The 114,433-nt window shown below is 41.5% G+C and overlaps 5 protein-coding genes across 18 annotated transcripts; 2 read left to right on the top strand and 3 right to left on the bottom strand.

Annotated features, from left to right (window-relative positions):
- Positions 1-9,844: 9,844 nt before the first annotated feature.
- On the bottom strand, positions 9,845-20,114 carry LOC115568819 (progesterone receptor-like). Of its 2 annotated transcripts, XM_030396447.1 has the most exons (9): positions 19,261-20,114; positions 17,903-18,039; positions 17,511-17,627; positions 17,153-17,260; positions 16,868-17,074; positions 16,168-16,312; positions 14,735-14,865; positions 14,431-14,582; positions 10,867-11,031 (listed from the first exon to the last, which is right to left on the bottom strand). In XM_030396447.1, exons 1-9 carry the CDS (start codon positions 20,112-20,114, stop codon positions 10,867-10,869), a joined length of 2,016 nt encoding a protein of 671 aa, XP_030252307.1. The 2 variants fall into 2 exon arrangements, with proteins under 2 accessions (XP_030252306.1, XP_030252307.1); XM_030396446.1 differs by having other exon boundaries at positions 9,845-11,031; positions 16,868-17,260.
- A 1,389-nt stretch (positions 20,115-21,503) lies between these two features.
- Positions 21,504-32,547, bottom strand: LOC115568820 (moesin-like). Of its 6 annotated transcripts, XM_030396451.1 has the most exons (15): positions 32,299-32,547; positions 31,771-31,818; positions 31,478-31,561; positions 31,302-31,397; positions 30,992-31,114; positions 30,026-30,177; positions 29,840-29,923; positions 29,607-29,753; positions 28,893-28,989; positions 28,048-28,211; positions 27,768-27,898; positions 27,399-27,559; positions 26,782-26,874; positions 25,449-25,712; positions 21,504-23,048 (listed from the first exon to the last, which is right to left on the bottom strand). In XM_030396451.1, exons 1-15 carry the CDS (start codon positions 32,305-32,307, stop codon positions 22,884-22,886), a joined length of 1,818 nt encoding a protein of 605 aa, XP_030252311.1. In that variant the 5' UTR covers positions 32,308-32,547; the 3' UTR covers positions 21,504-22,883. The 6 variants fall into 6 exon arrangements, with proteins under 6 accessions (XP_030252311.1, XP_030252312.1, XP_030252314.1 ...); XM_030396452.1 differs by lacking the exon at positions 31,771-31,818; XM_030396454.1 differs by lacking the exon at positions 31,771-31,818 and having other exon boundaries at positions 25,449-25,682; positions 32,306-32,502.
- A 1,801-nt stretch (positions 32,548-34,348) lies between these two features.
- Positions 34,349-42,337, top strand: zc4h2 (zinc finger, C4H2 domain containing). 2 transcript variants are annotated; one of them, XM_030396456.1, is made up of 5 exons: positions 34,349-34,529; positions 35,278-35,449; positions 36,225-36,397; positions 41,076-41,238; positions 41,615-42,337. In XM_030396456.1, exons 1-5 carry the CDS (start codon positions 34,477-34,479, stop codon positions 41,726-41,728), a joined length of 675 nt encoding a protein of 224 aa, XP_030252316.1. In that variant the 5' UTR covers positions 34,349-34,476; the 3' UTR covers positions 41,729-42,337. The 2 variants fall into 2 exon arrangements, with proteins under 2 accessions (XP_030252316.1, XP_030252317.1); XM_030396457.1 differs by lacking the exon at positions 41,076-41,238.
- A 4,112-nt stretch (positions 42,338-46,449) lies between these two features.
- asb12a (ankyrin repeat and SOCS box-containing 12a) lies at positions 46,450-52,816 on the top strand. Its single transcript, XM_030396455.1, has 4 exons — positions 46,450-46,903; positions 47,310-47,633; positions 49,283-49,811; positions 49,900-52,816. The coding sequence occupies exons 2-4, from the start codon at positions 47,349-47,351 to the stop codon at positions 50,043-50,045; spliced, it is 960 nt and encodes a 319-aa protein (XP_030252315.1). The 5' UTR covers positions 46,450-46,903; positions 47,310-47,348; the 3' UTR covers positions 50,046-52,816.
- arhgef9a (Cdc42 guanine nucleotide exchange factor (GEF) 9a) lies at positions 51,038-98,728 on the bottom strand. 7 transcript variants are annotated; one of them, XM_030396440.1, is made up of 14 exons: positions 98,423-98,728; positions 95,476-97,161; positions 92,663-92,789; positions 92,446-92,552; positions 69,836-70,015; positions 69,110-69,199; positions 67,830-68,030; positions 65,138-65,317; positions 64,525-64,757; positions 63,371-63,500; positions 61,736-61,867; positions 59,683-59,926; positions 58,341-58,409; positions 51,038-55,875 (listed from the first exon to the last, which is right to left on the bottom strand). In XM_030396440.1, the coding sequence occupies exons 2-14, from the start codon at positions 97,081-97,083 to the stop codon at positions 55,700-55,702; spliced, it is 3,477 nt and encodes a 1,158-aa protein (XP_030252300.1). In that variant the 5' UTR covers positions 97,084-97,161; positions 98,423-98,728; the 3' UTR covers positions 51,038-55,699. The 7 variants fall into 7 exon arrangements, with proteins under 7 accessions (XP_030252300.1, XP_030252302.1, XP_030252299.1 ...); XM_030396442.1 differs by lacking the exons at positions 92,446-92,552; positions 92,663-92,789; positions 95,476-97,161; positions 98,423-98,728 and adding exons at positions 73,152-73,372; positions 75,399-75,683; XM_030396439.1 differs by lacking the exons at positions 69,110-69,199; positions 95,476-97,161; positions 98,423-98,728 and having other exon boundaries at positions 92,663-92,768.
- Positions 98,729-114,433: the final 15,705 nt, after the last annotated feature.

The raw sequence follows: 114,433 nt of genomic DNA, 5'->3' as shown, positions 1-114,433 counted from the left end.
TGAGAGAGAGAGAGAGAGAGAGACAGAGACAGAGAGAGAGAGAGAGCTATGGACAGTGCATGCATGTTTGCCACTGGAATTTGCACCGGAGTGTGTGTGCGTGAGAGAGAGAGACAGTCTATGTGTGAGTTATACCGCCCCGGGGAGCTGCTATGGTCATATTTTAATAACTCACAGTATGTTGGATTATGTACTGTGGGCTTGTAATATCACACCGTCAGGGCAAAGCCCTAACAGATTCTCTGTTAGCTGGTCCTTAGCAGGAGGAAGAAAAAAAAGGAACACACATATCAGGGGACTCGCCAAAACATTGTTTTCAGTTCTGCAGCACTTGTGAAAATGTGAGCTCCCACATGATTCCAGTTCAAAGGTATGCCTTCGCCGTTTTGTCTGCCTCAGCACGCAGCGCTCTCTCTCCCGGCTACAATGAACAGAGCTCCAGGTTTAATAGGCCTTAAGTAGCGCACCCCCTTTGCTGCCTTTGAAGAGCAAACACACTCTCTCTCTCTCTCTCACACACACACACACACACACACACACACACACACACACACACACACACACACACACACATATATATATATATATACTCACACATTGCTGTGCGAGCAATAAAAAACTGTGGAACAGTGGCTAGTTCTCTCTCTGACACATCAAAAGGAGAGCTAAGGGGAGTAATGTGTGGAATGATGTGTGTGTAGACCAAGGCCGGGATGCCATTCATGGTTGTAGTGTTGTGGTTTTAACTGCCGGAGGAGGCTTTAAGGCTGCGGCTGGCGAGTTCCATACAGTAGTTTTAACACATGGCCTGCTGCAATCTTAAGTCCTGTTTGTGTATTGAAGAAAGATTTACTTTGGTTTCTCCTTTTTTTCTTTTTACCTGAACAAAGTACAGACACTATAAATATATGACTGAAACATACACAATAAATATCTGAATGAAACTCTATCTACACTCATAAACCCTTATTTGAGTTCATAAAGTCTTTAACAGGTGATTAAAAATGTAATAAATAAGGTGTTAGAAATGTAAATAATAAATGTGTCTAAAAGGTCTCTATATAATGCAGAACAGACTGTATTCACAAGGCAGCCATTTTTCTCTGACGTCAAATTCAAGCTGCTGGGATCATGTTACCCTGCTGGGTTCCACGTTGTAAGTCATATAAATGTAGGGAATTTAAAAAACATTTTATTATTTCAACAGATAATGAATAGTGAGAATTTAGAGGGACATGAGCCATATTTCAGAGTAAAACAGCATACTTAAGAACCCGTTAGCTAAATTTAGCATGCAACCACTTCCTAACTAACTTCAGGGGTTAAATCCCATAGAGCTGGTCCTGTATATTAGCTCGCTTGCAGAATTGATGATGAACTCTTTCACATGACTGCAGTTGTCAATGTTTTTTAAAAAATAAATGTTGTACTATTTTTTGTGCCGAGGCAGCGGCCATGTTGGTGATGGTGACGTATGTTGAGCAAAAGGATGTAGTTCAAAGAGAGCTGTCAAACAGAACTAGATGATATTTTACTACCATAACGACAAAGTGACTTAATTGACTTGAAATGTATTTATTTCTTAATTCATAAACATACGTGTGATCCATGGCACATTTCAAACATGATCAAAAATAGATTTGTCTCTCTCCATTCAATACTCTGCATATTTTTTCAGAAATAAGGTCCCTTGAGGTTCACTAGAAGGGGGCTTGACTTCGGCTCTCTATGATTTATTTAAAAAGGACACATTTTTGTTGAGGGCATTGTGTGAAATGTTCTGATGCCATGTACCCAGTAGCACTATGGGTCAGGACCAACATGGCTGCAGATTCTACTCGCGCACACCAAAAGGCACATACGGTAATTATCTGTCATTTGTTCCATATATATGTAAAATGTCGTGATACATTTTCAGTCATTTTTATCTTTTTATTTCAGCCCGTTTCTATTGTGCTAACAGGTTTTGGGCTGCTTATTAATGGACACTATCTTGAGAGTCTGACTGAAAGAATTATGTTTTTTTGACCTCCTATGTCTTTTGTTTTGTTGTAGTTTTCATAGCGTCGGCTGAAGTAGCAGACAGAGGGCAAAAAATCAACCTTCAAAAGGCACTTGTCTCATTCGAGGTCAATATTTCACAGGACCTGTGTAGATACAATGACAGTCATGTGCTTGATAGAATATCTGCAGTATCGCTTCCTCGTGATACGATATCCTCGTGAACGTCACATAGCAGACTCTATAAAGCAATAAAGACCGTAAACCACACTGAGAAAACATCCTGTTTTTTGAGAGACAGAAAGCGAAACCGAACTGGGTTGCAAACACACAGCCTGGCTGCGTCTGTGCGAGCGTGTGCGCTTTGCATGTGAGCACAAACGCATGTTCACGTGTCCGACTGCGAGCTATCGTATAACTCTGAAGGAGACGGGGAGAGTTACAATTAGCCTCCTGCCGAAAGCGTAGCCTCATCCTACGAGCCATGTTTACGCTTTAGTCATGCAGTAATTACATATGTCGTCTTATGTTTTCTATTTCCCATAAAGTAGGGAACGTAATGAGGGAAAAAGCAAGTTAGAAAAAAGAAAAAAAAAGAAAAGAGAAAACGACTGCACTACACTTTTTGTCTTCAAGCTCATTTAGGCCTCGGAGAACGTCTATGGGGTTTGAGATGGGAGGCAGAGGAGGGGAAGACGGGGCTGTAAACAGGGACTTTGCCTCTCCAGATGGGAAACTTCTGTTAAGCTGTAATGAGAATGCATAATGACGCAAACAAGCTTGATGGAGTTAGACACGGCAGCGCCTTCATTCAGGAGAATAATATGAGAACAAAAAAAAACCTATTACAACATACTCTTTTTTTTTGTTCGTTTTCTTGCTTTATTCTCTATGATATCCTTTTCGTGCTTTAAGTGGGAGAGAAATGGCTTCATTAAATGTTTAAAGGAACATGTATCATTTCTTTTTCACGGTTCTTTTTTCTCCTCCCCGCCGTGCCCAATAGGGAGAGCCGTTAAAAAAAGGCAAGTACAAATGATAAAAAAACAAAGAACAGGACTGACTGCTCCTAATGGGACTGTTTTCAGCAGCTGCATTAACAAGCCTGTTTGATTTCCTTCTCCTAAGTGAAGTTGTCAGCCCATGTGTCCAGAGTGCTATGTTTAGGATGTCTAAAAGAGTTGTGTTTTCTGGCACCGGCCGATAATAAATGCTAAAGGGGTGACCTTATGTCTCTTTCCCCTGTGTTGCTCTACAGTCATTCTCAAAACAGAGCGAGAAATCCTCCTGAGCCGAGGTCAAGAATCCATCACCGATGTTTTTACAATAACACTCATTTCCATACCGACTCCGTGAGAAACGGGCCTGAAGGGAGTGAGTGCTGCCTCCGGTTGTGACGGAGCTCCTCTCGAACGAAAAAACACCACAAAGCAACACATTACTTCCAGTTGAATCCCTCATGCGTCGAATAAGGTTAAAATACTTGTACCTCTCTCCGTATGCTCCTTTACATATGCAAATGTGAGACTTCTGAATCGTCTGCTCCCATTTCCATAATGCGAATCATGAATTCGCCTTAGGTTTGCTTGGTTGATTTCCAGTTATGCTCCAAAACAAAATCCATATTTGGCACTGTTAAAGAGAGGCAAAGATTAGTGTATTGTGAGCAACGCCAGATTACACGCACACACAATCCGTAGCAGGCACACGCATATGTATGAAAACACACACGCTTTTCATAGACCAGTGTGTTGTGAAAGAGTCCTATGATTGTGAATTACTTCACCATGACTGTTTTGATGAGAATGTATCGCCTTGTCCTTGGAAATGTGCCGCAGCAGTCGATATGGTTCTACAGACTCAGTAATGCTCTCCACTGTGAAGGCAACAGACTAAAGACGCTCTTCGACTGGTGAAACAATAGAGTTGGTGTTGGGATTGGGGGGGGGGGGGGGGGCATTCTTTTGCAGAGTCGGCATTATTGGATTTGGATTGTAACATGGTGGTATCAAGTTAGGCCTGTGAATATCGCATCGGAATCACAATAGACAAGGGCCGATTGTTATTGCACCACACTTTCCATTAATAATTCAATCATTTGACCTGTGACATGATTTCCCGTAAAACAATCTGATCCTCTGAGGCCTGATGGAGATATTTGAAATCCGCCAGTGTGTGCGCCGTGCGTTTTTTGGTGTGCGCGTGTCTGTTTTTGACCTTCCCAGTACGACACAGAACCGGTGCCTGAGGCTACAAGTATAATATTTAGAGGAGGGGAGAGACAAGATATCAAAAAGTGTGTGTAGCAGCCAGGGTGTGCTGCGGCATTTTCCCCAACTAAAGATGCAGCTCGCCCCAAGGGTGCTCCAATAAGCGCGCCACAGGAATGGAAGGCCTTACACACACACACACACACACACACACACATACACACATACGCACACACACTAGCTATGCACTCCAAAAACTGAGCAGCACTCTGGAAGCGCGAGCAGAAAATCAGTGCAATGTATCCAGAGTGCATTAAGTATAAAAACAGTGTGTGAGAGAGGGTGGAAACTCAGCTCAGTAATGTTATAATACATTGTTTTAAGGATCACTACTGACAGGCAACGCCGCTATTCCGACTTAGGCCTCACACACACGCGGACTTAGATGAATGCAGAGATGCGGGCAAACACACACAACCATGCATGCACTGGGAAAAAAAAAAAAAAGCCCGGGTACCATCTATCAGGCTACAGACGGGAGCCTTGGAAGGGGGAAATCTGTCCTGTGATGGCTCTAAATGAGGGCTGTGGCGGCGCTGTCACATTGCGTTTGGCTAGAACACGGGAGCGACGAGGGGCCGCGAGGGGCGGAGGGCACGGACACTGTGTACTGATATAATGAACTTGGGAGATGGCTTGGGAGCATGGGCAGACACTGTGATTCTGTCACAGCTAGTGGTGTTCTACTCCTGTTGCTGCAAGGGAAAAAGAAAAGAGACACAGAGAGAGAGAGAGAGGTGGGGAAAGGAGAGGAAGTAAATTGAGTGCAGGGAAGACAAGAGTGAGGAAGAGGCACAGGCAATGATCAAGAAGACCGAAAAACAGAAGGAGAACGAGAGATGGAGAGGGGCCGGGAATGCATAAGCAGCCCCGCGGATAAACACAGCACTAATCGCTGCCGGATTGGCGAGGCAATACCAGTGTTATACCAGAAGAATATTTACTCTAATTAGAGGCAGCTAATGTGTCTCCAGGTATAAAGGCTGTCAGCACTTTCCTGAGAATAATTAGAAGCACAGAGCATGCATTGTCCAGGAGTGCGGCGCAGAGCTCCCTTTGTACATCATTAACAGTTCACTGACAACAAAAGCAGAGTTAATAGAATGTAATGTGGTCTCCTCACCCATCCGTTTGTTCAAATGGTCATTAGGGTAATGCAGAATAATTCCTTCCTTCCGCAACCCCGAAAAACTCCACAACTCCTCCCACCTCCCATGTGCCCGTTTTTTGTGATTTCATTCTCTGAAGTCCTGCCTCCATTCCTTCTCTCTCTTTCCCCCTAGACGGAGAGAATTTTCTCCAGCCCCTGTCCTCCACATCGAGATGATAAACATGATTTCATGGCGCGTTACAATCATCAGTCTTCGTAAAACACACGAAATCCTCTATAAAGGAATTAATTCTTGCTGCGGAGAGACAGCGCCAAATGTATAGATTTACTATTCCACAGTCGAGTTCCCCACCGTGTTTTAATGCATCATAAACACTTGGTGTTTTTTGGTCTCCGTTCCAATAAAAACAGAGAGCGCGGGGGTGTAATATCTGGAGCTGGGGGAAATTAAAGCTGAAGTTCCTCTCCTCCTCGGTTCACTCCCAGCTCACACACACTCATGCACACACACACACACACACGCACACACACACACACATGCACACACATGCACACACACGGTTAATCAGCAGCCCAGAGAGAAATCTAAGACCACATCTACACCCAGTGGAGGGAACCTGATACAACCACATCTACCCCCCCACCGCTCCACCCTCAACCCCCAACACACACACACACACACACACGCATGCACACACACATTCCCCGCTTTCTCTCAATCATCAACACACACACATGCTCCTCCTGCTGATAAATTACACGCAAGGTTCAGTATGATTAACTAAAGTTAATAAAGACTGAAAGTGATCTCAAACAAGGTAACCATAGAAGGGAAGTCTTTGAGAAAACACGTAGAGTGCATAAGAAAAGAAAACCAGTGCACTTTCTTTTTCTTTTTTCTTTTTTTTTTTCCATTTCTGCTTCTGCTGCTATTTCCAAAAGTCCTTTCAGTGTGCGGTGACAAACATAACCCTTCTGACTGGTGGAAAAATAAATCATACTTTCAAGTGAAGACAAATGCCTTATCCGTTGGGAGTAGCCTCAGGCTATAGTCATAATGGCCTCCCTCTATTTCTTTTCTGCCTCCCTCTCTCTCTCTCTTTCCTTCCTTCTTGTTGTCTCAAGGCGGGGAGTTTCCCCTGCACTACTGTAGTTTTAAATGTCCACCCAAACCAGGCTTACACAGCACAAAACTAGCTCAAGGCAGATCAGTAGCAAGGTGAATATTCCTGTTTTAAGACTTGTTTTATGACCCACCCCGAGAGGGTGAGAAGCACTTCCAGTCCCCGGGGCTAAACTGCTGCTCGGCTGCAATTTTGAGCAAACAAGTGAAAACTCATCAGTCACATCTTTCGACTATCATAACACAATTACACCCCACGCATGGCACAGGGTCGTTACTCATGTCTGATCTTGTGTCACGGCCATAAAAACTGTGGTTTTCCTAACACTGCAATCAGCAATGTGTGCGTTTGGCCCGGCCCAGGCTTGGCCCGGTGCAGGCCGGGCCAGCTGCAGAAGTCTGTCTCCTCTCCTCTCTCGCCTCCTCCTGCTCTCAGTGCTATCAGGTTGCCACTCCTCCTCCTCCAGCCCATTACACAGGCCTCTTTATGCTGCGCTAAAAGCTGCTCATGTTCAAACACTCCTGGGAAAAGCTCCTTAAAACACGTCAGGATGAGAGGCCCTGTCTGGTAAAATATTAATAGGAACTTAATTGGTTGTTAATGGACTGGTGCTTGGGTAGGAATCACCCTCCATTAGATAGGCCACCGAAGCAACCCATTCAGGGGTGTCATCTTACCACCTCCACGATCTAATTGTTTTCCGGTCACTGTAGCCGTGAGTTGCCGTAACCTGGTGTTAAAGACATTACTGCTGGAGTTTTATGTAAGGTCCTGCGAGCGGTGCTGGACCTCGTGCCGACCACATTTCCTCGCCAGCTTGAGGAGTGTGGGTGTTCAGTTACTTTGGCATCAAGTTTGAACCAACTCCACTTCTCCACTCTTTTGTTTTCTTCTGTGCCATCCTCACACATTGAAGAAGCGAATCGTCACATTGAAAGTCCTGTTAATCTCTCCTCCAACTCCACATAAGGAAACAGTTTGAACTTTTGTTGTTTGTGGCCAGTGTGTTTGTGCTTTTTGCGGTTGCCGTTACCCAACAGGAAAAATCCCTCTTCTGCTAGAGTAGGCATGTAATATTGATGCAGAGCAGACTCGCAGAGACACAGAAATCAAATGGAATCTGAACTGAAAGTTCAAATGTCGACATCAACACATACATTTTTGATCGCAGCAAACCTACGAGACGCCATTCCTTTTAAGGGAAGCCACAGGGGCCTGTGCAGCGGTGGAATATATTTAGAAATAAGTGATATTTCAGCGTGTCTTTCGATTCCCAACTTCGTTCAGCTCCAATTCATTTATGAGAGGGACAAATACTTGTTGAAAGAGGTTGTTCAGGAAATGGGACTTAAAATGGCGGAGGAGGTTCACCCAGACGGACTTTTCTTTTACAGTTGGGGCTTTTAAATGCACCGTGTAAAAATAAACCAGCTCTCACAGATTGTTATTTTCTCATTGGCTCCGCAGACATTTGTTCGTATCAGTACATTTACAAAAGTGCTCTACTTTTATAACCACAATTTTCAAAGTAATTGTATTTAACTTTAGTATTTTCATTTCACGCTTCTTTGTTTCTACTTCACTACAATGTGGAGGCAAATATTTTACTTTTCACTCCTCCACATTTACATGAGAGCTTTAGTTACTAGTTACTTTGAGGACTCAGATTAAAAAATGTATTTAAATCAACCCCTATATTCTAATGTATCAAAATATGTTGTATATAATGTATTGTAAAAGTAGTGCCACCTTTACCAGCTGCAACATTAAAGTAATGAACATATTAATTCACCAAATATTTTTTTTCCAGTGATATCAAATATAATTTTCAGAAATGGGCCATTCTGCATTATGAGTACTTTTACTTTTGGTACTTTAAGTATATATTGACACTAATACTTTTAGTCAAATGTGCAATACGTAAGGGTTAGGGTTAGGGTTATTTTTCAAATTTCTCTTTTTTTAAATTTACTTACAAAAATAACAGTTTTGACATTATGACATCTTTGTATACGTGTCACAGAGATATATACTTAAGTTAGCATGCTAACCAGCTAGCACAGTCCTGCTCTAAACCTCCTGTATATCTGGTGTAAACATCAACACTCAGTCCCGGCTAGTTCTTACAAATTCCACCTTTGAGTATGATTTCCTATGCAGGACATTCAAGTGTTACGGAGCAATTTAAAACCTACAGTACTGATATATTTACTTAAAGCAACAACAAGGAACCTCCATTTTGTTCTATCATGACCTGGCCTTTGGGGGCCTTGAAATAAAATTAAACTTAGTTTTATAGTCACACCATACCAACAGACGACAGAGCAGCTTCCTTCTCTAGCCTGTGATGCTTTTGTTTGCTTATGCAGGCCATACAGAAGCATCAGTATTAAATTGAGAGTGTTTTATAACCAGGTATAAACTCTTTGTAGTACACTTAAGGAACAAGTCTATCCTCCATTAAGGGTCAATAATGTTTAAAAAAAAAACAGTACATCATTTGTTCAATTTATACTTTTTTTTATGAATAAAACTTCTAATAAAGGGTTTTTTTCCTTCCAATTCATTGATTAAAGGATAAGTTCACCCAAAAAATGAAAATTCTGTCCCTATCTTCTCACCCACATGTCGATGGGAATTCAGATGAAGTTTTGTAATAGATAGTAACTGAATTTTCATTTTTGGGTTAACGTATTCTTTAAGTTTTCACAGTTAAACCCTGAACTCCCCCTCTTGATTGAAATGCCCTCTTTATCTACTTGTCTCCTTTACGGCTCTAAACTCCCATCTCGTGACTCTGACGATTTAACGGTAACCGTGTTCAAACACTGAGTGAATCCGTGTCCAATTACATTACGAAGCAAATGTCAATGGATCCAACAGATGTTGTCTCACCACACGAATGCTGAGTTTCAGTTTGCTGGTGCACATTCAAGACCCACCACTAGATGGTATCAAAACACAGACGGCCAATTTCTGATGCCAGATCAGCAGACATGGCTGTTTCTCACAGGATAATGAGATGAAGTATGTCAGCCAGGCCTCCTGTTTGACTCCTGTGATATGTTCTGGTTCCCTGCTGTGATCTATTACCTGGCTGAGTGGAGGCTGAGATAATCCTGAGGGTTTGGTAATGCAGTGGTAGAGAAGACTCGACTGTCTGTTCGCTAAAGCCTGCCCGCCCGCTTGACTGCATTGCAGAGTGAAATGAATCTATCAGACAGGAGGAAAAAACAGGAAGATTACCGTATCAACATTAGCATGCACTCAAAGGGGACCCCACTTTAACGAGATTTGTGCACGTCTTTCACCCTGCCCTCATTATCAGCAAACAGATACACACTCATGCTTCAGTTTTATTACGTGTTAAGCCGTCAGGGTTGCAACAAATGAGCAGATTCTTGGCTGGACCTTTAGCAAAATGTCAGAGGCTACAAATGAACACATGATGGTACACAACAAAGCGCTTGCAAAGACCACTTTTAGAAATAGTAGAAAAGTTACAACGGTATGAAATGTCCGATACGGAAAAAAATTGTACTTGTATAACACTCGACACTCATAAACAAGCACAAAAAAAGACAAAGTCCCCCATAGTGTTAGTCGACTAATGAGTCATTCCAGTCGAGTGTGTTTTGTGCAATTATTTTCATCATTGTTTCTGGTTTGCCCTTTTGACATCCCAACATTCATAAATATACATGAAACTTGCAGTCGCTCGCAGTTTATTTTGTCGCCGCCTAAATCTATTAGTCGACCATTAATTCTGTGGATGAGAACAGCTTTGAAAAAAACATTTTCTCTATGCCCCGTGGCTAGACAGCTTTCTCCTTAGCATGCATGCCACAGCCATTTATTAACTGTCAATCAACGACTTTGTTCATCTCAGGTGCACACAATAACATTCATTGTGGAAGAAAGTGAGTCCAAATGTCATACCACTGTGCACAGACAAGCTATGGTGATGTGAACTCTGTTTTTTCTCATTACCGTCTCGCCGCTCAAAATGACATGCTGTCACGTTATCGATGTGAAGAAAGGCTGCGTGCCAGGTGGTTTGGCCATTCAGGAGCTCATGTGGAGGAATGCATGCTAAAAGGTGTTTTAATCGGCTCCAGAAACACTGGATGTGCGTGGTACAGATAACAGGCAGTAGGAAGAAAAGGAGTTGATGCAATTACAGGAATAAAAAGAACGTGCTCTATGCCCTTCTTTTCACTCTCACCCTGCAGGTAAAAAGGGGGTCCGTATGCTTTAAACCTTATAAAATCATATATCCTCTAGAGCTTTACCAGAAATGGTCAAAAGGACTGGCTACTGGGCATCAAGTGACCTAAAGGGCAATCACAGCGACTCCTCTCTAGGCGGTATTGTGGAAAAGAATGGGCTTGACCATGCCTGAGAGGATCTTGGGCACGTGAACGCTCACAATCTCTGAGATCATCTCTGGAAAGTTGACCCGCGTCTGCAGGGACTGGGCTTGGATGAATAGATCATAGGTGAACTGGTGCAACTTCCTCACAATCTATGAATGAGAGAGAGAGAGAGACAGAGATCAGGCATCGGGTTATTAATAACAAAGATGATACGCTTTAATGTTCACAACATTGAAAAAGAAGAAAGCCGGTGGATAAACGAGGAAATGACAAATGGCACTGAAGCCTGCCTTTGAGCTCTACGAGGTGATTTAAAGAAATGACACTGGTTGTGGCCATCTAAGCCCCACAGGCAGGGGAAAAGCCGGAAGAGGTCTGAAGTGCAAAGTCTTGATCAACTGCATGGTTCTCTGCCCTAAAGGGCCCTGCCAGACAATCCCTGTCTGCCCTCTAGCTCATAAGGCATTAGACGATTTGAGATGTGAGTGGGACACAGACAAAGCTGAGCCTTTAAGGGTAAATCCACAGTGAAAGACACGAGGCTGAAACTGCTGCGGTGGGACATTTTCCAGCTCGCCTGGTCATGCCCCGAAACACTGATGTCAGGAGTTTACTTCGAAATCTGTTTGTTTCTTACAATCCGTATTACAGGTTCAAGTAGTATTGAGGAGGAAAACAGCTGATCTGCACCCTCTAGTGGAGGCAGCCAAGAATCTTTAGTCATATCTCCATTCAGCGAACACTGTTTCAGACCCATGCAAGCATAGTTTTTAAGCCCGCACAGTGACATTTCATCGTAACCAAAATGACTGTGAACAGTTTTATGCGTACAAATATAATCAGCTATCAGGCCTTGATAAATTATTTTAGAAAGTTCTCTAAGCATGCTTTCTTTTACATTTTAGAGACTTTGATTATCTTGGCTACCTCTGTACATGAAGCAGGGGGATGGACCAAAATAAAGTCAAGAATGATACATTAATGATGGCAGAAAACATTCAATTTGAGCCTTTTGGTTGGTTAAACCTCTCATTAGAGTCGGGTTGGTACCTTAAAGTAAACTGGGAGCTTCAAATCTGAAATCCCTGTACAATTGGTATTTGAGTTTCATGAAGAACATTTTTACTTTATTTCATTTTGTTTAAGGAAAAACAATACAAAAACACGTGAACACTCACTGGCCACCTTGTCAGGTCAACCTGTGCGCTGTCATGTATAAGCCAATACAACAGCTGTGGCATAAATATTCCCTTACAGAGATGATAATGTCCTGCTTTGTGTCTATCTAACAAACATTTAATGAATGAGGTTGTTTGAAATGGTGCCATTTATGTACATGAGAGGGGCAGAACATGAGAAACACCTATGACCTAAACAATAAACATAAAGTTGAATTATTACTGCTCTGAGAACCTCAACAAAAAAACGGAGAAATTTTAAGCTTTAAAAAAGTTAATTTTACATCAGAACTTGTTTTAGTTGCATTGCCTTGTACAGGTGTACCTAATGAAGTGGCAAGTGAGTGCATATCTGTTTACACATATCTGAAGAACTGAAGGCAGTTCACATCTCTGTCGCTGCTGTTTTCTTTCTGTAAAAGCTTCTGTGGTTTAACATCAACACTTAACCCCACATCAGCTCAAAACAAACAATTATATAACAAAATAAAACATAAAGTTGTCACACTGTCCGTCACTGGATGTTAAATTCAAATTCAGCACGCGGCTGTAAAACTCTAACAGCTTTTAAGACTGCAGCTTAAATTGTAAGTGTGTCTGTTCAAGTGTTAACTGTCTCCAAAGATAGTCAACTATCCATAGCGAATTAGTGTACCGTTAAATACACAGATGTGCAAATAATTCACATTCTTTAATGGGATTTGTTCAGTTTACATTTTCTTTTATTGCTTTAAAATTGTCCTCGACTTCATCTGGAGTCAGAAACTCCTCCATACCGCAGTAATTTCATTACATCTGCCTATATGAACATCGGCTGCCATGTGTCTTGGCAGTACAGTGTGTCAAATCTGACTAGCAATAGCAACTAGCAGCAGTGTCACAGGCTGGAATCGAACCCATGACACCCGCTGATGACTCTAAAGACCCTCTGTTAGCTCTATGAGGCGCACGCTCTACCAGGTGAGCCACCAAACTTTTTCTAATTCTCATTAAAAATAAAAAGGTTCAGAAAGGTATTTTCTTTTGACGGAAGAAGTGTTTTAACTGCTTCATGAGAAGTTGACGGAAAAGTAGGGCAATCTTGTATCAGGAGAGACTTCAGGAATGTGGTCTGAAGTGTTCTGGAGCACACAGATTCAGAAAACAAACTTTTTATTAAAGGACTAACGTTTCAACGCCAGGTTGACTCATCAGAGTCAAACGATACAGAGACTAACATCTTACCTCCCCTAATTAGGACGTTAATCCAGCAAATGCTGAAATAAACAGGGGGGGGAATAAACTGCATGTTTTGGTTTGTTTATGCCAATTAGTAAATGTTCAGTAGTTTCCTTTTGCAGTTTTGTACAGTGGGATAAATTATGCTGTTAGAAACAGAGAGAAGTTCCTTGCATGATGGCTGTGCAAATTGCTGTCACACAGGCCCAGTGCAAATCATGAATACATTCATTTAGTTAATAATAAATAAGACTGTTACATTTGAAACTAACGGCTTTCACAGGAAGGTGATTTATCAGCCTTTTCATGTTCATTCATTTTGTGTGTTAATATTTTCAATATTGTAAATGAACTGGGAAGGGCAGCTGTGGCTCAGGGGTAGCACCAGCGTCATGTTATTAAAAGGCTGCTTGTTCGATTCCCTTAGTCTGCATGTCAAAGTGTCTCTGGCAAGATATTGAACCCCAAACTGTTCCTGATGTGCTGGTTGGCACCTTGCATGGCAGCCCCTGCCATCAGTGTATGAATGTATGTTTGAATTACTGTAAGTTGCTTTGGACAAAAGCTAAATTCCTTAAATGTAAAATGGCCCCAGGCTTCCTGCTATTTTGCAAAAGTAGACCTCCGACAAACCAAGCTGGTTATCCCTGCAGTAAGAATCAAAGGTTGGACTGGAAGTGCAGTCTGTAGCTGCTGGATGTTACTGGCTATGACCAGACTGCATCATGGACAATGTGAGTCAATTCGTTTCAGAGTTTTTCTGATGTAGCAATGCTAACAGCAGAGGCTAACTCTGTCATTTTCCATCCAGTAGTTCAACCAGAACTGACACCTTGAGGGTGTTTGATTTAAGCTGATTCCTAAACAAACCGATGGCGTACCCCAGTGATCAGAATGAAATTACTGCTTAACTTAAACACTCTTGCTTACATTTTAAATGTAATAACTGTTTGAAGTAGCTTACACTGCTACTACTATTACACTGGTTAATATGTTTACACTATTTTGCTGCAAACCAACTTCCTTGTTTGTGGACTTGTGGGAGTCGCACTTTTATCTACTTGCTCACTAACTAAAATTACATTTATACAATAGTTAATGGAGTCACAGCACGGCTTGTTTTCATATGAGAGGCAGAGTTGTGTCTATTACCGACTGGAGGTAGTCCAGCAGCTGTGTGAGCTGGAACAGCCTCTGTGTACGGGTGGTCTCCCCGCAGTGACTGGCCAAGCGGTCCAACTCCTTGATGTAGGAGGTCCGCAGTTCATCAAAACATCGCTGGCTCTTCAGGCCCTCCACTGGCACTGTGACCACAAAGCCAGAACACAACAATAACTCTCACAGACTTTATCCATCCTGTCAATCCTCTGAAGAATGGCTGCGCTCTATTTGTCATATTTCACTTTCTGAGATGACATTAAACGTAATATTTCAGTGCTGGTCCCAGCAGACTCACTGATGCTGAAGAGGACCAGGGCCTTCATGCAGAGGAACTCCTCCTGGGTGACCTTCAGCATGCAGAACCTTTGGGACAGCAGCTTCATCCTCACACAGTGTTCATACATACTGGACACCTGCATCCGCTGGCTGTCAGGGGAACGAAAAAAAAAAACTGAAAAGAAATGTCGTAAGGAGGAGGAAGAAGGAGCACACGGTGCGACAAGAGCAGAAGTGAGAAGCCAAGAGAGGGTCGGGCAGGGAGGGACACAGAAAGGTGGAAGACAATTAACGATGGCAGGAGCGAGAGTGGAGGAAAGGAAGAGAGGAAAAAGCAGCAGAGGTGAGAAAAATGAGTGAGATGGATAATGGAAAAAAGAACGACAGGGAGGCAGAGAAAAATGAGGGTCAGCAGCAAGGGCAGGCATATCCATTACCATGCAGGTCAGAAGCAGCACGATAGAGTGAAAGAGGTCTAATGCAGACAGAATGAGTGTTTTGCTAATGTTGCACGGAACACCAGCCAAGTGAAAGCTGCTCTGAGGGCCTGCCTGTGGCTGGATTAAGCATTCTGAGCTACACCCTCCTTAAGACAATTCACTGATAAGCGGAGGTGGAATTGTTACTCGTACAATGTACAGTGATTTGCTACACAAACTCTGCATTAAGTTCTTCAAAGTACAAAGAAAAGACAAAAGACAAGGAGTCGGGGTGTCAGAAACGTTTCGATCAAGGCTGGAGGAAGTTGAAATCTTGTCAAAGTGAAAAAAGGAAACAAGTCAATGTTGTTAAGATGAAACGGAATAAATCATCAGAGGTGATCCCTCTGCGGCCACGTATACCAGACGTAAAGGAAACGGTAGGAACAGAACAGACTTGTTTACTGTTTTGCCGAGACGAGACGACATTCGTCGTCTGATTTTTAAAATCTTCCTCTGAAGCTCGTATTCCACTGTGCCTTTCTTTCCAACTGTGGTGACAGGTGAAGTCTCATGAAACTCCAACTAACCCAATGACATGATGATTCTTACGGCTGTTTAGGCCCGAACCTATCAAACTTTGTTTGATAAAGAGACTTCACCAGCTTCAAAAAACTTCGACTAACTTTGTTTACCTTAAACTTTCGTGAAATAACTTTTATCTTGTGTGTCCTCTCCTCTTTAGGTCCTCACCATGGTGGAGAGGAGGTCATGTGGCATCACTAGACATCTAACCCCAAACCTGTCTGTCCTGGGAGAGGTTTCCCCCCCTTTGAGACTCTTACTGAGGTTTCTCTCAGTCTTTCCCCTGCTACAACGGTTTTTCTGGGGAGTTTTTCTAAGGACAGAGGGTGTTGCTCACTGTACAGATTGTAAAGCCCTCTGAGGCAACATGATTGTGATTTTGGGCCATAGAAATAACATGACCTGAACTGACTTGACTTAACAGAACAGTCTATTTTTCATGACTTACTCGTTGAAGACAAGGTCCGGAGCGAAGTAGAGCATGGAGCTGTTGGTGAGTGTGTAGGACCTCCAGCCCAAAGCGAACACCATCACCCCCATCCACGACAGCTGAATCACTGACATCTGATCATCCACATGGAGGTCACGGAAACCTGTTGGAAACACTCATTTTTATCAAACATCTGCTAATGTGAGAATGACAAATGCGCACTTCACAGGCTGAATAAAATAAATGTGAAGACCTCTGACTGGTGACAACAGAGATATCACAGTATCATACACTGCTGGCCATTTTCAGCCTGACATTCTTGGCTTAACTAGGAACATATCCCCCTCTAGTGGTTAATATTTGAACAGGTTTGCATTACATAGGATTGTCTGACCTATCATTCAAGTTCAATAGGCTTAAAATTCTGGTGACAGTGAGAATGATGTTGAGGCCAAACAGATATTATATACTTTTTTTCTGATAGCTTTATACCTTATGGGGTTTATACTCATGGGACCTCTAAGTACTTTATTGTCCACTCTTGCTCAACACGTGTCTGGCCTTGCAGTGTTTTCCTTGGCATGAATAGTTTGTTTAGGATTACGCGAAAGCTGAAACAACTGCTGCAGCGTTTTATCCCACACAGCCTTGGCAGAAACACTTCCATATGGCCTAGACTCATCTGAGGAGTGTTACCTTGGCCCGGAGATGCATTTACCTGGTATCGCCTTGGCCCAGCGCACCACGGTTACCAGCTGTCTCTCCCCCAGCTCGTTGAGGCTGGTGAGCAAGGATGCCGGGCTGTCCGGCAGGGCATGGTCGTGTCCCGCATTGACCACAGGCGGCTCGATGGTCTGCAGGATGCTGAGGAGGGAGAAGCAGGAGCGCAGGGTCGGGGGGATGGCCATCGTGAGGGCCTGGGACGCTGGCAGAGATGAAGAGACAGAATGACACACAGAACGGAGGAATAGTAGAAAAAAGAAAATGTGACACCAGTCCTCACCCTGAGCCCTGGCGGCTGCACTTCTGGGCTCTAAACTCTGGCTGCCATGAACCTGAGGCTGCTCCTCCTCGCCGGTCCTCGCCTGGCCGGCTCCCTTCAGCCTGCGACCTAGAACCCATCAAGACAAGTCGAAGATGAGATGGGTGAAAAAGGAGAGACGCATTTCAAGCCGACTTTTACACGACAGCTCTGCAAATCAAGAGGTAATATTACACTACGAATGACTACTACTACTATTTTTCTGCTACTACTTCAGTGCATTTAAGGTATTTGACCACCTTGACCCCGTTTTTTTCCAAAATACACACCACATATACCTTCCCTCATAACTCCCCCACTCTGTTGTCATCTCCCTCACCTTTGAGGCTCATTCCTGACATGAAGCACCTCTTCAAGCGACACGACGCGCAGTTCTTCCGCCTCAGCTTGTCGATGGTGCAGTCGTTGCGGCTGGCGCAAAGGTGGTTCTGCTTACCTGGTGGCACACACACAAACACACACACACCACACACACACAGACACGCACACAAAAAACCCCCGGATGGGTGAGGACGAGAGAGTTCAACAATGCCTGGGCTTCCACTCGTAGCAACGATATGTGGGTGTTTGCTGAAAACAAATTGCTCGCTCACATAATGTCAGGTCAATGCGCCCTGCCCGCCTGCATAAACGAGTGGGCGTACGAAATTAAATCGGCAGACTGGTAATTGCGTAGATGCACTTGCCTGCGTGTGCGTGTGTCCCACCCACCTGCAGCGGCTCTCTTGAAGAAAACTTTGCAGCTGCCACAGGTGACTGCTCCATAGTGACAACCTGAGGCATCATCACCGCACACCTGACACACCCTCCGGTCCGACAGGAACACGGCGGGAAACAAATCTTCATGCCTGCACACACACACACACACACACACACAAACACACACACACACGCGCGAGTACACGTCAATATTGCTTACAGGGCACTACATTTCTCCACTATCTAAGAGGGACCTCTGTTTCTGGTCATTTGGAAAATACAAACATTAGAATAGAACAACTTTGCTTAATGTTTTTTTAGCACAATATTAATTGACATGTGTTCTTTTAATTTTCTTAAAGAAATTGCCAAGAGGGGACTTGCATCCTTCAGCGTCCTTCCACACACAAACACAAACGCACACACACACACACACACACACACACACACACACACACACACACACGGACACAATCCTGTAATTAGATCAGATTAAGGTCACTGTGTCTGCCCTCAGAGTGTCTAGGACGCCTGCTGTGGCATTCAGAGCACTAATTCTAAATATTCTAAATACAATCAAGCTAAAATAGGAGATTCTCCCTGTCATGACTGAATGTATGACAACAAGTGAAGTTATCTACGAGATAAGCAAAGCTGTGATTAAAGAGTTAACGCTTTTACTCAGGAGGACTCCGGAAACCTCTCCTTTCATTCGGAGCACAGAGCCGGCAACAGGTGCTCTATCTCCTGTTTATAGAGACACTGATATATTGGCGCTCATCTTGTGCGAACTTAGTCACAGCACAAATAAGGGCAGATGTGGAAAGCTGGGGTTGGTTATAGGGTGAACTTTGATTGTGCGTGCTGTAACACAACTTGGCCAAGGACAAGAGGAGCATGTGAGGCTGTCTGAGCAGGAATGATTCAAGTGCTGCCACACAGCTGCCTCCCGGGCATGGCTCTACTTCGACATGAGGAATTAAAAACTAAACAGAATAAGCACGTTTGTGTCGGCTTTGATTTATTTGTGCTTCCAAGTTTAAATGCTCCCTTGAAAAAAATATCGGGACGATCTAAGAGGACAGTGCAACTTTAGAGGGAGATAAAAAGGTTTAATAAGGCATCAAATTCGTGAACAAAAGCACAGGAAATCCAACAATGCAACACTCATTAAAACTTAAGTGTAAAGCCTGGCAGATTAAAGCATGCCCACTAGACACACGGCATGCGTCCTTTTGCATCCGATGAGAGAAGGATGGGGCTGATGAGAGGATGCGTAAGGCGACCTGTTGACGGGATTTCCCTGCATTAAAAAGAACAACAACACCAAAAAAAAAAAAAAAAAAAACGTGTTAAAATCTGATAATTACCTGAAAGTGCGGTCCGTGTAGTCCATCCAAACAGCAGGCTCGCTCTTGATAGTGGGGAAAGTGCCGTGCCCTTGAGGAACTGCACTTTGGTAACTTTCCACTTGACCGTACTCTTGTGCCATCGCTGTGTGCGTGCCACCTTTGCGACCCAGCTCCCCCTTGCTGTACCAGACACAGCGGCACTCCTGCCTGGATCCATTAGAGGCTTGCCCACAATTACAGTATTTACACAACAACGTATGTCCATTGGATCCGCCTGTCTCCGGAGCGGATCGTCCGCTGTACGCGCACCACGCACCCGGGGCATCCCTGTATTGGCTTGGATTGGCAGAGTAGGCAGGGTACGGCTTCACAGGTGTGTACCCGTCCACCTGGGGAGGTGCGGGCAGCTCTGCCACCGGGTCGATGTACAAGTTTGATTCCTTGCCCACGTACCTGGATATCACCGGGCCGCGCGTCCCGGCTTGCGCGCTCTCCATTTCACCCGATCTGAGCAGATCCATGCAGCTCACTTGCTCAGTGCCGTGGCACACCTCCCCAAAGTCGTCCCCTCTTTGGTACGCGCCCGAGTTCATGTTTCGAGGCGCTCCAAGATTCGGCTTACCCCGTGGACTGCTCTCCACTGTGTGCTCGAAGTCTGCAAAGGCGCTGCCCGAGGAGCACTGGTTCATGCTGCTGAACGGAGAAGAAGACACCGTATCCAAGCCCAAGGACACCGACACCGCCTTACTGAGCTCAGCTGTGGTCGGGCACGCACAGGTGTCCGCGGTATCCGAGCGATCCCCCGGCTCATTCATCATTATTAATGACTTTGACGTTTCTTCTATATCAGACGCGCTCGACCGAAAGGCCATCTTCAGTGAGAGTTTTGGAGAGAGGGGGGGAACAACTAAGGCAACACTTTTGTAGGCGAGAAGACGCCTACCTCGACGAGACTCCGCTCATGTCTCAGCGGAGGGAAAATGCAGAGCTGTCGTTGCCGTGAGTAGTTATAGGAAAGGGACGTCCCGCCGATCTGTTCCGCCAGAGAAGAAGGGCTGGCCAACTTTCTACAAAGTGACCTGTTTTCCTCACACAGAGGCTCTGTTCGCCTACAGTCCGCCTGCCTTCACTTCACAAGTCACCGTAAGAGAACACGTAGGAGGACTTTGTACTCTCTGGCATGGTGACCTGCTTACACGCTGAATAACTGCGCGAACTGTAACTTATTATCTCAATTGGAGCCGCAGCAGCACCGCGCGTCCTGTTACACGGCCGCAGACGCTAAACCCAAGGTCTCGCGAGATAGCCAGCGCAATCAGCGTGTAGACAGAATGTCACGGACCTCAGCAGCACCCTGGCTGACCGCTGGCCCAGGGCCCAGTCACAGGACGGAGCTCACAGCGGCACATGTGCGACTGGTGACAAACACTGTAAACAAACAAGGGGATGCTTCATAAACCATTGATCAAGCCTAACCCTAACAGTTACAACATGAAGGTAATCAAAATAAAGTTCAAGATGAACTGCAAAGTGTTTAGTAACCACAACTTTAGGATAAACAATTGCCCAAAGGTGCAATATGTAAGAATGTTTTGACTGAGAGTATGTCAGACTTCAACTACCAACAGAAAGTGAATCAAATTTGACACTGTTATGTCCATGATTTTTTTTTTCATAAAGCATGTTTAGCATGTTGTGTAATTAAACAACACTTTCCCCGCATACTCCGAGCTCCCAGTCCAAACTGCTAGCTGCACAGCTAACTGAGCTAATGGTTAGAGCAGGTATATGAGCAGGTTGCTTTGACATGCTGCTTTCTATTTGTTTGGAGTTTGGATTCAAATAGGTGGCAAAATCTTTCATCCTTTAATACAAGTTTTTTTTATTAAGCATTTCATCGTTTGTTAACAGTGAAATAACTATAAACTAGAAATGAATAAACTAATAATTCACTGTAGATATATACCTAATCATAAAGTTAGGCAAAGTTCTATATTTTAGCTAATCTATTTGCATTTCGTTATTCATACGCCACTCTTGCGTTATAGGAATGGTATAAACCTGTATTATTTAATTTATATGTGTTTTACATTTCATTTCAATGTGTCTGTACTTATTAAAGGGGCACTATGTAAACTCTGAAATATTTACTTTTTCCATACCTAAATAAACAAGCTGTTCTCTCCCAGATCACTGTTCGAAGTTAGAAAGGTGTCAGGGTCCGCCACATATAAACATAATAAAACAGTATGAAACGGTGCTGTCCTTTAAGGTCAGTTTATTTATTCAGTTCACTCAGTCATGAAAATGGAAAGAGTTGGTTTATTTAGTTCAATATAGTAGTTTATTCCACACACTAATGCTAGCTTGTATGTTTAATCAAAAATATCTGAAAAAATTAAAACATAAACACTGAAATAACATTTTTAATCATCGTTTGTGCCATGAATGCCTGTGTACACACAAGAGCAGGCTCTCCTGTCTGTTTAGAATATGATATGGTTATTTATTTTATTATTTGGGTTTAGTTTTATTTGAACTATTTAAAGTTAAACATTTGTAAGAGAGTAGATCCTTAAGTCTCACTGCCATCTCGTCAGATACTTACACTGACACCACTGACCTACAATCCCAAGGCACAAGTGTTTGACGAGCTGGAAACAATACTCTACAATCAACATTTTTTTAATAAGCTTGTTTGTAGGTGTATTCACAAAAAGGTAGAAGTGACACGAAATGGAAGACAGCACAAAATATTCACAACAGAATGGAAAATACATCTTTTACAGGGATGGTCAATGGACAGTCTAATACTCATGGTATTCACTTCAATATTTGTTTGTAGTTTTGGACAGCATGTGATAGATGAGGATGTCGACAAGAAGACAAAGGTGGATCCAACAACCATCACAATCAAAAGAATCCCATTTTATTAAAGGGCATTTTTTTTATGTTAGGCATATTTCTTTCTGCTATCAAATGATAAGTGAGTAAAAGAAGAGTGTTGTTTGTTTCTGGGTTGCTTTGTTTCTTGCAGTAGTGGAGGCAGTGACAGAGGTGCAGTGATTGGATTATAAAGCATGTAAGGGGCAATGTAATGTTTTCATTAAGTTTGCAATTTATTAATATTATATCGACTATTAGAAGACAACAGCAGTAACAGCTGGCCTAATTGGGTGATGCTTCTCCGTTCATATAAGAAGTGATGCACATACAAAACACTGACAGTGTTTCAGTATATATTTTATTTCTGTTGTACATAGTAGAGGATTTAACATTTAGAAGGAATAAAAACAAGTGTCTTAGATGTCATTTTGTTCATTTATCACTATTTATAAGGTTTTCATTAGTTGGCATATTGAGATTGACACTTTTCATAAATGAGCGTGTGTTTGATGGATGTTTTCAACACCAAAACCGACCATGAATATGTTTTTGTTCCTGGGAGATTAACAATGTATTTTCTACACTGACTTGTCTCCAGATTCAACTGCATTAAAATCACAGACATTAAAGGCATCTCTTGGCAGTAATATCATTTGCCATCATATTCATCCTATTATGTCAATAATCTACACCTACACTACTAAAAGCTACTCTTATCTTGTGCTCAGTCTTGGATGGGCCCACAGCAGCCTCTCTCACATGGACTCAAATTCATCAATGCGTTGTTTAGTGTTGCCCTGACGAATCTGACGTAAAGTCTTGTATTTGTCACGGCCCGCCTTCACATTCTCAGCGTGGATCAGGTCATTGGGGGTCTTTTTGCTCTCGTCTACAGCTCCGGCCAGCTCGGTACTCAGGAACTGAAAGAGAGCACAAACACACAGTGAATGAAATCTACTTCCCTGAGAGTCTTTAGGAGACTATTCAGGAGCCTCGTCCCTCTCGCCTCACCCCTGTCCTCCCCTCACTCCCCATCTGAAGACACTCTATTGTCCGTAGTTATTAAGTCCATTTTTGTGTTGAGTCCTCTATGCAACATCATATCTTGTTTTGGTTGTGAGATAGACAGCAATTTCATTTCAGTTGGAATACGCCTGGATTGTCTGGATTAGATTTGCAACCTAAATGAAGCCCCAAGAAATGATATTGTACCTGCATCAATGTTTGATTATGTGGAGTGCACTTAGTTCCTCATGAGGCACACATTTTGGTGCCATTAGTCTGCCACCTTTAAAGCAGAGTCATAGCCTCTTTATGACTGTGACTATGGACGAAACAACTAATGAACCAAAACACTTTAAAATGATTTCACCGCACAGCAGCAAGTAATAATAATTCCTCTTTTAGTCTGGTCAAAAAACCCCACAAACACCCATTAACATGTGGGTTTTGTCTTCCGTGGTGAAGGGAACATTCATTCTTGGGTCAACTGACTATGAAGTCGATGTGTGTTTTATTCAGCTCCAGCTAAAATAGAATCATGACATCTGGCACATTATATGATGCATGTTGAAGTTAAGGATGGCGGCACGAGAATACTTTGCCATCCGTCTCCATTCAAGCAACACCTGAACTTTGTTCAGAAAGCTTTGAGTTTGAAAGAGAGACTTGAGTAAAACATATAAAAAAAGCAACCGTAAGATTCTTACAGATGGCAAAATCAATGGCCTATTGTTAGTTGGTTTACCCACATTTAAAGAAAACTGCATACATGTGCTGACTTTGATTTGAAAATGAGGTTGATCAAGGAAGCGGCAGCAACAATGGCTGAGTGTGCTATACTTAGAAACATGTCACACTTAGGAGGCCTTGAGTATTCTAAATCAAACGGTTACTACAAATAGTTATGAAGAATTAAATCAAGGGATTGAAGCAAGATTTTGAGTCTACAGACAGCAGATCTGTGAGGCTGTCTAGGGACATTCAATATCTGTTACAAAGGTCACTGAAATTCATCCAATACCAAAGACCAAGACCAAGAATGTGAATGTCATGGTGCCTTCAGCCGAAAAGTCAAAGGAGTCAAAGTCAGTGCAATAAATTAATTGGGAAACTTGAATGTCTGAACAAAACTTGGCGCCTATCCAACAAGTAGATACCAAGCCATGCCAAGTGGAATCTTTGAACTGTTGGTGGCCTCAGAGGAAGAGTCGAGAGAACATCAAAATTTGGTGCCTATCCAACAAGTAGATGTCAAGCAATTTCACTGAATATGTGGTAACGTGTTGATGGCACTGGAGAAAACGTCAGGGGAAATGAAATTATTTGGATTCATCTTCTGGGGATGTGGGGGAAATTCCCTAATGTTCCTTCGTTGTTTTGATATATTGTTCTTGCATATGAAACCTAACAAATATAGATGCAACCTGAACATGTGTAGGGGGAAATCTTGGGTCTTTTGACTTTTCAACATAAGTTCTTTCTTGTGATAGTTATGTGGTTGCAGAGTGTGAATGGATGTATTCATGTGATGTTTATGGTATAATGTGTTGTGAAAATTGACAAAAAAATTTGTAAAGGAGTTTATCCTGAAGTGAAGCCTCTTCCTGTGGTGTTTTGACCTTATAGGTTGGCGTATGACACACAACAATGGCTGTAGTGTATATGAAGTTTAATGTGTATCATCAGGTGGGCGTGGAGGTGATTAGAATGTTTTTTGGAGTGAGATCATATGTAATCTTGTTTACTACGCTACAATTGTGATTATTGTTTTTTTGCTATTTTAAAGGTTACTCCCAGTCATCATCTCATCTGCTGATGACTGACCTTAAAGAACTTGTTGTGATGCTAGATGGAAAGTTAGGGGATCAACCAAGTCAGTAGCGGTCGTCCTCTGGGGACCATGAATGTCAGTACCGAATTCCTATATAGCAGTGACTTTTCAGTCTGATTAACAGGCCAAGAATGTGATAGAGCTATGCCATAGAGCGAATGCAAACGTTTCATCATTTGCATTGTGAGAGAGATACTTGGAGTTCATTTAAATGCACTCTAGTTTTGTTGGATTTGAGTAACTGCAGACTGAGGGAATTACGCTCTGGCCTCAGAATTTGGCTGGGATGGTTCCTTATTTACAAAGTGCGTAACCACTGAGTAAGAAAATCAAAGACCTTTTTTGATTCACTTGTCTGCACCCTCCAAAGCTCCAGGGCAGTCCCATGACTGCTAATGTCTTGCTATACATGTCCTCTGACCTGAGAGTGAACAAAAGAACAGCGAATCCACAAAATCTGAAATTTGATTATATTCATTAACCTTACCTTGAGGTTTTTCTGCAGTCTCTGGTTCTTCTGGGCCTCTGTTACTCTCTCCTCCTCGCTGCGATCTCGGACCATGCCCGGAATAGTCAGCTCAGCGCTTGCCTCTGCACTGCTCTCGTCTGTCTCGTCGTGATCATGCATATGAGGGTGGACTGACTCCTGGATATGGACACCCATGAGTTTAGTCTTCAGCTCCTCTTTGGTTCGCTCCAAATCGGCTTCCACCACGACTGCCTGTCGACACAGACGACTTGCAGTGAAGTGCTGTGGTTGGAAATTAAAGTAGCCTACTAGATTTCTTCCAAAATGTGATTTCACAACAACAAAACATTCCTATTCTGACTAAATGAAGCCACAACACTGAAAAAAATGAAGGTACTTTTTGAGAATAAAAGACAACTGGATATTAACTGCACTTTAACCTCTACTGTTTAGTAATATCTAAAAAGATATTTGACCTAAAATACACAGACATTGTTATTGTTTTTCACTCTCCCTGAAGATGTTGTCTAATGGAATCCCTGGTAAAAGGGTAACTCCACCAATTTTACAAATTACAGTGTGTTTACAGGTTTTGGGAAGTACTCCTACATGTGAGCAAAAAAAAAAAAAAAATAGTTTAAAGCCTATTTGTACTCCTTTTCTATTCCACACAGCTTTTTTTTCTTTGCAAAACTGGATGCCTACATTACTCATGATCCAACTTTCCACTGAGTGACATCACTGGAGGCAAATTATCAGATTACCTGCAGTTTCCTCTGGAGCCATAAAAGGCTTTAGTTTTTTCACATATGCATAAGTACTCCCCAAGACCCGTTAACACACTATAATTGGTGGGGTTGCCCTTTAAGATACATCACTCACCAATGAAGGCCAAATGTACTAAATACATTGTTTTCTATAACTGGAGGGATTTGTCTTTATGTGCAACAGTCTCCCATGGTGGATAGAAACCAGAAATAATCATAAGACAGCAACATTACCAAATAATGTGGACTCTACTCAAGTTAAGTATCAGAATTAATACTCCTTATTTTTATGCAACTATTTGCATCTGATTAAGGGTATTGCCAACTATTTCTGCACATACTTACATCAAAATGTCAGTTTGTTTCAGCCAACTACGGCTTTACAGAGTTGAGGTTTGCTATATGTGACAGTGCAGTGTAACATATAATCACAGCTTGAAAGCTGAGTGATATACTTGTCTGTGGCTGGCGCCTCACCTTCTATTTCACCAGAGTCGAATACTTAGTAGTGTCAGACATGGCTCTTTGCTCATGTTTGATTCACCTTTTATCGCTCTCATGCTCTCACTTTCATTAATTCTCACCCTTTTCTGCCATCTCTGTGCCTCCTCGTCCTTTTTCTTCTTGGCGTCTTCCAGCTGGGAGATCTTAGAGGTAAGATCCGCCAGCTCAGTGGCCTATACACACACGCACACAAATGGGAAGACAGTTAAGAGTGCTCCTGATCTGAGGTCATTGTGCTCTGTCTGCGGGTGCACAGGCATGTCAGAGATAGAATGTGTGTCTTTGTGTATCCTGTGTGTGTTCCTACGCAGCGTCGCGGCTCAGGTCAATTGACTTTCTATTCAATCAGCTAAAAATGTTAATTGTTTAAAATATACCATCAAGCTCAATTTGTGAATCACTTGTGCGTCAATATGTTACCATGGTTTTTTCTAGCTTAAAGGGTTCTTAATCAATATATGCAAATACACTGTAATGAGTCCTTGATCATAGTAATAAAGTGAAATTGCTGAATGATGACTTTACAGTTTTTCAGTTGGTAGGTTTGGAGAAAATGCATCTTATAATTAAATCTACTCAGCTAAATTTACTATTAATCAGACACAGCATGCAGGTGTTTGTGTGTGTGTGTGTGTGTGTGTGTGTGTATGTGTGTGTGTGTGTGTGTGTGTGTGTGCGTGTGTGTGTGTATAAGTACCAGGCTTTCCTGGTTCTTGATCTGGGTTTCAGAATGGTACAGCAGGGCTGCTTTAGCTTCCACTGCAACTCTGCGTTCCTTGTCCAGGCGCTCAGCCTCCTCCTGAGCAATTGTTCTCTCCTTCTCCAGCTCAAGAGCCCTGCGAGTCTGCTCCGCCAGCTCTGAAACACACACGTACATGTGTGCAAAAACATCAGACAGACAGACAGACACACACACACACACACACATATGCCCATATAGCATTAGCTTTGTAGAGATCCTAAAAGTTAAAATATGTCAGTATACTAAGCCATTCTTTTAATGTTCTGAAACAGGAAGTAACAAAACTCAAGTTGTGGAACATTTGTATTCAGCAAGTTGTCAGACCATCTTGAGCTCTCTTTGTCTGCTCTTCAATCTGTCTCAATCTCTCCATCAGCTCCATGGTCTCACGAGCAATCTTCTCTGTTTCCTTCTCAGCATTTTCTCGCTTCTTTTTCTCACTTTCGAGCAGAGCCCTGACAGGAGAATTGTGCATAAATACAAATTTTGAAAAAAAAAACTATATCTCCAGACAGTTATTTCTTAAAGCAGAGAGAACACACTGTAAACTGTAAAAAAAAAAGAAAAAAAGAAAAAAAAAAAGCCTTTTTTCCTCCTTCCTCACCTCTCCATCTGCCTCTTGTTCTTCTCCTCCCTGGCCTGGGCCTTCATCTGCTGCACCTCAATGGTGTCAGGTTTACGTCTGCGCATGTACAGGTCATGATTGCCCATACAAAGGGCCAGGATACGTTTGTTGATGCGAAGACGAGGCACGTAAAAAACAAAGTCCTTTAACACAAATATCAGCGGTCAGCGGTCACACACCATTAACATCTCTGCACTGTTTAACAGCTAAGGCTGGGTTTTAAATAATCTCATGGGATAGTTTTGTCTGGGAGAATTTCATTAGTTTTTCTGAGCTCTTGGATGCTTTCCTTAAATCCATGCATGCAGTCAAATGCCAAATTCAAGTATGAGGCTAAATTCATGTTTGTGAATGGTATCAAGTAGCAGCTGCTCTCATTGCACTGCTTGCTGTAACTTATGCACTGCAAAATTGGTTATTTCACCAGACACAAGGATGTGGGATTCTCTCACACCTCCTGTTTATAGCCCCAGTGAATAAAAATGAAAAAGATCCTGCAAAGAATATTTCAGGATCTTGTGTGTTGTTGTGAAAATGTTTTCATAAAAATTGCTAATGCTTAGGTGATGAGTACTACTTAACGCTGAGCTCTGCAGAGGGAGTAGCTATTTTATTAATCCCATCCACAAACATCCATGAGTGGAATGTTTGTGAGACTAATATAAGCTCACAGTTCAGAATACCACCAAGCTGCCTGACTTTAGGTTGGAAAAATAGCAAATATTCCATAAATTAAAAAAAGTGATGTACTGCATTTAATGTGATAATGTGATTTAATAATTGTAGAAGATGCTGCACACTCATTAATTATGGTTTATGCATACCGGAGCTTTCTTGTCAATTGGTTTGATGAGGAACTTCTTGTCATTGAAGGAAATATTTCTGATCTCGCTCCAGGGGAAGCCGATCTTTGGGGTCATCCTGTGAAATATTGGCATGGTTTACCATTATGGTCACTGGTGTACTTACAGTAAAAGAGTTTATCATATTATTTACAAAAAAATAAAAACATGGTTATGACACAATAAAAGTCGGACCAGAGTCTACAACTGAGCTGTGAGGTTGTGAGACCGCAGTGTTTTCCGCTAAATGCTAATGTCAGCATGCTAACATGGCCTACGTACATCATTTTTCTCCATCTTATTTCGGTGTGTTATTGTACCAAATCCAGCTAATTAGCACTATAAACACAAGTACAACTGTGTCAGAAAATGTACGTTTTACATACCAAAGTCCTGGCCTGTACTAAAAGCTTGAATTCATAGTAAAGTTCAAGTCGCCCTCTGCTAAAACCCATTTTGTTTATAGTTCCTTGATTTGGATGTGTGACCTTCAAAGTGCAGATGGCTGTTTTCACATTCTTGTCCTGAAGGGGGAAAGATTCTCAGAGCTCAAGTTGAATCTGACTTTAAAGCATGTCTGGAGGGAATGTTTAAGGGATCACCAAAGTCACTGCAGGACTGCCATACAGGAGCACACAACAGTATTCGTACATTAAGTCAAGTGTACACAAGTGTACATTTTCAAAAGTAACGTACCTGTCCTTTTTGTCATAGATGTTTAGCCCCAGGGCGTCCACTCCCAGCCACAGCTCTGATCCTTTTTTGTTCTTGATGTTGAAGTAGTTTACCCCGTACATCTCCAGATCCTGGGCTATCTTCAGGTACTCCACCATGGCATCTTCTCTGTGTTGTGGGACAATTTAATGAACTAGAGAACACCTGTTTGCAAGAAATGCATTCATGACTTTGTGGTATTTAGACTGCTGTACCTCAGCATTCCCTTGTGCTCTTGATGCCACACCTGTATTCTTTCCTCCCACTGATTCTTATTCAGCTTGTGCTGCTCCAAAACCCTGGTGTCACGATTAAAGATGACACAGTGGTTAGAATTCAGATGACTGAAACTTGAATCAAGTTAAACTTTGGTTGAAACTAATATCCACAGGAATCAGTACCTCTGCGGCAGCATCTTCTCTCTGGTGAGGTATCCCGGTACGTGATAATCTTTCTTGTAGTCCCCATGTTTGACCTGAACGGCATAGGAGGCCAAGAGCACGGCAGTCTCAGGTGGGCAGTATATGTCATCATTCAGGATGCATTCTTTTACCTAAAACAAAGAAAAAAGTTTTTAAGAAATGCTTTATATGTGTCATTTGTAGAATCAAAAACATAGGGGGGCAGCATATCACCAGAATACTGGAAAACTGCTGCTCTTTGCTAGCTATCCTTGGCTGTTGTGAACTACTAAGATAAGTGCTTATTAGCTCATGACTTAATTAGCCATGGAGCTAGTTTCTCTAGAGCCTCCAAGACCAACAAAGGTCAGTTTGGCAACAGAGGATACAGGACAGAGGTGATTTACAGTGGCTCTGATCAGGACTTTGACTTAAGAAACGAAAAGAAGCCAGTGTTTGGTGTCTTTTGGGGGACCTGCTCCATCTGTCGATATAAAAGGCTCATTCTAAGTTATGTTTCAGGTGAATATACACAAGTAAAAACATAATAATGAATATTATATTCCATTTATGCCACTGAGTCTCCCTAAATCCTATGCATCGGACCTTTAAGGGAGCTCACATCAAAGAGAAGGCCTAAGTTGATGCTTCTGTCACAGCACCTGGATCCATTTTTTTTGTCTACAAGTAATCCCTCATGAAAAACACAAGAGAGATCCAGGTGAGTCATCATGGAACCTCCACTGGTTTTTAAGAAAGGTTCAGCATTTTGTTTTGATGTGGATTCCTTATTTATCATTACACTTATAAGGTATCACACTTGCCTAAGCCAGCAATCTTTTACATTGTGATATCCGCAAATGGCATGCAATTATGCCTTAAGTATGGCACGTTTCTGGAGTGGAAATTTACAATAGAATTCCCTTAAAAAATGTCACAGTCCTTGTACATGTACTCATCTCCAACCTGTAGGAAGAAGAGGCGCTGGGTCGCCTCCTGGATCAGTTCATCGGCGACATCCTCAGGGTAAAACTTGGCCCTGAACTTGATCAACAAAGGGTTGTCCCTCTTCACATCTTGAGCTGTCACCTGGGATCGGCACGCCACAGCAAGGGGAAGCCAGAGCAAAGACATTGGTGCTAATGAGCCTTGATGGAGTGAATCATCAGCATTACCAAAACCATAACCATGATGACATCTTCACTTAAATCTAGCTGTCAGGGGAGTCGAGCTATGTCACCATGGGATGTAAAGTTGACACAAAAGTTCTCCTCACCCTCTTGTTCAGTTTGAGCCAGGTGGAGAAGCCTTTGCTGTCCTGATACTGGAGGCCAAAGAACCAGGTTTCCCTCAGCCCGATCGTCTTCACTATCTAAACAAACACAATACATCACATGATCACTGCATGCCTGTCTTTTCAAAACACATGTTCGATTGTAATGCTCAGTCTACCTGGTCAAAAAGCTGCTTGCCAGTCGTGCTGGGCAGGATGGCAAACTCCAGCTCAGCGTCCATGGTTGTAACTCGGACATTTATCTGCCGGGGGGGAAAACACTCATGGTGAGATACAGGAGGGAAAGAAAATCGCTGCTGTTCAGTCATCTGTGTCGCTGGAGAAGCTTCAAGGAACATGCAGAGCAACAACTGGGTGAAAAAAAAGTTTGTTCTGTGATCATTTTGTTTGTTCTTTTGAAACAATTTGTTGGTTCTCTGACAGCAAAATGACCAAAAAGAGTGTTCCTTACATTCTTCTGTTCAACCAGGAGCATCCAATCGCAAGAGGTTGGTGGGGACTACAATCAAGAAATGAAGCCCACAGTAGATTTTAGACTCAACTGAGAACATGGGGTTCACTCATTGATGCATAAGTATTAACGACTGGGTCAAAACAGTAACACCCATTAAGCGTTAATCTTGCACATTAGTTTCGAACCATAAACACATATCTCCAGTTATTGACTTGTACAACAGGAAAAAGGAAAGCAGCATAGAGGAGTAGAAGTAGTTGGCTCCATTCCTCACAGACTTCATTAATACCTGCTATAATAATCACAGCAATTATATTGTCGACCTGTGCAGTTGTAATCTTTGCTCAACAGACTTTGTCAATGAAAGTGAACGAGAGCAAGAGGAGAAAGTTTGACTTGAATTTGTAGCCTTTACAGAGCAGGTTCACAAACTCTAATCAAACCACTACAGTCTCAATCTAAACATGTGTACTAGATATGAAACACAAAAAATAAAGATATATAGAAAAATAAAATGCTACTTACAGTTGACATTTGTATTTTTTTTTATTTTTATCTGTAGCCGAAACACTTCTTCTGAGAGGTACTTGTCGTAGCCTTTTCTCTGCGGAGTCATATGAGACTTCTTGCAATACCTACAAGGATTATGCTGAGTGAGAATGGACCATTGTTTTGTTCCCAAGTACTTCTCTCTCTTGGTTAATCCAATGGCAGCCCGGGGCCCACAACAGTTCAGAGAGGCAGCCTTCATCTTCTGTGAAGTTTTTTTTTTTTTTTTTTTTCCAATTGATTTGGTTTTGACTGTGTGTCACTCATTCTGGACCCAGCCAGGATCTTTTTCTCTCAAATCTATTTATAAAGGGACACAACTGGGCAGTACCTCAGCAGCACCTGACGTACAAGTAGCAGTGGAGGCACCAGCTCTACAACCACTTTCTGCTAATCTAATAAGCCTACCAGTTCATTTTCTTAAGCGTATGTTGTTATGGCATATGGTGTGGTGTTAAGTTTGAGGGCTTGTTGCTAACAACACATACAGTGTTTGTGTTGGCCATAGGGTCATAGCCAGACACATAAATCCTTGTGAGAGGAATCATTGGTAAGTTTTTTTTTTAAACTTCTATTTAACTGTATGTCATAAACATTGCAATATTTACTGCACCACGTGTATTTTATATTGTAGTCATACATTACTTTAAAGATTGGATTGTAGCAAATTAATCACTTCCTTGGCCATATCTGAGCGGATTCTAACATGGTGTGAAAAATTAGACCTTCCCCATCTCTCTCTGTTGCCCGTGTGGACCATTTGTTTAAGCTGTTTAACGCTGCTGGAATGCTGATTGGATGTGACGTTAAGCACATCCTCTAGGGCCTCATCTCAAGGCCTCTTTTCACTCCTCTAACAGAGAGCAACAGCAGCTCAAGTTAGTTTAGAAATAGAGTCTGCTTAATTTAAACAAATGACTGGTTCCCACTACACCACAGAAGTTACACAAAGCCCCTCTGATATTTCCCATATAGAATATAAAATTAGCATACTTTGGGCAGTTGATTTTTAGCATCACCAACCTAAAAGTGTTTTTTTTTGAGTGTTACATGTCGGATGGTTAGCATCGTTTCATTATTGGCGCTTGTCGTTTGACTGTATGAGGTTTATAATTTAAGTTTAACGCCATGTAAGAAAAGAGGAGGCTAAAACCGAAAAATTTAAAATAATTTTAATCAGCTCCACCTTAAGCTGCAACATCGAAATGCACTATACACTAATAATAGTGAATAGTGAATGAATAAATGTTATAACACATAATAATATAACATTTACAAGGGCCATTCTGCATCGTAATTATATATAAAAAAATCTAGTTTAAGACTTTACTTAGAGAATCTTTGTGGTATTTCTACTTTGAAGTTATCTGATATGAAGGCTTCTTTCCCCACAGTTACAGCCCTGACAGGTCAGTCATAGGTCTAGAGATAACTATCCCTTGATATGACAATAACATTTTGTCGTTCTTGACCTGCTCCTTCCACCATGAAGAAGTAAAAAGTGAGTCTGTAGTTATTTAATGTTAATGTGGAGATACGTTGTGTAAATGCCGATTTAAAGGTGCACCATGTAGCTTTGGGGAATACATTTTAATCAGAAAAGAGAATTGATTTTTTTTACACCTAAACAAACTAAATAAACATACTCTCTTCGTTTTCATGAGTGCATAAACCAAATAAACAAACCGACCGAACAAAACAATTTCATACCGTTTCACTTTGTTCATATTTGGCGGGCCCTGCCACCTTTCTAGCGTCAAACTGTGTTCTTCGGACCTTATTTTCCTCTGAGAACAGCTTGTTTGATCAGGTATTGGAAACATAAATGTTTCTAATGTGTCTGTTTTATAACCTCATTCATATTGTAAATATTGTAAATATTAAAAATATGAGTTTCCTTTATTTATAATGTAAACGTATAAAGAAGATGTATAAAAAGCTGGTTAAAGGAAATGTTTACACTTTCTATTTGAGTTTAATAACATGCTGTGTGTGCGCGCGCGCGGCCGCGATGTGAAACCGTTGCTACGTGTAGCAGCTCGAGCACTCCGCGCGCGCGCTCACCCCGGCTATTGTGTTTTTATCAACAAGGAGACCACCGTGGCCCTGCGAGTGACTGCGCTGCTCAACTCAACGACAAGGGACTGCTAAACCATGGCGGACGAACAAGAAATAATGTGCAAGTTGGAAAATATCCTGGAAATACGGTAGGACCTGGAAATTAATGGCTGTCAGCTGTTCGACGCGTACCGAGAAACGTTATCTTAGCTAACGATAGCCGGCCAAGAACAACCACCCCCCCCCTCTTGGCTCCGCTTTTGTCACAGAGCTAGCTAATACTAGCCGGTCCGCTGCGGACCCTGCCGTTAATAGTGCTGTGCTACTTTTAGCTAGTTTCCGACAGACTCGGTCAGCAGCCACCACGGGTTAAACAATACAAATACAAACGAGCTGTACTCAAAGTGCAGGTTCGGATCAGACATGCATCAACATTCCAGATGTGTGCCAGCAAAATGCCAGATGTGCGCTGCTAATTATTCCCGTGGGTAAGCTAGCTATTTAGCTAGCAAGCTTGTCGGTCTGGCAACAGCTCACTGAACGCAGCGGCGCTCATAGGAGGGTGTTTGTGTTTGCTCTGATGTGTCTTTAGCAGTCACACGTTGTAAGTGTGTAACAGATGTACAGAATACATTAACTCGTGTACTTAACACATGAACCCACAGCTGTAGGAATGGTCATCCTCCATAAAACCAATGCAAGAGAGCGTTTCTTAAGTTGTTGAACGTTTTGAAAAAATGAAAACAAAGCATGGAGACTGGAAAAGAATATTTGAGTTTGTTGTTTAGATGACGTGTTTTTATTAGAGGAATACCTGTCTTTTTTTGTATCTGTGAGGGATTAAACCTGACAGCTGCTGGTGTCTTTTGTCTGTGTGGTCTGTGCCACTGGCTACAGGAACAAGACCGTCCAAATGCAAAAGATCAAGTCTCGTCTTAAGGTTGAGTTTGAGGCTCTGGAGTCTGAGGAGAAGCATCTGAAAGAGTACAAACAAGAGATGGACCTGCTTCTGCAAGAGAAAATGGCACATGTGGAGGAGCTGCGGCTTATCCATGCTGACATCAATGTGGTGAGTTACTAGCTCCGTTTTAAGAGGAAGTGTGACTGAAATCTCAGTTTGGCTTTCAGGTCAGTACAACCTAGAAACAGCGTTGAGGGAAGCAACAGCACATAGTAACGATATAGCGATTGCAATGCTGTGCTGTTATTATTTTTTAGTGTAAAAGATAAAAATGACTTGTTACAACCACTAGGGTTGCAGTGATATACTGGTTTTTTCAAGATGTATTGTTGTATGAAAGTTGTCAATTCTCACAGCATGTACATTTGTTTATCTGTGGTATTGAATTGTGCAGTATTAGTGTTATAACAATATGAAAGTAGTTCAGGTTTATATCAAGTTTCATATCTGTCAGAACTTTTATTTTTGAAATTAAAATAAAGCATTTGTTAGACGCCCCCACCAAAAAACCCCCCCACAAAAACCCTCCTGTTTTTATTCCATTAAATGTGCTATTTGTACGAAAGGTTCATTTTTGTGTCTCATTCCTGACTCATCAAAATCTGATGCTTTGGGACTGTCATACGCCATCCCAAGATGCCACTTTTTGACAAGTCACTAGTGTCATTATTTGACGAGTTGGGACTCAAAAATCTACTTTTCTTACAATTAGCACCCTTTAAGGGTCATTGAAACTGATAATAAAAAAAAAAAAATCCAAGATTATTATTCTACCGTGAGAATCTGTCACACTTTTGCAACCCTAACAACCACAAAGCTGATACCTAGCGTGTTGCATATTTATTGTTATGTTCTGAAAAAAACCCGCCCCTGTCCCCCTCAGATGGAGAGCACCATCAAGCAGTCGGAGAATGACCTGAATAAACTGCTAGAAACGACTCGCCGCCTGCATGATGAGTACAAACCTCTAAAGGAGCATGTCGATGCCCTCAGGATGACTTTAGGTCTACACAGACTCCCTAACCTGAACGAAGAGGAGGAGAAGCTGTCCCTGGAGTCAGTATACACACATCAACAGACACAAACACACAAAAATTCCTCAAGACACACTAATATTCTTTCGAAGAGATGTTTCTTGTTAAGTTTACAGTGAGTTTACAACAATGTTTTATGTCATCTTAAGATCTCATAAAGTTACACATAAAATAATATAATAATATTAACATAGTAAACATAATAACAGTGTTTTTTACAACCAATTCTTATTGATATACTGTAGTCTGTACATAATATTTCTGACTAGATGAAAGATAATGTTTTATTACTTCAGATAGATGGGTGCAGACAACGAGTTACTTACTTTTATTGCCATTGTGCCTTTGTCTTATAAACAGTCATATAATAATACAGTCTTATAATTCAAAAGCGCAGCGTACAGTAAATATGAAATACTGTCTTTATGGCAAAGTGGAAAAAATACATGGTCACTGTGCATTAGGTGCACTAGGTCACTAGGTGCATTTGTGTACAGTTTTCACAGAGTAATTGCAGCAACAGTTGACATTTCAGGTGTGCGTCCATATAGTGATGCAGAGGTAGAGAAGGTGTTGGTGAGTAGATAAATACATTTTGTTTACGCTCATATAAATTTAGCTCAAGCATAGTCCAAGCATGGAATTTTTGTACATGTAATCAGTGACTTTGAGAGAACAAACACATTCACAAAATGTTCGAATTACCATCCAATCAAAGAAAACCATTCCTGTGCAGTCCTTTAAAGGGGCACTATGTAGTTTTAGAGAGGAAATTGAAACTCAAGACTTTTAATATTTACAATAATAATGAGGTATTAATACAAACTCATAAATATTTATTTGCTTAAACAAGCTGTTCTCAGAGGACAATCAGGTTCCCAGAACACAGTTTGAAGCTTGAAGGGTGGCAGGGTCCCACAAATATAAACATAGTCAGACAGTTTGAAATTGTGTCGTCCTTTAAGGTCAGTTTGTTTATACAATTTTTTTTTATTCAGTATTTTAGGCATAAGAAAATCAGTCATTGATCCCCAAAACTACAGTGCACCTTTAAAGGATACGTTTCATAGTCCACAAAATATTTCTGGAGCCTCAAAGCAAAACAGCATCCTCAACAACTTTAGCAGATGTGGACGCGAAGAAAACATCTGAAAATACACTTAAATTGGCTCCACACAGCTGGTCTGGCATATCCCGATTTCGGCAGATTATTTACACCCGTTTAGATTATTTACACCCGTTTATAAGCTGAAATCTTCCCTGAATCTTTGTTACGATTTAAAGCGAGTCCACAAGTACTTAAGTCGTTCAGGAGAATGCTGCAATGCTGTTTTGCTGTGAAGCTCAAGGAATGCTTTGTGGACTGAGAAACTTAATCTGACTGAAGATTTAAGTCATTGCTCCAGTTTATTAAGAAAGACACTTGGTCTAATTTATCAATTGCTGAACTACAACCTAGTGGCAGTAGCAGCATCAGGCTGCAACAGCACTCAGCCAGACACAATTTATCTGTGTCAGCTTCAGTGTGCCAGAGGGATTCATCAACAGCATGATACAAACTGGACATTTTTATTGATATGGTATTATCATTAAAGACTCTAAAGCAATGATATGCAGTTATGAAGTTGGCTTTCATTAAATTATGTGGAACACTTTCTTTTTTTTTTCTTTCTTTTTTTCTACAAGGGTTGCACACAAGTAACCATAAAATGTTCAGACACAACCACAGAACAGAAAGTAATCTACTAGCTAGATAAATATCTCAATAACATTTATGAGTCAGTAGCAAAACCACTTGACACTGCACTGTTGTGGATACAAAGTTTCCATCAGTTGTAGTTGAGGACATGAGCAGATTTGTCCTGTTTGAAGCGTGAATTAGTTAAATAGAGAGCTTGGGAGATCAGATTTCTGTGCAACAACACAAGGGTACACAAACAAAATAGATTTACTGACAGTTGAGATTATGGCAGTGAGGAATGTTATGGGCTGGTTTAAATCAAAGTCTGTGAAGGTAGCTGTTGAAATGACAGACGGTTGTAGGTCACGAGGGCAAGAGAAGATAAGTTTTGGATCAGATGTTCAGATCAGTCTTCTCAAATGTCAAGGGCGAATGGCAGCTCTTGACTCTTTTGTCACCAGGGTGTCATATGTTATGATGGGTAGTGTGAGCTTATTCTCAAGAGACTGTGAGGTGGAGCAAAGCTAAAGTGTGGTTGTGAAGCAGTTAATATCCTTTCAGTGGTCTAAAATACCTGATTGATTTGTCTGATTTTATAATATTTAATCATTGATCTTTATGTAATGGTAACCAGGCTTTCGTAGCCCCAGCATAAATAACTGAGCGTGACATCCGTGGATATTCTTATCTTTGATATTGTGGGAAAACGTGACTTTTTAGGTGCCTAAAATGTAGATATTAAGTACTAATAGTTAAAATGCTGCATTGAGTCTTATTAAAAATGCCAATGTTCCTTTTTTGTTCATCATTTACTGAAAATATGTTTCTGAAGAGCTTTAAATTCTTTAACATGTCGTGGTGGTTATGTGGAGGGCATTTGAATGATTTAAAAGTTAAAGAGTGTCTGATAGATATTCTCTTGATTCACAAGTCTATAAGCTTATTCAGGCATTCAGATCAGACTTAATTTTCCTTTCTATTTGTCCAGATTCTTTTGTCTACAGAGACTGTCAAAAATGCCAACAACCAATAATTTGGTTACCATGCTTCAGCATGTCCCTGTTATCCCAGAAATTGCAGGCACATAATGGGGGGCGGTCAGCTGGACCCTCAGCACAAACTGCAGTCTGACATCCATCAGCAGTGGGTGATATTAAATTGGACAGTTTACTGCGAAGCTAATCTTACATGGTGGTGCTAGAATATGGAAGTCAGGTTGATCTCGGTGTCAGAGTAGGAGCGATCAGGTCTTGTTTACTTTTTGCTTTTATCATTCAGACATTTTGCTGGGTAGGAAAACCTGCAAAAGCTTAATGGCTCTAAATACAGAACAGCGTGCTACTGGCCGTGATCTTGTATGATAAATGATAAGTGGTCAGGGGTGTTTAAAAGTTTGCTCTGATGTGTGCGTTATTATGACAGACTTTTAGCAGTTTTGTAGCTTGCTCACTCACTCGCTCACTCAGTCCACAAACATTTATCCACCCTTTGGCAACCACAGTTTTTTTCCACGAGGCTGATATTTGGCAAGGACTTCAAGGGAAAGGGGCGTGGAATTGGGAGTGGCCTTTTGCCCAAAACTTCCAAATGGATTCACCAAACCAGTTTAGTGTTTGTGAGCTTAAGTGTTTGCGCATGCAAGCACCTACATGGTCACACTTGTTGCACATTAGTTTTGTTTATGGTCAGGGGTGTTTTTGTGTGTCCAAGGATCACATTTATGTTTTCAAGCAGGTTAGGATAGTTGTAGAAAAATGACTTTTTATATTGTATTTTTTGCCTCCATCAAATATAGACCCAGTTCCGCAGTACTGAATCTACCAATTGTTAATCTGGTCCGTCACTCTTAGATACAGCTGCCAAGATGCGTCTCTCCTGCTCACTTTTGGAAAATGTTCTTCAAGTCGAGATACCATAGGGAATTTCTGATTTGAATTGTAATTTTTTTCATTTTCACTGTGAGGATATTATCTCTACTGCAAATTGAAATTTAGCTCACAAATAAAGAGATTTATTTGTAAGGCAGTGTGCCGCTTCTGCTCTACATGCTGACAGCATTGTTGGCAGGCTGGGTTCTCAGTTCGGCTGCACATTGAGTGGAAGCTCAGATGATGAGTTCATTTCTGGCCAGATGGTAGTCGTCTCTCTTTTCTTTCTCGGTGGCGTGCTCCTTGAGTTTATGAGATACTTAGAAAAAGTTGAGGCATATCACTGTCGGTCTTCAGTGGTTTTTCTTAGAAGACAGAACTCATCACAGAGAGAGAATTATGATAATGTCTGGGGCGATGTTAAAACTATCACCTTGGCATCTTACTGCACGCAAAGTAATCGTAAGGAACAATTATACAGTGAACACTGTAATTGTTTTACAAGGTGTGATCGAGCAGCCTTGTAGAAAATTAAATCAAACCTCACAGGCTTGTGGGGTGTTGGCACATTTTACTCTGATAGCATAAGAATGAGCACTCTGCACCTCAGTAATAGCAAAACATGAGTCTAAAATATCATATGAAAGGAGGAATGACACAGAATCCATGTCATATATATGTGTATTAACTGTAATATTGGTGTGTTTGAGGCTTTGGTGGATTATGGCTACAAGAAATACAACTCATTAAATTTGTTCTACGAACGCTCAACTCTATCACAAATCTATTTTGAGAGAAACCAGAGAGCGTAAAGAAGTTGGATATCACTTTTTCACGTTTGAAAATGGGCCAGTCAGGCATAAAGTCCAAGGCCAAATTTCTTTCCCAGCCCTCCCCTGCCCACACACACTCACATGCATGCAGACAAACACTCTCACAATCGCTTTACTTTTTTTTTTACCTAAAAAAGAGAATGTGTGCGACTGACTACAATGTTCTATTCTAATTTACATCTCCTTTGTATTTATTTTTGCCACTCCACATGTCAAGAGACATGGCGCTGATGGGATAATCTCGACTGTGACATGATTCATAACCTCTAAATGAGAATCACAGCTAGCCTGGTTCCTCTCTTTCTTCGCTTTCAACAGTTACTTTGAGAAGCAGAAAGCTGAGTGGCAGAAAGAGCCACATGAGCCCGCCATCCCAGAATCCCTTGCTGCCGCTGCAGCAGCAGCTCAGCAGCTTCAGGTGTCCAGGAAGCAAGATGCACGCCAGACAGCCACCTTTAGACAGCAACCACCCCCGATGAAGGTATTGGTCTTACTGATGTGATCTGACGTGACTAAATATTGTATTTTTCTAGTTTGATGGTGGATGGTCTGACCTAGCAGAACAGCCACTTTTTTCTACTAAGTTACAGTGAATCAAGCTGCACATTGTTGCTTATTTGTTATTAATGAAAAAGCACTTTGAATATCCATTATATTAATTGGCTCCTCATTAGACCATATTTGGAGAAAATGGTAAGCAAACAATCTCACAAACCACCATTAAGACGCTTGAATAAATAAAAGATAATGCTTAGTCAAACGTGCCCAGATACAACCTGACTGATCTGCTTGCTTATCTTTATAGCACAGCAAGAAAGACATATTATGACGTGATTTCCCCCCCCCCCCCTCTCCAGGCCTGCTTGTCCTGCCACCAGCAGATTCATCGTAATGCTCCTATCTGCCCGCTGTGCAAGGCCAAGAGCCGCTCTCGCAACCCAAAGAAGCCAAAGAGGAAGCCAGATGAGTAGATCCTACCCTGCCTGCAGCTAAAGTACCGTTTGAAAGGGACCTGGTCCGATACAATGATCTCAGATCAGCCATTTACATTAAGGAATATATGGCTGAAGTAACAGATTTGTGCTACTGGACAATTTCCACAAACAGTCCCCACTTTAACAAATTGTCTTAGAACCTTTTTCATAAAGTGTCAACGATTGATGGAGGATCTGGTTATGTCATCCTGTTGTTTGTTTTTATCAGTGCTTTGGATGTGTTATATGTAACTGTACGACTGCTATAGTAGGTTTACTAGCCCCTAACCATGTAGCTGAAATAATGCAACAAATGAAACATTGATCTAAATACTTTTGCCCTTGTTGCTATGGTTTGTTGCCTTGGATATTGTACTGTACTTTCTACATAAATTTCAATGCATGCGTGCTTCCATGGCTATCTGTTGTGTATTTTTTGTGCCAATATAAAATAGGTTTAATTGCAAAGTTAAATTAAACATGTTGTTTTAATGTTTATAGTGTTCAAGTGACCACTAAGTGGAGGGAAAAAATGCCAGACTCATTTGTGTTGTGTGTTTAACTTTAATACAGTGGTAAGAAAATAAATTGCTGTTTTGTACGAAACTTGTTAGCATGTTGTTGTTTTTTTACACTCAAAACAAAGGCTAGACATTGTTGAGTTTTTAGCTGTGTGAGCATAAACACATCTGCAGCTGAGCAGGCTAAGTAAGGACACTGCCAGCAGCATATGGATCAGTGTTTACTGGGCAAATGGGTGGATGTAGTCTGTGTCAAAATAAAAAGATAGTAATATGTTTGACTCCACCACAACATTGTCCCTTTCACTGAATTAATACTGTGCCCATCATGTCTGCAGCTATCTGTCTGAAAAAAGAACAGCGAGGGCTTGCTAAATTAGTTCCTATAGTGTTTTTGTCAGGGTAACCCCTCATTTCATCTGTTGCCAGGGCAACTCCACGTTCCTGAGTCGTTGCTATGGCAACCTCAGGTTGCTGTGACCCGCCTGTGTCCACCAAGTAGTTCCTCCCAAATCCAGTGAGGAGCATTGTCAAAGAGCCTACACTCTTTCAACAGAGAGAGTAGCTTGAGTCCGGAGGAAATAATCGGTGGTTGAAGAAGTACTTAGATCTATACTACTTGATACTTGGGTAAAAGTATGAATGGCACAATGTAGAAATACTTTTACCAGTAAAATTTTTTTTTTTTTTTAAAAGAAACTACATTACTGGCGTCAAACTTTAAAGTACTGAAAAGGTAAAAAAATATTTATTCTAATAGTATTGATGTATTATTTGTCTTACAGGGTACGCTATGTACTGTAACTTTGGAGAAAAAATTGAAACTCAGAATTTAAATATTTAACATTTTTGAGGTAATAATACAGACTCAGAAATATTTATTTTTCCATAACCTAATTTACAAACTGTTCTCAGAGGAAAATCTTCGTTTTCATTGCTGAATAAACAAAATAAACTGACCTTAAAGGACAACACAATTTCATCCGGTCTCACTTTGTTTATATGTGGCGGACCCTGCCACCTTTCTAGCTTCAAACAGTGTTCTGGGGACCTTATTTTCCTCTGACAACTGCTTGTTTATTCAGTTATGGAAAAAGTTATCCTCTAGTAAAGTAAAAAGTACCCCCAGAAATTGTACTGTGCTTGAATAAATGTACTTAGTTACTCTCCACTAGTGTAGCCGAAGTTATTGAGCGGCATCATGAAGGCCTCTGGGAGATGTTGCACCTACTCTCCCGACGTGCACCCTCCTACAACAGACAGAACAGTTTAAATCCTGTAAAAAAATCAGTGCGATCAGTATGACTGACGCTCATATTAGTTGTCAGTTGAGACTAATAACTGTTTGAGTCCTAGCAGCCCCTCCTCCTCCTCCAGAGCTCAAGTGCGTGTTTAGTCTGGCCTTCAGTGACTGGTACCGCAGTTGTGTCGTCTTCCTCCTGATAAAACTCTTCAAGGCCAGAGATGCCTGTTCCTGCTCACACACACCGCACACGGCGGGGTCGTGGAGCTCCACCTCCGCCGCCTGCCAAGACAAACACAGAATATGGCAAAGTCTTAAATCAGACTTTGACGACTTAGTGTAAGGAACTGATTCAGAATAGAGAGTGTTTTGTTTTTGCTGTTTTCGTCCTGACCCGTCTCATCTCCTCCTTGAAAGTTTTGAGCTGCAGCACTGAGATGAGCTGAGGGGGGACGGGCTGGACTTCGGGACCTTGACATTTGAGACCGGAGGAGTTCTGGTCCCTCTCTCGTCTGTCACGCTCGCTCCTCTGCCTCCCTCCGGCTCCTTTGTGTGTGAGTCTCCTGCTCTCCACTGAGGACTCGAGGTGCTGCTGTTTGCTCCGGACAAGAGAAATCATTTCTCTGCAGTGATTTGCTCGGGCCTCCTCCTCCTCCATTTTGAACCACACACAGCACCTGACTGCTCACACTGTGGAGACTGAATCCCAGATCAGATGTTATCATTTGCCCAGTGACGCAGCCTGGAAATTAAACGGTGGTCCAGTGTTGTAAAGGGAAACGGACCAGAGGATCGTAACCAACCCTTTCCTTTTAGCTTAGTCAAGCATGTAGAAGTGAAAATAAAACGTAACTTAGTAAAAACAAAAGTCAACAATTGATTTTCCCCTCACCAGTCTGTTTACGCTTCTTTTACTGTTACTACGGCTCCACTTCCTGCCATCAGCGCGCCACTACCGCCATCTGGTGGCTGACAGGGGAACATCAGGCACAACATGGGCGTATTATTTTAAATTGAGTGTCTTTTATTTATTTATGTACATTATGTGTATACATACACTGCATATTTAATCATATTTATATTAACAAAATATAAACCAAACCATTGGACCATTTTTTATGTATGCATTTGATAACATTCAAATTATTTTTCTCCCTGTCTCTTTGCTGTTGTTTTGTATATTTTGTTGCTGTTGTGGCGTTCTCTCTTCCACCCTTTTACACTTTGTCGATTCTCTTAGTCCCCCTTGTACTGCGCTGTCATATGTGTTGGTCACTTGTATTGCATTCTGAATTAAAAACAAACGACAAAAACGTGTTGATGTGACACGCGGCTTAATCCAACAAAAACTCTCATATTTTAAATATTTAGTTATATGCATTCATAAAGTATAAGCAAAACCGTTTGCCCTTTATTTATGCGTCTGACTGTATTAAAATTGTTTTACTCTCCCCCCTTTTTTTGGCGTTGCTGTTGGTTTGTTGGTTTGGTTGTTCTCTCTCCGACCCTGTTGTTGTTGTTGCTTTCACAGTTTGTTCATTGTCTTTTCTTAATGACAGTACCCCTTGTACTGTGCTATGCTGCATGTGTATGTTGATCACTTGTACTGCATTGTAAATATTTATATTGATAGATAAATAGATAAATAAATAAATAAATAAATAAAATAACATATAAACTGCTGGATGTACAGTGAAATGTGAAGTGACACACAAGACTGTGGCCAAATTACATAATATATGTATATGTATTTAAATATTAAGATTTAATTAATTGTATTAATCACATGTGAACCAAAGGGTGGACAGTGAAATGTAAAGTGACAGGGATCACAAGACTAGTAAATCCAACAGCAACAATATGTGAAAGCAAACCAAAGAAATGTGCTGGACGCAGGTGATTACAACAACTTGCGTATCATTTAGACAAAAACAATATGTGCAGCCAGAAGCATTTCTCATCTGTGGCTATCTGTGTGAGGTTTCTGTCAGTCTCTCCCCTGCTGGATGGGTTTTTTTTTGCGGGCTGAGTTTTCCCTTATTTGGATAGAGGATCTGAGGATAGAGGGCATTGTTCGTTGCGCAGATTGTAAAGCCCTCTGAAGCATTGTGATTTGTAACGTTGGGCTATTTAAATAAAATTGACTTGATTAAGGCCGTAATACCACACCAACCCTTTTTACTTTTAACATGTAAATAAGTTTACGTTATGGTCATTATAAACAATAGTAGGAAAGGTAATGGACTGAGTTTACTTGTTCTCTCTTAATGCAGTCGCAATGTCACATGTGTTCGATACTACAACATGAGTGCATCGCTGGTTGGATGCTTGGATACATTTCACATTCGGTTCTGTTTTGTATGAGAATATATCCACACATTTGTATATAAAGAAAGAATGCTGATCAAATGTTACACAAAATGTAAAAAAGATGCTCGATCAATTCTTGACAGTTAATATATAACAATGATTGTGAAGTGTATCTACAGCACAGCACATTTCCTCTTCCTGTAACGCGGCGGCTAATGGTCTCATTTTGTCACTCTTCTGGGGTCAGCCATCGGGAAGTTGGCATTAAAAGCAGATCTCAGCCATCCACATTTAATTGTTCCGTGTCTGTGTTGCCCGAAAGAATGAATAAATGAAGTCCCCTAGTGTATTTGTACTAGGCCAGGAATTTGAACTCTCGTGCCATCTGCTGAAAAAATGTGGTTAGTCACAGCCTCCCTCCCAAACATGGGGCAGTATGAAGACGGGTGGGTTTGGGCAGAGGAACAGCTGACTGTCCCGCAGCTGATGCTCACTAAAATGGCTGCCTTGCTGTGAATCAGGGGAAACGGGGCGACACCAGGGCGCAAGCAAGCAGGCTAACCGGCCGCGGTCACACTGGGGAGCGTGACAGTGCGGTTTTTTCAGCCTGTTGTGTCGTTTACTGCCCGTTTGACGAGCTGAAACACAAACCGGAGTTACAACACGCCTCACCGTGTGACACAGAGACGTCTCCATTTAATTTTTTGTTTTCACTCATGAGACAGGGAGAGACAGTCGCCCACCCTTTCACAGACAGGGTGTCACGCTTGTATCACTTTTTCTAATTATAAACCAGAGCAGAGGACTCTCCAAGAATGGAAGTTTGGCCAGGCCCATCTGTGGCCTAAAATTAGCCCCCGCCAACCCCCAGCGAGGAGCTCTGACCCCCCTGTCAGTTAATGCACACATGCACGCACACACACAAACCAAATTGCACTTTTCACACAGCTCCTGTGGAAGCATCCCACACTCCTCGGAGGACCTGTCTTCCCTTCTCTCTTTCATGTGACTTATTATTATTATTCTTATTATTATGGGATTTATCTTCTCTTCTCTTCTGATGTCTTCGGAAATAACACCAGCAAGTGTCTAGAAGAGGTAAGTGTCTCGTTGCAGTTTGCTGCTGTTGACACAAGCCATCTAACTTTGTTACTACTGAGCACATTCTGTGGATCTTTAGGGGAGAAAGCATGAATTTTTAATGTCTATAAGTAAAAATAGAAGCACACATTATATCTGCTCTGTCTTTTCTTAGGCTCTGTTACTGTGATTTGCCTGCAGTCATTGTGTCGTGTAAACAAACTGCATGGGCTGATTGTATCTGCATGTGGTCAGAAGCATACTCTTTTTGCTTTCGTGTAGATATTTTTTAAGCCGTAAAAGAAAAAAAAAAAAAAAGAAGAAATCATGCCCAACAAAAAATAACCCAGTATGACAGGAGCATGTCAGCCTTGCGTGTCTTTGGGTGTATTGTCATCTTTCTCTGCCATTTTCGTCATTGCAGATGGAAGAGCTTTGACTTGCATCAGCCTGCAGTCACATTATGGTTCTGGGCCAAGCTGTCAACATGAGTTTGATGGACATTTCGAAGATCTTCTCCCTGCTGCAGCCCAAGGAGGAGGATGAGGACAACGAGCAGTGTCAGGCCTTGAACAACGCCGTGAGCAGTGACGATGTGGCCCTGCTCTCCGAGCTGCTGTCTCAGGAGAGTTTCAGGAGGTCTATCAATGCTCGGAGCGGGTGGGGGGTCCCTGTGACCCCCCTGCGCACTGCTGCTGCTCTTGGACACCTGAGGTGTTTAGAGCTGTTGTTGGAGCACGGTGCAGAGGTGAGATACACAGAGAGTGTTCTGTTGTACTGCTTTCAGATGAGGATCTTTGAGAGCAGGTGTGGAGGACAGTACATTGATAATAGGCTGTTTGATCAGCAACATTATATCAGCCAGCCACTGCACATTTTATTTTAAAAGCCAGAGAGGGTTCCAACATTCTTCCTGCAGGTCTTCTTCAGAGGAATCGAGATTAGACTTTCACTACATTCAACACTTGGGGCATTAAAACGGCACTAATCAAGATATTTATATGAACAATAGATCAAATTGTTTAATACGAAAGGGGTCACTGGTAGGAACAAGCCCGTGCAGAATTATGACCCAACTCTGCTGTTAACTTCAATTCTAGAGAACTCTTTTAGCACCTTTGGGCTCTTTGTTTTGGTTTTACTGTGCTTTAAATCCTGCTGTCATCAATGCAGCTTCCAGAGGCAGCAGGCAGCTATTTCTGTCGTAAAAACGCTATGATGACCCACGTGTGCACTACCTGACCAATCACCTAATGGCAGAAAATGTTAGCAACTAGCTAAGGAAATGGATGTCTGACTCAGCAGGGGTACACTGTAGGCCATCGGGCAACTATTTCAGTCCTCCCTTGCGCTAACTGCAGGAAAGATAAGATAAAACAGACGTTTATTAACCCCTGAAGGAATTTGTTGGGCCAGAGATTGCTACAAAAAAACAACAACCTAGATGCTAAAAAGCCTAACCTGTTTGCTAACGGTACAAACATAAACAAGTAGCTGTTGTTACCTTTCTTCTGTGGGGATTTAGCCTTTTTTAATGCCACATTTAAATGTTTACAACCAAAAGCTTCCTCCCAACGCCATTTTGCTGGGGCACTATCGCTGCATTCTGCACTCAGCCTGCTGCTGTAATTGGTTTAAAGAAATAAAAAACAAGCAAGAGCTTTTTTCCCCCCCATACCATAAGCCATGTCACGTGCAGCAAGACCTTCATCCATCCTCTACACTGCAGCGGAAGCAGGTCCTGTATGCAAAACTGAGGCAGGCGGAGCATTTAGTTGGTAAGAAGTTATATAATCCCTATGGGGTATAATATATCAGGTGAATAAATGGATCCTCAGTCTCCTCTGGACAGGGATTCTTTGCTCATATGTTAATCCAAAATGAGAAGGGGGAATATGTTGTGCTTACAGCCAAAATAGTTGCGGTTTTAATGGGTCACTATGTAGTTTTGGAGAAGAAAATCAAACTCAGAATTTTAACATTTATAATATTAACGAGGAAATGATACAAGCTCAGAGATATTTATTTTGTCCATAATGGAAATAACATGCTTTTCTCAGAGGACAATAAGCTCCCCAGAACACTGTTTGAAGCTAGAAAAGGTGGCAGGGTCCGCCAAATAAAAACAAGTATTACAGTTCGACATTGTGTTGTCCATTAAAGTCAGATGATTTGTTCAGGCACGAAAACCAAGAGAGTTTGTTTTTAGGCATGAGAACATCAGTCTAATTGACAATTCTTTCTTGTCTTCTTTCTCAGTACTACATGATGCTCCTGTAATAATACAAGATACAGCTAAAATATACATCACTCAAGTTCTAGAATAACCAAATCACAGTTAGTTATGTATTTTCTTATTTTTACAACATGTTGGTGCAATGCTGTGTTTGACTCTAGATCGACAGCCTGGACGTGAAGGCCCAGACCCCCCTGTTCACAGCTGTCAGTGGGAAACATCTGGACTGCGTGGTCGCCCTGCTGAAGGCCGGAGCCGATCCCAACGGCAGCCAATACAACAACTGCTCCCCGGTGCTGACTGCCGCCCGTGAGGGCGACCTAGACGTGCTCCGAGAGCTGCTGAGGTACAGGGCTGAGGTGGATGTGAGACCCAAAGTCCCCGAGTGGGCTTCTAATGCCACGGCCTGCAGGGGGCCCCTTTACATCTCAGCTGTTTATGGACACCTGGACTGCTTTAAGCTGCTGCTCCTCCACGGGGCCAACCCAAACTACAACTGCACAGATGAGAAGATGCTGGCCAGGATCAAGCAGCCAAAGACAGTCCTGGAGGTGTGTCTCCGTTATGGCTGCGGGGTGGAGTACATCCAGCTTCTCATAGACTTTGGGGCAGATGTATATCTGCCTACACTGATCATCGATAAGACTACCAAGCAGAATGAAGCTCTGCTTCTGCTGCTCAAAGAGAGAGGTGAGGCACTCAGTGCAGGTCCAATACGTGTGTGAATGTCTCAGGTTGCTCATGTTGACCCACCTTTATTTGTCTCTTTCTGCTCCAGTTTACCCCAAAACACTGATGTCTCAGACTCGGCTAGCAATCCGAAGATACCTCCCCCCGGCCTATAAGGAGGAGGCTATCGACAGTTTGGACATTCCTCTCATCCTGAGGAACTACCTGAAGCATGACACCTCTGAACTCATATGATGCTCACGTTGGCATCGGGATATATGGCCAGTGATGTCCTTTTTTTTTTAACCTCATTTCTGTGCCTCCATGACTGGCTCATTCATTTTTAGCTCTTTCAAGGACAAGAAAATGGACACAGACAACAAATGTCAGTGTGTAATATTTATCTCCGGCTCCCTAAGGGGTCACTGTAACTTCCCAATTCTGTAAATTCTTGTTTTTTTAATTATTTATACATGGAGTTTATAACGTGTGAGTAATTTTAAGTGGATATTTGAGCTTTACAAAGCTTATAGAAGTGCCTTTGTCAAACACAGAGAGATGATCGTCCTGACGGGCTCCATGTTGGAAAGTCGGCCCTGTCCTTGAGCAGTGCAACACCACAGCCGACCACTAGAGACCACAGTAACACTCTCAATGCTCCTGTCCAAATATGAGGCTTCTCATTGGCTAATGAGAACATCTGCTAATGTCTCTTTGCGTCACCTTTACCTCCGTCTTTTGTACAGGTGACATCGAACAATCCTGAAATAGTCTCCCTTTAGTTATTTAAACATCCAGACACATCTGGAGAAGCAGACGCACACGCACACACACACACTGATAAGAGGCTGTATCTCACCAGGGTGTCTTAGATCTTGCCTGAAAAACAGTCTTGCATCTTCAAAACATTAGGAAGCGGAGTGATCAGCCTACACTTTGGCACAGCCAGCTGGGGAGTATATATTTGCATAAGTCTCATTACTTATTGATTACAGCACAGTTGTTTGCAGGCTACAATGTGTGGCTGGAAGTTTGTTGAAAATATTTTCTTTTGTGACTCGTGAGCACCATCCAATCACATCATTATATCATGTTTTCCTGCCCTTGAATCTTTCTTTTGTATTACTCAACGACTCCGTAGTGAGTCAGCTGTGTGGAATGGGGCCTACAAACAGGAAATGACGTCACGCACCAGGAAGCCCGAGCACAATGCTCTCACTCGCACACTGACGGCCCCGACACGCAGCTTCTGTAGAGGTTTTATTTTCAACAAAAGTACAGCTATATCAGATATGGATTTATTTTTACAGCAAAGTACAACATATTCCCAGTGCTTCTGATTACATCAAAACATATAATGTACATACAGTTGACATCTCCGCTCTCCCATTCACAGTTTCTGGATTGAATAGGCATTATTTTTCAGGTTTTTCATCTCTACAACAAATAATCAAACTCAAAAAGGCCAGCAAGAAAGAAAATGACAAATGTTTGCATATGATGACAAAGGATATGAATACTGTGTGACGTTTTTCTGTGATAGGCAAAAAATCCAGATCTCAATCTAGATGGTAATATACAATGGATAAATTCCTAAAACATGGGATGTCAGTCTTCTGTTAACCTTGTTGCCACTGAACACCACATCAGTTTATGGCTCGTTGAAGACTCTGTTGCACCCAGACTATTCTGAAACAACACTGGACAGCGTGACCAACTGCAAGGAGTTCCTACTGAAGACGTCGCTATGCTAAATGTGAGTGAACGTGGCTAGCGGCTCAAGTACACCCTGGGCTAAAAAAGGAAATGACATAAATCTGAGCAACCTCTGATGCATCCGATTGACAGTCTGCTAACTTGGCTGCCTTGGAAATAGAGATAAAATTAACGAAAATCTTCAACTGCACAGAAGGCTGTCCTCTCAGCTCTCAGCACGAGGTCGGGATGAGAATTATACGAGGAGATAAAAACCAATATATACATCCTTTTTTAAACAATGTGGCCAAAATGGTACAATTTAATACTGCGTTCAATAAATACAAGTGAGGAATTAATTTGTCCTGTCAAGTCATTGTACTTCAAAGTATCACTTTCCTAAGTAGAAACAAGGGCATGATATGAATTGCAATGAAGTACTGTGTGTGTGTGTGTGTTCAGGATTATGTTTATTTTTAGCTCATCCCGAGAGGTTTCCCAGTTATTCAGCTCTTCTGCTTGACTACAAATCTATACACAAACACCCATGATCAGTGCTAACTCCTATTTGGTTCACTGTTGTCATAGAAAAATTATACCCGTTTTGCCTCAGCGGTTGATGGCATGAAAAGAAAAAGAAAAGAAACGAAGAAAAAAAAAGAACAACAACAAAGAAAAAGCAGTTTGGACCATGTAAGTCAAAGAAAAGAAACCAGAAATTCAAAATAATGTTACACTTCGCCCATTATATGTGGGCCAAAAGAGAGCATCAGTGCCTTTCATTTCACCTATCAACAGTTCAGTCTTTGATTCAGCATGGGGAAGGACGTTCCCCGCTACTTGACAATAAATAAAAAGAAAAACAGAAGCTACAACCTGTGATGTATAGTGAGCAGGAGACAGGTGGACAGAGAAAAGAACTTCCCTTTTAAGTGAGATGGTATGGGTTCACGGGATGAGTGGATTTCCGCGTCGTTGGAAATAAAATCCCATTTGGAAGTTAAATGAAACTGAACAATCTGTTAAGAGTTGTCTTAAGTCTCATGCAAAATATTGGATGCCACAAGCATGCATTTACCTGGTACTGAGGTCTACCGCACGCTAGAACTGGAACAACATTCGTCTCCAACGCAAAATACCAATATCCAAATATATGATCTGTTCTTTTTACATTATTTACAGTGTGTAGCTGATAAAGGTAAAATAGATGATTCTTTTGATTCGTAACTCACTTTTAATAATATACTTTGAAATATGAAACCTATCTCGACTAATGAAAATCTGCTTCCTACTAGATACTCAAATTAAAACCGTCTCTCAGCAGTGTTAAATAGATAACAATAAAAGGAACTCTATGTGGTTTCTTAAATTAACTTCTTTCTGTGCAATAAAGTTAACGCTATGTGAGTGTGATAAAACATGATAATGTTTTTTTGTTTTTTGTTTTTTTTAAGTGTTTCAGTCAGACAGCACAGTATCTACTCATATGGAAAAAGGCCTGACCTCTGGGTTTCTGTCCGAGTGGATCTCGTGCACTGGGGAAGGAGGAATTCCCAGTGTTTCAGAGAGAGAGAGGGAGAGAGAGCTAAAGAGCGAGTGATAAAGAGAGAGAGACAGAGAGAGAGAGAGAGAGAGAGAGAGAGAGAGAGATGCGAGTCCCACACTGAAGGGAAAACACATGACTAATTCAAATCTGCCTGTGAAACTGAATAGATAATCACTAGTGGAATGCTGGAAGGCACTGTTAGATAGCATCTCTCTTCTCCGCAGCAGAACGGGCCAGCAAGTGCGTATGATTATGTGTCTCTGCGTGTGTTTGTGTGTGCGCGTGTGTGTTTGCCTGCATGCTTGCGTCTGTATGTCGATACTGGTGGCGGCGTGGAGTAAAGGGGGAATGAGGGTGAGGGTGAGGGAGTTGAGGGGTAGGGGGTGGGCGTAGCACGGGACCTGAGGTTATCATGGCCTGGGAACCACATCTGTTTTTTTTTTTGTTTTTGCTGCGCCAGACAAGGGAATTATCTTCCACAACAATCTCACTGGGAGCCATCTCTACAGACACCAGCAGCCAACTCACCCGTTTCTCAACTTTCTTTACTGAAACAGAACATAAATTACACAACATACAAAGCAATTCTATAAGGTCTTTTTTTCCAAATAGGTTATAAGGCCTATAAGAAGGCAAACAAATGACATAGAACGATATATAACTCTTTCATATCACGTTGTAGTGAATAGTGAAGATATATAATGATATATCACATTGCACAAGTTGTCATACTGTATATGTACTGTCCATCAGGTGATATAATTCAACACAAAATGTAATTCTGTATCTGAGGTCAAAATATGAGCACAAACCAAGGACAGATGTGTCACTTACATTCCAACTGTAGAAAAGAATACACCTTCATGATGTGTGTAAATTAGTCGCTTCTCTTCTCTTTAAGGAGCACGGGGACCTCACTCACAGCAGTTTCAGGGGCGAGAGTGGGAAAGGGCTGGGGGGGGATTGTTGATACTAAACAAATCAATCTGATCGGGCCACAGTCCTCTGTGAAATCACTTAACGGCACTGAGCTAACTGGCAGAACATGGATCAGATCTGGAAAAAGCAACATGACGGGGGATGGGGGAGCCAAGATTTTTCGAGGCTGGAGTCTTTAGAGACGCATGAATCTGTCAGAGGACACCTGCATGCTACAGATCAACTTCACCTTCCTGCCTCCCTGTAGTGTTGGCTCGCACTTCTGCAGTGCGCTGCTCTCTTTCGCTGCTGCCTCACAACCAGGTGATACAGTATAGTTGTCCAGTCTGTTTAGAATTACTGCCATTTTTTGGGACCATCTCCCCCTCGTGCTGGTCAGGGTTCGCTCTAATTTCTCACACTGTGGCATCAGAGAGAAAAAAACTCCTCAGACTGAATATGTGCTGTGCTTTTTACAATGTGAGCAATACAAAATAGTTAAGTCAGCTGAAGAAGAAGTCTTTTTTTTTTTCCTTGTTTTTTTAACAGCTGACAGTGAAACAGAGATATCATTTTAGAACTTGGCCAATGCATCGACTTCACTTTTAGCTCTCAGTGGAGATCCGGAGGTAGGCTGTGCTCTTTCCAAACACCCAGTGAGCTGCCAGCACAGTGCTACAGGGGTGGTCTCTGGGGAGAGTGGGGAGGGGCTCTGACACGAGGCAGGTGGAGCGTAGCCCGCCTATCTCCTGCTCCCGGCTGTTTCATCTGAGCAGTGAGCCCTCCGTCAATACGCAAACCTGCAGCCCCTCGGCGTGATTGGTTATGAATACCCTGTCAAAAGTGGTTGGTGAAAGGATGCAAATATTCTATTGATGCTCCCACTATTGATTTGTTCCCTGACCCATCGTATCATGGCCAATGGCAGGTTTCCAACAGAATGAAGCACTTCCTCTGAGAGCCACTGACTCACAGAGGCTGAGCAGGTGGGCAGAGAGATAGAGAGGAGGACAAGAGGGATGTAAAGAGTGAGGAAAACAGTGTGAACATCAGACTTGGTGAAGAGAGGGCTACTATATGCAAACAGCTAAAGAGAGGAGTATGGAGTGTTGAGAGTGAGGGGGAGATCCAGACGTTGGCGGAGCAGAGACGGCCCGACCGACCGGTCTGTGATCAGTGGCAGAATGGATCGAACTCAGAGATGATGCTGACAGCAGAGCTTCATAGGTCCTTCAGACGACCGCAGCCAAGTGAGCTGAGGTCCGTCATTATTCACTCTCACATTCAGAAGAATGCAACCAGTAATCTCACATAGCAGCACAGCAAGATCTCAGCCTTTTTGGACACAATCATACTACTAGGAATGCCCTGGCTTGGCCTCGCCGTTCTTTCCAGGTGATGGATTGAAAAATGAAATAAAAGAACAATCTCGATAACTCCAGGACATTCAGATGGCATGAAGATGCAGAATCCGAGGGAAAGAGTTCATGACAGTCGACCCAGCTGGAGAAGTGTGATAACTAAGAACGTTACTAACATATATGAGTTGTAAAGTTTTATTTTTTCCTCAATTTCTCAAGTCTTCAGTCCTCTTGCTGCTTCCAGTCACACTCTATATTAACATTGGTCCTTAACTTCAAAGTCTCTTGTGTATGTGTGATTCTTTTTTCTCCGTATTTTTCCTCATGATCATCCAGTGTTTAGTGCTTCTAAGAAAAATAGCTGGTCCTTCAGAAGAGTCTGTGTATCTCTATTTCTTAAATGGAGCTAATCTACTAAAATTCTGCCAGAAAGGAGCCTGGCCTCTTTTGGATTGACTGAATTCAAAAACCTCTCCTTGTGCCATGTCCTCCGTTACCTCATACTGCCCCGCACTGAGGGGGTCCTGCGGGGGTGGGTATGAGGGGGGCGTGCACCTGTTTACACCTAGGAAGGCAGGTGCAAAAAGAGCCAGAAAGGAGTGCAAGGGGGTTGGGGGGAAAAGGAGGCAGCGCAGGGCATAAAGCGAAAGAGAAAAAAGCAGGGGAGGTGGATAGCAAAACAGGAAACATTGTCAGTAATGTATCTGAAACAGACACAACACCACAACACCAAGTCATGCTTCCAAAGAAAGCAGGCACAAAGACATACAAAATGAGCCTCCTGTGTTAACATTCCTGCATATTAAACCTGAGATATGATACAATATGATCATATGATGACAGCTGAATTGGAGGAAACGTGGAATTCAGCTCTAGCAATGACACAAGGGAGACTAAAGATGCTATTCAATCAAACTCTGTAGCAGGCAAACACGAGAACCCACGGATTACGTCTGATACAATGATGAAAACCAGGCATTTGGACGAGGGACATTGTTCTTCCATGTTTGTTGACAGTGCGTTTGTTTGAATAGCACCCTCGACACTCGAGAACAAAAATAGAGCCAACAAAAAGCCGTTAATATGCATTTAACTACAGCCTACAATGTCATTTAGCTACAGTCTACAAGCATCACAAACTATGCTAGTGCAATTAAAAATTAGATACAATCAATATTTGGAGATGAAATATTCAAAAGTTGCCATGGCATCTTGGAAAAGGAATGCAAAGATGAGAAACAGTGTATTTGTTACGGCTATTTTGCCAAACACAGTTTTTTTTTTTTAGCAGTTAGAAGGGTTTGATCTGTTTGTGTTAGAGGAACCTGTTTATCTTGGATCAGTCAAGATAATGCTTGTAAACAGATTGGACTGTGACTGCATGCTCCAATGCCAACGTTAATCACAACGCCTCCCAATGCTGCTTAGCAGTTGCCATGGCATCTTATTGTGCTAGCTCTAAGGAGAACTCTAATGCATATACCTTTATCATTTTCAAACCATGTCCATACAACATGGCCCTCTTTCTCAAGATGAAATCTATAAATGAATCTGAAATTCAAGAGAGTACTTCACCTTGTGCCAGCCATGTACACATACAGCACTTAGAAACACACAACATTTACTTCTGACAGACATCTACAGGGATCCTAACGTCAGAGAGAACATTCCAGCAGTGGTTAATTAATACCTTAATGGATGGTCATGCTTATAGTGAAACTGGCAATAGCAAGAACATCAGTAATGGTCAATGTACAAACATCTAGCCTGGCACTAAAATGGCTAAAACTTAAAGGATCATGCCAGCAGTTTACCCATGTGGGTCCCCTGTCTGGTGCTTCGTCAGGAGCTAGCATTGTTGAATAACTTGTTTGACATGTTTTCCTTTTACTGAGATAGGCAGTAGCTGTTGGCGGTTGGAAGTATTTTGACTGTACATAATAGGAATAGGTAACTTGATTACTCTGATGTTTCAGCCTAATGTCAGCCTCTCACTTCTGGTGATTACATTTATGCTTCAAAAATCCTAAAAGTGGTGTTGATTTGTGAAGATTACCTTCCTGAACAAAATGGGCAAGTATCATAAACTTGTTTTTGCCACAGAGCTAATTGTCTGTAATAACTGAAAATCCAATTGAAATCCCATAGGCTTTATGTCAAGGGAGCAAGGGCAATGCTAACATCTAAGTTAGCCTACAAAGAGTCGTCCCTGTCACTCCCTATTAGCATCCCTGTTAACTTTAGTTGTCATGTATTTCGGCTGCATCTCGCAAAAATAACTTAGCTGAAAGCTTAGCTCCACTCTCTCATCTAAACATGGTCACTTCTGGCTCTGAAAACCAAAAGATGGCAATGTCTCAAATGTCAAATCAAAAGCTTCACAAAGGGTAATCCACAAACCACTAGGCAATGTCAGGGTGTCTACGTCCACTTCTTTTATAAAGTCTACAAATCTACAATTTAAATGCTGTAATCAAACAAAAACTGACCACAGACTACACATGAGAAGTAACCCAAATAGGGTGATTTTTGTACTGTGACAATCTGAATGTAAACAGAAGTGGTAAGCACCAACAACCACCCTAACTCAGTAAAAGAAAAAATGCAAACAACTGTCTGAGGCATTACGTTTTTTAAGACAAGCGTGACACAGGATCCGCATGCCATGAACACTGGCATCACCCTTTAAACTGAATACTTCATGCAAACAGCCCTCTGTCTTTTCATTGATGCTTAACAGCTGCTTTAACTCATATCAGGTCATCCTTGTGTAAGTGCTGACAGACATTTGACTCAACGGTAAAATATTGAAAGTAATAAAGCGAGAAGACATGAATCCACGTGACATTTTCTAGCTTACTTAGTACACAGTCTAGGTCCATTCAGAAACAAAGTCGGCGTGTTTAAGAAACGGCATAGAAAGTAAAAAAAGAGAGCAGGTTAAAGGAAGAGTAAACAGCGATGAGAAGACAGAGCACACCAGCGAGGAAAAGAAAAGGAAAATCACCTGATATCTTCTTGTTGCCTCACCTTTCTGTTTGGTCACCTTTCTCACTGTCATGGCCGCCTGTCGCTTCTGATACTCAGAGATCTCAAAACCTAAACAACAAACAGCATTGTATGTTTTATAAATGTTCAACTTGAATGACATGATTTACTGAGCCTTTTACTGTGACTTAAAAACTGCAAAGAAGCGATGATGTTTTCACATTAAAGGTGCAATATGTAGAATTGGACACCTGTGTAATCAATACTTAAAACAAATACAAGGCAGCATATTACTAGAGTAACTACTACCTGCTGCCAACTGTTGCTGCCGTTAGCTAGTTGGCTCAGTTAGCCCAGCAGCTAGTGGTATGGACTAGGAGCTTGGGGACCAGTTTTGGTGTTTACACAGTTCATTAGCATGCCAACTTAAATCTCTGTAATAAAATAAATACATCTGATAATGTCAAAACTGTTAGAATTCTTACATGTTGCATATTTAAAGTCACAGTACAAAACCTACTAAAAGACACTGGGTGGGTGAATATGTTAAAAGATATTTCCCCAGTTGAGCAAATGAGTCATTATCTATTGATACACTCATTAGTATTAATTTCCAGTATAGTGATCTGAAAACTGGATCAAATCAGGTAAAAAAAAAAAATCTTGTTACATTTTGTTGAAATCATAAATCAGTAAATTCTGTCAACAGCAGTCATAAAAAAATATTTGATAAATCAGGCTATGAATGATATATGAACTAAACCCCTCAGTAAAATCACTCCTTCAAATAAAGATATGCATCACTACTGAAGTAGAAAGTTCTGGTTCAAAGTATAAGAAAATAACAAATTTTGAGAAAATGGCTTTTAAAGATATGGACTTAGAATAGCATTCCATACACATATACAACAAGCGAAAAGGGTTAAAAATAAATATAAGCTTAAAACTTCCCAAGTTCACTACTTACATTAAGACCATTATTTCCTCATCTTTGAAAATGCGAATTGGGCATTACCTAATTAAATATGTGCTAATTTACAAAAAACCTTGAGAGAATAAGTCTGACTTTAACGTGTATTTTCGATATTTTCTTTCCATCAATCAGAAAGAACAGCTCTCAATTTGGCCAATGCATGGAAAACATTGTTTTTGCCTGTCAAGGCAGTAATGTGTCCGAACTCCTTGTCTATGTGGCATGATCCCGCGGAGGAAGAGCTAAGGTCTGACTGCCTCACTCACTCACTTTATTGCTTCAATGTCATGCACATTTTCTGGAAAATTCATGTTTAGTACCCAAAAAGTCACCATGTAGTGTGCTGCAGTAAAGTCAACATGTAACTGAAGCTAAACTAATGCTTTCCAAACAGGGAGGTGCGTGACTAACCGATTTTCTCATCCTCCTGCACCATCTTCCTCTCCTCGTGGAAGGCCCTGAGCCAGCGGATCTTCTCCTCTGGCTTCTTGGCCAGGAAGATGTGGATCTCCTCGCTGTCTTTGTTGCACAATTTGAAGGCGTTCTTCACGCTGACGTTAAAATCGTCGTCACGGCCGTCTATGGCGTCCCGCACCTCGTAGCGATCCATGTCGATGCGGCCCTTATAGTACAGGATGTCCCGGCGTATCAGATCCTGGGAAGGAGGAGGAGAGGGTCTGTCTGTTAATGTGTGCGTGCGTGTGTGCTGAACCTTAGAGGTGTCAACAAGCATCCTTCCCTCGGTATCCTGAGAGTCTGTCTTATGCAACCCTTTCCATCTGCTGCCCAAACATACAAACACCTTCCAAACACATTGCTGAATGCCAAGTTTCTCAGCGAATGTGCTTGAGACTCGATATCACAAATTGTAGAAAACACTATTTCAACAATGGCAACTACTCCAGTCTAATGCAATGGGCAACCACACAACAACATTGGAATAAATCCCATCTTTGTGATGCTTATAATGGTGTTTTTTGATGACAGTTTTCTTCAGTTTATTCAACTCTTGTACATTTTGAGAGTATTGTTTGCAGTTAATCCACGTGAAATTGTGCATAATGTGTCCACCCAAGATGTCTTGATAAAACTTGTTCAGTCCAAAACTCATTGATATCTTCATACCATACAGTAAAATTTAATACAAGAAAATTCAGAGAATGACACAACAACAAATCATCTCCCTGAGCTGTGTAGTGCATTAAATATGATAAAAGTTTTAAGTGAATTGATTACAATGCTTATTGAAGATAAAAATGATACCAAAAAATAACATTGATACTAAGATAAAATAGGCATTAAAAGGATTTGACTATTTTGGACTATAAAATGTCAGAAACATTGTGTCATCCACAATTTCCAATAGCCTAAAACTTCAAAACTCTTTTGATTGTTTTGTCTGACAAACGGTTAGAAATCCAATATTAGGTGTACCATAACATCAAATAAAAAAGAGAAACAAATCATAACCTATATTGATAAATTTAGCTTAATAGGCAATTCATTTTCTAGGATCGACTATCTGTTCCAGCTCTGTAGCAGTTCATGATCCACAAACAACCTTAACCTCATGTTACTTTAAGAATATGCAGGAATGAGACGGCCAAATAAAACAAAATATATAAAAAGTCTTCATCGTGACTGTTGCCTTGGGATCAAATAACATCCAGTCCCGATATGAGGTCAAGGAAGGTAAAAAGAAGAAAATTAAGAACAGGGATCTTTTAATAAGCGTGCAGAGACCAATCTGCATCTCCTGATAAGGAAAAGATGGGAAGAAAAGATGGGAGGCAACATGCAACGTGTTACTAACACACCCTGAGGGCTGCCATTACACATGTTGTACAAAGGATGCTGGATAAGGATATACAGAACAAAGGCTTGAATTTATAATTCAGCATGTCTGTGAGTAGAATTTATTGAGTGGACAAGAACAGCTCACAAACCAGGTGATCTGCAGAGTTCATTTTCAGTGGCTGTTTCTTTGTCTGTGTATGTTATTCTGTATTAGTCTCTGTGTACACATTTGTGCGATGGCGCAGTTATGCAGCCCTTGTATGTTTGCGTGAAAGTGTCTTTCTGCATTTGTGTCTGTGTCTATGGGTTCATGTACTGTAGTGTAGAGTGTAGCCGAGCGTGAACATCCGTCTGACAGGAGAGCACAGCCTTGGTGCATTGGAGCCCAAACTACCACAGCCCCATTTTGTGAAAGGTGCTGAGGATTTGAATGCATCTTCACTAGGGGCTGGTGAGTCTCATATAGGGCATTATGTAATCTATTTGCAGCTCTCGAGTAAGGTTGAAGAAGAAGTCACATCTTCAAGCATCTCCGCCACCAGCCATGTGATACACAACTTTGAAGAACACAGACTGAGGGTGTATTTTAGCTTATCAGCAGGCTTTCAGCTGACAAAGTCATCAAAAAAAGGAAGAACGTGAACAAAAAGACAGCGAGAGGGCCTACCTTCTTACAGAGGACCAGCTGGTGATCAAAGAGGAAGAAGACTCGCTGCTGGCTACGTCCATACGGCTGATAGATCCATGACAACTCCCCAGTGTAGATGAGCTCCGAGCTCCTGTCCAAGATATCATCCCCCTAGACACACACACACACACACAAGAACACACATACACAATTTATAAATGAGGAAGATACTAAAAAGACAGCATTATGTAAGTGATGCTACTGCCAAAAGCTTGACTTCACTAATTCTACTCTTACAGTAAAGATCAGTCCTAGTTAGAACTTCTAATGAATTCTGTGGCTCTGAAGGAACTTTATCAAGTCTAAATCTACCCCAATGATGTCATAGTAATGTCATCAGGTGTACATCAGTTTTGTCTTAATAACGATAATTGTTTCCACACCAAACCTGCTTTACAAATGGGACATACAGTGAGGTTAATAGGACGTGCATAGATTCTGTCATTTACAGGCCTTCCGACTTTATGATATGATGCAATAATAAACTGTAGCCATACCCATTTAAAAAGGCTGAAATCCCAGGAGAGACATGGCCCCCTTATTCTGGGAAAAATACAGTTTGTCCCCCCTAATATTTTACTGTAAACACAATTATGTAATTCACTAATCTAAATAATAAGCAATGAAAGCACATTGGCTGATTATATAACACACTTTTGTTTTAGAGGTTGCAACTTTCCATTTTTTCTGTGTTTAATTACAGGTCACTCTTTATGTTACCCAGCCGTTAGCTTAAGTTTACTAGTAAGTCACAATAACATTAAAACAGTGTTTGTAGCCATTTAAGTTAGAGTCAGTGAGAGAAGCACTCAATGCAATGCAAGGCTCCTTAGCTGGCAGGATGATAGTGTGTTTGTTAGCAGAGTGACAGGACTACTTTGGAATTGCTCGCGAGAAATGTCTTGTGATTGTCCCCTCCATAGTTGATTTTCACCCCAGTGCCTTTCAACAATGTTGAAAAGGTGACTTATATTACACAAAACAAGCCATCTATTATGTCTACTTCTGAAAGTGTGGAAGTGAAAATTGAGAGAGAGGACATTTTTAATCAGCTTAAAAGTATTTTTTTGGTTTGTTCAGAAGACATGTGAGGAAGTCATCTAAAGTGTATTTTGGTATTTTTATGATATTTCATATCTTCTGAGACCTTCTCTGACAATGTTGCTGAGCCCCACTGCGCCAAATATTTCTTAACTTAATTTTGTGCTCAAAGTAACAAGTGTCAGCTGTTTCCTAAAAAGGAATGTATGGCTATAGTGTAATCGATGGTAGATGGTAATGGATTATAAACAAGTATTAACCACACCCCCTTTCTTTGTTTGAGAAAGAGCGTTTACACAGGAACAAACACTGACTGCAGTGGGGGTGTAAGGAATTTTACATGCACACATACACTCAAAATGTAATGTTTTCACCATGGCTGGCGCTGTAAAACTGTCTACATTTCGAGTGGTACGATGTACATTTACATCTTTATAGAATAAAATGCAAGTTCTTTCATCTCTAGGCAGAGTCTGTGACTAAACAGATGGTCTAAACAGACCAGAGCAGATTTTGCCGGTAAAACAACATCAGATGCTCGGTAATTACTCCACGGTCTAAACATACACACACCTCCCAGTCCAGAACAGAAGCTTGCCACTGGGCAATCTTGTCGATGTTCTCCAGCCTTCTCTTCCTCTCGTTGATCTGCTGAGTGACGTTCCGCATTACTGCCAGTGCTGCTGCCACGTATCGATAGTCACTACGGACACAGTACACACATAATTACTCCTGGGGTGTTAAAGGGAGAAATTATGGCCCTTGGATATGGGCCACTCTTAAAATAAGACATGTAATGTTGCAGTAGTGAATGATACAGAGTGGCCTATTAAAGGACGAGGGTTATAAACTCAAGGAACAGCAGTCTGCTGGAGCACAGTCAAAATAACACAGAGCTATTTAATTCTAATCAGCCACTTTCTCTCTCCACAGTCAACTCTGATTGCGTCTATGCTAACTGAGCTGGATTTATCCCTCTGGCTTAGATGTGCTACAGATCCAATCCTCACTTTGGAAGATAATGCTTGTGTGTGTGACAGCGCTGCGAGTGTGTGTGACAGAGAGAAGGCCTATATCTGGCAGATTCTCCACAGCTCCTAACAGTCAAACACTGTGATCTGGCAGGCAGAGCTGGCAGAGCTGGCACCTGTCCCTCTCTGGCTGAGAACGCATGGTTTGTGAATGACCTGGAGCTGGCTGAGACACGCTGAATCACTTACACCATGTTTCTGTGGGTTTGCACGCATGAGTTTGCACATCTGGATGCTTGTGTTATGAGAGAGATCGTCTGCAAATGTTTAGATTGTGTACTGCGCTTCTGTGCTGTGCGCACAGTGTTCGTGGAGAATGCTGATGCTTGTGCATCTGCCAGCAAATGCCCAAATCCATATTTAATCTGCAGGTCTATTTATATCGAGAGTTCTATGCAGTGATCCTATGGACATTTATTAAAATGAAAATGATTGACTCTGCTATTAGCTATTTTAACTGAGATTCCTTGATTAAATGTTTTCCTCTAACATTCACAGAAAACTGGTAAAACAGTGCAGAACAATATTTGTTTCAGTTCATACATTGATTATCACCACTTCAGTAGACTAAACCCGACACATGCAAATGCTCAACAATGCATCAGTAATGTCTCCTTTTTAGAAACAAATGGGCCGCCATCAGAAAGCGACACAATCAGCAGATTAATTGGTGACCTTGGCCAGAGGGTGCAGTACCTGTGCTCCTGTGCAGTGTATTTGAGAAGCTCAGCCAACTGGAGCGGATATTTGCAGATTTTCTGGACAGGGGTGAGCAAGAAGCCGTCTATGGCGATGTCGATCATTTGCTGGAGGAGGCGACAGGCCTCAAAGAAGTGCTGGTACCTGCCATCCCTCATCAGTTTGCTCAGCTCCATACAGGCATCCAAGTGGTTGTTACAGTATTCTGAATAGATCCAAAAACCATCTTGCTGTTGAAGTAAAGAAGTGGAAATACGCATGATCAGAGAGGAAAACATCTTTAAATAAAACATGCTGTGTACAAAAGAGAGGCTCCGGTTGCTAAATTTTTTATACGACCCGTTTCCTCAAGATCATGACTTAATTATCTCATTATCTCGAGATAAACTGTTTGCTGGTGACTTAATTATCTCCACAACTTAACTATAGTCTCAAGATAACAAGATAATAGATCAGATAAAAGTTCTGATCTTGAGATAAGATGTTTTACAAATTGATTAGTAATTATGGCTGCTCACAGCTGGACAGCTTGTATAAGTTTTTTTTTGTGAGTGTTTAAAAAAGAGAGCTATTAAAAGGCACTAAAAGGGTAAATGCCATCACAACTCACATGTTCTAAAAAGCATGGTCCAATTTCAGAGAGGTGTGGTTCCTCTGTGTTGTACTGTTTCTCCAAGTCTCTGACAAAGCCCATCTGGAAGCGGTAGATGTCCTCGATGTTACCGAAGATGACCTTCAGCTGGTCGTCATTGAACATGTCCACACGCTTCCTGCACTGGCGCAAGTATCCCTGCAACAATATGGGTTACAACTTCTGTGAGGCTTTCTGAGGGGATACAGCTCAAGTGGCATGTCCTGAATTGTGACATGGCTGCGAGGCTGTGAGTCAGAAAACGCTCCATAAAAAACCTTAACATGCTTCATCTCAATACTATTTTGGCTAATTCTTTGTAATAAACATGTGAAGTCATTCCTTAAATATAATTTACTGGGATAAAAATGAACTTTGACTCCTTAGAAGCTTAGAAGATGTGGAGTCAGAGACAATTTTGTCTAGGTCGAACTGTGGCCTCAATTTGTCTGTTCAATTCTTGTGGTTAATTAAATGCCCTGAAGCTTTGGCGCATTGGGAAAAGATCTGCAGTAAGAGGTAGGTTTTTCTTGCTATTTCACACTCCAATACCCAGAATTCTCTCTGTTGAAATACAAATGCTAAGCATTTATGTTTTGTTTTAACTCATCTTCAATACAAATAATCAAAAATAAGATAAATATAAGATAAATCCAAAATAATAAGATAAAAAAAAATCATTGTATATATTTTTTGTATTTTACAGTAAGATGGGAAGCTTCTTCAGACACACAGCCACTACAGCAATGTGTTTCCTGAACAACCACCAACATATCAACAGCTTAGTGACATTTTGACTTCATGTGTGCAGGCACTCCACAGCAATTCTTTCCAGCAAGCTTCCCTAAATCCTTAAAGCCTTTACTTTTACCTTCTTGTAACACACAGTTTGAAAACAGCTCTGCCAAAGTATGAATCTCACCTTTGACTGGTTTCTCCATATCTGTTTTTACAAACAAAAATAGCTTTTTACTCTTCTTGCCTGTGCATGTTTATAGCAAGGTGTAAACACTGGGCTCTCAAGCGGTGAGCATGTAAAATTTTAGCTCTGTTGCAACATTTGGGGAAGTATATACTGTAGGTAAGACAGCATTTGCACAATAGGATCTTGCCCACTTGAAGTAATGATACTCATTCTTATTACAACTAACTTGTATTTTTGTGATTTTTTTTTGTGAGATAAGTATGGAAAAGTGATCCTTTAAAACTATGTTGTGTTTTCTGTCATGCATATAAAAAAAATGGGGCTAGGGGGTTATGATTGTTAATCTTAATGCAGGGTCACAAGTTCACATTAACATAATCTTACAATTATCTTCTGTTCCCATAGATATTTGTTCTTTTGAACCAGTTATCATGTGGCAAGTCTTCCTATTGACTTTGTGATTTTAATATCAAGACAGCGACAGACATGTAAAGATAAAACTGTTCAGTGTTAAACAATATGAAATAGAATAAATCCTGTGTCGGTGCTGTACATGCATACATGTTTTACGCCACACAGTGAACTAGCACTGTGGCTAGGCTCGTTTACATGCTAAGCTATAGAAATTCGCAACTAGTAAACATTACAGAATTATATCAGTAGACAAATTTAGGAATGTACTGATACATACATAAAAATTATCTAGTGAGGACTAGCTTCCAAACAGATTTTCACTACATGATAATCGTGGCCAAACAAATACACAGTAAGGATATTACTGCAATATCTACATAAATGTTTGCAAATGCTATCTTTATTTTTGTCGTTTTGTTTCTTTTTTGGCAAATAAAATAACCTCAAAATATGAGTGTAGGGAGGTGGAGAGAGAGTCTGTAATCATAGATGAGCAAAAAGTGTACAAAAATGTTTTACTATCAATGACTCAATTTCTGGTGAAAGGCAACCAGTTGAACTCCTTAAAAAAGATTCATCAGGCCCAACATCTTTGCTGGACTATTCAGACGATATGACTATTCATCATGAACACAATATAATTAATTCTAATAAATATTCTTAATATTACGTTTATCATGAATATCGCAATATTGCAACATCCCTAAATGAGCACAGACACAAATGTACACTTTAAGTGATAAATGTGTTCAAAGCTAAAGCATTCAACTGGAGGAAAAAGAAAAAAAGACATTTTTGACTGAGGGGGGGACTTACTTACTAATATATTCAAATTCATAATTTTAATAATAGGTCAAGATATTGTATCTAAATTTAAACTTGGGCGTGTCATGATTTGAGTCTTCATAAAAGGTTTGCCATCCTAAAAATATAACAACTGGCAAGGCATTTGTGTAATTTTATTAGGTGTGAATTCTAGTTTGTCACATCGGCATGATTCATAATAAAATGATAAATTTAATCTGGGCTGGATCACTCCAAGTGTGTCAGCTGCCACTGTGTGTTTTCATTTCTAACAGAAATAGAATTATTTTTGGACAGTATTGAAATAAACAGAAAAAATATTGTGTGTTTTGAATGAAAGTGTGAATGTGGGAATGTTGAGAATTACGGACCCTTGTGTGGCATTAAAGGGGCTGCTTGTTCTCTCCTATTCTTTTCCGTTCATTCATTCTTTCCCATTACTTTTCTTACGGTCTCTTTGGTATCAAAGCATGCCCTGGAGCATAAGAGTGTACTTATGTACTGTATGTGTGTGCATGTGTTTAGTACCTCACAGATGTCCTTGAGGTGTTTGATGTAGTGTCTCTCTGTGCTCATGATCTCATTGATGACGTTGGCTCTCATCTGGTCTCTGTTCTGGAGGGGCGAGCCCAGACACAGGCAGTCATTGGTTGGGTCCAGGTGCCCGTTCTGTACCTCGCTGGTTCCCTCGGCTGGCTCCGCTCCTCCGTCCTCCTGGTTCACCCACAGCTGAATGCAGAACACATTCACACACATAGAGCCAAACACACGTGAGCTTAAATAAGAAATGTGCTCAGCTTAGTGGTAAGTGAATAAAGCTGATGAAGAGAGTATTAGTAAGCAGATACATTTGGGTTTTCACGTCACAAAATCCTTGGTACTACTCACTCCTCATGAGCATGAATGCACACAGCACACATACATCATATACATGAACACACATCTCACACACACAGAGCTTCATTTAGAGGGTCTCTGGTAGTTTGGACAGAGAGTGAGACTGTTGGTCCAGCAGGTCAGAGAGGGAAGCGACAAACTGCCAAACACTCCAGAGTTTCAAAAAGCCTCTTTCTGAGACTGGTGCCCAGAGGATATTCAATGCCCAACTTCGGCCCTGTGTGTGACTCAAATAAATCTCCCCCCTGCACATATGCATGCACATACACTTGCACACAACCTCACAGTTTCCTTACACATGCACCGACACGCACACACGCGACCACACACAGTTCCACACACATAGCATATTCCACTCTCGCTCATAGAAAGGGCCAAGTGAGCGTGGTTTCAGATGTCCAGCAGCCAACACCTGATGACACACAGTTTGCCAAGAGAACATCAAAGAACCGACGGGTAGAATGCCAAACACAAGATGAGAAATGCAGCGCCACAGACAAGCAGAGTGACGGGTGGTAGAGCACTGACTGCAGACGAGAACTACTAGCGCATTAAGACTGAGAATTAGTCAGAGTCAATAGTAAATAGAGTGCTGAAAAAAATATCAATATTTAAAATAGAAACAAGCATGACGTGATTCCATAATCAGTCTTATTCTATATGAATCCATTTGTAGCATTATGACTACAGGCATGAAGACATTTAGTTTTTTACTTTTGACTCATCAGTTCTGTTTTACTTTTGACTCATCAGTTCTGCCTCTCTATCGACCCCGTTGAGGATGATGTGAGAACGCCATGGGAACGTTAATGTTTGGTAATGTCGAGGGAACGTTGTGTGGACAGACTGGAGCGGGCGGGTGGGCGGGCGGGCAGGCTGGATGGGTAGATGAAGCTGGGAAAAAAACGCACCTTTGACGTGGTGTTTTGGAACCGTGGAGTTGCTATGGGGTTGATATAGAAAACCTGTTTTGTTTGGGGCTGAGGAGGGTGGGGTTCCACCTTGGAGAGAGAGAATGACAGAACAGAGAGATACTTTTTGGTCGACAGTCAGTCAGCCTGTCTGCCCTGCCCTCTCAGGAGTGAATATGGAAGGGTGGAGAGGTGGGGATGGCCATGAAGAGTGTGTGGAGGGTGGGGGAAGAGGGGAGTGCTCTGCTGTGGAACAAGGATGCTAATTCTTCCCTCAATAATCAAGTCAAAGAATTACAAAATAACATACAGTTGTTTCATCAGAGCTTTGTGTTGGGTTTAGTCGAGCTCACATGTGGGTGAGATTACATAATGACGATGTAAAGTGAGGACGTTGTAAGTTTAAGTGGTTTTCAAGGGTAGGAGTTGAAGGTGATGCCACACCAAAAAAGGGGTTCATCAGCATCTTTGTTTCGCGTCCCTGAACACCCGATAAATGCACTTAGCTAGCTGTTCTCTGATCTCTTGAGTGTTATGTATTATTCAAATACAGTATTATTCAACTGTGTGGAGCAAGCATATCATTGTGTGTGCTTTGAGTATATAAAAAAAGACTTGTACATGTGCACGTTCCTCTGGGTATTTATCAGCGTTTGTGCATATGTTCATGTGCCTCCATTTCTGTGTGTGTGGGTGTGTGTTGTGTCTATGGTGCAGCTAACTCACCCGTACAAAACTGGCAGGGAACCATCCTTCCTCCTCATCAATCTGGCCCCACCACCAGTCCTTGTTGGAGGCGTCCAGCACCTTGATGACGTCACCGGCCTTAAACGCCAACTCCCGGTCCGCCATGGTCACATGATCCCATACCGCCTCAGCGTTGACGATTGAACCTCCACTTATCAACTGGAGAAATCAGAGGGAAAGACACAGGCTGTATCTTATGCTTTTACTCTCATCACATGCAGCCACTGACACAGCATGGACAGCACTGCAGACACAAACCAATAAATGTGGATCCACGTGATCTAAAACAGCATAGAAATCAAATTTGAAAAGTGATTGTAATTCAGTACTCAGCCTCATTTTGGCCTCGATTTGTGTGTGAATCCTTGTTGTTAAACCCACTCAGATTACTAATGGATGCAAATACACACCCTCAAAGCCAGGGTCCACTGGCAGCTTAGGGATTGCAAATAGAACGACACAAAAGCCGACACAGACCACAGTACAACACAACAAAATACAACAAGACAAAAAAGGCAGAGCTATTAGTGGAGAAACAACACAGTGTTCAGAAGCACAGCACCAGTCTCCACGCAGGGACAGTAATTGGCCCATTATGACATTAGAATAATTACATGTGTTAATGTAATATAAATGCTGAGGAGCAAATGAATGTGAAGGGATAATCTCCCTTCCTTCATGCTGTCACCCGGGCTTGTTATTTTATCTGCAGCACGAAACATGCAAGGATGACTCATCAAATCTTTTCTATTGATTTTAGCATCATGAATAAGTAATGTGGACATTATGCAGCACTGAAAGTAAATGCTTAAATTGTACAACTATGCCCATGCAAGATAGCAGACTGTTTTTCTGTGTGTTTGCTTTATGGGCATGGTCTATAAGGGCACAGGATAGCTGTCAGGTGACCAGTATTCTTTCGGGGATTTGGAAAGGCTAAAGGTTGTTCTCATTAAAGGACAAGAGGCAGCGGACAATGTTCCAAGGAATGACCTGAGTGTGACATCATCCATCTACCAAGCAGCCTCACCATTCATCACACTGAGGACTTGGTGCCTTGAGACATGCACAAACACTCACAAACACACACTCATGCAGCCGTACTTTAAGCTTCATATACATAAAAACTCCTGTATGCAACTGTGGCACAGCTCCAACTGTTTGTTCCAATTGCTCGCTCCAAAGTAGTGTTCATCAGCATTCTCCAGTCCAGAGCTAACCATGCATCCAGTCCCCGGGGCTGCAGGCAGAGCAGCCAGCGCTAACCAAGCCTGACAGGAGCTGCTTAGGCTCTAGGTAAGGAGTTATCAAAGGCCTGGAGACAGGGATGTCATGTTGATGGACGTTAAATTAATTATTTACTTGTATTAAGGCTTTGGCATATTAATACTGAGCTACTGTTATTTTCTAAATTGAGCTAGTTCTGTTCTCTTTTTTCTTTTTTTATCAGTCCTTGCATCTTTTAAAATTAAATGCTTAGATGGGAAAACCTTTTGATATGCACCTAATCACTCTAGCACAAAAATACTATTCCACCTATGTGCTGATGCAGTGTGTTTGTAAGGAATGTCCATGAGAATGAGCAGATTGTGTATGTGTGTGTGTGTGTGTGTGTGTGTCTATGTGTTTGTTTGTTTGTTTGTTTTTCTTCAACCTGACCCCCCGTGAGGATTTAAGCTCTCAGACTCAGCAGCTATGCTGCCCCTCAACCTGTAGACAAGTCTACTTCCCTGATGGCTTACTGAGACAGCTATGGGGGATATAAGCCAATCAGGGCAGAGGAGTGAACACAGGGAGGTACGTCCATGCCTGGAAGGGAGAGAGCAGCCGTTGTCATGGCGACAGATGAGGATGCTTCACTGGTATTGACAAGATGACAGGATGAGGCAAGGACACTTCAGGATGCACCAGAATATTTCCAAATTCAGTTGTGTGTGTGTGTGTGTGTGTGTGTGTGTGTCAAGATCAACCAGTGAGTAAAAGCTACTCTTTTATTAAGATAACACCAAACAGATTAGAGAATCCAGTAACATGAACAGTCCCATGTCTCCATGTCTCTGCTGGTTTTAGATCAAAGATGCCATTGAGTAGGTTGATTCAATCAGGTACCACATAGGGCTGGGTGCTGGGGTAGCAGTAGCCTATATCTCAACGCTCTCCACTACAGGAAAAGAGGAGGATTACCGCAAAAACATGTATCACGCTGCCATGGAAACAGGACCAATGAATAGTACTCAAAAAGTAAAAAATTATTGTTGATTCAGGAAAAGGAGTTTGCTTTGATCTTTTATTACACAAATGGATAGTTTTAAAAAACACACACGCACGGGAATAGCTAGTGGAAGCCAAATCAGTTCTACTTTAAAACAGCACCCACAGAACAGATGAGCCTTGGCACTGAGGTCAGTCTTGCTTCTTGCTCCTTCACTGTAATGTCTGCTCGCCCTAATCCCCTCCCTCGCTCCCACCTCACCCTCCAACCCTACCTCCAGCACACCACTCCATTTTCAGCCCCATTCACTCCAAGCACAATCTCTTCAGTCCCCCATCAATCTGCTGTAATACAGGCAACAGACAGAGAGAAGCGAGGGAGAGAGAGAGACTGATAGAGATCCATTCACAGCCAATGTTCTTCCCTGCTTACTTTTCTCCTTCCCCTCATCCCTCCATCTCCCTAACGAGATCTGCACTGCCCTCTCCAATACATTGCATCCTTTTTTCCCTCTACATGTCTGAATAAATTAAAAGCATTACATAATCAGTCCCCCCAATTCCTGCCTTAGCACAACCTCATAACTAGCTTGATCAATTGGCACACAGCAAACACACAAACAGAGAGAAGTCTTGCCACAACACTCATCATTACTTGGTTGTCTAGCAGCTGTAATGACCTATGTCATCATCATGGTTACACTGCAGTTACAACATCAAAGATCAGAGTGCGAAACAGCCGTCTTGAAACCGCAGAACCTGTATTTGGGTCAATGCAAATGAATGCAGAGGAGATCTATCCCTATACGTTACACATGGACATAAGTGACAATGCTTTCTGTTACAGGTTCAGCACAGACATGAAGACTGACAAGGAAATATGTAATAATAGAAAGCCGATTCCCTCGCTTAAATCATCTTTGCAGCGCAACACATCAGCATTCACTGCACTGGCAGCTCCACTGCATTCCAACATCCTCCTCTATCTCTAGCCATAGCACATCTGCACCAAAGCACCTACAGCATCCCTGAGCAAACACACACACACACTGACACACAGACACACGCCTTTAGCCAGCCTTACCATGTTTGTGGCATGTAACTGTTCAGAGAGTGTATGCATGGAGAAGTCCGGCTCATACAATCATGATAATTAAATCTCTTTTGGTAGCGGTTGAGGTGATGGTCCTCTGCGAGAGCTGAGCCTGCGATGTCGAGTAACAAGGTGCTGTATTCCAGAAAGACGCTTCTCTCTCCGACGCACCGTGTGAGTCTCGCGGTCCGTCCTCCCTGTGTCTGCCAACCCTGTTATGTAATACACTTATACCCTGAGTCTGGGAGCCAATCAAAGATGCTCTGCCTAAAACCGGTGAGAAATACACACACATCCTCTCACACACACGCCGTTGTCTCACTCGCACACACCATCCGCACATTGACACTTCTGACTGCACAGCATTTAACAGAACTCTGTTAGAAGGCACCTGCCCCTGGAGGGAATTGCGAATGTGTGAACGCTTGGGACATGTGCACAACTCTGATTTAAAGAGGAACTACAGATAACACCCACCAAGGCTGTCTCATACACTCATACACATGCAACTTAACATGCTCACATGCTTACAAGTGAACACACGTGTATGCAGCACTATGCTATCACTGCTCACCATTGCAGTGCACAAAACTGCGTTGCTATGTTTACAGTCCTGTGGGGGTCCCCGCTAGGAAGGATGCTTCACCACAGTGATGAAAACACCGGCCCACATGCCTCAGCATGTGATGGAGGTATCTGTGTTCATAATACATGGCCAGCCAAAAAATTCTCTCTACACCTACAGTACAACATTTGCCACTTAAGTAGACACACAGAAAACACTGCACTTAGCCACGAGTGTGTGAGAGCACATACAGCACCTTTAAAAAAAAAAAAAGAAAAAGGAAAAAAAAAAAGAAAAAAAGAAACAGCCTGCCTACCATTCCTATTAATAGGACTGTCATGGACGACTCTGGGATAGGCTTTTAGCATATCTATTTCTGACGTTCATTCAACATTCATGACACCTGCCTCCAATCCTTTATTAGATTAAGCCACTGCATGTGGAGAAAAAGTAAAAGGCTTTATTATCTCCAGCTGACAGTCCTTTTCTCTTATAAGGTCTGTATGAAATAAACACATATTCAGGTAATTATTTTATGAGTCTCTGTTTAGTTTAATAACGTGTGGGCTTGAGAAACAGGTGGCACTCTGACGTGTCGTAAACGGGAGAAATGTGAATATTGTGGGCTATGAAATGGGAGCTGAGTTTAGCTGCATCTAAAATGGGGGAAACCTGGAGTGACGGAGAGGCCCTCCTTTATTAGGCCTAGCCCTGTCTGCTATTGGTTACTGTTCAGCTGAGATTACAATGATCCTCTAGAGTTTGTGATCAACAGTACAAACCTCTCACTTGCACCGCTATTTGCAACAAATATCCCACTTGCTTCAGTGGAGAGATCAGTGCTCAGCTATTAGCTGCCATATTGTGGATGTGGCTACAGTGGATCACAATAGCAAAACAAGTCCTGACGCAGCAGAAGACTGCCGTTAAAAAACCCCCCATCAGAATCATATTTTCATCTAAAAAGCAAAATATTAGTGACTACATTGAATCCATGCGCATAATCCACAATATACAACATGGAGGAGAGAGGGAGATCGACGTAGGGAGGGGGGGACATGTTTATATGCGGGGGATATGAATTTCCAGTCACCACAGAAAAGGTAAGAGCATCACAGATCTGTATCCGCACAACTACGACCACCACCAGACAACACTAGCTATCACAAACGGTGAGAGGACACAAGACATAACGAAGGATTGGGGAGGGGGGTAACAGAAAGACATTATGTTGTACCAACGTCATTCATTTCAACGCGTAGCCGTGATGGAGCGCCGGGTGTCCCCGCTCTCGACCAACGCGCACTGCCTTTCTCTCCTCTCCTGTGTGAAAGTGTGGTGCGCTGCGAACTGGGCCCCAATCGCAGATCCATTAACGAGTACCGAGGATGAACATCAACAGCACGTTCACAAGCACCAGAACCGCGATCACCGTAAACACCGCGAACGTCTGGACATCCAAGGCCATGGCGCAGCGCTGCGGGCCGCTGCTGAGATGCGCTCTCAGTCACGGGCGGAATTCAGCTCTCCGGTCAAGACACGTCGCCTCGAGTGCGACCGAGAAATCCACCATTACAGTTAGGCAAGAAATGGAGAGAAAAGGATGCCCCTACGCCTCTTCACACTACGCGATGTAATTCATAAAGGCACGGGAAGAGATGCATCATCCTCACCATCATCATCGTCATCAGTCTGCACCGCGATTTCTCCCCGCTAGAGAACACCTGCCGGTGTTTCGCCTCTTCCCCTAAACCGACCGACTCTCAGGCCAATAGATTCTCAAAGAAAACAAGAGAGAGGCTGTGCGCAGGCTGTTCGCAGCTGCCGAGCTGCCTTCCGGTGAGTGGGGACCGCAGAGAGATCGGCTGTGAGGCTGAGAGGCGGTCCTGTATTAATACTGATCAGCGCTCCGCTGCTAGACTACCGGCTTCAGCCATCACCTACAGTCGGGGGAGGGGCACAGCCGGCCCCTCGCTGACTACATCAACCACAGAGGCCAGAATCATAACCTCATTCATCTCCCACCCCATCTAAAAATATCACCGTGCCCTGGTGATTTATCATTTATCATTAGCAGCCCCTGATGAAGGAGAATAAATGTCAGAATAATGGATGCACGTTCCTCAAAGTGATCACCATCTTGTAATTTTATTGGCATAATGTCAGCTTTGTCTGTGGCAACGCATCAATCAGATACAATGTGCCCAGCTGATCTGATAATCAAGCACATTTACACTCTGCATTACCCCTGGTGCACCGCACAAACATCACTGATGCAAGCAGCAGGTATTTCAAGGTTCCATTCAAATCATAAGCAACTCTACATGATTGAAAAAAGAGAGTTTTAATCTTTTAGTGGTTTCATCCAAAATTTCTGCATTTTCTTGCATACATTCTAAAATAGGAACCAAATTAAGCGATTGCGTCACAACAGTGGATTAGAAACATGTCATGCTATTAGAGAGGATACAGGGACATCACAGGAAAATATCTGGCACCCTCACATTGTCTGCAGGAGCATATTTCCTGCTTCATTCAGTATTAAGTGGTCTGTGATGTTGTGTGATGCAGCCCAGTCTTCAGCCTCTCAGGTCTTTCAGAAGAAAAAAAGTAATACTTTCATTGCAAATGATGATGTATAATAACCTGTTTGCCCTTTATAAACATCATTATGATTTACCTATACTGTAATGTTACACTTTTTATTTATTATCAAATAATTATTAAGTAAATTTTTATTTAAGGAAGCCTCCAATTTAGTATGACACTTCCATGAATTTTGGGACTTACATTTGACAGACTATACAGTGGACGGGAGCAATCTGCACTAGTAAATACCCACAATTTTTGAACTCCCAGGGTTGCTTTCTGTTACAAAATGTGTAATATCTCGGCCCACTGACATTATCAAGGGCTCATTGAGTTTTAGTGTCACTGCCAATACTGAGATAATAACAATGTTTCCAAATTAAATATCCAGTAAAAATATGTTAAATGTGTCTACCTTTTCTGAATGTATGACATCTGATCCGTTCCAGTTTACTTAACAAATCACCAAAACTTACAATTGATTGTGCCCATACATGAAAGTAGGTATATGTCTCTTCCCTGTTGTGAGAATGACCATGCTAAGTCAAGTCCACTATTTTCTTTACTTGTGAAGGACAGTAAAAGAAGACATCTGTGACCTCAGGTCAGCCGCAGATAGTATGAAAAAAGCAATGTGTGGGAACAATCAATACAGGTACGTCTGTGACAAAAACACTTGGCAGATTGTGTAGTTGATTGATAGTGGAACCAAAGTTCTGTAAAAAAAAAAAAAAAGAAATACAATAAAATCTCTCTCTCTCTCTCTCTCTCTCTCTCTCTCTCTCTCTCTCTCTCTCTATATATATATATATATATATATATATATATATATATATATATGTCTACTCTTAAGCCAGTTTACACAACCCATATTTAAAAAAATATATAAAATTGTGACCCTGTGTACAACATGATTTACTGTACAAAGACAGAACATTTTATGTTTCTTCTCTCAGCTCTTCTTGTGTAACAAACACCAGTAGCTATCAAAACAGGAGCAGTTCTGCTTTTCTACACAGCAATGCAGTTGGTTTGCAGTAACATCACATTGGAAAGATGACCAAAACAGCAAAATAAGTGACAAAAAAGAAGTCACAGAAGTTGTGTATCAGTTTCGTCCACTTTCAGTCACTTGGTAACTGCTGCGTTACAAGTCAAATAAACAGAAACATGACTAAAGTATTTAGATGACAGAAAACTGTCAGGGTGAATTACCCGTGGTAAAAATGGTCACAGCGAAAAAGGGTAATGGTCAACAAAGTAAAATGAAAACAATATAGTCACATAATTAGGATATAATAAGAAACATAACAATAATAATAAAAAAAAATATTACTTCTACTACTTCTGCTACTACTACTACTACTAATAATAATTAATATGTCTTTAATATTATGGCCCAAACCATCATCACAGAACTTGCGCCAATGATGTGTCGCCTCACAGTGTCTCAGCCAATTAGCTGCATCTGAAGACACTGCAAAGACTGACAGCCCAGTTGCCAGGATATGATGTTAGCAGTTGATGTTTCTGTACACCACAGTTACCTGTATATTCAAGGTCTACATATGTAGCAAACATGGCATATCACGTCCACATTGAATGTTTATTAGCCGAATTTCACATCTGGAGGCGAGAGGTGGAGTTATTACAAGCACACACCAGTGGAATTATTTTAAAGAGACCTGCAGACATTTCCATCAGTTTTTGTAGCGACCAAAACTGGCTATTTTTCACAGGAAATTGGACCAACTGTGCTATTTTAAGCCAAACCCTGACATTTTTCTAATCCTAACCAAGTGGTTGTTGTGCAAAAGCACAGTTTCGTGACAAGAGAGAAATAGAAAGTTCAACCTACACAATTTTGCAACATAAAAGAACGTTCAGTTTGAACTTATCTGCTGTTTTGCAGAAACATACTTGGTCAACGTTTTGGATTTCATGTGTTGTGGCTTACTAGCTCATATGTTATGCTGGAACGCTCAGGTGTTATTTAACGTTGTTTTGATAAAGCTCGGGGGCTTTCCCTTTCTTTTTCCATTTCTCGATTCTGATTCACTTAGCTAAATAGCCAATCAGAGGGATTTTTCTAACCGACTGGCTTCACCACTGTTCAGTCGGCCGAAAAGCTGTCGGCAAGGGCAACAGTGCCAGACACACAGCGAAAACTAGGGCCACAGACACTCACAGATGTCCTGACATTGGGCAATAGCTGACCTAGTGTATGAGGTCCCAAAGAGAGAGTTTACCCTCCCTACCTGATAGTCACCCCGAGGATCTGATGGAGGGTTTTTCCCTTGAGGGCCCAACCTGTGACTTGTTAACTGATCTGAATGTGTAAAGATAGCGAAGCTCCTCTTTAATTGAACAACATAAGTGCTAATAACACTCTGCATATAGTAATACGTCTAGGCTCATGTGTGTTTAAAGCATTTTGTGGATACATTTTAAAAATAACTTTAATCCTGTATGCTGATGTGAGCACACATGCATTCAAACCAGGATCTACACTTAAAACATAGGTAGGGCAATGCATGATGGATTTCAACTGGTTTGTGAGTGTTTCAACCTTATTACCACAGCCGAGTTGCCATTGAGCAACCTGGTTAACCACAAACTGCCCCAGTGGACCTCCGTGGTGTCCCATAAATTAGTATGTGGTTGCAGAGGCAACCTCCAGATATGCAGGTGAATAACTGAGTGAAAGGAACAAAACACACTGGGGCTCAGAAAAGCTTCTCTGAATAAATGAAAGTACATCAGAACACAGCTAACAGTTTAAACATGCACAGTTCCAAACCACAACTTAAGGGTGTGTGTATCTACAGTCCTCCAAAATAAAAAACAAACAAAAAAAACACTACAGTAATTTGTGGAACAGAAAAAGATATTCAGAGGCACTGAGGTGTGCCCAGTACTTATGGTGAATCTCATTTCCAGGCCCCCAGGAAAAGTGCTGTGCCGTAATGTGGTAATCATGTGACAGGATTCCGAGTAGAGAAAGACATTAAGTTGTACACGCACATACAAAAGAAATGACTCTTAAAATGGGATACAATTTCCTGAGTTTCATACACATTCAAACTCCCCCCAACTGTCACATCCAATATAATTTTAAAGGTCACAAATGAAGTCAAGCAATGACGTATGAAGACATTATTCCCTTGAATAATTCAACCCAGCTTCATGGCAGGATAAAGGTATCAAAATGTCAGTAGAAACTGCTCAAACCCTCCCTGAGGCTGCCATTCCATATGCTCAATATGTTCCAAAGTGTCACATTCACACTGGCATATGGCTAAATAAACACTTTGCAGTTGCTGCTAGCTTGGTTAGCTTTTAATGCTCAGGGCCAACATAACTAAGTTTAGTTGCAACTTGATTCCTTTTGTCAAAAATAGGAATGTTTGGAACATAACTGAGCATACGGATAGATACCAGGAAAGGGAGTTGTGCCTCAGGAGTTTTCTGAGAAGTTGCTGTGGGCACTTGGGTAGGATTTTTGCCACAAAAATGCTGTTGGAATCCGCTGAAACCCTTGTTAATCGGTTTTAATGACAGCTGACACGTAGCATGTTTCTGTGTTGCTTTTGGGTGCAGTATATCTTCATGACTCTGTGTTGCAAGTGTTTTGGAGTGACAGTTCACAATGACTCCAGCTCCCATCTGATGCACGTGTTTGCCATTGGCATGCACATCGTTATTTCAGCCTCACATACTTAAGGTGAATACTGTATTACACATAAGCGCATCACCAGCCTGCAGCACTTGTCCTGGTGCCTCTCATTGTGGGCATATTAAGAGAGCGCCACATGATCATGAATTAATTCATGCAGGGGAATCAGTTCAGTTCAGTCCCAGCACTCCCGATCCAGTCAGCACCAAGTCAACCATACAGCATGCACAGACACAAAAAGCCCTCTCCAAACTGCACTGTCTTCACATTCAGCTGAGAGCTCTAAGATGGATCAAAAAACCTCAGAATAAGTTTAAAAGAATAACACCAAAGGAGTGCACTATATCAGTATTTTTAAAGCCATAAATAATTTCCAGGGCACTTTCTGCACATACATGCGGATAAAAGCAAAGGTTCCTGAAAGCCAGGCTTTCAGTGAATTGCAGAGAGCTGTACGAGGCATCACAGCTGAGATATGACAACCGTCCTCAAACAAGCTTCTTTTTTTTCCTGCTCTGTGCTTGTGTGTGTGCATGTGTGTGTGAAACGCAGAGTGAGCAGATTACATAAGCCTGCGTTACCTCTGTGGGCTCCCTCTCCAATCTCCCTGACATTTAGACAACAAAGGTCACATCTGAAAGTCTAAATCTGCACAGACACCAATGCTAATATACTCATACATTATACAAAAGAGAGGGAGTGTTTGTAAAAACGGCTGAATGTTTCTCACAGCTGAGAATCACATGTTAAATAGAGCTGGACTTTGACTTACTCTATGTGAATTATATTCACAACAAATACAGTTTAGTTGTTTTCAGGGCTGTGATTATTGTGAGGTATTTGAATTGCTACAGTTTAAAGCCATATTCACATGGGATGAGCATCATCAGGGAAACTGCGGAGGTCGTCTGTGATCTTAATCTAGTGCAAATCTGCTACGTCTGTAATTTGTAAAATTCTACCACAAATAACCTTCCATATTTCAGTAAACACAGAGGCCATGTGATAATAATAAGGTTTTTCTGATGGAAAATTGTTGAAGACAAGAAATTAATTAAGATAAAAAATATTCAGCACATGTTCTTTCCTCTCTGGGTTGTGGCATCATCTATCAATTTCTTGTCATTTATCATGGGTTCAGAGTAAAACAGGTCAAGCCAATGTAATGCAGATCACTCCACGATGTCATGGGTCAGTGTCTGATTGTCTACACAATCAGCTATATCTGCTTGGCCTGTAGGTGTAAATACGTCACCCACCTCAACTGCGTTCTCTCAATGCTAATCTATGAGTACAATCCTCATTGACTCCTTCTCTTGATCATTTAAAAAGAATTGTGTCATATTTTTCAAAAGTCTCTCTTAAAAACAATGCTGACATCCTCATGTCCCAAAGTTCAGCTAAAGCTAATATGATATGAGGTAGTGTTGTCACGATACTAGAATTTCTAACTTTCATACAATACCTTGAAAAATATCACTATATTGAGGCATAAAATATTATATTTTTATAAAGAAATAAATACATTTACTTTCACCATAGTAAGAAGAGTGCAAGGAGGCAGGGCTTACTGAGCACTATAGCAGTGTGAGTTTGAACTAGCTGTCGACGGTAGGAGAGCACTATCACAGAGCCCCCTTTTCAATCAAAATCTTACTAAAGCCAGTTGAGAGAAAAGTGAAAAACATCGAAAAAAAATTACTCTCTAGTTCTAACATATCTGATGCTATAACAGCATTTATGTTAACCTCACAAGGTTATTCACTTTTGTTTTCTTTTGTTGCTAGTCATCACATCTAAACCACGCCTGTAGCCAACCAGTAGTTTCACAAAGGATGTGATTGGTTGGACCTACAGTGTCTTTTAATCATCTTGCATAGAAACTGAAATTGCATAATTTCTTTTACTTTCCTAAGCACACAAACGGGTCAGCATCAGAAAAAGCAACCTTTGTGGTTGTGTACTATGTTCATCACCAGGGTCTGACTTAATGTTTGTGGCCACTGCACCAAACTGAGAGTCAATCTCATGATCTCATACTTCGCCCTCACATGTGAATATGACCCTGAACCCCTTCCAGAGAAGCAGCTGCTTAGTCCACAATTGATTGGGACATCTTTCCCCATGAGAGAACTACTCAAGTACACACATACAATAATGTGGTCCAATTCAGCCAATGGGAGAAGATCATCTGCAAATAACAGAGGTCATCAAACTGGCCTCTCTCCAGACCTCGAGTATGCCTCAATATCCTGTCAATGAATATTACAAACAGATGTGAGTACAAAGCACATCCTCAACATCTTCCTTGTTACAAGTTGATGCAATGCTTTGGAAAAAGCATGGTGTAATTATACCATTGCCACAGAGCAATAATTCCAAATTCATGGCTCAGGGAAATATCTACTCATAACAGTTAGTAGTATCCTGGTAGGAGGTAGGCAGGAAGCTTAGCTACTTTAGGGAGTGGACATTTGCTACAATATTGGCATCATCCATCACTGCCCCACTGACAGCCAGTATGAGGAACAAAGCTTGCACCTCTCACCTTAAGATGAAAGACTAAAAATATTCCAGACACTAAGCATTAGATTAAGTCCAGCACTAGTAGGACGTGGATGGATCAAACTCTGTTTAATTCATGACATTCAACACTCTCTTTCTGCAGATTTTTCTTGAAAATTCTTCATGCAGTCACTCCCTGAATAAGACTTCACATTTCAGTGCTTGCAAATGAATCTGTTTGTGGTCAGTAGGTATTTGGCTAATGGGAGGCACGCCCATTTCCCCTTCAGTCTGCTCCAATTCTTTTGTTCCCCTCCCATCCCCACGACAACCACACTGACTTCCTGTTTCCTCCCAGGCCTCCAGCCACAAAGCGCCCTAAAAATAAATCGCTGGACTTTTCCTGAACACAGTTTTGTCACCATTGTTCAGACATCAGCTGTTTATCCGTTCAGCTCAGTTTGGCTGTTGGCGTAAAGGCAAAGTCAGTGGGTCAGAGCACAGTTAATTTTAATAAATAGTGAGAGATGGATCAGATAAAAGTGGTATGTCATGCCAAGTAGGGTGGAGAAAGTAGAGTCAAAGACATCAGAAGTGATATTACAGCATTCCTAGACCGATGGCTTCAGAGGAAATTGTCCTACTTGTTGATGACAAAGTCATGGGACTAGAAAAAATGAATGATTATTTAATGATAAACCAGTGCTATATCTTCATGTTCCGGAGACTGTTGAAATAAGATGAATCTGCCCTGCGACAGTGTTCTTTAAGACAGCCCCTAGTGAGTCTGCATAACATTGTGGAGTTCTAGCAGGCAAAGGGAAAACATGAAGTCTTTTTTATTAACACTCTCACGAATTTAGGGTATATAAAGTCTCCTGTGGAATAAAAACAAACTTTTACGGACAAGCCTGTAGAGGAGAAACATAATATATGAAGGTAATTTATTAGACCTCTAACTGTTTTCCACACCTCTGTGACAGAAAGTCATTACTATACTACTTTGATAATTGTATTTTATTTACTAGGAAGAAGTAGGTTAACAGTGGCAAAATATCTGAAAGCATATAATACAGAGAACTCAGGCTGAGCCCTGTCCCCATGTGCTTTTATAAAAAAATCCAAATTATATTGGACCACTTTGGGAAAGCATCTTAATGATTCCTTTCAGGCATTATGGTAAAAGTTAAAGGACTGGTAAATCATTTTGGGATATAAACTCTTTTGCTTTCTTTTTTACCTTGTTATCTAGTTATCTTGTTTTAAATTGGATTACCTGGGGCACTATTTCTTGGCAACTACACACTGAAGCTAAGACTCATTGTCAAGTCACTGTACACACCTTATAATTAGGAGTTGGATGAGGTACAATAGGTATAAGGTATAATAGCTTTAGAGCTAGATAGCGTATTTTGTCTTTCGTGGGGAGCTTTACCAGCTGCTATCCAGTGTTTGTGCTAAACTAAGGTGGGTGGATATCAAATAAGATAGATTCAGGAGATCGCAAACGCACACAAAAACTTGCCAGGCTTCAAGTTATGCGCTTGTGTCAGAATTAATGTGTCGGATTAATCGGCATACTATGAGGTACTACTGGCAGCCTAAAGAGGCTAGCGTAGATATGGCTATAGCATCACAACAAGAGATTATATTCAATTGAAAGTAGAGCAAAGAACAACATTGGAGGTTTTACTCAATGGAAAATATATTTTAGCTCTTCTCCTGACTGGAGTCATATAGTTTGTTGATCTGATGGTTGATAGAAAGAGACTGACAAATAGTTGATCTAATCACCTGTCAAATATTTGTGACTGCCCTTTTTCTGAGCCGTATCCAAGGCTGACTTCTGAGATGGAATCAATCTACTCATCTAACTCTCAGCAAGTCAATAAGTGCATTTTCCCACATGTTGAACTGTCTAAAAAGTAAAGAAACGACAAAGACAGTTTATATTCATTGCTTACCATTACCGTCTTATATTATATTGTATGAGATATGACTTTATCGAGCCCTTGCTGGGGTAATGTACTGTTAGATGGGGCTCAAGAGTCATAAGGAGGAAGGAAAAAGTGACTAAATGGGAGATCAAAATGAAACAAGACAAAGTGAGACAAAAATAGTAGTAGTACAACAAGAATATATATTCTTATATTAATTCTATCATATCTATAATTTCACTGCAATGTATTTCATCAGATGACCTATTCACCCTTATTCTGTCCAGTGGACTTAACTTCATTTGCAAACATGTTGACCGTGTTGCATATCCATCAATACATCTTCTTGATTCATCTAAAGATTTGACAATGCATTGACGTTCTAAAAGCTCCATGAAGCCCTCCACTCTTCAGTGAAGTTATGGCAAGTATAACATTTCAGTAAAATTTCCCACAGAGGGGAACCAGTGCCTCGGCTAAAAGACAGTATAACAAGCTCCCCAAAGACAGCATTCTAGCATTTTCACAAACTGCAATAAAAAGGAAGCATTAAGGAAGACTGTTGAAAATACAGACTGTCATACAGAGCCAGTGTGTGCTTAAATAAAGCCCAGAGATTGGTCATTTGAGAGCCAAGCTGCGGGATAAAACTGAACGACTTGTGCTCAGATTTGGTTGGTTACCTAAGCCAGAACTGCTTTACTGTACTTCTACTGTGCTGCTTGTGAGTGTACTGAGCGTGTTCGCTAGTGTCATCATTCATCAGAGCACTGCCAGCCACCTGCAGACCAGAACACTGGGAGGTAAGAGCAGTAGTGCTTTCCCATCCTCCACTAGTTTTTTAGGCTGTTCGGTTATTCATGTCAACAGATAAACAGCGGGACCCTATGTTTGGCAATATACTGCCTGCTCAACTGCTCTCATTAACCATCATACCGACTAGCTGCCATAGATATATAACTTGCTATAGCAGGAGGAAGGGCTGGGATACAAAAATCTACAGCTCCACCTGTCCTCTGAGCTAAAATTATTTTATATTCTGACTGCTTCCTCGCCACAAGAGTTCAAAAGCAGAACATCGGATTGAAATGCAAAACTCTGCAGTGAAACGATATTTGAGTGCAGGCTCGTTTGGCATTCTGTGTTTCTCAGCACCTCACTTCCTGTTGATAGGTCAATTCCCACCATCAAAGACTCTATATACTGTGCCTGATGTAGTGCCTCTGTCCTGTAAAACATCCACTAACAAGCTTCCTATCTAAAATATATGACAGGCATGGGTGCACATATGGACTTGCACGCTCTCATACTCAAACACACAACTGCTCACAAGCACACAACAGGTCGCAGGAAGCAGGCGTTTTCACATGCTGGAGGGAGGAAGGGGATGGAGCGAATAGTGGGTGAGAGGAGGTGAGGAGGCGAAGAAAAGACAGTGGGGAAGAGAAAACTTGATCCAAAGAAAGGAGAAAACAGTGATGGAAGTGATGGAGGGAGGGATGACGAGCGAGCTCTGAGGTCAGGAAGAGGGGGAGGCGGAAGGAGAGAGGGAACGAGGAACAAGTACAGGGAGCGAGGTGGTTGCATAATACGTGTATGTGAAGGAGAGTTTTCTCTGACGCCGCATGTGGTGTACCATGGAGCCAGGGAGGTCAGAGGCAGAAAGTTAAGCTAAATAATGTACACAAGAAGTGGCAGCTGCCAGAAAAATCCGGCCCATCTTTCACAGAGGCCTGCAGGATACATTCTAACTAGCAGAACTCTGTGCAGGCAGTTAGCTTCTGTCTCATTATTTTAAGGCAGGGACAAAGTGACCAGGGCTGGAGTTATCTATCCTACTCAATCCTATTCAACTATCCTATTGCAAATACTCAATTATTGTATATTTAGATCACAGCAGTTGTCTTGTTTTGAATTTACTAAAATAAAATGTTTTGAAAATTGCTTGAATAAAAAGTTGTTTCTACTTATTTCCCATTTGAAGGATCATTGTTCATAGTTAAAATGTGAAATATACTCAAACAGCAACCAATCTTTAAGTGAATGGAAAAAAATAGCACTGGAAATAGATTTTATCATAACAAAGAGATGCCTGTAGTATGTCTTTCAAATAATTTCATCAGGATGCTGCCTTCACCTACTCCTCCAGCCGAAGTCAGAATTGTATTTCATACCAGTATTTCCAGATATTACAAAATGTTTGTTTATGTTCATTGACAAAGCAACAGAACATGATGAAGTTTACATTATTTGTGGATAATTTCAGAGTAAGGCAGATTGAGCGGGCATAGACAATTTATGCAAAACACACATGATCCCCAGGACAACCGCCAACAGATATTAATCTGTATGTTGACAAAGCAGGAAGATGACAACCCCTAGTCAGCTCTGAATAATGTATTTGCACCCCGGATGAGAGTAAATACTTGCTATCTTATTTTCCTGTTTTTTGGTCAAATGACATCTGAACATGTCTGAGAGCTGACCATGAATATAACAGCTATGTATGCTTCATTTTGAATAGGATTGAAAAAGAAACGTTTTGTTCGTCATCAACCATTTTGGTATGGTTGTAACACTTAAGTTATCAAATTAATCCACTTAAAGTTTAATGAAAATCTGCCATTAAATACCTTGTGTGGAATGTTTTTGGCCTAATGGTGGTGCAAAGAGAGTTGTACATTGTCAAAATTAAGTAGTTGAAAACTAAGCTTGCTGTAATTCCTACTTTCCAAGCTGAAGACAGAGTTATTAAGTGTCTTTGTTTGTAATTAAACGTGCCCTGTGGTGTTTTCTTGTAAACAAAACAATAGTTACTTTTACTTTCATTGTTTCCAAACAAAGCACATTGTGTCTATCTTGTGTCTTTTAATAAACACATTGACTGCACTTTGTTCCTCATAAAATATTTGCAAAGCAGTTTTTTTTATTGTGTAATGTTTACGTCTTTGTTTACGAGCTAGTAGTCTTCCTCTTCAATATTTGTTGGCGCAGTGCAAGTTTTTTGCATCCTACCACTATTAAGTTACGATCATCGAAAACTGGTGGCTATGTGTATTGCAATGCACATGTATTGTGCATACAAACAAAACAGGGACCCATTAGTAAAAACACTGCTTCATAGCACTGTAGGTGGTCTGAAAATCCACAGGGCAACTTTAAGTCAATTCAGATTCACTTCATAGGCCACAGATTTGCCTCAATTAATAATAGATTTCAAATATAGGTGAAGAATATGGATCCAGGAGGATTCTTTAAGGTTGTTCCAGGTACAACTTAACAACGGCAGGACTTCGGCCTCACGACATCCTCTGTATAATGCAATGTATTGTACAGAATAATGAGATTAATGTAGATGTCATACCAGTAAAGGCTACTGACTTGATTGTAACAAGACTGTCAGGTGAAAAGCTGTAAAAAAAATCAAATAAAAACATAAAAAAGTACAAACACCAACACACATAACAGCTACAGTCAAAGTTTACAGTGGAATAAATACACACATAAAATCTATGTGAAAGATAGCTGTAACACATTTTCGCCTGTGGGCTGTCTGCACAAGATTGTGCTGTCAGATAATAAGGGATCATTATGTTATCATATTACCAAACACAAGGTGACATTCTTTTGCGTTGACTTGAGACCAGAAATAGTCTTTACCCTAATATAAACCTGTCAAATCACCATGAAAACAAACAATGTTGTACATTGCCCACGGTCATCAGCTTCACACTAGAAGCTGATGACTGTGGGTAAACTCACCTAAGCAGCCTGGGAAAACTATCACAAATCATACAACCGATGCTGGATAGCAAGCACTGGAGTGCGTAAGGCCTTAAATAGTTCTGTAACAAAAATCAGTGCATGTTGTGATATTACTGAACCCATCCACCAATATATCTCCAATGTCCTCCCGTGGCAGCAGCATAGCATAGTTGTGGTGATGATAGACAGATAAAAATACCGGCCCTGATGAAGTATAAAACAGAATGTGCTGCAAGAAAGCACAAATTTGTACATGCATGGGCATGCATGATCTGACACAATACTGATGCGGAGATATTGTAAAACAGGATACACCAGTGAGTAAGAGAATGAATGCACAGCACTTCTCCTCCAGTCTCTGGGAACATGCAGCCATCTGAAATAAAAGTGGAGATGGCTTTTGTAGGAGCAAAGGAAACCCTCTCAATGGTTATATAAGGAGAAAAAGGCCCTGAGCCTAGCTGTCTCGCTCTCTTAACACACATGCCACATAAGCATGGAGTTGCCAGCCTATGCATTCAACAACAACAACAACAACAACAACACAGGCACACACACCTGACAGGCAGAAACCCATTCTTTGGAAGAAACAGCCTAGGGAGGCTCTGACACAACCACCTGCTCAGATTCAGTCAGCGGCACTACTATTTATCAGAGCCGCTGCATCCTACAAAACAGTATTAGCTGGTGGCTGCAGTAAGTCACAGCAGATGTGCGCCTGCACCTTGGCAGGGGAACCATGTTGAATGAACACTGATAAAAGATTCTAGGTCGCCTGTGGCTCAGAGTGCGGACTGTAGATACATGCGGTTATTTTCAGGAATACCTATTCTCATGGTCTGTCTCACGGGGCTCTAAAATAAAGCCCAGGGTGAAGCAAATGCCACACATTCACAGTGTGTTTGACAGAGATATCACTAGCCAGTGCTATTCATTCCTCACCAAATAATGAGGTCGTCAATGCAATGACTCACACACCCTGACAGATGAATTCTGAATCGGCAAGAGAGCATGTGAAGTGAGTGTGTGTGTATGTGTGAGTGTGAGTGTGTGTGTATGTGTGAGTGTGAGTGTGAGTGCGTGTGTAGAGGGGCTGAGGCCTTGGAGGCGGACACAAACAGAGACTATGCATATGTGGTTATATTAACATACGAGCACTTGTGCCTATCACATGTGTATTAAAGTGTGCTCATAAATAGTTGTTCAACTTGAATTTGTCCTCTTTCATCCCTGCCCTACTATTTCCCTAACTAGCCACTGCCTGCTGACTCATGCGTTCATAATAAATAGATAGCATTGCATAATATGATTATGACCAGACAGAGCTAAGTTAGCCCAAACTTAATCACATAAGATTTCTGTTGAAACTCTTAATCTGTGTGAAGTCCTTAATAAGACAGTCCCCCTTACTGACAAGTTGTCAGCAGAGCTTTGGGCACAGCATTAATAACACACAGGAAACTGTCCTCTCATCTGCATAGGAATTAACAAAGACTGCCACCACTGCTAAGTGTTTGTTAGAGGAGAGGAGAGGAGAGGAGAGGAGAGGAGAGGAGAGAGGGCAGTGACTTGGGGGGAGGAATCCATTTAAATGAAAGGGAGAAGAGAGGCGTCAGCATTAGCAGTTAATCCACTGCAGTGAGAATGCTTTCTCTCTGCCTGCGGCCTCTAGGCTCCAGTAGTCATCCTGATAGGAAGACTGTAACAGACACTGCACCCTATCACAAACATCAGATCCGACCCTGACACGAGATCCATACCGAATAAACAATGCATGACTTACCAGAAATAAGACTGCAACAAACAGAATTAATGTTGAAGCATCTATCCACGTGACTGCTCTAAAGCTGAACTACCATGTTATGTCATATTGTGCGTATACATTATATATAGATACATATTTATATATCTATATATAAATATGCTACCTCCAAGTCAAGATGCAGTCATAAATCCCAGCATTTGAGTCTGCTGCAAATGAACTTCCCTTGCCATTTAAACACACACGAGACATTTCCAGTGTTATGAGTCCACGTCCCCTACCCCAGGGGAGGGCCACGACACAAAAGTGCACATACAAAGGGAGCATCTCTCTCTTCCCCTCTCTGTTTCTCTCCCACCCCTTTTTCTCTCACTCACCCACACACTCTCTCTATTTAGCTCACACTTAAAAAGGCTGCCTAAAGATAGACGCAAGAAGATGAACAGGAGCCAGCAGAGTGTCATGGCAACAACGAGCAGTGGCTCACAAACACTATTTAGACCAGCAACGAAAAAAGTTATAATCAAAGCTGAAATGCTGTAGTATCACCTCCTCAAAGATACAGTTTAGTTAATTTCAATGCCAAGGACATGCCAGCGCTGAAATCCCCAGGGCTCATCATTCAACAGTTGAGTGGACTGCATATCTCATGAAAATGGACTAGTTATTGTGCTTGAAATGCTGTGGTTAATCCTGTCTGTCTGTGTTAACAGTTTGAATTGAAGTCCACTGTAGAATAGCTAACCAACACTGTGAACACTCGTTCTTGGATTATATTGATCATACATTTCTTGTATAATGAATGCTAATGAATATGTATCACATTAAACATGTGCTCAAAGGTATTTCTTAACAAAATGAAAGAAAAAAATGCAGAGACTCAGAAGAGATTCAATTTAGTATGATCAAAAAATAGTGTAAGTTGTGTTAAGCCCTGTGCATTGAAGTTCTGTAGGTATAGATGTTGGACACAGCCCCAGAAATGTTCACTACTGTGTCAGGATGTTTTAGAGACACTCTGCATCTCCTTCCACGAGAATCCCCCCGAGGTCACTTGCACATCAAAGCACCGATTCTGAAATGCCTGGTTTCACTTCCTGAGTAGTAATACTCCAACATACTCTGAAGCTAATTTTACACAGCTGACAAAGACACGTTACACTTTCTCATAGATTCCAACACGACAGGTATATGAAAACGTCATACATTTTTTTGCTGCTGTTGAATTCAGTCCACTTGTTTGCGTGTGTGTTCTCATCAGATTAAAAAAACATCTGATATGTTGGGTTGCCGATTCAGGATGAGTAATAGCCTAAGAGTACTGGATGACATTAATCTACATGGCCACCATCTTCACGGATCAGTTGCTTCATTATCTGATGAAACATTGACCAGTGCTCTGTCATCTCCATATTAGCAGCACCAGTGAGAGGTTATTTATCAGTCATACTCCTACTCCATTAAACATCCTATTATCTCATCTGCATCTGCTCACATGTGCGATAGGTGAGGCAACTCAGTGTGATGCATGTGGGTGTATGTGTGTGTGCGGGTGTGAGAGGCCTTTAATATCACATATATTTAGCTGTGAAGAAATATTTTAAATTCAAATATATAAATGAATGGATTGAGTTGAAAAAAACAAACAAAACAACATCTGAGATTGTGAAAATTACTACTTGGTTTAGGAAAACGCAGCATGATGCCAGCCATGACCATGACTGTCTGCCCCGCTGTACTGCATTAACTGCAAGATGGACATGAGTTATACATACAAAGTCACTTCCATTAAATGAAGAATAAATTAAGGTCAAGACAAAACGATGGGATAATTCAGAAATGAATGATGATGATGGCAGAGAGTTCACAATCCAACTTAGCTTCAAGGAAGTGATTTGAATTCAGAGAAATAAACAAACATTTGGTCAGTAAACGTAAAATTGCAGGACCCCCGGAAATAGCTGCATGCAAACCATTTAAGCAACAGTTGCACTATTATGCTATTGAATAACATGTCACATGTTACGAACTACTCTTTTGGTCTCGCTCTCAGAGGCAGTGCATTCTCAGTTCTCACTCTGGAAACAACCACAGCTGTGAGTGAGTGAGAGAGACAGAGAGGTCTACAGTCTTAAAATGCTTCATGGTATGGGACATTATTTATTAGCTTATCTGTTAAAAGGCATGTTTATGTTTAACTACATATACCTTCACAAGTAATTATGCCTTTCATTGTATTGGTTTACCCTCTTACATCATTTGCAAAAAATAATTATCTAATTGGCTCCAACCCATGTGTTTGTTTAGAAGAAGTAATAGAACATCATACTCGGCTTATTTTGACAGCCCTGATATATAGCGGTCACAGCTCTTTTTTTCTGTGCAAACCTGATGATCTTAATGAATCCCTCTAAAGGCCTTGAAATCCTGACAGAATGATCTGTATTTATGTGTGTGTGTTTATGAGTGGTGTGTGTTCAACTCACAATGTTGACCTGCAGTGGTTCTGAACCAGGTCTCAAGAGCCTCCTCCTCCTGCAGCTACCAGAGCCTCCAGACCGCAGACGCACCGATGATGACGACTGACCCATGTCTGCGGGGACAGACACATGCAGACGGGTGGGTAAACAAGTGATCAATTTTACAAACACACATCAATCACCAGTCTGCATATTAATGTTGAAAAGAAATATGCAATGGTACCTGAGGGAGGCAGGAGCAGCGCCAATGCAGCGAGGGCGCTGGGGGGCAGCGGAAGGGAGCGGCACCGCTGGAGAGTCACCCTGAGTGGGGGCTCTAACGGTGACACACCCGGGGGGCGAGACAAGGCCTAGAGGGTACTGAGTAGTTAGGGCATCTTCTATATTCCATACAGAGTTACTTTGATGCACATGCTCGCACACACAAGGTTGAATGCACACATTCCTCTGCCCTTCAAGTAAAAAAAAAATTCTTCCATACTGCCTTGTCCCATTTTTTTTGTTGCACAGAATTAAAGTATTTCACATTCAGCAAGTCTATTCTGGTGCATTGGTCGGTGTGCATGCCCCGCAGCAAACCAAGAGAGACTATACATCATGCCAACCCGGCGGTCTCTCAGGTTAAAATGAACTGACTCTGAGTTAGGGCAACGAGAGGTAGAGCTTATGGGAGCGATGAGGCAGAAAATTGGCCACAGAGAAAGACTGAGAGTGAGGGAGAGAGGGAGAGAAGCCACAAAAAATGAAAGAAAGAAAGAAAGACAGAGAAAGGGTTAGGGAGAGAGAAAAGGAGAAATAAAGGGAGCGAGGGAAAATGAGCTGAGGGAAAAGCAGCGTCCAGAAATACTGGCCTCTATAAATGGGGCAGAGCATGCATGCATTGTTGCAGCTAACAGTGAGTGGTATAAATACTGGGTGAGTACTGGCCTACCCTTCAAAGTCTGTAGTGTGTGTTTGATTCATTATGGACATTATGGCTATATTTATCAGTGAGTTGGAGGCTACCACTGAGACTGTCCACCTACTTTCATTTTTTTCAACATCATCTTATACTGTATATTCATGTCTACTATATGTTAGGGCTGCAACTAATGATTATTTCATGTGTTATTAACTAATGATTATTCTGTTGCTTATTTTCACTGAAAATCAATAAATTGTTTAGTCAACAAATAGCCAAAAAAAAAAGGAAAAATGCTCATCACAATTTTCCAGAGCCCAAAGTGATATCTTTAAATTGCTTATTGTGTCCAACCAACTGTCCAAAACTCAAAGACTATTTATCATCATAAATGAGAAACAAATCCTCACATTTAAAAAGCTGGAACCACCAAGTGTTTGCTTGAAAAATGACTGAAACAATCAATTGATAATCAAATAGTTGACAATTAAATGTCTTTCAATAGACAAATAGATTAATTGAACAATTGTTGCAGCTACTCAAATATAAATGCATTTTCATCCCTATAATTGATTATGTGAGTGCTTATTTGTCCTTTTATGTCTGTGTTTGCTTTCAGGGAAATTATGCATAAAAGCCTGTGTTTGTCATTTGACATCTTACTCTGTGGTGCAGCTCCGTGGACTGCGTCTCCCTAGTAACACTGGTCTCTATGACAGAGCAAGGCCTGGAGCGTGCCGCTGTCCGTCTCTGCCCTGGAGAGTGATGCATGGTAGGAGCGGGCCTGCATCTCCGTCGGCACAGTGAGCCAACCTCACTATAATGGTTGTAGAGATCTCGGTCGGGGTTGGGCCTCCACAGTTCCAGTACAGCTGAGGCCGGGCGAGGACGAGGGCGCCGGGGCTTGTGAGGTACAGAGGTCTTCTCTGTGCTAGAGTGGGGCACGGCTGGGCACGGCTGTCTTACACTGCAGCCTGTCTGGCTGGCAATCTGCTCACACAGCTGTGATTGGCACAGATACTCAGCAAGTTTGGCCCAGATAAAGGTGCAACATTTTATTTCTTGTGCAGGGGATTAGAAGGAATGTCTCAATAGATTCACCAAAATATACCTGCTTATTCCTTTTAGAAGATTATACTAACCATGAGCTCATGTTCCTAAAGGCAATGCATCAGGTAGTGAGCCACAGGTGCCAAGACTGCCCCTTAATAGCAGTTACATTTCAGAACACAAGAAAAAAAATGCAACTGTCAGGTAGATATAATTTGTAAACAGTTTGTGTAGATGGAGGATTTTCCGGGACTCATAATTTCTCCTAAATTGTTCCCTAAACACAGATTCCCACAGCCCTTGCCCTTGCATAATAAACCCCTATGAAAGTGTGCTGAGTATTGGAGATGTCACATCTCATTCTGTCATTAAGAGTTGTGGCTAACATGTCCTGACTCGTTGGTGTGACTAGGAGGGCGATGACTAATGCCTCCACTGGAGTGAGGAGAGAAGGGTGCCGTCATGAAGCACAGACGTCACAGAGCTGTAGGGCCACCACAGTCACACACATGGGCAGCTTCATGGGAAAGAGGGTTTCCTTACAAGCTACTCTCTCCTTGCTAAGCAGGAAAGGACAAACTCCCGATATGCTGTTGTCTACTATTTTAATTACTGACTGTTTCCTCATCTCTCCAACAGATGGGGCAAAAGGACAACTGTAGAGTAGTTGCCCAAGTCATGTCCTCACATGCTGGTCTGCTGAATGTTTTTGTTTCTCCCTGACAGTTAATGAACCACACCTAGGACTTATACCAAGAATAAATGAGTAAGAGCTCTGGTACCATTTATGGTCGAGTTTGCTGTTGATGATTTTAAGAAGCAAAAGAATGGCCATGGTTAAAACAGTTACATAAATGATATTTTGAGAAGTAATTACATGATGCATGCCTTTGGCAATGTTAATGATGTGGAAATAGCCTGCAATTGAATGTGGTTATGGCATAAATGTGAGACATATTACAAATGAATATCTGAACACAACAGTAGTTTAGTAACACAAATGACCAAATTGTTTAACAAATACATTTATTCAAATCTAGTAGCTGGTAATGAACACAGCTCATTTTGTATTTAAAGTCACATACCTTAAATATTTCCTCTGTGGAATCTGATGCTGGTACACTATTGGTTGTGCTGTCTTTATCACCTTGTTGTGATTGGACAATCACATCCTGCATCTGGTGGGAGTCAGGTGGAGCATCCCTGGAATCCTGCTCATTTCCTGTCTGTCCCTCTACCTTTTCCTCTTGACAGAGACAGTTTAATGGATCCCTTTCAACCTCTGCTCCTGTTTTAGTCTCTGTGTTTGGACTTGACTGGGAGATATGATTCTCTACTATGGCTGTTGACCTATGGTTTGTCTCTCTGTCTAAATGTTCGTCTGTGCCATTAGAACTCTGAAGGCCATTGATAGCTAGGGGTCCTGAGCATGCCCTGAAGGCTTTCAGGACCACCTTAGGGGATCGTCCAACTGTCACAGGTGCTGGAACCTCGCTGTCAAAGCTACTGGAGTGTGAGGGTTTAGTGGTCACTGGTGATGATGGAATAGGCAGGGATTTTGGAAGTCCGTCACTGTGGAGGGTCAGGGACACACTGTGAATGTTGTCCACTGTGCGCTGTGGAGCCCGTGGGGAGCTCATCTGAGTGCTATCCCGCTCCGGAGGAGTGAAGGAGTGGGATGTTGTCCGCCACTTTCTGGCTGTCTCTGCTACACTGTTGAAAAACTTGAAAAACCCACCAAAGTGGCCCTTAGTGTCAGAGTGTTTAGGGGGTGGTGGAGGAAAGTCTCTGACACTCTCAAAATCAACAGAACCATAGTCTGATTCCATGGTCTTGTCGAAAGAGTGAAGCTCAGAGTCAAAACTCCTCTCTGAGTAGGCAGGATTGGCCTTCCCCAAAAGGGAAATCCTCCTCAGGTAACTCCAAACATCTTTGTGCCTCCTCCCTCTCCCCTGGTGGGTGCTCGGGCAACCTTTAATCCCAGGCTCTTCACAGCCTGCAGCTGTTTTATTACAGTTGGTTGAGTTGTTGTGGCTTCTTTTAGTATAGCAAACTCTTTCTGGTGGTTTACAACCATTCTGAGTCACAGCCTCTCCTAACACAGTGGGCTGGTGGCTGTCAATAGGAGCTGTGAGGTCAATGTCTTCAAACGAGCAGTCAAATTCTGCCGTGTAGCCAGCATATGAATGCCTCTTGCCACGGTTTTTAAGTGTGCCCCTACTAGACTGCTGCGGAGTGCCAATGTTGTGGCAGAAAGATTCCTCATCCACCAAGGAGCTGCTGAATTTAGCAGTGGACAGTTTCCCTGTCTTTCCTCTAAACACAGAGGGAGATTTAAGCTTTTTGAAAGAGCGAACTTTGTCGGCAAATGAGAGTTTAGGGATGGAAGCCTCCCCTGGCAGGATCATGGAGTGGGGTCTGCGCTCCAGCTCTGAGGCAGTTCTCTTGCGGTTCAAGATCTTCCAGATGCCCCCTGTAGCACGGGGCCTCCGGTTGACCTCCTGTCTGTCCTTGACAGGGGTCTGAGAAGAGGCAGCCTGGGTGACTCCCTGCCCATCTGCAGGCCCTGGCCCAGTCTCCTGAATATAAACACTGCTCGTCTCATTCTCCACATCCAGAGAAACATTAAACACTCGGTTGACAAACCCATTAGGGTTGTTACTCTCAGGGGCAGGGTTGTCTGTCTGTTCCATCCTCTCTCATTCTACAGTGTCAGCTATCAGCTCGGATGGACATCATGTCTCGAGCCTTCCTCTCTCTCTCTTTAATACCTGGAGGAAGAAAAACACATTTTTATTCAGGACTTTGCCATTTAACTTACAGCCTACATTTTCACGCCATGCTTATTCTGTCTTGCTTGTAAGTATATGGCGAATGTATCATATTACATATTCTCAGTGGCGGGCGAGCTGCGTTTTTTTCAACATGAGAGGTCAAACGTTCAAGAATAATAGACATGTAGTGCTACTTGAACACTAAACCATCAGAGGTCTCATTTTGTGATTCTCAGACCAGGGCTTTTGTACTATGAATCAACAGTTACAAACACCCACCGCCCCCCATATTTGGTCCACATTATCCAAAGTAATTATTTGAGACACAGTCCCCGTCCACCATTTAAACCAGGAGGCTGTGTTGTCATGGAAACACTGGTTATTTCAGGCCCTTCTCCAGCTGTGACATCATCATAGCTCAGACAAGCGCTGTCTTTTGAGGAACAAGGAGAAAGATGCTGGCCAATCGCTACACCACTACATGTTAATTGCCCTCCATTTAATAATCCATTTAATGTATAGAAGCCTCGTGAATAAACAGGGACCTGCAGCATTAGATTTGTTGTGTTTCATTCAAGCTGGCCTGTTTGCATAACATCACAATTTCATTTTTAGCCTTTAAAGAAAACTATCAAAAGAGAGTACTCAATATAAAAAATAAAAATGTCAGTTTATGAGGATAGTACAAATGTTTGCATGTAATAGTATTTGTAAGCATCAAATCCATTTTAAGCATTTAATGTTAAATATAAAATGTGACGTCTCTTTAACTTACAATTGCTTTTCATTGTTCTTTAGCCATAAAGGCTGGTAGATATGGTTATAATGGTGCAGACTTTTATACATGTTAAATATATATGTATGTATTTATATGTATATAACTATTTTTGTTGTTTTAGGCTTCCATAGACTGTCACAGGCAGCCCAGTCTCCATCTGCAGTTTGCTAAAACTGACTGTACAGAGGCTCAGAGTGGCAGACAGGGTAAGTTAGCTTCTTGTTGGGCGTCTGTCAGTTAGCATTATGTCGTTTTCTTTTTAAATATGGCGTCATTAAAATTGACGTTAACATTCCAGTTAAGTAATGTAATTTAGTCTTTAGCGCAAAATGTGAGCCGAATTGACCGTCTGTGTGACTTAAACTAATCCGTAACTTATCAATAACTTTCATGTCGACTTGTTGTAAATAATAACAAATAAATAAACGTATCTTTTTTGGCCAGTTCAGTGAGCCATTAAAGCTAACAAAGTTAACTTACCCGCAGAAAAAAGAACGTCCCGTAACGTTAGCCGCGCTGTGCTGGAAGTCAATGAAAACAGCGTCTTTACCACCGGCTCGACATATCCACCGCTGCTTTGACGGGTTCAACTTAAATTCATGAGTAAGGCAGAAGTTATGTTGCGGACAGCGACTCCCTCGTAGAAGTTCCTTGTGTTTTCTTCTCCTTGTCCTCTAAACTAAACCTTGGTCCGCTATCATGAAAGTGTAGAAAACTCCCGGAGTTAGGGACAGACCGGTGAACTCTTGCCCTGTAAGCTCCTGCAGACGCCGACACTCTGATTTGTGATAATGCTCTCACGCAGACAGCGAGCGACACACACCCTGCACACACACACACACACACACACACACACACACACACGGAAAGACACTAATTACTTTTGATTCAACTGTTATCATGTATAACAAGTTTAGAGCAGAGTTAGTTTTCTCATACAAATATATATATATATATATATATATATATATATATATATATATATATATATATATATATGGAGAGAGAGAGAGAGAGAGAGAGAGAGAGAGACTAATATTGATATAATTTTAACCTTGGAATGTTTACAGTGCCTTTAATCCTGTTTTCCTTTCCCTGACTAGCCTTTAATCCCAATCTATTATCCATGGTCATTATAGTTAATATTTTTATGTATACTTACAGTTTTTTTCCTTTTTCTATCCCATTTGTTGGATGGGTTTTATGATGAGGCACTTACATATCTCCTGAAAGGAACATCAGTGAAAACAAGTGATTGACTGAACTCTGGTCTCCGTCGCTGATCCTCCTTTGGGATTTGCGTTGAATGTGAAAATCCTTCTATTGAAATGACACAATGGGGAAGAGAGAGCTTGGGGGGGGGGGGAAACCGAAGGAATTCACAAAAACCAAACAGCTCCAGAGCGCCGCTGTAGCTGTGGAAGAGGAGATGGTGGAAGAAGGGGGCCTAAATTTAAACATTTCCTCTTTGTCCTGTTTTGGGCCCATTGTCATCGCATGGCGTTCTCCCTTCTGCACAGGAAGGAGTGGATCTGACATCAACGCTCTCAGGCTGACAATGCCAGGAAGTCTGTCTGACTGTATGTAAATATCTCTATGTGTCCACGCTTCCCTTACTCTGCCCGAGGAGCTGCTCTCCTCTCCCTGGCCCTCTCTGCCCGGAGCGGCTTTAAGCACTTGAGGTTGTAGTAGTAGCAGTAGCAACATGGTGATTTACATGCTACACTTCCCCCATAAATCATCCGCAACTGTCACTGCGAATTACAGCAACCTCATCTTCGTATGACCTCTGTTCTGATGGAGCATCTTTAGCACATATGTAGACCTAACAGGGTGTATATCTATCTATCTATCTATAAATACATATATATATATATATATATATATATATATATATATATATATATATATATATATATATATATATATAAATATATATATATATATATATATATATATATATATATACCCTGTTAGTATACCCCTGTTAGGAGAAAAATAACAAAAAACAAAGCAGAAAAATCTCAAATAGGCAAATGTTGGTATATATATCTATATATATAGATATATATCTATATATAGATATATATATTTATATATATAGATATATATATCTATATATAGATATATATATTTATATATATAGATATATATATATTTATATATATCTATATATATCTATATATACACCAACATTTGCCTATTTGAGATTTTTCTGCTTTGTTTTTTGTTATTTTTCTCCTCACAGTTTCGCATTGACTTACTCCTTCGCTCCCATTCCCTCGCTTCTTCCCTCCTTGCCCTTACTCACTCACTTCCTCGCAACCCCAAGCAGTCTTCCTGTTGTCCCCCCCACCTCCACGTCCTCCCGTCAGACATCCTGGCTCAAACATGCCAAAATGCTTCGGCTCAGATCTAGCTCATACGGACATAAACGCTTATCTTTTTGAAATTTAAATTCATCCAAACAGCACTTCGTATGAATGACAGAAGGCGTGAGGGGGGAAAAAAGAAAGAGGGTGATGAATGGAGGGAGACTGATTAGAGATTTATAGGCTCTCTACCAGCTGGGCCTGTGTCTGAAATGATAAGTTTTGTTGACGTTTGGCGAGCTGCGTGCATTACAGCAAGTTGACTTTGCTGCCTATTTACCGCGAGTGTTGAACACTCCAAACAGAGCTCTTTGAAATGATGTCATTGGCTTCTCATTTTCAGAACAATCGACCTCTTCCTCCTCTTCCTATGACACGGTCCCTGCTGGTGGGTTTGGTGGAGATTACTGGAGACAAACACTTGTTGAGTTTGGGCCCAGCTGTAATTATTTCGCCAGTCTTTGTCAAAGCCGCAGAGTGAAAACAGGCTGCCATGAAAAAGCTGGCCAGACAGGGAGGGAGGCGGGGGGGCAGATATGTTGTGATATCAAATGAAAGGCTTACTGAAGCCTGGGAACTGGATTCGGGAGGTGTTACTTGTGTGAGAGCAGCTGGGAGTTGAGTCAGATTTTGTTTTAAGTGCAGGTGTTTGGGAACATTGAGGCTGAAACACACTGTCATTGTGTAATATTACTGCAGTCCCTGAGATGGGGAGATTGCTGAGTTAAGGGGGATTCGGATGATGCTGTTAGCACGTATGGCTCCTTGTCAAATTGTGTTGCACCATGCTGCACACACACATTAACATTTCTGCCCACTTTTGGTATTAAATATGCCCAGGTAGTCCGCTGCCTCCTGTTGTAGCAGAGAGTTTGAATTACACTGGCATTCCTGACATTCCCTCTGCACTGACCTGCATACTTCTCCAGCCTGGCTGCACATGGCACTATCCCTTAAACACACACACACACACACACACACACACACATTGGAGCCCATCCTCACAGTTCACAGACACTTTGATCTTAACGGCAATCAGTTTGGGGATAATCAATCAGTTTGAGTTTGAGCTCTCACACACATGGACACACAATTACGTACGAGCTCACATGGCACACACATGGTCACCTGGAATGTGTGAAACAGCTCTGATGGGAAGGTCTCTGTGAACCACTCAGTGAGGCTAGCAGCCATCTTAGAGGCAGTGAGAGGAACTTGAAGAGAAAGAAATAATGAGAGGGACAGGACAGAGGGAGAGAGAGAGAGAGAGAGTGTGTGCGTGCATGTGTGTGTGTGTGTGTGTGTGTGTGTGCGTGTGTGTGTGTGTGTGTGTGTGTGTGTGTAGCTTTCAGCTGGGGACTTTCAGCCATTATCGGGATGAATCTGAAAACAGGAAGGGGGGTTCCATTAAACAAGACGAGCGGAAGACAACCACAGTTCTACTTCCTGTTTTAGAGCAAGGGAGGAAACGGCAGATTTTTTAGGAATTCAAATCAGAATCAACACTCCGGAAAGAACATCTTTATAATGCTCTTGTTTGGACTGAATTATTAGCATCTACGTGTACTAGCGGTCTTTTTCGTGCAAATGTTGCTGTCAGAAGTGCGAGCAGGCAGATGTTTATCCCCCTTCTGTATCTGTGTGATTGTTTATCCAGCTCTGTATCTTGCTGTACAGGCCTTGGGCTGACTTGGCCGAGTTTGTGGGTCAGCAGCAGTGACAGAAAAAGCAGCCCGGCGCACACAAAACATCCGCTCATCTGGGTGCTTCCACTTCTTTCGGAGAGCAAAGTTTCTGATCGGGAAAACCCAGGGGACGGGTGATGAAGGGTGGGATGGCAGTCAGCATAGGGGGAGAAATTTAACAGAGGAAGAACAAAAGGACTTAAAACATTGCAGATTATCTTGTGTCTTCTCAGCACAATGTGTCACTATCGCTGAGAGGAGTTAATGGCTGTGCTCTAAGGCACAATTAGTATTAGTGTGATAGTCAACTGGCATTCCTCTCACTGAATCATCAATGAGGAAGTTGTCTGTTTTATCTCCTTGATGAATGTTGACCTCTGACCACATCATTGTGTCTGGTCAGTGTCCTCTGTGCCGGCCAGGATGTGAAAATAGTGGATTGGGCAGCCCCGTTTTTTAATGGAGATTGAGCAATAGCCACATTATTAGGCCTATTATTTATCACTGGATACAATCCCTCCCTCCATCCTTCTCTATCTCTGTGTCCTCTCTACAGCTCCTTTACCATGTCCTAGTTAGAGGCAGAGGGATATGGGTGGTTAGTGCGAATCTCTCTTCTCATTCCCTTTCTGCACATCTTCTGTCTTATCACAGAGAGCAGTAGCTAAAAGAAAGTGAGGCTGTGGTTTCATAACTTTACATTGTGGTTTAATATTCTGAACAAGTAGCACAACCAAATTATTCATGCACGCAAAATCCTGAGATGACAGTCTTTCTCCAAACGAATTGCCAAGGCATTTCATATTAATACTGTGGTCATTTTAAGGTTGTACAAAGTAAAATGACACATATTGAATTATAATTAGATAGTCCAGTTTTCATAGGACATTTTAAATCATTAAAATGGTCAGACATTACTGACCAGAATTCAGCATTGAGCAGCCAGTCCTGTGTAGAAATAATTTTCTGTATAAGCTGTGGACAGGTCTTGCAAGTCTGAAAAATAAAGCCAATGCAGAAATGCCTTAAAGAAAAAAAAATCACCCAGAAATGAATATTCCGTCATTTTCTACTCGGCTTCCATACCAATGGAAAGTTAGGTCAAGTTAGTCCATGTAACATTTGTGGAGCATCAAGGCAAAATAGCATTGTAGCATTCTACTAAACACCTGAAGTAAATAGGGACTTCTTTCAAAACATAAAAATCAACCAAAAAGAAAAATGAAAAAAAGACCGCACTGGTTTAAAAAATAATTCCTTTTCTATGTAAGCTTATGAGAAAATGACCCTACTTCTTCCTTGATTTATTAGCTCAGTTAACAGGCTCCCTGATGAGTTGATTGTCTCAATATCTGGTTCAAGTCTTCTGGATACACCATTATGTCAATTTTTATAAATGATGGTCCCATTTAGAGAATATTAGACGACAAAGCAGGGTATGCTATAGCTACCGCTACAACAGCTCATCTTCAGGTCCAACAGTATCCGTTCCAGCTCCATCCTCTTGTTCAAATATGGTCACTTCCAGCAACAAATAACCGGGCTGTGAACAATTATAATGCCGATGCTTGAAAACAGTACTCCACAAAACAATGGGTGATGTCACAATGGGCCTACACTTGGTTTAAATGCCTCAATTGCCTGGCATTAGAATACTAGAGACCACTATAGGTATCCTTTCTTTGTCACAATTCACAGATAGGGCTCTTTTGGATCTAAATATGTTGAATGTGTGGGGGCTAAAATTTGGAAGAGTTTATGAAGTAAGAAGCTGTTACTGTTGTTATCTTTACTCTGTTGTCTTATTATTATCATCTGAAATTAAAAGAGGACATGTGGTTTTTTAGTAAAAAAAAGAAGAAAAGAAAAAGTGCTTGGCCTATTTGTATAATAATCTTCTTAGCTCAATTTGCATCTCATAACTTTCTCGCAACTCTGCAATGTAGCAGAGGCATAATGGTCCTTGTTGTTCATGAACCACTATGGAAATGAGTTGTTTTCATTCCGTGTCGTTATGCAAAACACCTAGTTTGTGTTTCAGGCTATTTATAATTTAGTTTTATATTGTTTCATTGTGTATTTTATGTTCCTGTATGTCCATGTCTTATTAGATTAGTGTCCCTAGTTATAGTCTCCTTTTTTTCCCTTTATCTTTCATGAATTTTTCCACATTCACATTCATATTTACATCATAAATGTGTGATGTATAGGTTGTCTTAGGACAGAGTAAAACCAAAGAAGCATGTCAAAAAGCCTATGCTCTGTAGTTTGAATGTACTTGATCTGTTCTGTGTGTGCACCCCTCCCCGCCATCCCAATCAACCCCCGGTGTCTTCAAACACACGCGCACACACTGAGATCCTCTCTGTTAGGCTGATGTAACTGCTTGTACAGGTTGTTAGACTTGCCTAATATCCCAAAGCAGAAATCCACTCAGGTGAAGAGAGACATCTAGAGGAATCAGCTGAAACAGTTTTCTTAATTTATTTACCAACACGGTTCAAATGACTTTTTATTCACATGTCCAATTTGCTGCATGTCTTTGACCACAGAATACACAAAAGGATTTGTGCAAAGGACGCTGCCTGCCACTAAAAACATGCTGCCAGTCAACTTAAAGCTGAGGACGAAACTTTTTTTGCACCAGTGTGCAGTTGAGGGCCTCTGCCACATGATGGCACTCTGGCTCTTCCAAATGACACCCATGTGTCTTGCCAGTGACAGAGTGGATTACAAGACAATCCTTTATTATTAAAAATCTGATATAGTGTGCATTTGAGAATATTGTCTATTTCAGGAGTAATACCACACAGGCAAATCCAGGTTCCAGGGGAATCAAACTGATAGAGTGAAACCGGAGGAATTGATCTAAAATGATGAAATGAAATTGACCAAATTTGCTGGGAGAATTTTAATTAACTACCAGCGTTCCAAAGTTTAGTTCAGTCTCTCATTGGATTATTGGTAGCTGTTTGATAGGTCCAATAAGAAACTGCTACCAAACCTGATAACGGGCTGTGATCTGAAACCTGAATTTAGGCATAGTATTAACGGCAGAGATACCCTAAGGCTCCTCACTCCGTGATGAAGGTGTAGATACAAGTGCTGTAATTCCATAGAAAAGACCAGCCATACGTGATACCAGGAATCCTCTCTATTGGGATTCAGCCTTTAGCTGTGTGTCAATCAATGGACCATGGTCATACTGTTGAAGCTGTGACCGCAGATAAATTTTTTGAGAGAATGTGCCTCGGGCTAAAAAGTAATTTGGTGTGAAAGTAAAGAATTAGACCTCGGAGATGTGGCTAGCATTAAAGTTAGATGTGATTAAAGCTACAGGCATCGATTGGATCTCTGTTACAAGGTACCGAGCCTCGGGATGTTCTGCAGAATGGCGGAATCGCTCCATTCAATTTCATGATTTTCCACTGTAACGCTGTGAGATGATTTCATTTGCTTTACACATTTGCAAAGAGGTTCAGTCAAAGAAAGAGGAGAAGAAAGAAGGAGCACTATTGCACACTTTTGCTGGCCAGTTCCATAGGAGCGGTGGATGCCTAATTGATACAAGTAAGGTAAAGGCTTGGTTTAAATTAATAGCTACAAGTCAAGTGGAACTTTCTCATTTATTATTCAGTGAAGCACATCGTCCTTGCTTAAAGGCCTTCAGAGGCAAGATAAGAGGCTTTTTAATCTCTATATGGGAGACATACGTCTGTCCCAGCCCTTAATTCCAATCAGTCAAGACGAGGTGAAACCAGTAAAGACAATGTTCTTGTGTGTTTGGCGTTTTCATCCATCTTACCTGCACATTCATTTATTTATGTGTGCTTATTGAGAGTACAGAGTGTGCGGGGGAAAAAAGAGGTATCCTGGTTATTAGAGGGAAAACTGTTGAAGAGGTTAGAGCCCAGCACTCCAAGCTGAAGCCACTTTCGCTTTCATGTTAGCAGCTGTCCAAGCCCAAAATGGCCAATTACCATCATTTCTCTGCTGGTGGTGGTAATGTTAGTGAGATAGTCAGAGAGAGAGGGGGATAGAGAGAGAGAGAAAGAGAGGGTAACGCTGAGGGAATCGGCAGCAGATGAGGTAGAGGCAGCTGAGATAAGCCAGAAAATAAAATAAAAAAACATATTTCCACGGCATGGAAATCAGACAACATCGACCGTGACAGAAGGTGAATCCATCATCTGCAAAGGAAATAGATTCAATTAGATGGGTCCTTCTGGTGCGTGAATATAAAGAGAGATTGTTTTTATGGTAATAATGATTGTAATTGCAATGTCTCTGAGTCCTTTCACGTTGATTATTTAGTGTAAATATGCAGAGAAACACATAGCGACAATGTACATGAATAAACACACATAAATATAAATGGACAAAGGAAGGAGGCATGAGGAAAATAGGAAAAAAAGGAACAAGAGAAACAATCGTGCGGTATCTCCACATATTTGAGTCTGTAAGCATGCATGTGTTATTATTATTGAGAGTGAGATGAAGAGCGAGTTTCCCCCAGAGACTCCTCTACTGATCTGTGTCTCAGTGTTTCAGTCTGATCTTTGCCAGGAGGTAAATGCTGCTGGAACTTGAAAGACTGCATGCACATTATTTCTTATGGGAAATATATGATATTCACTTAGCAACAGAATGATGTTATTATCACGCTTTCGCACAGCTTAAAAAAAGCTAATCAACGTGAGCCGATCCGAGTCAGACACCGTGAATGCTTAAAGAGTAAATATATATCGCTGGATGATTTTTCAACCAGTTTTTCTGATAATCCCTCCTGGAACATGTTGCTTTACAGCTCCTCATCACACCTCAACCAAGGGCAAGGTCCATCTGAAAGAGGTGACATTTCTCGCTTATGTTCAATAAAAGTTTGCCACGTGTCTTTTTCATCAAGGTTGATAATGAAGCACGTAATAGAACATGTGGGTGACTTGTGGTGGCCGCCGCTGAAAAGGAATATAGACTGTTTTCTGACCTTTCATTCGACTGGCTAGACCTTACCAACGGTTTGGCGGATCAATATCAGACTGTCTTGTCCGACAGAAAAGAAAGAGACACACAATTTTGTTGACAGAGTATGATCGGAGAGTTAAGGTGAACAGTGGCAGAGGGGTTTAAAAACACCTGTATGGGGAGAGTGATGATGCTGAGACTGGAGGGAAATGGCACTGCTGAGCTGAATGATAATATTACTAAACAAGAAAGGATGAAACATTTAACCAGACACATTTTCTGTTTGCTTTTATGCTCGTTTTCAAGAAACCCATCGTCCTCCAAGGTCCAGCCTCAAGCTGCGGCCCTGTTAATTCTTATTTTAGGCCTTTGCCACGATAAGTAATCAAGCACTCTACATGCTGAGTTTATTTTCATTTGATTAATTCTAATGCGCCTGTTCTCAGCCTGCGATGATAACAATGAGGGTTGCATGTCTCACTGCCTCCATCTGTCCTACCAAAGCATGTCTGGGAACACAACATCACCAGAACACCAGAACGGTTAATCTGCCTTATTTACTTCTCCCAATATGGCTGCTTTGTCACACACATCGTTTGTCCTCCAGGATAAATATTTCCCCAGCGTTTGGTGCACACTAAATGTTGATTTATCCTCAGCCTGTTAAACTGGCCAATCTGCATATGGCGTGTTTGTGTTTTGTCAGGATGCATCCACTGTGACAATATATACTATAATTATCATCTAAGTGTGACAGCAGAGCTGGAATCCATTCATTGGTCTGCAGAGACCTGTGTCTATGTGTGTGTGTGTGTCTGTGTGTGTGTGTGTGTGTGTGTGTTTGAGAGAGAGAGAGAGTGAACTGAGTTGTCATATTGTTGCTGTGTATTGAAGATGTCTGGTCAGACAAAGGGCTGATTTAATAGAAGAACAATTTAATGTTGTCTAGTTTCATTGTAATGAACAAGATCTGGATTTTGTTCTCCTCAAAGGAGAGAAATAAGCGGGGAGTCAGAGGGAGAGGGAATAAGAAAGAGATGAAGATCTGATTCGTTGTCGAGCTATTTATGTTGCTGAAAGAAAAGAGAATTTGGAGCAGGCCATTTAACTTAATGCTCTCTCTTCTTTGCTAACGGTCTGAAGATAATTAGTATTACTAATCAAAACACTTGTGTCTCCTCTCCCCTGGTGTGTCATCTTCCCCCAGGGCCATTGTAAACTGTCTATTGCTATGAAGGCCACTCAATTGTTCCTTTTATGTTTCCATTGGCTATACATGAGCACAGTCTAATGCATTTCCCATCTGCACTCTTTATCGTCCTCAGTCCGTTGTTTTCATATCACCAAGCATCATATAAAAAAACTCTTAAACCACCACCATATTTTATTGGTTTGGATTCAAATATATCAACCAGTCTTAATTGGATAGATGCAAATTAGACAGAGAACCGAGTATGTAGCATTAGCTGGAGAACCATGCATTAGTAAGTGATTAGTTGCCATTAGCTCAATAGTTCTGCTGATTTCTGCTAAATGTATCAATCAATTAGTTGATTAATTGATAAGCGGAAAATGGATCGAGGCTATTATTTGACAACTTGTCATCATTTATTTATCAGAAACAAATACCAGAGATTCTGCGTGCTGGTTCATATTTAGTAATATTTTAAATAAAACCTGCAACCAACCATTATTTCCATTATTATTTAATCAATCACCTTAATGATTTGTTTTTCTTATTAGTGGATTCATTCTTAAATCTTCATCAGGAAATTGTGAAAAAATGTCGGTCCATGGCGATGTCTTAAATAGTCTTATTTTCTTGAACCATCAGCCTAAACCCCAAAGATATTTAATTTATAATGATGTCAAACAGAGAAAAGCAACAAGTCCTCCCATTTAAAACCAGAAAGTGTTTTACATTTTTGCTCGCCAAGATTTATAGCTTATTAGAATTGTTTTCATTTTCTGTGAATTAACTTATCAACAAAACCATTCACTTTAGTAGTAGACTAGTTTTAAGTAGTTTTCAATTGCTGGTCAGTCAAAGTACATACTTTAAAGACATAATGTTGGGCTCCTGAAGCTGTATAATAGATTTTTACATTTTATAGGTTACAGAAATCATTAATTATCAAAACAACATCATGTAGAAATTGGCATTTTGTGTGATTTTCTGAGCGCAACATGTGATGGGGGGCAGAGTGGCTGAGACAGAGACACCATTCACCCTGTTACAAGACACTAAAACATCAAAATGATTCTGAAGCTGTTATTTTAAGGTAAAAAATAAAGGTTACATAAAATACACAAAGAAACACAAGACTCTGAGTCTACAGCCATGTCTTTGTGAGGCTGTACTTAGTGTGGTGCTTTGGATGAAACGCTACCTCCTGCATGCTAACATGCTTACACTGAGGATACTGACATGGTGATGTGTACAATTTAGTTTAGCGTAACAGCAAGCTAACCATTGCCAATCTATAAAAAAAGTGTCACAGCAATCAGTTTGGTAGTTATTGAAATATTTCAGTCTGGACTGAAGCGGTCAACCAACAGACAAACGTGGAGCTTTGACACGAGCATGGCTATGTATTACAAACCTGGACACTCATGGCACTCATGTTCCCTTAAAGCAGCACAGTTATAAAAGTGTAAAAGCAGGGTGACATTAGAACAGGTGAGTTATAATCCCAAATGTGTTGAATTACAAAGGATTTACTGAGAGGCTAAATGGAAGGGCTAGGAAGCAGTTTCTGGTTCCTGTTTTTTTGCTGTGCTTCTCTCTACTTGACACTTTTCTCTGGATGGTGTGTATTAGCAAATAGGGGGGAATGGTTGTGTGTGACTTCATCTCAATAAATTACAGCCTGTCATGGATTATAGATTAATTAGTTTTTCCTTACCTGAGAGCAATGGGTAGAATCCAGTAGTGAAAAGACCAATTTTACACATCTCTGATTAAAACAGTGTCAAATTACTTTTCAGAAATATGAGCCTGCAGGAAATTGTAGAATTTTACTTTTGTTTTCACACTGGAAGACTCTAATGGGGTTGGAGCAGGGCTCCCAGTCTACTGAGCTGTGCATAACAAAGCTACAATTGTATAGCAATTTCTGTGTAATGGGAATTAACAGTGAAAATTTGACAAACTGTATCCTCAGATGTGACCTAGCGCAGCTACAGTTCTCCATCGTGGAGTTTTAGTTTGAAACATATGACATCCACAAATGTATTTACAAGGAAAGGTATATTGTTCTTAAGCTTATGGTCGGTATGTCAGTGAATACTCAGTATTAATAAAGAAATAGCGTTCAACTTCAACCTTAAAAAAAGAGAATTCATTGCACAGGTTCCATTCTAAGCTCGAACAGTGCGACTTCTAGTGTGTTGATAAAGTTTGAAAGAAATAAGCATAAAAATCAACCCTATGACGAACCTCACAATTTATATTTCCAGCAGTAGGCAGCCGTTTTCATCAATCAGACTTTGACAAAACTACTGTGTATCACCTGCCCAGACAGCAAACAGACAGATTTTAGTGCCTAAAATCTAAAACACTGTATGCAATTTCTACACATAAGTAGCATGACATCACATCCACCACAACTGATGAAATTCTTTTAACTTGACTCAGAGAAATGTTCACGGACAAGTCAATGCCTCTTCATTCTCCGACTACAGACGATCAAATGAAAGATACTGTTAGCTCAAATACATTTTTATTTCTCTGGGTTTTAACATTGTTGGAAACATTTGGGATGATTAAACTACACAGCACAATAAATATATAACAAAGCTATAGTCGTTTTTTTTTTTTATATTATTGCATAAATGTTGCATATTATGTCTTAAGCAGTTTTAGACCAAGATATTGTGGTTGGCGGAGACCAAACTAGAGGTAAAAAGAATAAGAATTAAAGCTTTAGAGACCAAGATACCAACACATCCTTTACCAAAACTGAATATGTCAATTGTAAGCATGAACAGCGGTCTCCTGAGTGAAGGTCATGTGCTTGTTAAACCCCGACTGTCCATCCTTGACCTCCTCCCTCTCCATCCCTGTGGGTTGTGCACGAACAAGTCCGATTGATGGAGTTCAAACGCTCCAACCAACAAGACCCTGCCAGTGTCCCAATGCCAGACACCACAGGACAGCCCCAGAAGTCTCTGCCTCGATGTGTCAGAGCTGTTTCAGCCTCACAAGAGGATCCTGCACAATATTAAGCAGGTGGTTTTTAATGTTGTGAATATGGTTGTTTTTCTAATGAGGACCGGTTCCCTGAGACGTGTAAGTAAGCACTGCATTCTGAATGTATGTCACCGTGTTCTGGTGATTGTAAGCCTTCAATTGACTGAAAATTGATGAATGTAGCCACATTCAAGGATGAATTATTTGTATTTCTTTGTGTGAATGGCATGTCTGCAGTCCGCAGGAGTCATGCCAGTGGAGTAGGAGTAGCTAGCAGTCAGTCTCAACAGCAACAGCAGCGTTCTTTATGGTAATTTCACCTAAAATTGGAGACATGTCAATGTTGTGTTTATTCCAAGTGTGGTTATTGACATGGTGCCAAATAATTAATTTACCTCACTTGAAAACATTATTATTCATGAGTCACCTTTTGCAGCGAAAAACCAGTGATCATCCAAAAAGCTGTTGAGGGCTAAGCCTGGATCAAAACAGAACAAGACAGCGAGAGCTGCTGCCACTGACAATCCCTGGAGAGAATGCAACCTTGATGGGTTTCAGACACTGTTGGTGTCTGACAGGGTTGTTTGGTCTCTCCCTAGTGCCCTTATTCATGAAACCTCTCAGAAAACCCAGATCAAACTTGCTCAACGCTCCCTGTGCCTGATGATAGAAAATGATATCTAAATAAAATATGAAAACTTAGTTTGCTTGAAAGTTTTTTGTAAAGCTGTTTATTGTCAGATACGTGACAACTAAAGAGGCAGAAAGTGTGTATTTGAGATGCAAAGGAAAAAAAGCTTGCTAATTTGAAATCTCATGCATATTCAGATATTAAGGTAGGGCAGCCTCGCTCTTGAAGATGTTTCAGAGTGTTCCAGCTTTACTCATCTGTCACACACTTTGTACTTTGCAAGAAATCTTCCGGGAGAGGGTTCATATGTTTTGCAAAAAGACTCCTTTCAACATCAGCACTTGGCAAGCGATCAGCCCCTCAGCCAACTCAGCTGTATGCATGTTGGAACGGGTGCATAATAAGAAAATGGTCTTAAGTGTGAAAAATATCATTATTCCTCATTTAGCAACTCTTCTAAACTCATCAGCACAAGTCCTACCGCAGAGGATAGGGTGCTCCCGCAGCTGCTGTGATTATGTGCAATATGCGATCAGTGTGTGTGTGTATGCATAATTCAGCTGCACGTGTGTTTGCGTGCTTGCATTTGTATGTGCATGTGTGGGTGTGTGTCCCTATGAGACAGGATTAAGTGTAGATAGAGTTTTCAGGGTAGAACCGATCTCTCGGAGAGACAGGGGTCTCTGGGCTCTTAGTGCTGAGCCCCACTTCTCCTCGGCATTTCCCTCCCACTCCTCTCGGCACCATGCTTAAACACTGAGGGGCCTTGGGATGAAGCCTGGATACAACGCCGTGGTCTCAGGGTTGCGGTTCCCATTTTAAATCAGCCCCAAACCCTCTTTTTTTTTCCTCGAGAAGTGAAAGAGTGAGAAATCTGCTAATGGATACATTAATGGATAGATTCTGCCTGCGCCACCTTCCATTCCCATTCCGATCACAGGCTCTGTGGGTGTCAGGCTTTAGAAACAGCAAAGTAAAAACTGAAGTTTTCGCACACAGCAATCTCTGCTGAGTATGTGAAAGATGAACAGAGAAAGTGCATGTCCCTGTCATATTCAAGGCCAGAAAACAGCACAGAATACCTGTGATGTTTATGTTTTTCATCACCCACTGTCCGTGGGAGAGTGAAAGAACAGGTTTTTTTCTTTCTTTCGCGTACAGAGCAAAATTGCCAAGACAAGCAGACATTACCTTGCAAAGTCAAGACCCAACATTTGCGATGTGTATTGATGTATTGATTTTCCTTGGCAGCTATTGGCAGACAGAGTAAGGAGGATGGGGCCATGTGTGCGGGTCCACGGGAGCTTGGTGAGATCCAGGCAGCATTATGCACACCAAGAGAATGAGGCTTAGCATATATTGAGTGTTTATGCTGCAGAATAGAAAGTGTGGAGCACCTTTGCTTAAACTCACTGACTGTTAAATTGGGCTTAACTAAAAATCCCCCTTACACAAACAGAAAGTGATCCAGGGATTTTTTTTTTCTGCCCTTTTTTTTTTTTGCTTGAAATCTTTTTTTATGTGGCAAAAAGACCTTCTTTTTAGTACTGATGTGTTTCTCTGCCTTACATAGAAGTATACAGCTAAATTGTAAATGTGAGAGATGAAGAAATTGGGCAAATCTGGGCAATAGATGAAGGATAATGTGTTGAAAGAGGTGATCTGGAGGAGAGCGAAGGATATCCATTGTTTGTCTTCTTAAGGGCAGGGCACACATGGGGGACAGAGCTGAAGTGTATGTGGATTAGAGTGAGGCTCTGCCCTGAATATATAACCATCCCAAGGTCTCCTCTCCTTAGTTCCCCCCCATACAAGGGGCCAGAACGGAGTTGTGAGATAGTGAAATATTAACGTCCTCAAAGTATTCTTACTGGACACTCCTTTGATGTGAATAGTGAAAACAGGAATAACACATGGCAAGTGTGCATGCAGTTCTCTCACGTTTCTTGCCTGATATAAAATGGGTCAAAAGTAGGAATCATGGTGTGGGATGCATTTTGTATGGCTCAATTATGAGCAGGGATGGGAAAAATGTGATGTATGTCAGGACACATTTGGAGACAAGATATGAGAAGCTCCAAATATAAGGATATAGAATAAATTATGAAACAGTGTAACCACGAACCTGAATCAAAAACAAAACGCTGGAGGCTATTTTTTTTATGTGAACAATCCACAAATGTACCTTTCTCTTTAGGGATTTGGAACAGTGTTTCACTAAACTAGAGATTGTATGAATGAAATATCAAACGGACTAAATGATCAAACAGCAACAAATATTGAGTGCACAAGCAATCATTCTTGTAGCTACACCGCTCCCTCAGCTGATAAGGTTATTGTTATTCTTCCTAGCATCTCGTAGGTTTCTACAATTATGTAGTCTCTTTCTAGCAACATATATAGTCTCTTAAACATCCCAAGTATAAGTCTGTGCCGTGCATTTTAATCTGCTCAGGGCTCCTATTTGCTGGCAATTAACAGTTTAACGCAGTAAATCATTGTCCTGGCTGTGTGGCGCATGCAGATGACATGAGTTATAAGTAAGGTTTTGTATAATGTCCAGTGTCCAGCAGCTAAAATGAATGCATCTGTATTGCAGTATAACAAGGGGAAAATAGCATGTTTCCATTATACACACCCCCTCAC

This window comes from Sparus aurata, chromosome 18 (genome assembly GCF_900880675.1).
Source record: "Sparus aurata chromosome 18, fSpaAur1.1, whole genome shotgun sequence".
Taxonomy (NCBI): domain Eukaryota; kingdom Metazoa; phylum Chordata; class Actinopteri; order Spariformes; family Sparidae; genus Sparus; species Sparus aurata.
This window is presented reverse-complemented; position numbering and strand designations above follow the sequence as displayed.

Bases quoted from the DNA above. Each gene is read 5' to 3' on its own strand.
- asb12a (XM_030396455.1), top strand. From the start codon at position 47,349: ATGGTTCTGGGCCAAGCTGTCAACATGAGTTTGATGGACATTTCGAAG. The intron at 47,634-49,282 runs GTGAGATACACA...GTTTGACTCTAG, and splicing joins TGTTGGAGCACGGTGCAGAG to ATCGACAGCCTGGACGTGAA. The intron at 49,812-49,899 runs GTGAGGCACTCA...TTTCTGCTCCAG, and splicing joins TCTGCTGCTCAAAGAGAGAG to TTTACCCCAAAACACTGATG.
- arhgef9a (XM_030396440.1), bottom strand. From the start codon at position 97,083: ATGGAACAGACAGACAACCCTGCCCCTGAGAGTAACAACCCTAATGGG. The intron at 70,016-92,445 runs GTGAGTTGAACA...TGATTTCTCCAG, and splicing joins AACCACTGCAGGTCAACATT to TTGATAAGTGGAGGTTCAAT. The intron at 59,927-61,735 runs GTAGGCCCTCTC...CCTCCTTCCCAG, and splicing joins AGCTGGTCCTCTGTAAGAAG to GATCTGATACGCCGGGACAT.
- LOC115568819 (XM_030396446.1), bottom strand. From the start codon at position 20,114: ATGGCCTTTCGGTCGAGCGCGTCTGATATAGAAGAAACGTCAAAGTCA. The intron at 16,313-16,867 runs GTAAATGCATCT...TGTTTCCAACAG, and splicing joins CTGGGCCAAGGCGATACCAG to GTTTCCGTGACCTCCATGTG. The intron at 14,583-14,734 runs GTGAGTCTGCTG...TTGTGGTCACAG, and splicing joins CCTGGTCCTCTTCAGCATCA to TGCCAGTGGAGGGCCTGAAG.
- zc4h2 (XM_030396456.1), top strand. From the start codon at position 34,477: ATGGCGGACGAACAAGAAATAATGTGCAAGTTGGAAAATATCCTGGAA. The intron at 34,530-35,277 runs GTAGGACCTGGA...CACTGGCTACAG, and splicing joins GAAAATATCCTGGAAATACG to GAACAAGACCGTCCAAATGC. The intron at 35,450-36,224 runs GTGAGTTACTAG...TGTCCCCCTCAG, and splicing joins TCCATGCTGACATCAATGTG to ATGGAGAGCACCATCAAGCA.
- LOC115568820 (XM_030396449.1), bottom strand. From the start codon at position 31,657: ATGTTCCTTGAAGCTTCTCCAGCGACACAGATGACTGAACAGCAGCGA. The intron at 27,560-27,767 runs GTCTGACAACTT...TGTGTGTTTCAG, and splicing joins GACAAAGAGAGCTCAAGATG to AGCTGGCGGAGCAGACTCGC. The intron at 26,875-27,398 runs GTACTTATACAC...GTGTGTGTATAG, and splicing joins TCAAGAACCAGGAAAGCCTG to GCCACTGAGCTGGCGGATCT.